This window comes from Ursus arctos, unplaced genomic scaffold (genome assembly GCF_023065955.2).
Source record: "Ursus arctos isolate Adak ecotype North America unplaced genomic scaffold, UrsArc2.0 scaffold_9, whole genome shotgun sequence".
NCBI classification, from domain to species: domain Eukaryota; kingdom Metazoa; phylum Chordata; class Mammalia; order Carnivora; family Ursidae; genus Ursus; species Ursus arctos.
In genome coordinates this window covers 42506163-42650341 of record NW_026623111.1, presented here as the reverse complement: position 1 = coordinate 42650341, position 144179 = coordinate 42506163, and the positions used below count along the sequence as shown (strand labels likewise).

The 144179-nt window shown below is 38.3% G+C and overlaps 1 protein-coding gene across 5 annotated transcripts; it reads right to left on the bottom strand.

The window, feature by feature from the left end:
- Positions 1 to 57160: 57160 nt before the first annotated feature.
- On the bottom strand, positions 57161 to 130078 carry CEP135 (centrosomal protein 135). 5 transcript variants are annotated; one of them, XM_026508935.4, is made up of 26 exons: positions 129829 to 130078; positions 126652 to 126809; positions 124980 to 125170; positions 123872 to 124039; positions 120973 to 121114; positions 119006 to 119090; positions 115350 to 115478; positions 113727 to 113942; positions 110930 to 110995; positions 108463 to 108601; positions 104069 to 104292; positions 99274 to 99426; positions 98218 to 98370; positions 93707 to 93784; positions 86631 to 86782; positions 76161 to 76276; positions 75933 to 76087; positions 75291 to 75346; positions 74393 to 74561; positions 73455 to 73565; positions 72956 to 73141; positions 68588 to 68797; positions 67318 to 67520; positions 66129 to 66233; positions 63465 to 63577; positions 57161 to 58906 (listed from the first exon to the last, which is right to left on the bottom strand). In XM_026508935.4, the coding sequence occupies exons 2-25, from the start codon at positions 126762 to 126764 to the stop codon at positions 63475 to 63477; spliced, it is 3423 nt and encodes a 1140-aa protein (XP_026364720.1). In that variant the 5' UTR covers positions 126765 to 126809; positions 129829 to 130078; the 3' UTR covers positions 57161 to 58906; positions 63465 to 63474. The 5 variants fall into 5 exon arrangements, with proteins under 5 accessions (XP_026364720.1, XP_057165724.1, XP_048067980.1 ...); XM_057309741.1 differs by having other exon boundaries at positions 129833 to 130036; XM_048212023.2 differs by lacking the exon at positions 98218 to 98370 and having other exon boundaries at positions 129829 to 130050.
- Between the last annotated feature and the right edge of the window lie 14101 nt (positions 130079 to 144179).

Genomic DNA, 144179 nt, shown 5'->3' with positions numbered 1-144179 from the left:
TTTTTAAGGGTTACAATAAACAAGTAAAACCAAAGTATAATATTCAACAGAGACAATATGTGGCCTGGGAAGCCTAAAATATTTACTTTCTGGTCCATTAGATTAAAAAGCTGTCAACCCCTGTTACACATGAAGACTCTGGTGCCAGTAACGCAGAGACTTTCTCGAGGGCACACAGCTGATCAGCAGGAGAGCTTATGCAACAATCGTCTCCTTGGCTCTGGGTACAGGGAGCTCTCGCAACCACCACACTTGGTGCTGATGTGACCGTCAGCCAAACACAGACTGGCAGTAATTCCCACTTGAAGGTAAAAAGGGAGTTGTTAGGTTATTCATGAGAGCCACATAAATAAACTTTAAAATAACAATACTATTACTGTTTTTTTAAGAACTCCTGGTTGAGTAATATCAAATGGGAGGGAAATATTTAGTAATGGGCAACACATCTTTCAGACTCTCCCTCTCTACTCTCACCTTTTCTTCTTTTTTAAAAAAAGATTTTATTTATTAGAGAGTGAGAGAGCACAAGCAGAGGGAAGGGCAAAGGCAAAAGGAGAAGCAGACTCCCCACTGAGCAGGGAGCTGGGGATCATGACTTAGAGCTGAAGGAAGATGCTTAACCAACTGAGCCACCCAGGCGCCCCTCATCTTTTCCTCTTAAGGTCCCTTCTAAAATCTATTCTAATCTCTGTCACCTGGGTAGGAGTGTTTGTTGAAAAGATATGTCGGGAAGTATGCCTCGTTCTTGGCGAAGAAAGCACCAGCACTCCACTCTACCCACCATATTCTCGCATAAACCCAAACTGCACAGCTATGTGGCAACCTGCAGGCACTAGCTGCTGTGTTTAAGTGGTAATTCAAGTCAAAATGTCTCTCTTTCACTACATAGGACAGTTGCCTCATGTAATCCATTGCCTAACCTTTCAAGTTGTATGTAATAATCAAAACTCACCTTGAAACTTCCAAGGAAAACTCAAACAGTAACAGTTCCAGCATAAAGCTTTCCACACTAACAAACTAGACTATCGTCTGTTGCAGCTCTCTGTCCTGAATGACCGTTCATACACAACTCCTCTGTGGCAGATACTTAATTTCATTCACGAACAACAGGTAGTGGTAATTTGTCTGCCTTTATAAATCATAACACATCCCCAGTCATCTCATCAGACATTTCTCAGTGCCCATGGCTTCGTTCTGTCCTGAAGCCAGCAGAGCTGACCCTGATGCTAATAGTATTAACATCTTCATAAAATATCCTAAAAGGCAAGAAGCCAGGAAAAGAGGATACATGAAAGTTTCACAGTATTATTTTAGAATTTTAAAATAGATTTTAGAAATCAAGCCCAGTTTTTTTCACAGAAATACTAGGACATATCCATGAATAACAGAGCCATGTGTAATGTTTTAATTAGGTGTCCTCTGCATGTCCTCTTGAGGAAATATAAGAATTTTTTTTTTAAAAGGAGGAAAGAGAGAAAGAAGGAGGGAGAGAGAGGAGGAGGAAAGGGAAGAGATAAAAAGAAAAGTCCTGGGGCACCTGCCTGGCTCAGTCTGTGGACCAGGAGACTGATGATCTTGGGGCTGTAAGTTTGAGATCCACCCAGGGTGTAGAGACTACTTTAAAAAACTAAAGTCTTAAAAAAAAAAAAAAAAAAAAAAAAAGGAAAGAAAGAAAGATCGATCCTCAGCCATACATAGTTCCTGACTTTTCAGCCCAATGTAGTTCCATAGCTTAAACTCTCTCAATTATTTTTATTATTTGTAATAGAGTGTCACTGGACTTTTGAAGGGAAGCGGAGTGGAGGTCCTGCTAATATACTTCCTCTTACAGTACACACAGCATTCTATTTTCTTGGCCTTCTAATAATACACTTATCTAAAATCTTGTTACTCATATCTCCCTGCCGAACAGATTCATTTGTGGGTTCTTGTGGAATTCTAGTAAACACATTTTTAACCAATAACCAATTTTAAAGAAAAGAAACATTGGGTCTAGGATGAATACAGATACTATTTACAATAATCAAAGAAAAATCTCGAAGTGTTTTTCTATTCTAACTGGAGACTATTTATTACATCAAGAAACTTAGGTGGCGTTAGGGTAGGTATGGTATGGTGTAGAATGTATGTAAATATTCACTGTGTATTTGTTTATGTGTTTCCTCTCACAGCTCAGCTTTATCCAATAATTGAAAGTTAATTTGTTACTTTTTCCATTAAGGAGAAAGAACCCCTTTGGGTGTCTCTTTTCTTTACAAAAGTGAATAATTGTGCTTTGCTACTGATACATTTTTCGGATCATTATTCAACATGCCACTAATAACAAATTATAAAAACCATTTTCATCCTGGACATATTTCAGGGTGCAAGATCCTCTCTAAATAGAAAGAAAAAAAAAACAGAATAAAGGCAATTTTTCTACTTTTAAAAAGGTTTTGGTTTCATTTGCTTTTGGCCAGTATCTTGGTATCACTTCATTAGTAAATTACAATAAAGGAAAAATGTTCTGACCTCCTTTCCAACTGTCTTCCGTATCTCTCTTTAGCTCTAAGTGTAGAACACAGGTGAATGCAGAATCTCTGTGGATACTCATGCCCTTTGTGTCTCTAATTCTGAGTGTCTGTCTTGTTTTGTCTGTAATTTTTCTTTCTGTACCTCTCCATCTCCATGTCTTTCTCTGACCTGCTTATTCCTCTCGTTTCTATTCTCCGCTCTTTCTTTATTTCCCCAACCTTCCTGGTCTACTCCTGACAACTCATGATGTAGGGAAAAAACTATACATTTATAGTAGTTTTTAATTTATCAAGGAGAATTGGATGTCCTCTGTTCTTGGAAGCGTTGAGTAAAAACTCTGTTTTTACCCAATCTAAAACACCTACTCCCTAAGCCATGTCCATTGCTACCTTCATAACTGAAATTCCTGGCTCCTTCCCTCTAAATCCAAGCCTTTCTCTAAAGTTCACCATCATTTACCTAGTTGCTTAGCCAGAAACCTAGAAGTCATCCCTGATTTCTATTTCTATTATTGGATTTCAAATCCATGAGCAGGTCCTATAGACTCTATACCAACACACATCCCAAGTTTATCCACTTCAGTGCATCCCCCCACCACCCTCCTCGAAAAGACAGCAAAGTTTCTTGCTTAGACTTCTGCGTCACCCCTCATTAGCATCCCTGCTTCTGCTCTTGCCTTCTTTAAATCCATTCTTTACACAGCATCCAGGATGAAATTTTTAAAAATTAATCAGCTCATGGCCCTCCTTTGTTTAAAGCCCTCCCATGGCTTACCACTGCAATTAGCATTTAATCCAAACTCAACAAAAAAAAAAGTCCTACATGCCCTACATGATCTGGTTCCTACCAACCTTTCTGATCCCACCTTTTTGGCCCTCCAACAGATCAAGCTCCTTCCTGCCGAACGGTCTGGGCACTGGCTGCCCCTCTGCCTGTAATGTCCAGATCACAGGATGCCTGGTTCCTTCTTGTCATTCAGGTCTCAGCTTAAATGTCACCCCATTAAAGCAGCCTACATTGGCCAACAAGCTAAAGTATCCTCTCGAGACACTCTATCATAGCACCCTGTATTAAAGTTCTACATGGCCATTTTCACTTTTTTTAAAAAGATTTTATTTATTTAGAGAGACAAGGAGAGAACGAGCAGGGAGGAGGGGCAGAGGGAGAGAGAGAAGCAGACTCCCTGCTGAGCAGGGAGCCCAATGCGGGGCTTGATCCCAGGACCCTGGGATCATGATCTGAGAAGAAGGCAGATGCTTAACTGACTGAGCTACACAGGTGCCCCTGCAGGGCCATTTTCAGATATTTCTTGTTAAATTTATTTTTTTTTCTGTGTATTTTTCTCCCACCGGAATGTCAACACTTCAAGAACAGAGAACTGCTGATTCCTATCCACTGCTCTAGTCCCAACATATAGAAAGGTTCCAAGAAAGAACTTAGTAAGCTCTCAGTAAACATGTGATGAATGGATGGATGAACAAAAAAATCCCACAGTCCTCCCAAAGCCCTCCCTTATCATCTAGCCAACAACAATATTTTTCCTTTATGACTTCATAGCATTAATTTGACTCTTAATGTCTTGTTAAATCTATTACACTAATGCTTTAAATTAACATATCATTTAACTTTTCATGATGTCATCATTATGCCACAAATACTAACTATGTACCTCCTACAGCTGAAATGAATAAAGGCAGGAAACAAAAAATGCTTTTATCAGAAAACCAATCAGCCCTTTTACATGAGCATTCTCTTTCAGTGAGATCTTTGTATTTCTAGCTTACCCTGAACAGGTACTTTGATCATTAAAAATAAAACTATATGCAATACACTCTTCATAGTTCATCTAAGGTGGGTCTGAGGCAAAGCAGTGCTAAGTACAAAATGTTATTAAAGAATTTGAACAGAAGATATCATGCAGGGGTTTCATTTGATCTAAGGAGATTAGATAATTGGGAAAAGAGAGAAAATGCTGTAAAGATCTAATATAGCTTGAGAAATGATACATTTTAAGATTTTTTTTTTTTTGAGAAAAGGGCATCTCTAAATATATCGTTGTCTTTGTTTAAAAAGGTACGGTGTGCTGGTCATTAAAGGATGGGTGCTTTATTTTTTTTTTTTAGAGAGGAAGGGGGAGCAGACGAAGAGGGAGAGAGAGAACCTTAAGCAGGTTCCACACCCAGTGCAGAGCCTAATGCAGGGCTCGATCTCACAACCTTGAGATTATCACCTGAGCCAAAATCAAGAGTCAGATGCTTTACCAACTGAGCCACCTAGGTGCCCCATGGATGGGTGCTTTTAAAAGTAATAAATGTTGGGGTGCCTGGGTGGCTCAGGTGGTGGGGCATCCGACTGTTGATCTCAATTCAGGTCTTGATCTCAGGGTCGTGAGTTCAAGCCCCGCATTGGGCTCCACTCTGGGCATGGAGCCTACTTAAAAATAAAAAAAGTAATAAATATTTTAAGTCTTAGCACTTTGACTTTGCTACTGAAACTATCTGTTGATGAGAGAGGGCCTGTATTTTATAACTATATCATCTAGAAAACTGACCTTATTAATGAGTTGGCAAACTACCACCATTTACCACAGCATGCACCATACTCAAGTTCAAAGGAGGTTCTATGAAAGTGGAAGCCATGCTTCAGTTTATAATCAGAGAGTATCTGATAAACAAGAATCTTTAATCACCCACGTAGTAACATGTGTGCTATTTTTTAACAGCACTGTAGAAAAATCAAAAAATATGTAGGACTTCTCAGGCATCCAATCTTTGGACTTATGCCATAGCAGGCCCTTAAGACAAGAGAAAATCTGTTGTAATTTAATATGGGATCCAATGTACTTGGTTGCCTACAAATAATGTAAGATGATTTTGAATTTTTAAACCATTTCTGAAAAAAATAGTATTTTATGGGACAGATGAATGATCATATGTCCAGCAAATACTACCATTCTGAGGTAATTCTTTCCTGTTTTTTTACTACCATTTCTTTCAATGTAGTTCTGAAAGGTATTTCAATATATTACTTATCTAATAACACTAATTATAAGTCATTAGAAAACAGTGCTTCAAGGCTGCAACTGTCCTTACCCTGCCTCTCTTGTCTCTACCCATGACATTCTCCTAGCCCTCATGATCCATCATTCAAATTATTAAACTATTCAAGTGGTAAACCTACACTTGCCTTCTGTTGCTGGGAAAAAGAAAATCCTTCTATTGCACAGTTAAAAAGTTGAAGTTTTTACATTTTTAAAAAAGGAAAAGAAGATTAAAAGAAAAAATATTAAAAGGACATTAGACGGGCACCTGGCTGGCTCAGTCCATAGAGCATGTGACTCTTGATCTCAGGGTCATGAGTTCGAGCCCCATGTTGGATGTAGAGCTTACTTTTTAAAAAATGCAAAAAAAGAACAAAAAGACATTAGAAATAAGTTTGGTTTTGATCCAGAGGAAATAAACAATTGTTAGGCAAAAGGGACAGAGAAAAATATCCTCTGAATGGGAAAAAAATGTGATGATTCAAATACAAAGTAATTAAAAATCTTTTTTAAAAATCCTCCTTCTACAGGGCGCCTGGGTGGCTCAGTTGTTAACCGTCTGTCTTCGGCTCAGGGCGTGTTCCCAGAGGCCTGGGATCGGGCCCCACATCAGGCTCCTCCGCTGGGAGCCTGCTTCTTCCTCTCCCACTCCCCCTGCTTGTGTTCCCTCTCTCGCTGGCTGTCTCTCTCTCTCTCTGTCAAATAAATAAATAAAATCTTAAAAAAAAATCCTTCTACAAATAAAATCAGAAAAGAGACATCTTTGGAGATATATATATATATATATATATATCCATATATATATATATATATGGATATATATATATATATATATATATCCATATATATATATATATCCATATATATATATATATATGGATATATATATATATATATATATCCCTTCAAGTCTGTTGTAATCATTCAATAAACTGAAGAGAGGGCTACCCAGCCTCACTCTAAAGTTGCTTTGGGAAAACCTCCAGATCCTAGTGTTAGATCCGGCATGGTGCCTGTAAATGGCTTCCCCTGCCCTGGCAAGACTTGCTAAACTGCACATAAAAGAACCTTCCACCACCAGCCAAGTGTCTGCAGACTTCGTTTCCTGTACAGCCCGACTTCACCTGCTCAGTGTTTCTCACTCCATTCTCTGGACCTGTGGTGCCTCTGAAAGTTCCATCTGTGGATTCCTCTCTTATAACTAAAATTATCTGCTCTCTCCCAGATCCCTGCCAGCCAGACCTTTCTGTCTCACCTTCTAGGTTGAACGCGCTCTACTAATTGCATCCAGGGTAAACTCGCTGTTCAACAAGGTTACAGACCTTTTCCTCGTATACTTCCATAAAGGGTAACCCTGCCCCCCACCCCCACCAGGCCTATCCTGGCCTCCCAGATGAGACCCAGTCAATGGAAACTCAAGGGAAAAGGAAACTTGGGGTCTGTTTATCAAAAAGGGAACCAAATGGTATCCTGTTCTGCACCCTCTTCTAAAAAGCTAATAACAATGTAGTCAATTGGGCATTACTAGTTTTTTTCATACGGATATTAAAAAATAAGTACAAATAACAGCAGTAAGAAATAAACTAATTCACTCTAATATTCTGCTACAACAGTCATAGGCTTCTATTTCATCTTATTTTGTTATAAAAACAATAGAGCAACAACATTAAAGTTCATTCTGAAAAAGAGAGAGAGAAACCTACTCAATTCCACAACCATAAAACACCAACTACTGATTTGGAGATACTCCTTTTCCAACTCTTTCCCATATATATATTCATTTTTAGACCAGATCTTTTCATAGATTCATGTCTTTGCATATTTCTTTCCCTCTTTTCATCTGACAAATTCCTACTCTCCTTTCAAAACCCAGCTCATATATGATGACTTCCCAAAATGCTCTTCCCCAGGAAGAGCAGCTGCCGAGCTCATCAGGCCTCATAGCATTCCGTCCCTATCTCTGCTACAGCACTACCCCACTGAGGTAGATTCCATCTGTTTTCATAACTATCTTCAATAAATTGTATGTTCCATGTGAGTGGAGCCCTTTCCTATTCACCCTCGTATCCCAGGACCTAACAACATCCAAGTCTATGTGAAAAAAAGAAATGAAACAACTAAGATCCAGATGTACATATAATATGAATTCAGCTTTGTTAACTTCGTGTTATACCATAAACAGTGTCAAATACCCATCTCTAGCAACTGCTGGAAGGAGGAAGGAATCACAATCTCTAATAAGAGGTTACTGAAAAACCATAAAAGTACTTCCAGGAGGCTTTCTCTTTGTGGTATAAAACAAGTTCAGGTGTACTTTATACCCATTACATACACACACACACACACGCACGCACACGCACACGCACACACACATACCATACTGTCAGAGTGTGAAAGAGGCCTCTAGCATAGTGCAGAGGGCAGAACCCACCACCATTCTTCTGTATTCAGAGATACAACACACCCATTATGACAAATAATTCAGGTGAATAATTAGAACAGCAGCATGGTATAGTTGAGAAAGAACCGAATTTAGATGCTGAACAAACTAAGTTCAAGTTATTAGCTCTATGATCTGATTCATCAATCAACAAAATATCCTGGCATTCTGCTGGATGCTGGAAATACAGCGATGAAAGACAGAGTTCCCTTCACAGGACCGCCAGTCTGGCAGAGGAAATAAATAATAATAGGCAATCACAGCACAGTATGGTTGGCACCATGGTAGGAAATACTGAGTCGTAAGGACGCATGTTGGAGAGTCAGGGAAAGACTCCTGGAGGAAGCTAGGTCCTGAAAGATTTTAACAGAGAAAAGGGGTAGGTGTAGGGAAGTGTCTTTCTCCACAGAGGGAATGACATGATAAAGGCCCAGAGGTATCTATATTATAGGAATCTTCATACCTAATCACTGTATAGAGCAATTTTGAAGTTCAAATTAGATATTGATATGGAAGGATAAATTCCTTCCATACCTATGAATGGTACTTATTAGTAATATTATAAAACTGAATGGTGAATAAGACAGGCCTCAGCTCACGTGGAGCATACAATTTACTGAAGACTAGTGCCTTCACGTGGTCTCCCTTTTGTCTCTGTTCTCATTTCTTTTTCTAATAAAGACACCAGTTGTATTGAATTAGGAACCCTCCTAAGGACCTCATTTTTGCTTTAATTGTGAGACTCTATCTCACAAATACAGTAATATTCTGAGGTATCAGAGGTTAAGACTTCGACATATGAATTTGAAGAGGAAGCACTCCCCCACCACCCAATAAGCCTTTTTAGACCTTTTCTCCTAATGATCCTTCCCCCATAGAATTTAAATACCTGTTTATATATTGTGGTCCTTTAGAGGGCCATAAACCACTGTTATATCTGATTTTAGTCCCCCCACCCCAAAGAAAAAAATTTTTGTCCCCTTGGAGGCAACATCATCCTTGCTAAGAATGCATGTTTTACTTTTTTGTTAACACCTTCCTGACTTTCATACATTTCTTTAACGATGATTAGGTTATACTCTTTTAATCAGGAAAATAAGCAAACTATTTTTTTAAGATTTTATTTAAACTCAAGTTAGTTAACATATAGTGTATTATTAGTTTCAGGGTTAGAATTTAGGGATTCATCACTGCATATAACAGACAGTGTGCATTACATCAAGCTCCCTCCTTAATGCCCATCACCCAATTACCCCATCCCCCCATCAACCTCCCCGCCAAAAACCCTGTTTGTTTCCTATAGTTAAGAGTCTCTTATGATTTGCCTCCCTTTCTGGTTTTATCTTCTTTTTCCTTCCCATTCCCTATGTTTATCTGTTTTGTTTCTTAAATTCCACATATGAATGAAATCGTATGGGATTTGACTTTCTCTGACTGACTTATTTCACTGAACAAAATATTCTCTAGCTTCATCCACACCCACGCAAATGGCAAGATTTCATTCTTTTTGATGGCTGAGTGGTGGCTTTTTGATGGCTTTTTGGTGGCTTTTGATTCCATTGTATAGATATATATACCACATCTTCTTTATCCATTCATCTGTTGATGGACATCTGGGCTCTTTCCATAGTTCGGCTATGTGGATGTTGCTGCTATAAACATTGAGGTGCAGGTGCCCCTTCAAATCACTATGTTTGTATCCTTTCGATAAATACCTAGTAGTGCAATTGCTGGGTTGTAGGGTAGTCCTTTTTTAACTTTTTGAGGAAACTCCATCCCATTTTTTCTTTATTATCTATTTGTTCTTCCATCTCCCATGGCCAGTGATCTTCTTGAAGATCTTGGTAATCTGATGCTGGCACAATAAATGCTGACAGAATAGAACTAAACTCTAGAAAAATGTTAAAGTATGGAAAACTGCTTAATAGCTGTTCCTAAGGGCTGTACTGAGAGGTCACACTGTGTACTCCCCTGCCCCCATGCTACCCCTCTCAAAAAACCTCATCTCGGTGAAATGAAGATAAATGAACAAGGTCATTCACTGGGAAAGAAGTCACCAAAAGGCAGACCAAGAGAAGTGTGTGGGACTGGAGAAGGGCAGGCAACCCCAATATACTGACTGATTGTATGTATACAAGTCTTAGGGTTTATTTCTTTAAGAGTACTAGATAGTTGGGGCTCCTGGCTGGCTCAGTAGGTAGGCTCTTGATCTCGGGGCTGTGAGTTCAAGTCCCATGTTGAGTGCAGAGATTACTTAAAAATAAAATCTTTAAAAAAAAAGAGAGTACTAGATCATTAAAAACATCACCCCCACTGTCCAGCCACCAGCAGCTGAAGCTCAAAAGTATCTACTATGGCCTAAAGTTTGACTGCTTGCCAAAGAGTTACTTTAACTGCTAAAATCAAAACTGCAAGAGATAGAGTTGGCTCATTTTGTATACATTTTAATTTGGGGTTATAAGTCACATCACAGCCACATAAAGATTCAGAAATTCAGCAAGGTGGGTTGGGGGTGAGAAGGAGAAAAAGAAAAGAAAAGAAGAAAGAAAGAGGAGGGTAGGGAAGAGGGAAGAAAAAGGGAAGAGAAGAAGGAGGGAAAGAAGGAAGAGAGGGAAGTAGAGAGAGGCAGAAGGCAAAGGGAGAGTAGAAGAGAAGGGTGAAAGGAACAACTGCAATGAGTCGTGTCAGCAGCTGATCCAGCCATCCAGTATGAGTATGTATGTACAGAGAGGTCTTGGGAAAGGAGGTGGCAAGCTGCTTTGGGCCCAATTTCTATGTGTACTGAAATTCTAGTGCTTAAAGGTAAGCATTTTCTTTCTTTCTTTTTTTTTTTTTAAGATGTATTTATTTAGTTGAGAGAGAGAGCACAAGTGAGCGGGGGGAGGCGCAAAAAGAGAGGGAGAGAGACACTCTTCAGCAGACTCTGACACAGGGCTCAATCTCCCAACCCTGAGACCATGAGCTGACCTGAAATCAAGAGTCAGAAGCTTAACCGACTGAGCCACACAGACGTCCCTAAAGGTAAGTATTTTTCAAATAGCAGAGCCCTTACATGGAAGCCAATTCCTTCAGCTGGTGCTCAACTAAGGGACAGCTAGGTAAAAAACTGCCTGTTTTGAGCCAATGTAAAATGGTGCTTGATCTGCAATGTTGTGCCTTCCGAAGTATTTGCAAGGGTAATAGCACCTGTGTTTGTGCCTTTCCCACAAACTTAATTACCTAATCCAATAAGAGACAACTCCACTGTATACAATATAAATGCCCCTTTTTGTAACGTGAGTATGAAAAGGAGAAGAGTAAAGCCAAATTAATCAAGACAGGGTGGCACTGGAGTAAGAGTAAACAGAACAATGGAATGAAATTGACAGTCCACGAATAAACCCTCACATTTATGGTCAATTGATTTTCAACCAGGGCGTCAAGACAATCCATTGAGGAAAAGAACAGTCTTTTCAACAAATGGTGCCAGACAACTGCAGATCCACATGCAAAAGAATGAAGTCAAAGCCCTTCCTTATACCACACACAAAAATTAACTAGAGCGGATCGAAGACCTAAATGTAAAAGCCAAAACTATGTAGTTCTTAGAAGAAAACACAGGAACAGATCTTTGTGACCACAATTAGGCAATGCTTTCATAACTATGACACCAAAAGCACACAAAAAAATAAACTGAACTACGTCACAATGTAAAACTTTCGTGCTTCAAAGGACACCAACAGGAAAGTGAGAAGACAACCTACAGCATGGAAGAAAATATTTCCAAATCATCTGTTAAAGGACTTATATGTAGAATAAAGAACTCTTACAAAACAATTTTTGAAAAACCAAACATAAAATTGCTGAAGAATCTCAATACACATATCACTCCAAAGAAGATCTATAAAGGGTCCATAAGCGTATCTAAAGATGCCCAGCATCATCGGCCATCAGGGAAATACAAATGAAAAGCTCACCGAGAAACCACTTCATAGCCACTAAGATGGTCATAATTAAAAAGACCAATACTACTTAGTATTAACAAGGATGTAGAGAAATCGGAACCTTCCTACACCTCTAGGGAGAACATAAAACGGTACAGCCACTGTGGGAAAAAGTCAGGTAGTTCTTCAAAACATTAAACACGGTTGGGGGCGCCTGGGTGGCACAGCGGTTAAGCGTCTGCCTTCAGCTCAGGGCGTGATCCCGGCGTTATGGGATCGAGCCCCACATCAGGCTCCTCTGCTATGAGCCTGCTTCTTCCTCTCCCACTCCCCCTGCTTGTGTTCCCTCTCTCGCTGGCTGTCTCTATCTCTGTCAAAAAAAAAAAGAGACACTTTAAAAAAAAAACAAAACATTAAACACGGTTAATCCTATGGGCCAGGAACTGACTCTCAGGAATATCTCCAAGAGACAGAAAATAGACGCCCATATAAAAACTTGTACATAAATGTTCACTGCACCATTACTGGAAACAAATTGGTGGAAACAACCCAAATACCCATCAAATGGTAAACGGATAAATACAACGTTGTATATCCACATGATGGAACAGTATTCAGCAATAAAACAGAATGGAGCACTGAGCTTTGCTACAATATGGATAAACCTTGAAAATACTATGCTAAGTGAAAGAAACCAGTAGTCACAAAAGACCACATACTGTATGATTCCATTTGTATGATATGCCCAGAATAGGCAACCCATAGAGATAGACAGTAAACTGGTGGTTGCCAGGGGCTGCAGGGACAAAGTAACAAGGAGTGAATGCGAAAGGTTTCTTTTTGGTGATGAAGATATTCTGGAATTAGATAGTGGTAATAGCTGCACGACTCTGCACACACATTGAAAACCACTGAATTGTGCTCTTTAAAAGGGTGAATGTTAGGGGCGTCTGGGTAGCTCAGTCGGCTAAGTGTCTGACTCTTGGTTTTGGCTCAGGTCATGATCTCAGGGTCGTGAAACTGAGCCCCTTGTTGGGCTCCAGGCTGGGCATGGAGCCTGCTTAAGAGTCTCTCTCTCTCTGCCATTCCCCCACCCCCTGCATGTGCGAGAGCACACTCTCTCTCCCACCCCCCTAAAAATAAAAAATAGAAGGGTGTTAAAAAATAAAAAATAGAAGGGTGAATGTTATGGTATGTGAATTAAGTCTTTAGGGGCACCTGGGTGGCTCAGTCGTTAAGCCTCTGACTTCGGCTCAGGGTGTGATCCCAGCGTCTGGGATCGAGCCCCACATCAGGCTCCTCCACTGGGAGCCTGCTTCTTCCTCTCCCACTCCCCCTGCTTGTGTTCCCTCTCTCGCTGCTGTCTCTCTCTCTGTCAAATAAATAAATAAAATCTTAAAAAAAAAGTTTTTAAAAGCTGGGGTTTTTTTTAAAAAAGGGATAAAAATAGAAATCACATGATGGAACATAAGCGAATTTTCTCTTCTGCTCTTGCTTGTTACCAGCCATGAAGCAACACTGACATTAAAGCAAATGAGTCTTCATTTCGATAAACTATCTTTCATTAATGTCAACAACTTCAAATGAATTACCTTCAAGTTACTAACTATGAGGGAATACAACCAAGCTATGCTATCAAATATAATGTACCCACTCATTTACTCAGAGTTTAAATGAACACATTTATGATACCCAAGACAGAAAGACAAATAAAAATAATTTATGAGAGTGAAAGTATAAACAGAAGCATAATTTATGTTTCTTATACTATGTACATTAGTCAGAGTTCACACTTTATCTGGACCCAGATATCCCAATTCTGAAACTTTTGTAATAATTAAAGAAATAAATAAATGCAACCTGCACTAAGAGTAATTATTACAATCACAACATACTAAGGTAGAGGAATACAACTTAGATCATCTATTGACAAGGTAAATACAATTTTAGACAGAGGAGCAAAGGTAAATACAAGATGATTGATCTGTCATTATTGTTACCAAGGAAGCCTTGGTATTCCTGTGCCCGTGAAGCAAGAAGAGTCCATCTGAAAAGACACTGGTTACTGTGGGCACACATCACTGTTACCAGTATCTTCCTGCAAGGAATCAAGTTTTTCTTTTTCTAGGCTACTCTAAGTTTATCCTAGTGCAAAAATTTTAGGAGAATATGAGTCTTATCAAAAGAAGTAACCTATTTGATTCTCAGAAGTTGTCCATTCAAATAGGGCTATTACACTAGCTATTTCAATTCAGATAATATTATGAAAGGATCCAACCTTAAAGACTTACAAGGTCTTTTTACAAGGTAATAATTGATGGCAAAATGTCACAGAGGCCATGCCAGACACACAACTTCTGTTAGCAGGGCTTCTGCAGAACAGCTGCCAAGCAAAAAAAACCACAATTCTCTTCTCCTCAAGAACCCAAAGGTGTACACACACACACACACACACACACACACACACACACACACACATACCGAATAGCCCCTGGGCTGCTTCCCTCAGGATTTACCCAACAAGCTCTGTTCTGCCACACAGGCTGGAGATGTCCGCAGGAGAGGTATGAGGGACTAGAAGCTGGGCAGCACCCAGATAGTGCCCTGGGAATCCTGCTAGAGAATTTCGAAGAGGAAGAAGGTAGGGTGGCAGGGAGGTCAGGATAGAATTCACAGGTGTTGTTAGAGCCGTGAAAATGGGCAAGGAACTGGAGAGGGAGAGAGGAAGTGGAAGGGACTGCAGGCAAAGTGGAAAGGACTGAAGGCATGGAATCAAGAGGGAAGGACATGTGCACGGAGTAGAGGGTGAGGAGAGAGTGGCCGGTGAGGAGTCGGAACAGAAATGGAGTTGGAACCAGAAAGCAGGGGCCTTGGATGCCACGCTAAGGACTCTGTTAATTTCTCCATTCAGTGTAGATTAAGGGAGTCACTGTTGGTTTCTGAACATAAGTCTCAATTTCCCTATCTGCAAAATAAAAGTTTAGGATTAAAAAGTAGATATTAACTAATAATAGTTTCATAAATTGCTTACCCATTATATGTCTGGCTGTATGCTAAGCTCGAACACACATTACCAAATTAATTAAGCCCCTTCTAGTCTCAACCTGCTGTAACTACTTGAAAGAGTCTATCTCTCTAATTGATTCTAACTTGTCCTTTGATCGGGTACATTCTTTTGGAGTAGGAGGCGAGGACCAAAGACACAGCTTCCCTGCTGCCGCCCCAACAGTATTCTGGCAGCTCTCTACTCAAGCTCCCTTTTGAGCAGGATAGAGGGTTCTCCTTCTCCTTTCTTCCTCCCATATAGTCTTCCCTGGTGGAAGATATCTGAGGTTAGTACAGACCAAAAGCTTACCAAGCACCTTAAAAGTAGGAGGTCTCTAATGCAATACATCATTTTCCCCCTTGGTACTCACAGAAAGGGAGAAAGAGTCAGCGCTTCCCCCCAGACTTCTGCCTGAATGACCTCACCATCTAGTCTTCCTAAGTCTTCTTCTCACCTGTCCAACCTCGGAACACAGAAGTGCCCTGGGGCTGTCGTGGGACCTACTCTCTTCTCAAGACACTTTCTCCCTGGGGGGTCTCACATATTCTCATTGCTTTTTTTTTTTTTAAGATTTTATTTTTAAGTAATCTCCACACCCAACATAGGTCTCGAACTCACAACCCTGAGATCAAGAGTCGCATGATCCACCAACTGAGCCAACCAGGCGCCCCTACTCTCACTGCTTTAAACACCAGCTCTAAAGACTAGCAATTTTACATCTCCAGCCCAGCTCTGTTCCCTGAAATTCAAACTCATTTGTCACATCAATATCGCCACATTGATGTCTAACAGGCACCTGTCTTAGTTTCCTAAGGCTGCCATTATTCTCTCACTGTTAGGGAGGTCTGAAGTGTGAAATCAAGACGTCAGCTGCGCCATGCTTCCTCCAAAGGCTCTAGGGGAGGATCCTTCTTGGCGTCATCCAGCTTCTCACCACAGCGTTCCTTGACATGTGAAGGCACAACTCTAACCACTACCTCCATCTTCATATGGCCTTCTCCCTTGTGTCTCTCTGTGTCCTCTCCTCTAAAACATACCCAGAACCTAACACTTCTCCATCGCTATCCCTCCAGTCCAAGCTATGAATAATCTTCTAAATGGATTCCATGAGGACACCCTTACTCCCCTAAAGTTATGTCACTCTGATGCTTAAATTCCCCCAATGTCTTCCTGTCTCATTTGGAGTAAAAGCCAAAGCCCTTCCAGTGGCCCACAAGGCCCCACAGAGTCTGCTTCTACATTCCTTGCACCTTTTCTCCTTCTGCCCACTTCCTTTCCTCAGCTGCAGGGACTCCTCACTGTCCCTCAGACATGGGAGGCAGGCTCTGCCTCAGGCCCATGCCACTTGCTGTTTGCTCTGCTTGAAATTCTTCTCCAGATAAGCACATGGTTTCTAGCTCCCTCACCTCCTTCAAATGTCAACTTCTCAGAGAGACTGTCCTCGACCACCCTATCTAAAATTGCCAACACCACCATCTTCCCACCCTCATATGTCCGGACCATCCCTCTTCCCTGGTTTTTTTCTTCCAAACTTAAACCATGACCTGAAATACTATATATTTCACGTATCCGTTTGTTTGCCTGCCCTCCCCACATACGCACCAGAATATGAGCTCTAGAAGGAGAGGAAGTTTACTCTGTTTTGCTCACAGTGGTTCTTCCAGGATCTAAAAACAATCTCTAGCATGTAACTGTCACTCAATAAGCATTTCTAAATCAATGACAGAATCTAGTACAATCATCTAATCTGAAAAATGAGGTAGAGAGATCTAGCCTTGTCATACAAGGAGCTGTAGAACCAGAACCTGTTTCCGTGTTAAGTTATTTATGCTAATTAAATACATTAATCCATGCTAATAACAGGTTACGTCTCCCAAGCAAAGAACTGCATTTTTAAGAGGAACCCTTTAGGGAAAGGTAACCAAAACCAAATAAGTAAAGCAAATGATGAAAATTTGAGATATTATGAGGCATGTTCTGGGATAGGCCAGATTCTTCAGAAAATCAAGTCACGCCAGTATCTAACTGAAGGCCTAAGCAAGGGCAGGGAATTGGCTCCTCCTCCATGACACTCATCCCCTCTCACCTAATAAATACTCCTCTCCCGCTTCTGGCCTTCCTCTAAAGAAGAAGTATTTATTGGAGTTCCTTTTCTGAATTCCCATTTTCTTTCTTTTTTTTTTTTTTTTTAAAGATTTTATTTATTTATGTGACAGAGAGACAGCCAGCGAGAGAGGGAACACAAGCAGGGGGAGTGGGAGAGGAAGAAGCAGGCTCCCAGCGGAGGAGCCCGATGTGGGACTCGATTCTGGAACGCCGGGATCACGCCCTGAGCCGAAGGCAGACGCTTAACGACTTCGCTACCCAGGCGCCCTGAATTCCCATTTTCTACACCTAATATTCTATAAGAAACAGAGGCTCTTAGATGAAGACTTCCATTCCTTCCTGAAAAGGCAAGGGTCTTATATAATCTTTTATAAAAGAACAGGCAACTCTTATTCTATTGTGTACCATCTGAACCATCCTAATTCTTTTTTTTGTTTGTTTGTTTTAATTTTAGTTAGTTAACATACAGTGCAATATTGGTTTCTGGAGTAGAATTTTGTGGTTCATCACTTACATACAATACCCAGTGTTTATTACAACAAGTGCCCTCTTTAATACTCATCACCCATCTAGCCCATCCCACACCCACCTCCCTCCACCAATCCTCAGTTTGTTCTCTATCATTACGAGTCTCTTATGGCTTGTTTCCCTCTCTCCTTTCCCCCTCCCCCATATGCTCATCTGTTTTCTTTCTTAAATTCTACATATGAGTGAGATCGTATGGTATTGGTCTTTCTCTGACTTATTTCACTTAGCATAATGTACTCTAGATCCACTCAGGTCATTGCGCATGGCAAGATTTCATTCTTTTTGATGGCTGAGTAATATTTCATTGTATATATACACCATGTCTTCTTTATCCATTCATCAGCTGATGGACATTTGGGCTCTCTCATGTTTTGGCTGTTGTTAATGATGCTGCTGTAAACATTGGGGTACATGTACCCCTTCAAATCTGTATTTTTATATCCTTTAGGTAAATACCTAGCAATGGTGCAACTGCTGGGCAATAAGATAGTTCTACTTTTAACTTTTTGAGGAACTTCCAAACTGTTCTCCAGAGTGGCTGTACCAGTTTGCATTCCCACCAACAGGGTAAGAGGGTTCCCCTTTCTCCACATCCTTGCTAACTCCTATTGTTTCCTGAGTTGTCCATTTTAGCCATTCTGACAGGTGTGAGGTGGTATCTCATCATGGTTTTGATTTGTATTCCCTGATGAAGAGTAATGCTGAGCATCTTTTCATGTGTCTATTAGCCAGCTGAATGTCTTCTTTGGAAAAATGTCTATTCATGTCTTCTGCCCATTTCTTAACTGGATTATTTGTCCTTTGGGTGTTGAGTTTAATAAGTTCTTTATGGATTGTGGTAACTAACCCTCTATCAGATATGTTGTTTGCAAATATCTTCTCCCATTCCACAGGCTGCCTTATTAGTTTTATTGGTTGTTTCCTTCACTGTGCAGAAACTTTTTACCTTGATGAGGTCCCAACAATTCATTTTTGCTTTTGTTTCCCTTGCCTCCAGCGATGTGTCTAATAAGAAGTTGCTACAGCCAATACCAAAGAGGTTTCTGCCTGTGTTCTCCTCTAGGATTTTGATGGTTTCCTGTCTCACATTTAAGTCTTTCATCCATTTTGAATTTATTTTTGTGTATGGTGTAAAGAAAGTGGTCCAGTTTCATCCTTCTGCATGTTACTGCCCAGTTTTTCCAATACCATTTGTTGGAGACTGCCTTTTTTTTCCATTGGATATTCTTTCCTGCTTCGTCAAAGATTAGTTGACCATAGTTGTGGGTCTGTTTCTGGGTTCTCTATTCTGTTCCATTGATCTATGTGTGTGTTTTTGTGCCATCTTGACTAATTCTAACTTACTCATTAGATTTCTTTTGAATGTATCTAACTTTTACTCTTTTGTCTTACCATTTACTTCCCTCTATTTTCTCCTATCACCGTCTTCTTTCCTCCTCTATGCTATTTTCCAGTCACCTATAACATCCAGGAACCCTTGCTCCTCATGTGTTCATTTATATTTTCATGCAATAATTCAACAAGCTATTTATTTAGTTTCTTCAGTGCACACAGCACTATAACAGGCCTTCCCTATACTGCGTGTGTGAGAGTGTATGCATTTGTGTGTACATGTGTTTTCCAGATAGACATATAGAGCCAGAGCAAAACAATTCTTTCTACCAAGGAAAGTCACTACCACAGTTCTACACCTGCCTCTTAGCCACATTGTTGGGAATCATGACTGGAATTAAAATTTTAGATACACTACTGATCCCCAAATGAAGTGGAAGATTCCCTCTGCACAACATTGGAGCTTTGACATATTTAACAATGCTCCCAAGAAAACTTAAAGATGGAGGTAATAATACAATTGTCTGATTTTTTATCTCTTGAGAGGGTATTCAAAACTAACTAACTGCCATGGCTGCCTTCTGGTGTTTGAAGAGAACCACAACTCCTGCTCTGCATTGTATGGTATCCTGAAGGCACCTTCAAAACTATGAGCCCAAGTCAACCAAGACAGCACATACTCAGTTTTAAGATGAACCAGCCTGGACTTTATCTCACTAGAAGTTGTAAGTACTACAGAGGAGTTGGGGATCACCTATAGGGACATGAAGAAAAAGCAGAGGTACTTTTGTCAGTGGCCTCATACCACAAATGCATAACTACAAAAGGAAAGTGATGAATCACAGAAAATAATGGGTCCCTGTCACCTGTGTGAACATAAAGGCTCACATCAAGAGGTTCCAGGGGCACTTCATCATCTTCCTCAAGGACTGACAGCTCTGAATATCCTACTTTTGGCTTGTCTCCTTAACCCACTGCCCAACAACCACAGTTGGTGGTTCTGAGCCACATTGGCAACTCTCAGATGACTTCAGTTGTCCTGAAGGGTGAAGAATCACTTCAGTCATCTATGACCAAACTGTGTCCCATATAGACTGCAGAAAGGTCACTTCATTTTTTTGAAATTTTTGATGAATCCTTGAAAAGTAGTTTCAATTGAAGATGAGGATAGGAAGCCAGAATGCATAACATGAGGAATTAGTAGAAATGTTAAGAGTTAAGGTAAACACTTGAGGCTCTACTTGTGAAAAACCTGTGAGTGAGTGAGTGAGTGAGTGGGCAAGAGAGTGGGAGAAAAAGATTGAATGCCATCTCCAAGTAAGCCCTGGTGTTGTTTTGTTTTTTTTTTAAGATCGATTGATTGATTTGAGAGAGAGAGCATGTGCACACGCACAAGCAGGGAGAGGGGCAAAGAGAGAGGGTGAGAAAGAATCCCAAGCAGACCTCCCTCTGAGTGGGGAATCCAATACAGGGCTTGATCCCACAACCCTGACATCATGACCTGAGCCAAAACCAGGAGTCTGTTGTTCAACCGACTGAGCCACTCAGGCGCTCCCTCCCTTTATTTTTTAAAGATTTATTTATTTATTTATTTATTTGAGAAAGAGAGAGAGAAAGGGAGGGCACATGAGCAGAGGGAGAGGGAGAGGGAGTTGTTTTTTAATAATAGGCCAGGCCTATGGATATTTATATGAAGAAGGGAAAGAACAAGTGCGAAAGGGAGATAATCTCAGACCAAAGTTTCTGAAGAGATGGAAGGTAATGAAGATTAAAAAAATAAGTAGAAAGTTCAGCTTTGCAGAAGGAAAGTTTTTCATCTGAAACACGAAAGAAAAGGAGCTTGGATAATGGTTAGGTGAGCTAACATATATGCAAGTACCTTGTAAAGTGTACTGATCCACACTGATGCAAGTTATTACTATGCAGCACCTACCAAATGTCAACACAGCAGACACTCAAAAAAGTGTCTGTCAGTGGGGTGCCTGGGTGGCTTGGTCATTAGGCGTCTGCCTTTGGCTCAGGGCGTGATCCCAGAGTCCTGGGATCAAGCCCCACATTGGGCTCCTCCGCTGGGAAGCCTGCTTCTTCCTCTTCCATTCCCCCTGCTTGTGTTCCCTCTCTCGCTGGCTGTCTCTCTCTCTGCCAAATAAATAAATAAAATCTTTAAACAACAACAACAACAAAAAAGTCTGTCAAAAGAACTGAGATCTTAAGGGAACTGAAATACCTGAGAAAGTGTTGAAAGGCAAGAAGACTATGGTCAGAGAGGGGAGCTCCCGTTTGCAGGATTTAGAGCAAGAAGTCCATAGCATGCTGGTAGGTAGGTAGAGGTGTCCTACGAGTTCACAGCTCAATCCTGAACCCTGATTGCCTAACTATACTGTTTCTACCCTGTAAATAGTGCAGAGATATTTAGAGATGTTCATGAAATAAGATCTGCTAAAGTCAGAGTCTGGAAGTTTCAATCTACTGGGAATGGGAAAGTTCTTATTTATTTCTTCTCTTGTTGCAAGTATGGTGGGTGGTATGGAATTTATATTAAACTATTCTTAGCTCTAAGACAGATGCTAACACATTTGTCGTGGCTGAAGGAAGGAGTCCAAAAAATACTGCAAGACTCAATAACCTGAGGCTAGGTACAGAAATGGCTCATTGTCTTATACTGAAACATTACTCAGTGCAATAAAACTCTGAAATATCCTCTGAAGAAACAGAGGATATTCCTTATTACCTTTTTGAAGATACTGGCTCTCTAACCAATTGAATACAAATGCTAAATTTTGAGAAACTATTTCTAAATAAGATTGTATAAAAACAAAGTCATAGCGGCACCCAGGTGGCTCTATTGGTTAAGCAACCGATTCTTGGTTTCCACTCAGGTTGTGATCTCAGGGTCTTGGGATAGAGCCCCACGTCAGGCTCTGGGCTCAGCGGGTAATCTTCTCTCTCGCTCCCTCTGCCCCTCCCCCTGCTTGTGTCCGCGCGCTCTCTCTCTCTAAAATAAATAAGTAAATCTTGAAGAAAATGTAAAGTCATATGTATACATACACATTTATACATATAAAAATTTGGTAACTATAAAATTATTCCAACAAAGCAGTTTTATGACATTATTATTTTACTCAGTAAAAATGAAGATTTGATTGCATCTGAGAACAATTCTTTTCTCTTATAAAAAGACAAAATTGCAAAAAAAAAAAAATCTACACTTGTTGAATCTATTTTTGCAATACTAGCATCATGAAATTTATCCATTCTTAAGAACTGAGATGGAACCCTGGGAGTGGAAAGAAGATGTGATTAATAGTTCCTGCTTTGATACCAACGTATTTGTCAATGCTAACTCTACAGCAGACCACACTTGGAGCTGATCAGGTGCACAAAAAGTGGGCTCTTATATGCACCCATCTTATCAATCAAAAAAAGAACTACAGAGGTTAGGTTTCCATCTTCCAACTTTGCACCTCTACAGAGAAACGTCAGGAACCACAGCTATTTCTAAACTTCTTAATGACCTTAATGCTCCTTGAGAATTTGTTCTGTTTTGTTTCGGTTTTACTTATGAAAACTAAAAGACGAGGGGATCATGTACTGAAAACTTATGCTACCTCCTCATGCTCTTTCTCCATCTATCACATTGTAAAGACAATTTCCTGAAAATCTGTGCTGGCCATTTTTTGCTTACTTACTCAGTTTCACATAATCACCGCAGTCTTTCCCAGACTCAAAGAACCAGTAAGTGTACATTGGTGTTTTCTTCCCATTATCCTAACTATGGGTTTGGGTAGAGTAGTAATGGCAATTTTCTTTAACAATGAAAACTAGAAGCACACTATTGCAGCTTCAGTTTATAAACAATGACAATTCAGGTCAAAAGGGCAAGCTTCTTGAGAAAGTTGGATACAGCAGTTGCAAAAAGAGGACTAATGAAAAACATCTTGCAGATGGAACTGTAGTGCATAATCCCATCCCCAAAAGAAATAACCAGAGGGAAAGCTTATCTGGCTACTGATCGAACTAGTGGGTAGTTTTTCTCTCTCCAAAATGAGCTATGGGCATACCAGGACAAATGTACAATTAGCAAAAGGTACAATTAACACAGAAGAAGATATAACGGAGTAAAGGGTGAATACCACAGACAAAATATTAGTGCTGAATCCAAGTAGATAGAGATATGGAAGAAAATGAGAAGTATTAGGGTTATCAGCAAAGTTTTGGGAAGCAACATGGAAGAAAAAATACTTGAATTACCTTACTCAACTCCTGTATATGTCAGATGGTTAGACTGTAAGCAGCCCACATTTCTCAGGATTTACTCCTGGCCTTGCTCACCGGCTTCCCAGAAGAAGCACTTGTAAACCTAAGGGAACATGAATCTAGACTGTGACTCAAAGACTTTGGTCATCTTGTCTTCTCCTGGGAGCCTTCATCAAACAGTGGCAATATTACCATCTACTTGCATAGCGAGGTTTGTGCTTGCTGCTTGTTTTTTATATTAATTCCTTTTCACTTGAATGTATAATTGTTAGAGTTAAGAAAACATGTGAACACTATCAAGAAAGTGAAAAGACAACTCACAGAATGACAGAAAACATTTGCAAATCATGGATCTGATATGTGATTAATATCAAGAATATAGAAAGAATTCCTACAACTAAACACCAAAAAAAGCAAACAACCCAATTCAAAATTGGGCAAAGGGGAGAGGATTCTGGTGGGATGGCAGAGAAAGAAGCACCAGGAATCTGTCTCCCCACCTAGAAAACAACTCAACTGGCAGAACCTGTCTGATGCAATTATGTTGCAACTCTGGAGTCTGTTGAAGACTTGCAACTTCCAGGGGTAAATCTGAACTATAAAATATAGTTACTTTTGGTCAGTTTTAGTTCTTAGCACAGTAGCAGCTACTCATCCTCCACCCCCAGCCAGTGAGTGGCAGGCAACTGTGTTTGCATGTGTTCCTAGAACAGCTTGCACAACTGGGAGCTACGGTGGGCAAAAAGGACTTTCCTCCAAGTACTGGGGATCTGTGCTCTGTTTGCTGACTGCTGCTTCTGACCACATAAGTGCAGACAAAGAGGCTGGCAACCGCTTTTGTTGCACCTCCCCCTAGTACTGCAAGCCTCTTCCCTCTGGCTGAAGCGACTTCCAGGAGATTTAAAGGGACAGTGTCTCTACCCCTCCCCCACTCCACTCTTCACTTTTTCCCCCTTCTCAAGGAGCTAGACGTTAAAAACCAAGACATTCAAAAACAACCCTGAGTTACTCCACAAAATCCCAGGGCAGCAGCTCTTTCTGAATACAGGTCGTGCCCCCATGCTTTAATAAAATCACCATTTTGCACCAAAACAAAACAAAAGAACATATACACAGGAAAAATTAGAAAATGATCACACATGCCCAGGGAAAGGCTCAGAAAAGACCTTCAGGCTAATCCTCTGCACAGACATAGCCTACAACAATCAAAAAAACAGAAACAATAACAAAAAAGAGCAAACCCTAGGTAGGGGGGATAATCTGATTTCCAGAATTATCACATTATTAGATTAAAATGTCCAGTGTTCAACCAAACAAACAAACAAAAATCACATGTCACACAAAGGAACAGAAAAGCATGATATGTTCAAAGGAAAAAACAAATCAACAGGAACTGTCCCTGAAAAAGTACCTAATGGCAGATATACTAGACAAAGACGTTAAAGCAAGTGTCTTTTTTTTTTTTTTAATAATGATTTTTTATTATATTATGTTAGTCACCATACAGTACATCCCCGGTTTCCGATGTAAGGCTCGATGATTCATTAGTTGTGTATAACACCCAGTGCACCATGCAATATGTGCCCTCCTTACTACCCATCACTGGCCTATCCCATTCCCCCCCCCCCCCCCCCGCCTCTGAAGTCCTCAGTTTGTTTCTCATAGTCCATAGTCTCTCATGTTTCATTCCCCCTTCTGATTACCCCCCCTTTCTTTATCCCTTTCTTCCCCTACCGATCATCCTAGTTCTTATGTTCCATAGATGAGAGAAATCATATGATAGTTGTCTTTCTCTGCTTGACTTATTTCACTTAGCATAAAGCAAGTGTCTTAAAGATGCTATAAGAACTAAAGGGAGATGTGGAAAGAGTTAAGAAAATGATGTATTAACAAAATGGAAATATTAAAGAGAGAGAAAACCTAAAAAGAAGCAAAACAAATTCTAAGCTGAAAAGTACAATTACAGAAATGAAAACTTCACTGTATTCAAAGGCAGTTGTGAGGAGGCAGAAGAAAGAATCAGTGGACTTGATGATAGGACAATGGAAATTACTGTCGCTGAGAAACAGAAAAAAAGAGCTCAAAGGAAAGCAAACAGAGCTTAAGTGTGCGTGTGTGTAACACCATGGAGCAGACCAACATACGCATCATGGGAACCCCAGAAGGAGACAGAAATGAACAGAAAGAATAGTGGAATAATGGCTGAAACTTTCCAAATTTGATAAGAGACATGAATATAAATACTCAAGAATTTCAATGAACTTCAAGTACTCTGAACACTGAAAGAGACCCACACATTATAATGAAACTTTCAAAAGACAAAGTTAAAGATAGAATCTTGAAAACTGTGAGAGAAGAGAATCACCACATACAAGGGATCCTCAATAAGATAACCAGATATCTCACCAGAAACTTTGGAGGTAAGAAGACAGTGGACTAATATATTCAAAGTGTTAAAAGAAAAAAACTGTCAACTAAGAATCCTATATCTGGCAAATCTGTCCTTCAAAGGTAAGGGAGAAACTAAGACATTTCTGGATTAGAAAAAAGTTGAGGGAATTTGTGACCACTAGACCTGGCCTGCAAGAAATACTCAAGGGAGTCCTACAGGTGAAACTAAAAGACACTACACAGTAACTCAAAGCTGTATGGAAAAATAAAGATCTCAATAAAAATGAATATATGGGCAATTATAAAAGCTAGTATTATTGTAACAATAGTTTGTATCTCTATTGTTTTCCACATGATTTAAGAGACTAATACATTTAAAGAAAAAAGATATTATTAATGTGAGAGCTGCTATTACTGTAACTTTGGTATGCAACTCCCAATCTTGTTTTCTACATAGCTTAGGAGACTAATGCATTTAAAAGGATTATTAGTTTATGATTTGGGGCACACAAATAAAGATGTAATTTTGTGACAACTAAAAGAGTTTGTGGAAACAGACCTATAAAAAAAAGTTTTTGTATGTTATTAAAGTTCTATAAAATCATGTTAGTGTGTTAGAACTTTAGGATGTTAAATGTAATCCTCATAGCAATCACAAAGAAAACAGCTATACAGGAAATGAGAAAAGAATTTAAACATTTTACTACCAAAAAAAATCAACTAAACACAAAAGAAGACAGTAATATAGGAAATGAGGAACAAAAAAGCTATAGGACGTATAGAAAACAAATAGCACAATGACAGAATTAAGTCCCTCCTTATCAGTAATTACTTTAAATATAATTGGATTAAACTCTCCTAATAAAAGACAGAGATTGGCACAGTGGATAAAAACACATGACCCAACTATAAACTATCTACAAGAGAATCACTTGAGATCCAAAGACACAAACAGGTTAAAAGTGAAAGGATGGATGAAATATTTCAGACAAAAATAACCAAAGAGAGCAATGGTGGCTATACTAGTATTAGACAAAACAGAATTTAAATTTAAAAATATTGGGGCACCTGGGTGGCTCAGATGGTTAAGTGTCTGCCTTCAGCTCTGGTCATTATCCCGGGGTCCTGGGATTGAGCCCCATTTCTGGCTCCTTACTTAGCGGGGAGCCTGCTTCCCCCTCTTCCTCTGCCTCTCCCCCTCCTTGTGTTCTCTCTGTCTCTCTCTCTCTCTCAAATGAATAAATAAAAAATATTTAAAGAAAAATAAATAAAAACAAAAATATTACAAAAGACAAAGAAGGATATTAAACATTAATAAAAGGTTCAATAAAGAAAGAAGATGTGACAATTATAAACACACAACTAATGACAGACCATCAAAATATATGAAGCAAAAACTTCACATGGGACATTTTCCAGGATAGACCATATGCTGGGCCACTAATTAAGTCTCAATAGATTAAAAAAGATAGATATCAGGGCATCTGAGTGGCTCAGTCAGTTAAGCATCTGCCTTCGGCTCAGGTCATGATCCCAGGGTCCTGGGATCAAGTCCCACACCAGGCTCCCTGCTCTTCAGGGAGTCTGCTTCTCCCTCTGCACCTCCTCCCACTCATTCTGTCAATCTCTCTCTCTCTCTCTCTCAAATAAATAAATAAATAAAATATTTTTTTAAAAAAAGATGTCATACAAAGTACCTTCTCTGCCCACAATGAGATGAAGTTAGAAATCAATAACAAAAGCAAAACTGGAAAATTCACAAGATTGTGGAAATTAAACACTTCTAAACAACCAATGGACCAAAGAAATCACAATAAAAATTAGAAAATACTTAAGAGATAAATGAAAATAAAACACAAGACACCAAAACTTACAGGGTACAGCAAAAGGTGCTAGAGAAATTAGCTATCAACACTTACATTAAAAAACAAGGAAGAGCTCAAATCGAGAACTTAACTTCACAACTTAAGGGACTAGAAAAAGAACAAACTAAACCTAAAGTTACCAGAAGGTAGAAAATACAAATTAAGCAGAGATAAATGAAACAAAGAACAGAAAATTTGAAAAAAAAAAATCAATGAAACCAAAACTTGGTTCTTTGAAAAGATGAATAAAATTGACAATCTTCTAGCTAAATAAACTAAGAAAAAAAGAAAAGGCTCAAAATTACTAAAATCAGAAATGAAAGTGTGGACATTACTACTGATTCCACAGAAACGAAAAGTATTAAGAGAGTACTAAGAACTGTATGCCAAAAAATTCAATAACCTACATAAAATGGACAAATTCCTTAAAACACAAAACCTACCAAGATTAAATAATGAAGAAAGTGAAAATCTGAAGAGACCTATAATAAGTAAGGAGATAGAATCAGTAATCAAAAATCTCCCAACAAAGGAGAGTCCTGGACCTGAGAGCTTCACTAGTGAATTCTACCAAACATGTAAAGAACTAATACCAATCCTTCTCAAACTTTTCAAAAGAATTGAAGAGGAGGGAATACTTCCTAACTTGTTCTATGAGGCCAGCATAACCCTGATACCAAAGCCAGACAGAGACATTGAAAGAAAACTACAGACTAATATTCCTTAGAATCACTGATGCAAAAATCTTCACCAAAATACTAGCAAACAGAATTCAGCAGCATATTAAAAGGATTATACACCTTGACCAAGTAGGATTTATCCCTGAATTGCAAGGATGGTCCAACATACAAAAATTTATCAATGTAATATGGCCTATCAATAAAATGAAGGAAAAATACCACATGATTATCTCAACTGATACAGAAAACATCTAACAAAACTCAATATCCTTTCATGATAAAAACACTCAACAAACAGAAAGAGAAGGAAACTACCTCAACTTAATAAAAGTCATATATTAAAATCCCACAGCAGAGTTTTTTGTTTCATAGAGACAAAGACCACCAAGAGCACTTGACAACTCCTCAACTGGTTCCCTCCATGAAGGTGAGGGAAAGGAGGGGAGAATTCTTATGTTTTGATTTTAGAATTCCAAATTTAGAGTGATTAGCCTTTACTCAGAAAAATAAAGTGGTGTTTTTATTTCCATAAAAAAAAAAAAAAAAACTCACAGCGAACATCATACTCAATCACGAAAGACTGAAAGCCTTTCCTCTAAAATCAGGAAGAAGGCAAGATGTTTGCTTTCATTATGTCTATCCAACAAAGTACTGGCAATTCTAGCCAGAGCAATTAGGGAAGAAAAAGAAATAAAAAGTAACCAAATTAGAAAGGAAGAAATACAATTATCTCTGTTTGCAGATGATATGATCTTATATGTAGAAAACCCCAAAGACTCCCCCCACCCCCCCACACACACAAAAGGTGTTAGAGTACATGAATTCTGCAAAGTAGCAGGATACAACGTCAACACACAAAAATCAGTTGTATTTCTACACACAATTAACCATGTAAAAAGGGAATTACAAAAACAAATCCATTTACAATCACATGAAAAAGAATAAAATACTTAGGGGGTGCCTGGGCCACTCAGTTGGTTAAGCATCTGCCTTTGGCTCAGGTCATGATCCTAGGACCCTGGGATTGAGCCAGGAATCAAGCTTCCTGCTCAGTGGGGAGTCTGCTTCTCCCTTTCCCCCTGCCCCTGCTTGTGCTCTCTCCCTCAAATTAAAAAAAAAAAAAAAAAAAAAAAAAAAGAATAAAATACTTAGGACTTAACTTAACCAAACAGGGGTGCCTGGCTGGCTCAGTCAGTACAGGATATGACTCTTAATCTCGGGGTCATGAGTTTGAGCCCCACATTGAGCACAGAGATCACTTAAAATAAACAAATAAAAATAAAACTACAAAATATTACTTAAGGAAATTAAAGAAGACATAAGTGGAAACACATCACATCATGGCTTGGAAGACCTGATATTGTTAAAATGTCAATACTACCCAAAGTAACTTACAGATTCAATGCACTCCCCATTAATATCCCAATGGCATTTTTAGGCAGAAATTGAAAAACTCTTCCTAAAATTCAAATGGAATTTCTGGGGGCCAGAATAATCAAAACAATCTTGAAAAAGAAGAACAAAACTGGAGGACCCACACTTCCTAATTTCTAAACTTACTACAAAGCTACAGTAATCAAAACAGTATAGCACTGGCATAAAGACAGACCTAGAAACTGATACAACAGAACAGAAAGCCCAGAAATAAATCCGTACATATGTGGTCAAATGATTTTGGCAAGGATGCTAAGACCATTCAATGGGGGAAAAACAGCCTTTTGCAACAAATGGTACTAGGAAAACTTGATATCCACATGCAAAAGAAAGAAATTGGATCCTTACCTAACACCATATACAAAAATTAACTCAAAATGGATTAAGGACCAAATGTTTTAGGATGTAAGACCCAAGACAATAAAACAATAACACTTTTAAAAGAAAACACAGGACAAAAGCTTCACAACATTGAATTTGGCAACAATTTCAACAACAAAGGCACAGGTAACAAAAGAGAAAATAGACAAATTGGACTTCACACTAATTTTTAAATTTTATACATCAAAAGACAGTATTCATTGAATAAAAAAGCAACCACAGAATGGAAGAAAATATTTGCAAATCATATATTGGATAAGGGATTAATACCTAGAATAAGTAGAAAACTTCTAAAACTCAACAACAAAAAAGCAAACAATCTAAATAAAAAGCAGACAAAGGACTTGAATAGACATTTCTCCAAAGAAGATATAGGAATGGCCCATGAGTACATGAAAAGATGCTCAACATCACTAATCATTAGAGAAATGCAAGTCAAAACCACAATTAGGTATCACCTCACACCTGTCAGGATGTCTATTATCAAAAAAACAAACAAAAAACAAACAACCCCCCCAAAAAAGACAACACGTGTTGGCAAGGATGTGGAGAAACTGGAACCTGTGCACTGTTGGTAGAATGTAAAATGGTATAGCCACTGTAGAAAACAGTATGGTGGTTCCTTGAAAAATTAAGAATGGAATCACCACATGATCCAGCAATTCCACTTCTAGGTCTACACCCAAAAAGGACTGAAAACAGGGTCTTGAAGAGATCTTTGTACACCCATGTACATAGCAGCATTATTTACAATAGCTAAAATCTGGAAGCAACCCAAGTGTTGATTGACAATTGAATGGATAAACAAAATGTGGTGTATATATATATATATATTCAACATAATAGTTACTCCCCTGCTTTTCAAAAGTTTATGATACACCACTTTGCTTCTACAAAAGACTCACATCAATACCTGTTTTCACTAACTGAAAAAAATCTGAAAAGGATTTTGGATTTTACCAAAAAAAGGCAAAAAGTAAAAAAACATTCAGCATTTGTTTTGCAGAGAGCCATTGCAGAGGCAGTGCACATCCTGAGCCGAGAGAGTGGTGCTGCCAAGCTCCTTCCCCAAGCACTACACTCAGCATCTCAGTGTCAGGCCTCCATAGCTTTAAACCATGCCTGTGAGCATCTGCAATTTATCATGATTTATTGTGTACGCCCGTTAGCAAGAGACATTGTAGGTATCAATAAAACCTAAGAGGTTATTTTTGGGGTCTGGGAATGCTCAAAATATTTTCCATGTAAATTAATTGTAATTGCTTCTTCATCTTATGCCATTTCGGCTTACAAAGGGTTTCATAGGAATGCTCTACTTTTGGACAGCAGGAGAAACCCATATTACCTATGATAACAAGTAATAACGAGTGAGGACATGAAGAAATCGGAACCCTTGTGCAACTGCTGGTGGGATTTTAAAATGGTATGGTCATTATGGAAAACAGTATGGAAGGTCCCCAAAAAGTTAAACATAAAATTACCATATGATTCCAGCAATTTTACTCCTAGATATATATTCAAAGCCACAACTCAAAAAGATACATAACACTGTTCATAGCAGTATTATTCATAAGAGCCAAAAGGCAGAAACAACTCAAATGTCCATCAACAGATGAATGAATTTTTTAAGATGTGTTATATACATACAATGTAATTTTATTCAGCCACAAAAAAGAGTAAAGGTCTGATATATGCTACAACATGGATAAATCTTTAAATATTACACTACTTGAAGTAAATCATCCACCAAAGGATAAATACGGTGTGATTCCATTTATATGAAGTACCCAGGATGGGCAAATTCATAGAGACAGAAAGTAGAACAAAAGGTTACCAGGGGATGGGGGGAATGAGGAGTTACTGTTTAACAGGCACAGGGTTTCTGTTTGGGATAATGAAAAAGTTCTGGAAATGAAGAGTGGAGATGGTTGTATGACATTCTAAGTGTACTTAATACCAATGAACTATATACTTAAACTGGTTAAAATGGTGGGGTGCCTGGTGGCTCAGTCGGTTAAGCATCTGACTCGTGATTTCAGCTCAGGTCATGATCTTGGGTTTGTGAGGTTGCCCCCATGTCAGGATCTGCACTGAGCGGGGAGTCTGCTTCTCTCCCTCTGCCTCTGTGCCTCCCCTCGCTCGTACAGTGTGCGTGCTCTTTCTCTTTCTCATTAAAATGAATAAATAAATCTTCTTTAAAAAAGTTAAAAGGTAAATTTTATGTTATATATATCTTGCCATAATAAAAATATTTTTAAACATTTGAGAAAAAACAAAAATTTCAGAAATTCAAATATAATAATCACATACTAACATGACCTTTTAGTACCGTGTCCAAACAGAATTCCCCTTTCTCTCTCCCCTCCTCCCCTTCCTTCCTTCCTTCTTTCCTTTCTTCCTTAGGTCTTTCCTTTCTTCTCAAGCTCTATACCAAACAGCTAAACATTCTGAGAAAGATAGATGCATGAGGGAATTTTAATGAGAATTTAATTTTAAAAAGATAAATCACATTACAACAGGGACTGGCAAAATGAGGTAATCTAGAGCAGGGATTAGAAACAACCAGCAGGCAGAACCAAAGACCCAGAAGGTACTTCTATCTTCAGTAAAAGGGAAAATGAAGAAAGAACGAAAATACATGTGCAAGCCCCAAATTATAAATCATTCAGTTCTATAACAACTGCTTGTAACTATCTTAAAGGATAAGATGAGTTAAATAATTCAGGCAGGGCCAGTTTCACTGGCTGTGAAGTACTGGGCAAGGAAACAAAGCAGCATAGCCTGGGTTCTAGGCCAGCAGAAGTCACATCTTACACCATCTCTAAAAGTACAACCCACCACTCTAGCTTCCCAACACTGCAGACATCATTTGTGGGAAATCGATTTAAAACTCTAACGGTCCTCAATAAATTAAGTCCAGAGTTTCCAACCTAATATCTCATATAAAGAACAAGCCAGTTGTATGCATACTCTTCTGCTGATCACCGCTCAACTATTTCACATCTCCTGGAAAAAGGTTAAGGGCCAAAGAAAAATGTTTGCATTCTTCAGCCTTTCACTTGATTTGACAAGGATCACCTACACGTCAAACTTGGAAGATGTCAGGATAGACCTAACTTATTAACAATTCTTTTTTAAAAAATCGTAATGCCACTGTTATGATTGTAACTGGCAGAAATGGTCTCCTAAGATGCATTCGAGCTCTAATTAAAACAGGGCTGTCCCAGAGCTCCCACTTAATTTTAATTTATATTAAAATAACTCAGAAGAGCTATTCAATATATTGAACAACCACCTCAAATCTAGTTGGTTAAATGTTAACATCTTCCCTTTCCATAAACTGCAAGGTTTGAGAGGGATAATGTGCGGAGGGAGAGAGATGGCGTCCAAATTACCAACATGAGTGGCATTTTTTCACGACACCAAAGAAACTGTTTTCTAAAATGAGATTGTGCTGTACTTAGTTAGGCTACTTAAAGATGGAGCGCTAAGAAGATCCTGCCCATCAATAACCATATTGGTGGAACTAATCGAAACTGTAAGAACAACATCTATCTGGAAACTGATTTTAATCGATGTTGAAGAGGTTGAACTCCCACAGCTTTTCACTTAATTATACCGATGATTTGAAAGCTGGAAGAGATTCCAAATATTCTCACGGCTCTCCCCCTTCAAAGTATTCTGGGTTACTCTATCCAGAAACAGTGCCACATTTCACTCCACTCACTCAGCTTTACTTTGTTTAAAGCACTTAGGACATTATACTATATACTTACATGTTTACTATTTATTGTCCCTCTCCCACCAGAATATCGCCTCCATCGCAAAGGGCCTGTATGTCTGCTCTTGTATCCCAGCACCAACAACGCACTTGGGTAACTGGCATGGACCAAGTCCTTGGTAACTACTATATCTGTTTACTGACTGACTGGATAATTCTTGCCCCATACCCTTTGATTTTATACATGAGATTATCTGAAACTGAGAGAAGTGAAGTGACTTGTGCAAGGTCACTAGGCTAATTAGAGGGAAAGCTGCCCTTAGAACCAGGCCTCTTTAATCCTAGTCATCCTTCCAAAGTCAAGGCAATTATGCCACTCGCTGCTTTGGAAAGCTCTCCATTGCCTAAAAAAACGTCAGCACTCCTCACCTTTTTCAAATCTCTCCGAATTTTGCCTGACCCACTTTTCTAGTCCTGCCTCTGCTACTCCCTTCCACATCAGATGTTCCTGCCACCTCAATATCCCATGGCTTTCATGCTTACCTTTCCACCCCCTCTCCATCTGTCAAAATTCTCCCCATCCTTCAAGACCCAGCTCAAATATCACTTCCTCTGTAAGGAGCTCCTTATATTTCTTTATTTGATCCTTCTTCACCAGAATAATCACTCCTTCTTCTAAGTTCCCATAGCATTTTGATCTATCCTAGCACACTTTACAATCTGCCTTGTGTTTCTTCTTCACTCAACTGTGAGTTCTTCGTTTTTATACTCACTACCAACTCCACACTGCCTGATAGAAGCAGCTGGATCAGGGGGAAAGGGAGGGGATACAGGGAAGGTGTACTCAATATGACTCCCAGTGCAACAACAGCCTCCCAGCCTCCCACCTGGCTGCCCCAATAACAAAGAAAAAAAACTTAGTTACTGTTAAAAAGGAGAGGTGACAGTAAACATGACAGCACATGAAATCTGCTAGTGAAATGTAGAACATAAATCATAATGCATTCGTTCTGCAACAATGTAAAAATGTTACATTCTTAAGTTAGACTCTAAGACAAAGTTATTAGTATTTTTGCATTCAAGTAATTTGCACTCCCCCAGCCTTTGTTCTTCTCATGCTTTACCCATGCTGCCCAGCACATGGTGTGTAGTCAGTACATGTCTGCTGCCATGAGATAAAGTGGGTTTCCGATGACTCAGCCTGGATGGTCTGTGGACGGTCATGGTACTTGTGAAAATTAATAAAAGAATACCTCATTTAGAATGAAGTCTCGACACCAGCAGGGGGAGCTCTCACACCCAGCACCAGCGGGCAATTTCAGACCCAAGGCGAAGAGGCACATTGCAGGTGGACGCTACTTTTACAATCCCAGCAGCCCAGCCAATGAGAGGCATTCACAGTTCAGCCCATGAGAAGCCCTTCCCAACTCCCCCCTTTCCTCTATGAAAGAGCAGTCCTCTCCTTTGTTCTTCAGTCTTGGCTATGGTTCTGCCATAGCTTCCATGTCCCAGATTGCAATTCTCTGCTATTCTCAAATAAGCACATCTTTTGCTGGTAAAATAACCGGCAGTTTTATTTTTAGGGTTGACATACTTTTCATTAAGCTTCATACCACAGGGCACTGTTACTTATTTTGGCCACTCAAAGGTAACCATTCAGAGACTGCTATCTTGTTTTGTTTCTCTGTACCCAGGATCAACCAGGTTTTTGTAACAGACAAAAAGCAGAGAAAAATGGTAATCGGGAAATATTTTTATAAGCCAGTCTTCTGGAAGTAATCACATACCACCTTTCAACCTCCACACTACCCCTTTAAAAAGATAAATTCCTGGGGTTGCCTGGGTGGCTCCGTCGGTTAAGCGTCTGCCTTTCACTCAGGTCATGATCCTGGGGTCCTGGGATGGAGCCCCACGTCAGGCTCCTTGCTCGGTGAGGAGTCTGCTTTTCCCTCTCCCTCTCCCCCCTGTTTGTGCTCTCTCTCTCTAATAAATAAATAAAATCTTAAAAAAAAAAAAGATAAATTCCTGCACATTTCTAGCTAGTATGGATGATGAGATTAATTGAAGTGTCAGAGGCTGCCTGACGAAGTCATTGGTTACTAGTTGTCATTAGGTCACTGATAACAAACTGACAGTGTCTTAGAACTGTGTAGACCAAAAAGAAAAACTAGATCTGAAGATGCATAAAGTGAACATCTTTAAGATGTTAATTTGAGCTGCCTGTGCTGACTGAGAAAGCAAAAATCTCCACAAGAAATAATAAAGACAACAAATTTGGTCCTAAGGTTTTCTCCCTTTATATTGGTGCCAATTAAAGACCATAATGTTCACAGAACTGACAGAAAACCCACATTCTGGGGCCATGGCTTTGTACCAGCCAACTCTGGCGAGTTCTTCCTCAGCTGGCGCGGCAGGAGCATTCATGGCTAAGAGAATAAAAGCTCGTCGCTCTTTCTTCAGAACACAGGCTGAGTAAGCAATGTCTCTTCACTTTAGCTCTTTTCCTTCCAAAAGGGATACAGCCTGAAAATCTTGCTGCTTTGTCCATCAAGGTTCATTTAAAACTATCTGAAAATTTTGTAGTAAGAAATATATATTAAAGTAGCTCTTTAATGAGCATGATCTTATTTATCCAAGATACAGCTGTTAATGTCTAATACCTAATGTGTTTTTCTCAGAAGTAAATAAAGCTGTAAGACCTCTGACCTACATAGGAAGCTAAACCTGAGTCTAAACATCAACATTACAAATTCTCCGTCTTATATATGCGTGCACACACACACACGCACACACACAAATTGGCCTAACACCTAATACACAGTGACTCAAGCACAGATCTTGCAACTTAATGATAATTGCCATGAACTAAATGGTCCCCTAATAGTTCAAAGAGTTCCATCTTCCAGAGCACCTAACCTATTAGCAAGAAGAGATTACAGGCAACGGAAAGAACTCAGCTCAGTTACTTAACCTCTGAACCTTAGCTTTCTTGTCTGTAAAATGAGGGGCTGGTTTAGAACACTGCTGCCCAGGAGAATGCAAGCCACAAATGTGAGCTGTATATGCAGTTTTAAATTTTCTAATAGACACATTCAGAAAAGTAAAAAGAAACAGGTAAAATTAATTTTAATAATGTTTTCTTCAACCTAACATAGCTAAAATATTATTTCAACATAGTCTATTTTGAAATTATTAATAAGGTATTTTTCACACCATATCTCCATTTGGACAAGCCACATTTCAAATACTCAACAGCCACACAGACCGTATGAGACAGCACAAATCTAGATGATTTTTGGTATTTCGCTTGTTACTGGAGGTAATTTCAATAAAGGGAAGAAGAGTACATCATGGGAGACTCAGAAAACCTGTAAGTGACCCCCGCTAGATTCAGTGTAGCTGGATCTGTAAACAACAGAGTAGTGCTTTGATCTAGTACTTGCAGACTTACCCCGTTCCCACTACTATAACCACCATCCTACAAACCTAAAGGGAGATTAAGAACATTCAGATTAAGAACATAATGAATGAGACTTCTAGAAAATCCCAACTAGGAAAAAACAACTGTTAAAATGAGACTTCAACAGAAATGACAAAGAAAAATAATAGACAACGTGTTTTCCTCCACATATTAAGACAATGCTATGAAACACAATTTGCACATGCTTTTGGGATAGTTTCTCTAATTACTCAACATCCACTGTTCTAGAAAGAGTCATGCTGCTTCTCTCACACTGTCTTGTTTATTAGTCCCTTTGTGATCAATGATCTGCCTTCGCCAGATGGCTAGTCTGGGTTAAGAGTACAATATGAGATCAGAGAACAAAGCAAAGCTAACTGGCCTTCCCAAGAATTGAACCTGTGACCCTGACCTCATTAACTCTAGAAAACAGTTAACCCATCACAAACATGCCTGGGCAGCTGCATCATAATAGAGCCAAGAAAGTCCACTGCGTCTGTCACAACAATACTCTGGTAGAGAAAAAGTCACTCTAAATTTACTAAGAACTTTTCAAAATGAAGAAAATCCTGCATGCATCATTTAAAGCAGTCTGGAATTCACCAGCAGTGTCTTACTAGCTCTGCTGGATCAGTCACAAGCTTCCCTAAGAACAGCTGTGGCCCCCATCTAAGATCACAAATAGCTTTGTCAAGGGGGTTCAGTGTACTGATGTTTCTTTTTCCAAAAACAGTGATCATAGGACCATGGCCCTTCCTTTCTATGTCTCCTATGTGAGGAAACCATGGGTTAACAATTATAAACCATGGGTTAACAAGAATTTTCACTGATTATATATGGACTCCAGTTTATCTCAGATTTAAATAATAACCAAAATTCTCTATTGCATCCCCTCCCTGCCTGTTCCCCTTTTTTCCCTCTTTGTGCCAGGCAATCCCTCACCAGGGAGGCCAGTGGACGTCTGGGTGGATTGTTCTTACCCTCCCTGGTAAAAGCCCAACACCTTTTTAGTAAATCCTTTCTTGTTACTGGGAATAATTCCTCTTAGCAGCTGCTACCTCTTTAACATCCTAACAACCTGTCTCTAATGAGCTGAGTACTTACTTCTGATTTAAATATCTCCCAAGGTGTTTCAGGAAATGCAGTTTCTGTATCTTTTCCTCAAACACTTAATATTTACTATAGTACAAGTTTTAGAAGCAAGTTTATTTAAAGTTCCCCTTAAGCCTTAAAATACACTTTTGAAAAATTCTACAAACATCTGAAAGAGCTGGTGAAGATTTTAACATCTGATTGAAAATATTCCTGCTTTTCTTTTTCACATTTCAAATGGAATCACCTTTTCACATGCAAACTTATTACAATATAAAAGCTATTACACATGGTTGGGCTGTTTGGCTTCTTAAATGTTTCTGATAACATGTAACTATAAGACATTCGACATCTTTTAAAGGTTTTTACTCTGTTTTTTTAATTCCACAGAGTTCCTTAAGAATCTTTTTAATTTATGGATGAAGAGTTTATAATCTTGCACTTCTCATATATCTGTGGAAATCACACATATACGTAAATCTAAACTATGCACATGGACCTGCTGCAAGTCACCAGCATAAACATTTAAGTTGATTATGCTCTTATCACTAAGAATTTTCACATTGAGAGTAATAATACGATCACTTGGTTGTACACCTAAAACTAGTAACATTGTATGTCAATTATACTTCAATAAAAAAAATAATAGCACAAAATGTAAGGTAACCAAGTATAGTATCAAATTACAACAACAATTCAATAGCTGGAATGTTTCCTGATGCTCACAGAAACTATACCAATTTAGTAAGGGTGAAGTGTTAGACAAAAGGAGTAAGTTAGTAAATTAAGCATAAGATGTAAGCTTACTAAATTTGTACACATTTCATTAGTGGCAAAACAGCTTTTTGAGGGCTAACCTAAGGATGAAATCTGATATCCAACAATAAATAAAACAATGTATTCACTTCTATCTAATCTTAACAGAAAATGAAGACTGATGAACAGAAACATATGGATTTTCAAACCACATAAATAAACCATGAAACTGATGTTCTTTGTCAAATATATCATCATGATGTACACAGACTCTGATTTTAAAATTATCAAATTTGAAAAGACTCACCTTAATTCAACAAATAAACTGTTTAAACATAGAGTTAAAAGTTTAAAGCTCCACGCACAGAGACACTACAAAGCAAAAGCAGGAGCATATTTATATATCTTTAAGCACCTGGTAATCATCTCATTTTTAAGAGACACTCCTACATGTCAACGGCAATAGGGCAAACCAGACACTATAAGAGTCTGAATCTATAAGATGTAAGTGTGAAAGAAACAGGGAAATCTGCTTTTCTACTGTCATTTAAAATCACCTACTTGTAAATTCTAAGTACTGTTTATAAAATATATTCCCTTAAAACATTCTTTAATTCTGACAACAGTTTTAAAAGAGGAAATACCCAAAAATAAAAAAATTAAAATTGAAATACTGTTAAAAATTAAGCAACACTTGCAAATAACTGAAATTTAAAAAAAATTAATAGGGCAGTTCATTGTGCTTCCTTCGAGTACTTAACAAAATAAATACTTGTACTGCCCGGTGAGTTTGTGACAAATCAATATACCATAAAATACTCCTCGCAGCTCTTAAGTCTTCATTTTGTGCCTTAACAAAAGCTGACATTCATTCCTAATGAAGTCTTTTTATAGTTACACAGCTATTCCATGTCTCTTTTGAAGACGTATTAAACCTTTGGGTGCTCAATAAAACTGACCAATTAATTGACTCTATCGTAAAAACCTGAGAAGCTATTCCAAAATATTTACATCAAAGAACAGCCAAAGTCAAAGTGAATTACTAGTCCACCCAATATGCTTTCTAACTTTACTAAGTTGAAAATTTTCTTCAAATGGTCCTTTCAAAGGAAACTACAAAAGATGTACCACAAGGGGTACATTCTTGAGATTGCCATTCGAATTTACATAAAAAGAATGATAAATCTACAGCAATCACTGTGACAGAACATCAGAACAGAGTGGTGGGGGTGAGACAGCAGAGAATTCTGGGGTCAAACAGAGCTCAGTATGAATTCTTGCTTCATCTCTACTAACTTTATGACCCTGGGCAAGTTAATAAAACCTCTGAGTCGTAATCTCAATTATCAAATGGAAACACAGGGCCAAATTACAGGCTGTTGTGAGCACTAAATTAGATAACATATATAAGTAGACTGCTTTGCACAGGACCTAGATCATGATAAATACTCAATTACTGAATACTGTAATTACTACGAAATATTTAAGAATCTATTTTCAGTGTAATTTAATATTCATTCCAAATGATGTAAATGATTAAAAGGGAAAATACAAAGATTCAATAAAAGATTTTTCTTTCATTTAACCTGATCATCCTTTACATTAGCGCTTTTCAGACATCGGGTCCTACCCATTAATGGCATCTGAAATCATTCGGTGGTTCTTAACCAGCATTTTTAAAATAGATAGAATAAAAATATAAAAATGCATTGCACATAGGAAGTTTAAGCGTTCACTCACGAATTTCTTTTTAACATATTTGTAACATGTCTATATACTGCATGGCAATATAAAATTCACCTCTTACTGTGCAAATGTATATATATATTAAAAGCCACTGCTTTAAGGGTGCCTGGGTGGCTCAGTCAGTTGAGCATCAGACTCTTGGTCTCAGCTGGCTCATGACCTTGGGGTCAGGAGGTCAAGTCCTGCCTTGGGCTCTATGGTTGGCATGGAGTCTGCCTGAGATTCTTGGAGTCTGCTTGAGACTCTTTCCCCCTTCTTCTCCTTCCCCCTCTGCTCCTCCCCCAACCCCTCGTGCTTTCTCCCTCTCTAAATAAAATCTTTTTAAAAATAAATATATAAAAGGCACTGCTTTACATTATAATAAGAAAAATAATTAGTTGACACTGAATGCTTAGTTTGTGCTAAAATATTGTGCTATGTACATCGTATATACATGATTTCATTTGATCCTTTTCCAAACCCTATAAGATAGGTACTATTACCTCCACCATTTTACAGATGAGAAAACTGAGACTTGGAGATATTTAGTCACTTGCCAAAGATGCAGTGCTAGTATTGTTAATCCAGGGTTCAAATTTAGTCACCTTTAACTTGCACATTTGACCACTTCAGTAATTACTAGATTGTAAAATATAAGTTTTCCTTATATAAAAGTTATTTGAAAGTTAGACTTTTTCCATGAATTTTTTTTCCATTTGAGAGTGATTTTCTGGAGTATAGTATATCTTGAAAAAGGCAGTGTGATTCAGAGGTGAAAACACTAGGCATGAGATCCAGCTTCTGCCCCTGGCACTGCTGCTTCAGTGGCAAGGAGCTGGCAAGTCATTTAATCTCGCCATGTCTGGATTTCCTCACCTACAAAACAGGAATGATAGCATCTGGTCTGCCTTCCCATAGGCCATTGTGGGAAAGTATATGTACACACAACAAGTGAAATGCTTTAGCGTGCTATGCGGTTATATGAGATGATCATTAATACCACCCAAAGGGCCCCATTCTTCATAGAAACAGACATCAGACGTGATCAAAAAAGGAAAGTCATCAGGCTTTTATAAACTATATCTGGAAACATTTTACACAATTTTGACACACAGTAGGCCTTCAGTAATTGTTCATTAAACTAATAGAAGAAAATCAATTCAATCTGTATGCATGTTTTATCCATTTGTATTTTATTTTTCATTAATTCATTCTTTCCATAACTATTTATTGAACACCTACTATAAGCCAAGTTAGAAATGTGGACTACAAAAAAAGACTATACACTGTCCCTTGCTTTGGAGAATTTCATACTAATTTCAATTAATATTTTAAAAATACAATTCTTCATCCAGCAATAATAATAGCTTACATTTATTATAGTGCGTTATAGTTTAGAAAAAACTACACGGTAGCTTTTGTTTCCTGAACCAAATGCTTAAGTATGTCAAGTCAGGATTACTATTTTCTTGACTCCAAATTTAGTGCTAAGTACTAAATCTTTAGAGTGAAAGTTTCTCGATGTCAGAGGTGACTGTAAAAATAAGGTTTTGAAGAAAATACATCTTAACACTGGAAAGGGGCCATCTAGTAGCATGATTTTTTTCCCTTCACATTTCTGAGTTGAAGTAATCTATAGTGCAACCATATCACCTACATAAGATGCATTTTTCAAAAGGTTTCTTAAAAAAAGCCCGCCTTTGAAATTTCTTTTCTTACAATTTTCTGTTGAATATATTGAACTAGGATTCAGTTTTCTCATAGAATAAAGGAGGCAGTAGTGAAGGTGTATTTCCTTTGTTGACATTTTAAAATTACTCGAAATTGATTGTTGTATTCAGATTCCTGAGTCACATACAATACCAAATAATTCTTAGCCGTTTTATATATAATTCAACAACTAAGATAGGTGATTTTTACAGGTGAACACCGATTTACTGACAACTTAATGAATTGAAATTTGCTACAAGATATTTACTAAGAACCGTTTACTAAAATTGCCTTATCCTTTGTATTCTAACCACTCCCTCTCCATCACCACCACCCCCAACATTCTCACACTCCCTCACCTACACCAGATCAGTTTCCGGGCCATTATTCCTAAAACCATATTAAAATTTCACAACACATGGTCGTAGTTACTAGGTCCCCCCCCACCCCCCTCCACCTACTGAGTCAATGTCTCTTTATATATACATTCTTTCTTAAAATCCAGAATTCAGAAAATATTACGATGCCTCTTTTCTGAGAACAACAAACATAAAATGTAAACGTCTGCCCTTCTGTTTACTGATAACCATGAATAAAAGCCATACCCCACCTACCGTATCCGTAGGGTTAGGAGGTCCAATCTCACCACTACAGACCTCTGCAAGAAATGACGGTTACAGGACCAGGAAAACCATCGCAAGAATGCCTGGGAGAAGATAAGGAAAACACATTTTACACCACTGGCAGCGTGCAGTCTCCCGGCTCCAGCCCTTAGTAAACAGGGAGAACCTTTGTCTTGCCTCAGCCATCAAACTGGTGGCTCATCAGAATTGGGGCAGCAAGAGTTTGTGCGAAATGGCTTGTCAGAGGTTAAACAAAGCAATGCAGCTCCGGCGTGGGGAGAGGGCTGAGCGCGGGCAGCGTCTGAGATCCCAGACGGCGAGGACTCGCTCTGCCCCCGCCGCAGCAGGGACCCGACCCCGGGACCCCGGGACAGGATGCTGCTGCGCGGGAAGGAGAACGGGAATTAGAAGGTCCCACGCTCTCAGCAAGTTCCCGAGGCGCAGCCCGCCCGCAGGTTCCCTCGCGTGAGATCCAAAGCGGCGCACACCCAGCGGCGGTTCCTCGGGGAAGGTCCGCACCGTACACGCAGGGACACCGCCCCTAAGTCCACGGGCCGGCCACGCGGAGCCCACGCCCCCCGGGCAAGGGCAGGATCGGGAATCCCGGGGCGTCGAGGGGGCACAGCCCTAGGGAGGGGGGTCGCGTGTGCAGGGGAGAAGCCCGCCCGCTGCCCCCATTGTCTGGCTCCGGCCGCTGGCCGACAGGGCGCTCACCTGAGTCTGGGCCCGGCGCCGTGGCTGGCGGAGCGACTGGACGGCGACCGGAGGTCCCGCGCGGGTGGCGGACGCGAGCAAGCCGGCAGCCGCCCCGCAGCACCGGCAACCTCCGCAGCAGTACTAGCAGCGCACCCGCCCCTCAGGCGGCCGCGGCCTCCATTGCTCTCCCCGCCGCCGCCACCGCGCGGCACTGCGCGCCCGGCCCCGCGCGGCGTGGTCACGTGTTCCACCGGCGCCTCGGGCGCTCGGACCCGCGCCGCCGCCCCGCCCGGCTTTGCCCGGGACCGCCGGCCGCCGCCGGGCACCGGGCGCCCGAAGTCTCGCGCCCGCCGGGAAGGGTGCGCAACGGACAGTTCCCCTGCCTGGAGGTGCACAGGCAAAGCGAGCCGGCCACGCGAAAGGCGATTGATGAAATTCTTCCCGGCCCTGCAGAGGATGGCTCGGGGACCACCCAACGCCTGGGGTCTAAGGTTGCTGGGGTGGGCTCGCAGAGAGGCTCGCGTGGGGTCAGAACCCAGGACCATCAGCCATCACCCCGCGCACGCAAAGCCTGTCCCTGGTACCTGGGCGGGCTAGAGACTAATGGGAGCCACCTGGACTCCAGAGGGAGCCCCCCGCAGCGCCCCAACCCTGCGAGAGAGCCCTGGGACTCCTGGAAGTCAAACAAGTTGAAAGATGCCACACAGAAATAGAAAGGCTCAAAATTGCTTCGCTGAGCCTCTGTACATCAGAACAGAGTGACATTGACATTGGGCGTTATTGTCCCCAGCCATAATGAAATTAAATATTGAGTTTGATATTTTAAGGGAAATATGTTAACTTTTCATTTTGTGGCCTAACTGGAAACACTGAGACTTTTTCTCCATACTTTTTGCTTTGACTGTTTCAGTGGAACTCGGAAATTAGTTTCTAGTGATCTTTTCCTTCACCATGCATGCAAAGATGCTAAAAATAATTCAGTATCATTATTAATCAGGAAATTGGAAACAAAGTAAAACAAAAATCCTCCTTGACAAAAGATGACAGATCGAGCTCCCTGCTCACCGGGGAATCTGCTTCTCCCTCACTCTCTGCCCCTCCCCCAGCTAGGTGCGCGCCTGTGAGCCCGAGCTCTCTAATAAATACATAAAATCTTTAAAAAAGATGAAGGTAACCCTAAGAGGTACTCAATATTGGGCCAGATACCCCAATGCCAAAAACAACTAATAATTGTGATGTAAATGCATGACTTCGAAGAATAAGCTTTGATACTGGGAGAACCTAGTGCACGTTGCTTTATCCAGCTGGGTTTTTCTAAATAAATATTTTAATTACCAGCATAAAATATGGTTGTGTATTTTTGTGACTATAGGTAAAACTCAGTTGTTCGGTTCTTGCATATTCCAACTAATGTCTGCTTTATTTCAAATAAGCATAATGAAGAATTTTACAAGGGGCTGAGCAACTTCCTTCTGATTTGGCAATCATTATATGGTACACCTGAAACTAATTTAACACAGTATGTTAACTATACTGGAATTAAAAAAAAAAAAAATCTTTCTGATTTGATCCAGTAGCATGAGGAGCTCTCAGAGCCAAAAATTAAATCTGTGTAGGACATATAACTGAGATCTTTTTCTTGACATATTTAGTCTTGCCAACTACATGAGAAAGTATACTCTATAAAAATTCAAATTTACATTAATCAAGTGTAGATCTACTATCTTTTAAATTTGCAGGGCAAGGTACCCAAATTAGCCTTCAAATACTGAAAGAGTTCTAGAGAATTTAATGCTCAAAATAGAGCTTTCTAGTTGGACTTTATGTCTCATGGGCCTCAGAAATCAGAAGCTATCAGACACCAGTTTTGACAGGTGCTGTTTTTCCCTCACTTTTCAAACACATTGGTTCATACTTACTACATATGGGGCTGTAATAACAGTGCACAGCAAACCAGGTATCAGCCCATTATTCCACTTTTGAAATAGCTACCTTTCAGTGACGACATAGATTTTCAGAGACCATAATATAATACAAAAGATGCAGAACATAAGGAATTTTTAAAAAATTTAACCACTTAACTGCTGTATCAGGGGGTACAGAAAGGATGTGAGAGATTATATGGTTAAATCAGTAGTTCTCAACTGTGGGCAATTTTCCCTTCTCGGAGACAGTTGGCAGTGTCTGGAGACATCTTTGGTAGCCACAACTGATTAGCAGGTGCCACTACTGGCATCTAGTGGGTAGAGGTCAGAGATGCTGCTAACATCTTGCAACGCACAGGACAGCCCCACAACCAAGAATTATCTAGTTCAAAATGTCAATAGTGCCAAGGTTAAGAAAACCCTCAGTGAGACCATGGACTTTCAAAGCCTCTTGATTCTGTACTCCAGCATGTCTGCTTCTCAATCCTTTCCCTATATATGAACATCGAATTTTCTTAGTGCTCAGTAAAGGAATACAATAACAAAATCTTTCACTGGGTGGAGACACTAATGAACTGAGTGGGACAAAAAATAATTGTGCAAACAAAAGTCATATGGAAAATAAATAAAAACAAAAGATAGGAAAAAGCTAAGGTAGTAGAAATATTGGGAGGCAGGAGAATCTTACTTGTCCCTTGCAACTTTTTCGGAGCCCTCTTGTGTCTGCCCAACAGCCTTGATCTCCAAAGTGAGAAAATTGAAGTGTATCATCGTTTTGTAAGTTTCCCTTAATCAGGCATAAGGTTACTAATTACCTCCTGACAACTCCAGGGGATGAGCTCTTGCGAATATTCAGAATTTATTGTGAGTGAGGTGGGCTTATTTAAATGGCTCAGAGGGTAGGCAATAGCTCCTGGGATGGGGTGAGAAATCAGAACGCTTATCCTATCCATTGTACTGACTTTCTGTCTCTGCATGGGTCTGTCATTCTACTTCAGACACTTCATCAAACCTGTAAAATGGGGATAACTGCTGTATCTCATGTATTTAACATCCAAATTACAAAGTTATGATGGTATCTAAAAATAAAGTAATAGAAGGGTATACTAGGCAAATACTTATTTTAAAAAACCATATGGGACATCTGGATATCCAGATGCAAAAGAACGAAGCTGGACAACTATCTCACACCATTTACAAAAATTAATTCAAAATGGATCATAGACCTAAAGGTAAGAGCTAAATCTATATAACTCTTCGGAGAAAACATAAGAGTAAATCTTTACATCCCGGAGTCAAAAAATGGTTTCTTAGATGACACCCAAAAGTACAAGCAAGAAAAGAAAAAATAAATAAAATTAAACTACATCAAAATCAAAAACTTTTGTGCTACAAATGATACCATCAAGAGAGTAAAAATAGGACCCACAGAATGGGAAAATATATTTGAAAACCGTATGTCTGATAAAGGAGCTTGTATACAGAACATAAAAAGAACTTGTACAACTCAATAATTAAAAAGGCAAACATCCTAATTTTATAACGAGCAAAGGATCCAAATAGATATTTCTCCAGTGAAGATACACAAATAGCCAATAAGAAAATGAAAAGGTGCTCAACACCGTTAACTATCAGGCATATGCAAATCAAAAATCACAATGGAATACCTATTAGGATAGCTATAATAAAAAATATAATTACATCTGTTGGTAAGAATGTAGAAAAATTGGAACCTTCATACATTGTTGGTGATGTCGTAAAGTGGTGCAGCCGCTTTAGGAAACGATTGGCAATTCCTGAGAATATTAAATACGGAGTTACCATGTGACCCAGAAATTCCACTCCAAAGTATATACTCAGGAGAAATGAAAACATATCCATCCAAAACAGGTACATGAATATTTATGGCCAAAAAGTAGAAACTATCCAAATGCCCACAAACTGATGAATGGATCAAACAAATGTGCTATTAGCCACACAATGGAATATGATTTGACCATTAAAAGAAATGAAATACTGATACATGATACAGCATGGATGAACCTTGGAAACCTTATGCTAAGTAAAAGAAGCCAGACATAAAGGACCACATATCGTATGATTGCATTTATACCAAATTAACCTGTGTACAGGTTAATCTATAGAGACGGTAATAGATTCATGATTGCAGGGGAAAGTTGGCAGGAAATGGAGAGTAACTCTTGGTATGCAGTTTCTTTGGGGGTTGATGAAAATGTTCTAAAAGTGATTGTGGTAATGGTTGGACAGCGCTGTGAATATAATAAAAATCATTAAATCATACAGTTTGGGTGGCTCATTCAGTTAGGCGTCTGCTTTTGGCTCAGGTCATGACCCTGGGACGGAGCTCCACACTCGAGCTCCCTGCTCAGCGGGGAGCCTGCTTCTCCCTCTGCCTCTGCTGCTCCCCCTGCTTGTGCTCTCTCTCTCTCTGTCAACTAAATAAAATCTTTTTAAAGAAACTGTACAATTTAAATGGATGAATTGTATGGATTATATAAATTGTATTTCAATAAAGTTGTAGCAATATTAATACCTGATAAAAGAAATGTCAAAATAAAAAGTATCAGGGGCGCCTGGGTGGCTCAGTTGTTGGGCGTCTGCATTCAGCTCTGGGCGTGATCCCAGGGTCCTGGGATGGAGCCCCACATGGTGCTCCATGCTCTGCTGGGAGCCTGCTTCTTCCTCTCCCACTCCCCCTGCTTGTGTTCCCTCTCTCTCTGGCTGTCTCTCTGTCAAATAAATAAATAAAATCTTTTTAAAAAGTAAAATAAATAAATAAATAAATAAAAGGTATCAAATCCTGAAAGGTACAAGTCAACAAAAAAATACAACGGTCCTGAAACTTTACATATCAAACAGAGCTTTTTAATTTTTTTAGCCAAAAACTGAAATAAAAGGAAAAGTTAAAAATTTGTTCTCAGAGTGGGAGACTTTCTTAGAAATTGACAAATCACACAAAGAATTAACAAATTTGATCTAAAAGATATCAAGAGATGTATACCCAACAAGCAGAAAATACTCATTCTGTACAAAACTATTGGGAACCGTCACAAAAACTAACCAAGTTTTTGGCCAAAAAAACCCCAAACCTCAATAAATTTCGAAAAACAAGATCCATGCAGACCACATTCATTGATCAAAATTCTATTGAATTTAAAATTTGTAACTACTATGTGAAAAATTTAAAACTTCCTTTTTAATAACTCATGTTAAAAATAGGGTGACCATAGGGGGCGCCTGGGTGGTGCAGTTGGTCAAGCATCCCACTCTTGGTTTCGGCTCAGGTCATGGTCTCAGGGTTAGAGATCAAGCCCCCGGTTGGGCTCCGCACTCAGCGTGGAGTCTGAGATTCTCTTCCCCTTTCCTCTGCCCCTCCTGCTCATGCTGTCTCTCTCTCTCTCTCTCAAATAAATAAATCTTTTTAAAAAATAGGGTGAAAAAAAATAGAGTGACCATATTTCCCAGTTCACTCAGAACAGTCCTGACTTTTACCTATTGTCCTGACATAATATCTATATTTTATTGGCAAAGGGTCCCAATTTGTATGATAAACTGTGTAGTGACCCCAGTTAAGAAGTAATTCAGAACTGAAATTGGAATCTATTTAGAAAGCAATGACAAATAACGACTAAAAACCCTGTGGGGCTGCAGTCTGAAGTTCTCTCTGCAGACTTTAATGAATATATTAGAAAATAAGAAAGATTAAAAATGAGCTAAGTATATAACTCAAGAACGAGAACAAAAACAAAAAAAAAGCAGAAAGAAGGAAGGAATGAAAAGAGAAGTCAGTGAAACAGAAAACAAATCAAGCAGTAGATTTGACCAATAAAATAAAAAGTTGATTCTTAGGGAAGAAATTGGCCAATCTCTCTGGTCAATCAGTGAAGACACACACACACACACACACACACACACACACACACACACACTTCACAAGAAAAGAGCTACTAAGGTATGGATTTTTAAAATGTAGATGACACAGATTTTCCAGAAAAACTGAATCACCAAAACTGACTTAAGAAGGGGGGGGGACATTTGAATAGATCAATATTTGTTGAAGAAACTGAAAAGGTAGTCATACATTTTCCTCAAAAAAAGATGTCTACATGGTGATTTCATGAGTCAGCTCTATCGAACTTTCAAGGAGCCAATAATTCCCATGTAATGCAAAGGATTCCAGAGCATGGGAAAAGAGACATTTCATAACTCATTCTAGGAAGTTAACATAACTATCACATCAAAGCTAGACAATGCTGCTTTCACACAAAAGATGACTATGGGTCAGTCCTTATTACAAGCACAGATTTTTAAAAATCTGAATAAATACTAGAAAATCAAAAGTGCATTAACCACAGTTCATATTGTACACTTAAAATTGTTATTATGGTAAATGTTATGTATATTTTACCACAATAAAAGAAGTTAACATTACAGGTGTTGGGAGGTAATTGTCCATGGAGATCTCATTCTGCCTCTGCCTCAGAGGCCCTGACAGATTTTGCTCCGTTCTTTCAGGGATGTTTGTTTAGCTTTGGAAGATAGAGACACTGTCACTCCAGACCAGGGGGGCAGATTTGTTTGCTGCCCAATTTAAAAAAGATAATGTCTCCCCCCCAGGGCAATGGTTGGGCAGGTTTGCTTGAAGCCTTATATAGAAGGTGGAAGTTTCCTAGATTCTCGTTCCTCAGCTCTGATATAAACCCCCTCTATGTGTGGCGTCCATCTAGGTCTACCTGTGTGGTCCTGCTGGGATCTGGGGACAGGAGGAATTGGTGTGTGCAGTAATAAAGAGCTTTGTCTCTGACCCAGAAGTCTCGTGTCTTCTGCTACCACTCACGAACCTGTGACGGGCTAACCTGCCAGGTGGCGCATAGGACAAGAATCTCAGACCACTCACAGTTCTTCACAGTTTGGGCAACAAGGATAGGCCGCTGACAGATGGGGCTATCTGACAGGGAAAGGATGAGGTAAGGGGATATGAGGAGATTACATAGAAACCGGTAGTGAATATTCTCACCCAACAGTCCACAACAGTCCTACAGTATTTTATTCAGTCCTGTTCATGGATATTTAGAGTCCGAGCAATGAGAGGTGGTGTCTGAAAGGTGTTCTCATCCTCAGGTGGGAGAAAGATGTCATCATGACCCTGGAGCAGCAAGCCCTGGGGCCCCAGTTAAAAGGCAAATTGACTTTGGCTTCTAGGTCAAGAGAGCCCCAAAGCTGAGATAAATGATGTCAGCAGGAAGGATCCAGAATTTTGGTTTTGTTTGATTGAACCTGAAAGTAAAAATCAACACAAGCCTTTGCCTCATGAAGAGAGCTGTTCTCTGTGCCCTCTGATCTCTCCCTCCTCTGTCCTGATCTCAGGAAAGTCCTGCTACCTTAAGGAATCAAATGATTGGGTCAAGGTCTCCCTGTTCCCATGGAAAACTGAAGGCCATACACACTCTGTACAAATATACTGAGAAACTTCAGGGAAGGGAGGGACTGAAATTTCTATAGCTCCCTTAGATATAGGCATCCAAGTCACCGTCCTACCTGGTCCAAAGAATTTAGATTTAACTGATGGGATTTGGACAGGGTTCTGAATGGGGAAGAGAAGCTAATACAATCTTATTGGTGGGACTTTTTGGAGTTATTCAATGTACTGTTGTTGCTTGTACATCTGAATGAAGAGTAGAAATTGAGGTGTTATATGCTTATATTCCCATCCCATAAGTGTCAGAGAGGATTATCTCAATCAGGGAAGAGCAGAAAGTAGAGGCATGCTTGTGGGACAAACTTCCTGCCATTTATCATTAGCAGGCTAGCCTGGACTTAGCATGGGAGCCTCTACCCTCTGATTTCAGAGTTTTCACCCTGAAGGTGATCTCCTGTTGGTTGGCAAGTCAGAAGCCTCGGTTTCAAGGCCTCTGACTCTCACACCTACACCAGCAGGGGTGGCTAATAACCCCCTACAAAATTCAGAGGTCTACTTGCCAAGTGAAATTTCTGGGGACCGTATGGGCAGATTCACAATGCCCAATTTCTCTGGCCCCGCAGGAGAAAGTGCTGCATCTCCAGCCATGCCCCAACCAAAAAGGAGGCTGAGCATCTTGTGGGACTTTTTGGGAACAGGAGACAGTATGTGCCTCTATTGGGCATTCTATTTGGTCCTTTATATCTGCTAATCCACAAATCAGCATTCTGTGAGTGAGGCCCAAACCAATAGCAATGAATGCTCTCTTTGTCCCCTACAAAGAGCCTACATTGCAGCCTGGCAAAAAATCATATGGTCTGCCTGAATCAAGAACTGCAGTGGCTGGCAATCTAACCTGCTTCTGTGTCTGTCATCCCTGTCCACGTGCTACAGGAACAGAAAAATTCACGTGGGTATGGCTGCTCTTCAACCATCTTGTTATGACTATCGCCAAACACGGACTCTGCCTTGTCTATGTACAAACACACAGACCAGCACGATCTTTTTTTTTTTTTTAGTACAATCTTTTAAAAATCTGATTGATGCAAATGCATACACTTCTCCCGGTTGCTGAGCAGACTTGGTTTATGCCATGCGTGCCTATCAAGGCTCCAACTACTCGGTGACGTGGCCCATGTTTCTTAACCAGACCAATGTAACGATGATCCAAATCAAGTTTCAAAATAAACCCCAAACTAGAGAGACTTGTGACTCTTTGGGCTATCTGTAAGTGCGGGAAAGATGGCCACAGCCTCTCTCTCCATTGTAGATGAAGTTCATCTATTGCCTCATGACAACGATACCAGAGATTAGCAGATCAGTCTACATTGCAAGAGTCCTAATGATTAACAGATTGACCTTAGACTACATCCTGAATGTCTAAAATAATACCCACTGCTCCCCATATTTATTCACAGCTGGCTGTGTCTGGGATCCTGGGAAGCATGATTGAGGTCAGTACCACTGGTTAGGCTCTTCCTGCTGCTTAGAATCTTACTAATACTGGCCTTAACTAATACTACATGAGACAAATTGAATAGGTTTGGTCCCCGCCTCTGTTGATCAGATTAAGCAGCGTGGCCAATGGAGTGGCATACTTACATAAAAACTTACGTTTGGCCAAGAACATTTACGGTCAAGGTGTGGATTATCCTTGGGAGAGACTGCCATGGACTCGGAACACCCCTGTATATTCTTGCTGTGGGCATGCCAACAATGCAAGGCCCTAACCCATCTTCACCCACACCATTTTTCAGCATTGTGTTTGCTGTGAGCAACATGGAGGGATGTGGCAATGTCTCCTTTTTGGACAAAGAGCAGGCTTACTTATTGCTCGTTATAAAAGAAACAGATTCCCTAAACTTAGTGTTCCTAGGCTGTGACAGGAACCTTTGCATGTTGGTATTCACCTGGGCCCCTCCACACTCCCTCCCCCCAGGTGGTGTTTGGGGGGTTAAGGAGAACCAGTACAGACATGACGCTTATGCTGCTTGCTGTGCCATGAGTAATAAAGGCCTTTGTCTCTGACCCAGGAGTCTCCTATTTTCTACCAGCATCTAGTAAACAGGGATATGTTAATTTATTAGCTTAAAACTGAGAAAAATACAACCCCACACATTTATATTTAACTGTCTCTCAATTTCTTTATCACATATTGTTCTCGAGTTCTATATTATTTCTTGTACCAAATTTCAGCATTTTTCATTTTCACAGATTTTGCGTATTTCATATATTAGCATGTAACTATTCTTTATACTTTGATTTTCTTGATACCTGACATATTTTTAATTATTTTCCCCTTTTTGTTTTGAATTTTGCATATTTTTCTTGATAAATCTTATTTCAAATAAAGTTTATCAATCAGTCCTTTTATTGATCCAACTCTTGGTTTGCTCATCTCAATTTTTGTGGTTGATGTTACTGTTCTCTAACATTGTTTTCTGTTCTTCATTATTTATCTATTATTTTGAGGAGGGGGAAAGAGCAAGGGTTGCTGTTACCTTTTCCCAATCTCTTGAATTAAATCCTTGCTCATTTGTTAACAGGTTTTTATTTCCTGATCAACATATTTAGGTTAGATTTTCCCTCTACTCCTACTTTAGCTGTGTCCCACAATGTTGATTCCAGTGGTTTTGTTATCATTTACTTATCAGTCTAAATTATTTCATTTTATGATTTTCATCTATATCAGAGGATAATTTAGAAAGACATATTTTAGTTTCCAAATGCAATGATTTTCTAATTTTATGCAATATGGTCAAAGAAATGATTTATATGATCTAATCCTTTTGAATTTGAAGCCTTCCTTTAAAGGCTAATATATGGTCTATTTTTAAATTTAAGAGATGTACTTGAAGAAAATGTGTATTCTGTTTGTTGGGTGTGAAGTTTTCTATATGTACATATACACATACAGTTCTATGTTTGTAATGCCTGTATCTTCATGTTCTATTACTGTTCTTGTTCACCAGCATGTAACACCTTGGTTTTTTTTTTTCTTTTCCCTAAAATTCTATCTAGTCAGATAAGATTAGTACTCTATTTTTCTCTTGGTTCCTATGTGCCTTGTGAATCTTTTCCTTTTATTTTCAAATTTTCAATGGCTTTTTATTTTAAACATATCTCTCTTGTAGCTGACATATTGTTTTTTAAATCCAAACTGACTCTGCCATCTAATTGAAGAAATTTATCCACTTTCATTTACTGTGGTTACTCTTATATACTTACTTCTGTCATCTTGTTTCACATTTTCTAATATACTTTCTTTTTTTGTTTTCTTGCTTTTCACTGCAGGGATCATGTTTTCTTGTGCTGGTTTAAATGTTAAGTCACTCAACAAATTGTCTAAAAGTGAATTCACCATTACTAGTTATATGTCCAGAGGCAATTCTTGCCTATGCTCTCATCTATAAAATGAGAATAAAGAATATGATTGTTGTGGGAATTAAATGAGTTAACATATGTAAAATTCTCAGAATAGCACCTGGGAAGAATAAAGTTCTAGGTAAGTGTTTACTGTTATATCATTATGATAGTTGCTTTTAAGACTCTTAGCTGTGTTATTTCACCTTGTTGATTTCTGAAACGTTAGTATTTGTATCTTCTCCCGATAACACAAATATTCGACTTCTCATGTTTTTCCATCTAGCATGTTGTCATTATTCAGTTTTGGTCTGAATTGTTATGGATCTTCCTTCTCCCCTCCCCTCCTCCCTCCCTTTCTGCTTTCCTTCCCCCCTCCCTTCCTTTTCACTGTTTTATCCTTCCCTCCTTTTTTATTAGTACAATAGACCTCACCAACAATCCTTGCTCCTTTTCACGTGAACTGTTCTCTCTGGGGCTTTTAAAATTTCTTTCCTCGTCTTTAATACTATATCTAAATGTGGGTTTTCCCCTTCTCTCCTACTTGGCTTTTTCTGAGCCCTTTTAATAAAGACCTTAGACTGTATCCTTTGATTTAGTGACATTTCCATTATTTCTTAAAATAGTTCTTGCATTCTAATATTTCTAAGGCTCATTATTACCTAGATGTTGGCCCTCCAACACGCATCCTCCAAAATGCTTTTCTTTTACATTTGCAATCTCTTTTTCTGATGCCTTCTGGAAGAAGTCCTTAATCATATCTTCATATGCATTTATTTATTTTAAAGCTCTATCTATCCCCAATCCTTCCTCAAAAGAGGACAGAAGCAGTATCATATAAGAACAAAATATAACAAAAAGCACTAACTGGAAACATGTGTGAAAAATGTAATAAAGAACACATGGGTGTTCTTGGTACCGTGACAAAAATGGTTTGGAGTAATGGGAATAAAGCATGATTGGATAGTTCAAGAAGAAAAGGTGGGTATAAAGGGGGGGGGGGGATGGCGTGAGTGTAGATAACACCTTTTAAAGATTTTTTTTTTTTTCTCTAAAGGGTGCAAAAATTGGAATGGTTGGGTCTGGGAGGGTTTTAAAATGGGAGATTAAAAATGGGAGGTATGCACGCAAGTGCGAACAAGCCAATAGAGCAAAAATGACTTAGGAATGTGGGGTCAAATGCAGCAGTCTTTTGAGTAGTAGGAGGAATGAATACTGATCACAACTATATAAAACAGCTAGAGGCAGAGATCACTCATGTTAGAATAGAAAGTCATAAAGATACGGATATCTCCAAATATATTGTTAATAGATTTGGGAGGGTGAGGAAGTTTCCTTAGTTTCCATTTTCTCAGTGAAAAAGAAACAACCTGAGAGCAAGAAAGAGGGAGGACTGAAGGTCTGAGTAAAGAGAAGGTGTGAAATGCTTGTTGAGGAGAGATTAAGTGTGAGTTGACCAGGAAAATGTGAACAGATCCTCACACAGTGCCTTGATTTTCAGGGCCGTAAGTTTCAAGTGAAAAAGAGTCAGCACGGTTGGTTTTTCCTCTAGTCTCGTTCAGCTGCTGAGGTACAGACGCAGTGTAGCTGGAGCGGTTGGATACAAACAAAATTTGAGTTTTCAGTTTAGAGGTATAAGAGAATTTAGGGTATATGCAAAGAAAATGATGCCGATGCTAGATAAAACAGAAAGCCAGGGACTTTTAGACAAGGGATAGGTGAGAGAATCAATTGTCTGGAGATCCTGGTAGAGTCAAAGAATTGTTAGGCAGGCACGACAGATGACCCAGAAAGTGGGGTGAACAGCATGCCAGAAGTTGAGATTTTTGGAGATAATGGTAAGATCTAGAGCAGTGTTTTCAAACTACAGGTTGAGTCCCATTAGTATGTCATGAAATCAGTTTGGTGGATCAGTTTCTAAATTAGCATTTTAAATCTGGCGACACATTAGAATCACCTAGAGAACCTAAAATTAAAAAAACAAAAACAAATACAAAAAACAAACAACAAACCCCAAATGCTCACACCTAACTCCCAGAGATTCTTATCTGGACTAGTGTAGGGCTCAGAAATCAGTTTTTCATTAAAATTGTCCAGGTAACTCTAATGTGCAGGCCTGGTCAATAACCACTGTTCTAAGAAGATAGTGACTGATGATAGAACTACTGGTAGAAAGACAGTAAGTCAGGTGCTAAAATCGTCTAAGAACTGGGGAGAGCCTGTTTAATCATTTCGTAGATGGATTTCAAACAGAAATTTTGACTTCATTTCTTTTTTTTTTTTTTTTTTTAAAGATTTTATTTATTTGACAGAGACAGCCAGCGAGAGATGGAACACAAGCAGGGGGAGTGGGAGAGGAAGAAGCAGGCTCTTAGCAGAGGAGCCTGATGTGGGGCTCATCCCAGAACGCTGGGATCACGCCCTGAGCCGAAGGCAGACGCTTAACGGCTGCGCCACCCAGGCGCCCCTGACTTCATTTCTTATATTTGAAATATCTAGAAATAAATCAAAGTCAGTGAAAAAAAAGAAAGAAAACAAAATACCTGGCACATAAACACAGCGATTTCCCCATATCCTATCATGATAAAGTTTGATTTGAATTAATTGTACTTAATTTTAGAATTAAGAATATTGCTAAAACTTAAGAAAAAACTATTTGTAAGAAAGAGAAAATAAATTGGAAAGTTTATTGGGAAAATCTATATCAAGCATAATTTAAAATTACTTAAAACAAAAACATCTATAAAATGTCAACATTCAGTATTTTAGAATAAAACTAATTTAGAAAAATTGTAATAACATGGTTAAGAAAATAACAATTAAAGCTATACATTTTTAATTATAGAAAACATTAAAAATAAAATAACACAATGTCTTGCTGTTGCTTGGGGGAAAAGGTGGGGACAGATTTTTTAATTTTATTTACATATATTTATTAAAAGATTTTCCATATGACATTGCAAATAGTCCCATTTCTCTTGTATTTTGCTATATAACACATGAATTCACACGAAGGAGGTGGAATTCATAAAATTACAAAGGTGGTAGAAAAGTAAGCCACGTCACACCCAAATACACAGCGAATTGTTGCAAAGGGCATAACCCGAACATATAAGGCATATGAGTTTTGGAAAAACAACAGTGCCCACCCCCAGGTACACACACACACACACACACACACACACTCCACTGTAGTAAACAGCAAGAGGAAACAAAACGTATCATAAATAACTGCTCTTCAACTTTCCTATGGTAGTCCTTAAGTTCTTCTTTTTCAATCATAATGAAATCTGCAGAGAACAGAATTTTCTTCAAATGTGTATGGTTCAAACACGATTAGTTTTTGTACCTGACATTCTATTCTGTACTTCTGTTCTTCTATTGATGTATGTATATATCTAAATTCCTTAAAATTACAACTTTGAAAATTAATTGTAAAAAGTTGTTTTCTATTTAACATGCTACAATTCAGTGTTTACTACTATTCTCAAGACTCATAAACTACAACACACAGGTTTAGAAGCAAAAAACTGCTATTTTTGAATGCAGATTGGCATTTTAACAAAATACTATATTTACTCCACATACTTTTATACTCTGAGATTTTCAATTAATACAGGGAGGAATTTTATTTACTGAAAGAGTGTCTCAAATTTCTGTTCTATTGTCTTACAAAATTCTAAATACAGATTTAATTTGACTTTGATACAATTTGCATTAAATGAAAGTCCATGTGATAACCAAAATAATAATACTATTTATAATATATGAATGTGTCTTTTCCATCACAGTTCTTCGAGTTAGCAATAACAAATTATATATGGTAATCATTATTTTATCAAGACCTCTGCTATTGTTAAAAATAGACCTGAATATATTACCAGAAAACAAACTGGTGAATAATTAATTTTACATTTAGAAGAAAAAAGTTAACTAAGAGAGCATAGCATCAAAGTTGATAATCCTATTTGAATGCATTAAAGATATGGGTTATAAACACAGGCATGAAAACTAAAAACACTTTGAAAACAAGTACTGTAAGAATATTTATATACACATATCATGGCTCTTTATGAAAAAGATGATTAAAGCATAATGTGAACAATACATTATATTAATTCACAGTATGAACACACACTTTGAGGAGTAATATAAGTCAGAAATAGTATAAATACAGACAGAACATTAGTTAGCACTATTAATACATATTTTGTTCTGTCATACATATAAAAATATACACATAGATATGGCTCTTTTAAACCAAATTTTTTACATAAATATTCACTGATTTAAATAAAAGTTGACAGAGGTAGAATTTGTGTCAATGTTCATGATTTTCAGGAACAAGTACTCCAAATATTTCATTACTGCTCTATCCTTTAAAAAATCCATACAGGTAACTCATTGATAGCCACCATTCTGAAAAAGAGGGGACAGGAAAGGTGAGTTAAGAGAAAAATGACAAACAAAATTACTTAGAACATTCACAAAAACTGAGATTGTTTTCAGCTTTAACTGAAATTGTAGTCTCCAATAAAGCCTTTGCCCATAATGAAGTTGTAATTAATAGCTCAGAAGTACTGTTTGTTCTTTTAAGATTTTATTTATTTATCTGAAAGAGAGAGAGACATCGAGAAAGGGAACACAAGCAGGGGGAGTGGGGGAGGGAGAAGCAGACGTCCCGCTGAGCAGGGAGCCCGGTGCAGGGGTCATCCCAGGAACCCAGGATCACGACCTGAACCAGGGATCACGACCTGAGCCGAAGGCAGACGCTTAAACGACTGAGCCACTCAGGCGCCCCCAGAAGTACTGTTCTATACTTCAAGAAGATATTCTCCTCAAACCACCAAAGTACATCAAAGTATATGAGGACTAAATGAATAATACAGAGTGAAAAGAAAGGGATAACACAGCATGTTAACTGAGAAAAATCACTCAAAATGAGGAACAATAGGACCTTTAGGTTAATATACAAGTACTGTAAATTGTGTTGTCTGCGTCTTAAAACAGCACATTATGGATAGTCAAATATTTTTCCAAATATTTTAACCTTATGTGTTATCCAATCACCCTCCCAATTAAAATACACACACACACACACACACACACACACACAAATATGAAAAATTCCACAATGGAAACACTGAGAAAGTAATCTAAGTAAATCATGGAACATCCATGTCATGAACTGTTAGATAATGATTTTAAAATGGCATTTTAAAAATACTTCTAATGATAAGAATAGATACTCTCAACAATTTATTAAGGGGAAAAACCCCAAAGAACAAAACAAAACAAAAAATAGGATAACTATTTTGAGTATGATCTCTATTAGAAGTATATATGTCTATGAATGTGTGTGTATATTTATTACACATCAAACACAAGAAGGAAGTATATACCAAAATGCTAATTGTTACATTCTCTGGGTTGTAGGATTAAAAGTGATTTTGATTTGCACATCCATTTTCAGAACCGCCAAAAGACAGAAGCAACTCAAGTATCCATCAACTCATGAATGGATAAACAAAACATGGTGCATTCATACAACAGAATATTGTCCAGCCTCAAAAAAGAAGGAAATTCTGACACATGTTTTAACTTGGATGAACCCTGAAAACATTGTAAGTCACAAAAAGGACAAGTACTGTAGGATTCCAATTATATGAGGTAAACAGAGTAGTCAAATTCATAGAGACAGAAATTTGTAATGGTGGTTGCCAGGAGCTGGGAGGAGCGGAGGATGGGCAGTTAGTGTTTAATGGGTAAAGAGGTTTCAGTTGAAGAAGATAAAAAAGTTCTGGAGATGGACAGTGGACATTACCTTTGCACAAAAATGTGAATGTACTAATTGCCAGAGAAATGCACACTTAAGTTAGAATGATACATGTGATGTTATGTATATTTTATCACAACAAAAAAATGTTAAAAAAAGTGGTTTTGATTTCCTTCTTTATGTTTTTGTATTTTATGTTTTCTCAGTGAGGATATATTATTTAAACACGGAATTACCATATGACCCAGAAACTCTATTCTTAGGTACTCCCAAAGGACTTGAAAACAGGGATTTTAATACTATACTATACACCAATGTTCATAGCAGCATTATTCACAATAGCTAGGAAGTGAAAACAACTCAGGGGTCCATCAACTGATGAGTGGATGAACAAAATGTGGCACACCCACACAAAGGAATATTCTTCAACCATAAAAAAGAGTCAAGTTCTGACACATGCTACAACATAGATGAACCTTGAAAACATGATCCTAAGTGAAATAAGTCCAACACGAAAAGACAAAGTATGATCTCAGTTACATGAAAATCCGTAGGCAAATTCACGAAGACTTAAAAGTAGATTAGGGATTTCCAGAGCCTAGGGAGGTAAAGTCAGGGGACTAGAGAGTTACTGCCTAATGGATACAGAGTTTCTGTTTGGGATGATGAAACAGTTTTGGAGATAGTGGTTTTGGCAGTACAACACGTGAATTTAATGCCACTGAGTTGTACACTTTCAAAATAGTTAAGAGAGCAAAGTCCATGATATATATTTTTTATCGCAACTAGGGACACCTGGCAGGTTCAGTTGGTGGAACAGGTGACTCTTGATCTCGGGGTTGTGAATCTGAGACTCATGTTGGGTGTAGACCCTCCCTTTTTGGGGGGTCTATAAGGTAAAGCCTATTTTCATAAAACTAAAGAATTGTTTTTTCACTCTACTATCTCACGGGTGTACAGTGGAGTTTTCCAGAGGCCACAGGATGTGAAAGGCCGGGTAATAAATATTTTAGATTTGTGGGCCACAGGGTCTCCATCACAACTACTCAATCAGCGACTTAGAAAAGCAGTCTTAACACAATATGTAAACAGGTGTGGCTATGCTCCAAAAAAGCTAAATTTACAAAAATAGGCAGTGGAGTACATTTGGCTCATGGACCTTAACTTACCAAGCCCTGATCTAAAATGCAGCTGTGAATCTGGTATGAGAAAATGTACGTGTCACAACTGTTACAAGCCCTTATAAGGAGAAGCTGCACGTCCATCTAATCACAGTCAAATTAATACGGCTTTGAAGTTGTGAGGACACAGCGATCGCAGCCAGCACTGAGAAGTGGTCTCAAAGTGAAAGAGGGAAATACACGGTCTAATCAAACACACACACACACAAAAGCAAAAGCACAGCGATCAGACATCATTTAAACCCGGGTCCTACAAATACCAATAAACCCTGGGGGCATCAGTAGGTTAAAGCAGAGTATATAATTAATGTTCATAATGAGGACTCCGAGTCATCGAGGAAATGCTCAATTATCTTCTATATACTTCTATTTAAAAAGGCAAAGAAATGCGTATTTTTTAAAAAGACTGACTTCACTATTTCAGTCAGGGAGCTTGCATTTTTCACAGTCACCTACCTTTCAAGCCCTGGGTCTGACATACTTCTTTCCCATTCATTCCCTTTTCCAGGGAACCAGCACATCCCTTTGGCCCTTCCTCTGCCAAATGTATCCTAGCTCTTCACAACCACCTTGCTATAGCTACTTAAGTCTGAACATCTGCATGTCCAGTGACCCAACAACCTCAGTCCTGAGTATATACCCAAAGGAAACGCATAGGTCTGTTCACCTACAGGTACTAGAATGTTCATCATAACTCCGTAAGAGCCCAAACTGGAAATTACCAAAAGCCATTCCATCAACAATGGAATGAGTACCCACAACGCAGCAACAAGACTGAACAGCCTACAAGTACACACAACAGTACAAATGAATCTCACAGATACACGGTGGAAGAAAAGAAGCCAGAAATGTAGGATTTCATTTAAAAAATGTCCCAAAACAGGCAAAAGAAATCTATGTTTTTAATAGACAGGACAGTTATTTCTGGAGCAGGGCTTATGACCAGGGGAGAGCCCGAGAGAGAGAGGTTTTGTTTCTTGATCTGGGTGTAGATGATACATCAGTGTGTTCTATTTGTGAGAACTCACTGAGTGGTATACTAGGATATGGCACTTTTCTGTATATATATCATAATTTGTTTTTTAAAATCTGTCCTAGCTTTCAATTATTATTATTTTTTAAAGATTTTATTTATTTATTTGACAGAGACAGCCAGCGAGAGAAGGAACACAAGCAGGGGAGTGGGAGAGGAAGAAGCAGGCTCCCAGCGGAGGAGCCCGATATGGGACTCGATCCCGGAACGCCGGGATCACGCCCTGAGCCAAAGGCAGACGCTTAACGACTGCCCTACCCAGGCGCCCCCCCTAGCTTTCAATTATTATACAGATACTGAACTGCATATACTGTTCATTTCATACCTCTTTCTGGTCTCCCTGCCTCTGATTTCCACCCTCCCCAATATGGCCCAAATACAGTTACAACCTTGATCCACCAGGAACAGTTCTTTCATCTTAATCCCTCCCTCATATTCATCTTATACTCAGAAGGACCTTCGACGGCTCCCCTTGACTCCTAGAATCAAGACTACATACAATCTCTAATTTCGCCTCACATTCAATATAACCTGTATGTCCCATTCTACCTTCCATGCCTTCTTCCCTCATCATCTCTCAACCACCTGCCGATCTTGTCGGATTGAGTCTACTGTGCCATGTACACTCCTATTTGTACATCTGTGTCTACTTTTGCCACCTATTATTTGTACCTTGAATTTGGCACTTCATCACATATTACCATGTGATATCTCATACTGTCATTTAGTGTTTTGTTGTGGATGTCTTCTCTTTTTTAAAATGAGGTATAATCTACATACAATAAAAGGTATGAACTGTTAATGTTCAGGTCACTGAGTTTTTAACAATCCATGTAACCATCACCAAAATACAGAACATTCCATTATTTCACAAAGTTCCCCTGACCACCTCTGTAAGCAATCTCCCCTCCCCCCACACTGAAAACTACTTTCTGAATTTTTATAACTACAGATTAGTTTTGCCTGTCCTTGGTGTTACATACATACCTTCTGATAATTAACAGTTTATATGTTCAGGAGAATGTACAGGAGACCTCAGAGTAGAACAAAGGGGTGGTGTGGGAAGACCATGGCGACGCATCTCTTGGATTGCTCGTTCTCTGTTGGTAAAGATCAAATAAGAGATTATACCAAAAAGTGGAATACAAATACAAGGCGCTACATTGTTACTGGGTGATAACTAACTTCTCAATTAATTAATGAGTATTTCTACTAAATTTAAATCCTACGTCCTTATATAATTTTTAAGTAGTGAATAAAAGATTTCAATTAAAGGAATATGTACCATAAGAGATTGTTCAAAGCCTCCCTGAATAGAGATTTTCAAAGTTGGGTGGTTCCCTCCTCTGCCCCCCTCTTCCTTTCCCACCTCCTCGTGCACATAAATCCAGCCTCTTCCTTAATAACAACTCCCAAATGTCAGAAGTGAAATCACTATTTCTGTTATGCTCTCCTTCCCTGTGTCTGAGTCAGCCCCACAAAGCATGGTGACTGTGTTGCTACCTCTTTTGTGGGCTATTCAGAGTCTCTGGCCTAGACTTTCTGCCTTATGTTCTTCAGTATCCAGGATTTCTACCTAGCTGGGTGTTTCACAAACTTTCTTTCATTATTATCTCCCTAAAGAAACTTTTTAAGATATTCCCTCCCCCTAAATTATCTATCTCTCCCCATGAAATTTTAATACCTAGATACGCTATTTATGTACTGAGATCCTTTAGAGGGCTATAAATCATTGTAATACCTAAAGTTTTTCTTTCCCCACTCTCTCTTCCCCCAGGAACCAACACTGTTCCCTGGGATGGTGTATGAATGTATAATCTAGTTGGATGGTAAGGAAAAGGAGTCATGGTCATGCCAGCCAAGGTTTCTTTGGGGTGACCAGGGGCAATGGAAAAAGCAGAATTAACAGGGCCTTATAACTCTAGGCAAAAGAGGGCTTGATTTAGGGCCCTTGGATTTAAGAGAATTTAAATCATCATTAGGGAATGGAAATCATCATGTATGTAGTTTAGAACATTGAGAAACTAAATCTTTCCAATTACAAGAAATTAGTAACACTGCTTTTATGTCACTGATGCTTTTATAACACTTCATTTCTCAGGCTTCATTTCTCTTTGAAATCATAAATATTGATTTCCCAGCAGATTTTGTCTATACTCCAAATAGTTCTGATGCCAAAGGATAATAAGAGAACTCAAAAAATTGACCTAATCAATTTAACGAACTATTTGAGAATGAAATCTCAGGAATGTTTATGTCTATGGTATTAACATAGCAAGAAAGAGTAATGGAAGAAAAGTAACTTGACAAGTGATTTGCAAATTAGATTTTCATTTTAGTTGTGAAAGCAGGTCTCATTTTCCTTTGTAACATTTGGGGATTCAGTTTTCAATATAACAAAGCAAATGAACTGAAATATAAGTGAGTATGAAAATTACTAAGCCATAGGGAATATATTGTATATAAGAGCATGGGATATAAAATTAGATCTGCCTTTCCTTCATTTTAATTAATTATTGTAATTAGTTAACTAATTAATTTTTAAGTAGGCTCCATGCCCAGCATGGAGCCCAATGCAGGGCTTGAACTCATAACACTGAGATCAAAATCTGAGCTGAGATCAAGAGTCAGATGCTTAACTGACTGAGCCATCCAGGCGCCCCATTAAATTTGTATTTATTTTTTTAATTCAAGTATAATTAACATACATATGTTAGTTTCAGGTGTATAAGATCTACCTTGATTTTAGTTTTGACTCTACCATTTACTATTTGTGTGGCTTTGGTTTTCTCTAATATAAGCATAATAGATTATTGGTATACCATATCTGACACATATTTATCAATTTTTAAAAAAGATTTTTTAAATTATTTATTTATTTGACAGAGAAAGAGAGACAGCCAGCGAGAGAGGGAACACAGGCAGGGGGAGTGGGAGAGGAAGAAGCAGGCTCCCAGCAGAGAAGCCTGATGTGGGGCTTGATCCCAGAACTCTGGGATCACGCCCTGAGCTGAAGGCAGACGCTTAATGACTGAGCCACCCAGGCGCCCCAGTGAGCCACCCAGGCACCCCTCAATTTTTTTTTTTTTTAAGATTTTATTTACTTATTTGTCAGAGAGAGAGAGAAAGCACAAGCAGGGGGAGTGGCAGGCAGAGGGAGAAGCAGGCTCCCCACTGAGCGTGGAGCCCAATATGGGACTCAATCCCAGGATCCTGAGATCATGACCTGAGCCGAAGGCAGACCCTTAACCGACGGAACCACCCAGGTGTCCCTTATCAATTGTTCTTACGATCATCATCGCTTTTGTGATGATCTATATTTAGAGTTTCCTACTGGACCAAACTGTTTTGGGTTCTTGTAGAATCCTTACTAGCTTGCTGATTCCCTATCTATACTCTTTCAAATAATGCCCGAATTTTGCCCTGAGAAAAGCTATAGAAAACACTGAGACAATACTTGCTACTTTATTTACTGTAAGGATATTATCTTCCACAACACCTGTTGCCTTTTTAAGAAGAAATATCAGAAGAAATTTATTTTTGTATGAATGCTAAAAGGAAGTTGTCTATTTTTAAGCCATATTAAATCCTTTTTGAAATAGTATAGGGGATAAATAAAAACACCGTCCAGTGCTAAGAATTTTTTCTTACCGTTCATATCTTTCAGCTGAAATCTGCCTTTTCAGAGCATCGTGATCGGTTTGTAATTGTGTCACTTTAGCCCGAAGCATGGTATTTTCCCGGCCTTGACTAGTTCTTAAAAAAAATTTAAAAAATCAAAGAAATAAATAACAAATGCACTGTTTTCTGGTCAAGTACTACGGATCTTTGTTTTTGTTATTAATAAATACAAATGGAGGTGTTCCTTAAGGACAAAAAAAGAAAACAAGACTTTTTAACACAAATTTTCTCAACTTCAGGAGCTTTTTTTTTTTCTTTTCAGAAGCTTCTATCACTAAGTTTTCCCATTCATTCATTCATTCATTCATTCATTCATTCATCTTATTTATTTAACAAATACTTAAACTGAGCTTCCATTATGTGCTGGGCACTGCAGCAATGGTGGAAATACAAATCTGAACAAGATATGAATTATAACTTCAAGATGTAAAGTATCTTCATTGGCTCTTGACTCCTGCCTCAGAAAGAGAAATATTTTTTTTCTTTTCTTTTTTCAATTTTATTTATTTGACAGAGAGAGAGAGCACAAGCAGGCAGAGCAGCAGGCAAAGGGAGAAGCAGGCTTCCCACTGAACAGAAAGCCTGACATGGGACTCGATCCAGGACCCTGGGATCATGATCTGAGCCACGCTTAACCGACTGAGCCACCCAAGCGCCCTGAAAGAGAAATATTTCTAACTTCTGTTAAAACTGTTCCACTCATACTATCCACTCTGGACTTCTTCCCCTCTTCCATCAAGTATGTCCAAACCTGTCCATTTAAAAGACACTATCATCAATCTCCTAAAAGGTAATATCACACAGCCTTTTTGAGGTCTTTTTCCTAGTCCACAGCAAGAGACACAGATGGCTCTCCCCATCCTGAAATGCTCTCTCCTTTGCTGACTCCTCTTTGTTCCTCAAACTTAGACATTTTTCTAAAGTTCATTCATTCACTTCCATGGGTACCATCTCTGTGGTGAAGATATACAAATCTACATTTCCAAACACGATGTCTCTCCTGAACTAAACCCCTGAGTTCCCAAAAGCAGCCACCACCTAAGTAAGATATTTTGGTTTTGTACCACCTTACACGCTTCCATCCCCCTCTCCCACCAAAAACTGAAAAATTATTTTTGACAAGCTGTTTTCTTTACATAGGTTGATTTATGCCACTTACAATTTGCTTTCTGAAAGGGTTAACTTCTCCTTAAGTAGCTGAATTTCTGTATCCTTCTCGTGGGATGTTAAATGAGAATGAAATTCCTTATCTCTATTTGTAGCCAACAACGATTCAAGGTTTTTAATTGTATGTCTCTCACTTGACAGTTGTTTTTTTAACAGTTCTGCTTCTGATTTTACATTTTCTAATTCTGCCACAACCTACAGGGAAAACAAAGGAAGATTACCTCAGTACAATTTTAGACTTGTTTGAAAAATTATTTGCAGAGCTATACACCCATCAGTTATTTATTTTGGGTACCAGTTAAAGATTTTGAACCATTTTTTTAAGTGTAAGAAAATCATCTTATTTTCAAAATAATTTTTGCTATTTTCAGTAAGGGCTTATTTGCTACAAGACCTACTCCAGCCCTCGAATACTTTTCACTCACACTACCTTGTCAAGAGAGGGTCATTAAACATAAAATCCTAAAATGTGGCCAATCTTATTAGCAAGAAGGCCCCTCTTGGCTATTATGTGTCCTCTGATTACACAGTCAAGCCAGCACTGGAGCTTCTCAGTACCCAAAAATAAAGATACTACTAAATGAATGAAAATTGAAAACACCTATGTTTGAAAATACACACTGGGCTGTTTAAAGTTCCAAGTTTGAGAATTGGAACTTCCAGCTAACTAAAGTTTAAAAATTAAGTAAGATTTAAATGCCTTGGGATTTTTTTTTTTAATTTTATTTATTTATTTGAGAGACAGAGAGAGAGTGCGCTTGAGAGGAGTTGGGGGCAGAGGGAGAGGGAGAAGCAGACTCCCCGCTGAGCAGGAAGCCAACTCGGGGCTCAATCCCAGGATCTGGAGATCATGATCTGAGCCGAAGGCAGTCACTTAACCTACTGAGCCACCAAGCACCCCTAAATATCTTGGGATTTTATCAGAAAAACTATTCCGTTTAGGAAGCAATGAACTGCTCAATCCTTCATTTAAATGTTACCTTCAAACAGAGAAAAGAAATCTACTGGGATATGCTCCTATTCTATAAAAAGAAGACTCCTATTTTCCTAAACAGCAAACTAATCCAAAATGGAGAGCACCGGATTTCATCACCATGTTTGCCAGGAAAATACTGGCAAAGAATCTAGTTGTCAAAATCCTGTAGTCAAAGTAACTCCTTAGAGGGGAACAAATATATTGGGCAGTGCATGAATAAGTAAAACAATGAGGGTAGGGCTCGATAAAACAATGTGCTACAAACCAAACTCTTTTAAGTTCTTACCCTCTCCAACTCCAGGTTTTTGGAATTCAGTTGTTGGGTCATAATATCTTTGCCTGAATCAAGCTTAATGCAAAGCTCTCGAAGAGACGACAGATCGTTCAACACTGCCGCTTTTGCGTCTTCTTGATGTCTCAGCTCTTCTTCCAGTCTAGACATGGCTTTTGCCATGGATGAGATCTGAGATTCATAAGCGTGATGTGCATTTATGTGCTGAAAGTAGAAAAAGAAACCAGTAAAAAGTTGAAATAACTCAATAATTTTAAAGGCTTGAGTCTGTGCAGCCATGACCTCACTTTATGAAAATATGAGAGCCAATTTTTACATATTTTAAGATATTCTCAGGAAGCTGCCTGCTATTTAAAGATGGCCTATTTAATGCTTAACCAAATAAATTGTATATAATTATTCATCATAGTACCTAAGTACCTCATGTATATATTTGGAAGATGCAAAGATGAGAATTATTGTTTTAGGGTGAACAAGAGGGATCTCTGAAGTTAGGTTAAATTTTATCTTTATAAATTGTTATAATACCCTTTCAAGAAAATGTAACATATATACTTCTCACTCCTCAGCTGTCTTTAAATTTTAAATTTCAAAATGGAGTTTGCTTTAAAACAAAATACCTGAAGTTGTATTTAAATTTAATGTAACCTAATAGTAATACACAACTTTATAAGATTTTAATAACTGAAATAATAAAGTTTGAAATACTGATACAGTTCTTTTCCTAGAATAGTACACATTTTAACTTTCTCAATTTAAATTAAGTGATAAATACAAACTGATATAAACTCTAGAGTTTAATAAGAATTCCATACTTGAAAAATAAAATTATTTTAATAGGTATTAATGAAATAAACTGACATTAAAAATCTAACTGTGCTGTGAAGATTTAATAAATTTCAATAGTTCCAGAAAAGTAAATATTTTGATTTTCCAAGTTAATGAATTTAAAATCAAAGTTCCCCAAAACTAAATATAAATTTGTAAAAGTCAATTTTATATATCACATAAAAACATGAACAATGACAAAGAACAGAAAAATTAAAGAACAGTTTCTTCTGAGAATTTTCCTGAAGGTTGTAAAGCATTCCTTCAGTTATTATACTCTTAATAGGAAAGCTCAGAGAGAGAGGGTAGTTCCTCGCACTGCTGTGACCAAGCCCTGCAAACTACTGGGTGGTTTAAAACAACGGAAATTTATTTTATTTTATTTATTTATTTTTTTACAGAGATAGAGACAGCCCACGAGAGAGGGAACACAAGCAGGGGGAGTGGGAGAGGAAGAAGCAGGCTCTTAGCGGAGAAGCCCGATGTGGGACTGGATCCTGGAATGCCGGGATCACGCCCTGAGCCGAAGGCAGACGCTTAACCGACTGCGCTACCCAGGCGCCCCAACAACGGAAATTTCTTGTCACAATTCAGGAGGTTACAAGTCTGAAATTTAGATGTTAGCAGAGTTGACTTCTTCTGGAGGTTCTAAGAGAGAATCTATTCCACGCCCCTCCCCAACTTCTGGTAGCTACCAGCAATCCTTAGTGTTCCTTGCCTTGTAAATACTTCACTCCAGTCTCTGCCTCTGCCTTCATCTGGTGTTCTCCCTTGTATCTTCTGTTCCAGATTTCTCTTACAAAGGACACCAATCATTGGATTATGGCCTGCCCTAGTCCAGTATGACTTGATTATACTTGCAAAAACCCTATGTCCAGATAAGGCCACATTCACAGGTGCTGGGGGTTAGGATTTCAACACAACTTAAGGCCCATAATTCTATCCACCCTTTAGCTCCCCCAAAATTCATGTCCTTCCTTTGTGCAAAATACATTCACTCCATTCCAACATTCTAGCATCAATTCTAAGTCCAAAATATCATATAAGCATCATCTAAATTAGATATGGGTAAGACTCTGGGTATGGTCCATCCAGGGGCAAAACTATGCTCCCTCTTGAGATCTGTGACACTAATAAACAAGTTATTTGCTTCCAAAAACAACAGCGAAACAAGCATAGAATAGACATGCCCACTATGAAAGGGAGAAAACAGAAGGAATGAAAGGGTTACTAGTCCAAAGTAAGTTTACAACCAAGCAAGGCAAATTCCATTCGGTTTTAAGGCCTAAGAATAATTATCTGTGCCCTGATGGTCTGTCGTCTTCTGGGCCTGCTAGGGTGGCCCCACCTTCTCAACCCTCAGTGGCAGTGGCCCTGCACTCTGGAACCAAGGAGGCAATATCCCCTGGGCCTGTGCCCTCGGGACCTGTGGTGGCAATAGCAGCCCCGTCAGCCTTTGAGCTGCTCTTGGCAGCCGTGCTGGTCTCTGAGCTACCTACAGAGCCATTCTTCCTTTTTCTCTAAGGAGAACACACATTTGTAGCCAGGTAACTCTACTAGCCTGTTTTCTGCTGGTAGGATCCCAGATGTTCTACAGCCTTCCTTCCATCTCACTTTGTTTCTGTCCCTGTCAGTACAAGCTGGCAGTACTTCTACTGAGATGACTGACTGGCTACGTGAGTCACATACCTAATCTGTTCACAAAGAGGCTGTGGAGCCACACACTTGGCCCTGTCTCCAGAGCACACTGTCCGGATAGGCTAAGAATGTTCCAAATCATCAACACCTGGTTGCTTTTTCCCCCCTGAATTTTATGTCTAGTAGACTTAACATAGTGTTATACTAGTTTCAGATGTAAAATATAGTGACTCAACAATTGTATATATTACTCAGTGCTCATCATGGTAAGTGTCCTCTAAATCCCCTTCACCTATTTCACCCCTCCCCCACCCACCTCCCCTCTGGTAACCATCATTTTGTTCTCTAGAGTTAAGAGTGTTTCTTGGTTTGTCTCTTTCTTCTTTGTTCATTTGTTTTATTTCTTAAATCCCATCTTTGAGTGAAATCATATGGTATTTGTCTTTCTCATTTTGCTTAGCATTATACCCTCTAGATCCATCCATGTTGTTGCAAATGCAAGAATTAGAAAATTCATTCTTTTTTACGGCTGAGTAATATTTCATTGTGTGTGCGTGCGTGTATGTATATATATATGTATATATATATATACATACACGCACGCACACACAGTATATATACGTATATACATAGACCAGATCTGCTCCTCCCCTGCTCATGCTTGGTCGCTCTCTCAAATTAAAAAAAAAAAAAAATCTAAAAAAAAAAAAAAAAAGTTCTACTTTCCTTCCAAGAGTAGACCATAATTAATTCAGCCAAGTTCTCTGCCATTTTATAACAAGGATCAACTTTCTTTCAGTGTCCAATAACATGTTCCTCAATTGTATCTGAGACCTTACTAGAAGAAACATTAAAATTTCTGGAAAAATTCTGTTCTTGACAATTTATGTATTTTGTAAATGACAGAAGTTTTGTCAATAGCTCTTCTTTCTTTTTTCTGAGCCCATTCTAGAATCCCCTCTACTATGCATCTTTCTACCAACAAGTTTTTCAAAGCAGTCTAGGCTTTTTCGATCAAGCACCTCAAAATCCTTTCGGCCTCTATCCATTACCAAATTCTAAAGCCACTTTCATATTTTTATGTTTGTTATAGTTTTCCTTAAGGAAAAAAGCATGGCAATTCCTGAAAAAAAGAAAATCAAACATAAAAATTACCATGATTCAGCACTGCACTTCCAGGTATATCATAAAGAACTGAAAGCAAGGACCTGAGTAGATATTATACATTCATGCTCATAGCAGCATTATTCCTCATAGTCACAGATGAAAACAAATGCAATGTCCATTGGCCGATGAATGGATAAAGAAAATGTGAGGTATGTACACAATGGAATATTATTCAGCCTTAAAAAGAAATGAAATTTGGACACATGCTACAACACACATGAACCTTGAGGTTAACTGAACCTTAAACCTAAGTGAAATAAGCCAGTCATAAAATGACAAATATTTTATGATCCCACTTACATGAGGTACAAAGAGTAGTCAGATTCACAGAGAAAGAAAGTAGGATGGGGTTGCCAGGTGCTGGGATGGTGAGGGAGGGTGGGAGTGGGGAGTGAGGAACGGGGAATTAGTGTTTAATGGGTACAGAGTTTCTGTCAGGGAAGATGAAAAAGTTCTGGAGATGGTGTGACAGTTGCATAACAATGTGAATGTACTAACTGCCAAAGAACTGTACTCTTTAAAACGGTTAAAATGGTATATTTGATGTTATGCATATTTTACTACAATTTAAAAAAAAGTAACGGGGCTCCTAAGCAAATTATTAGAATTCATGATAAAAGATTATATTGAACTTGACTTTATCAGTGCTTAAACCTCACTTCATTAAAGTACCTTTGAATGTTATTGTTTTACTAAATAATGTCATCACAAGATAAATGTATATATTACCTCCTGAATTTCTTTTTCTAATAGCTCCACCCTTTCTCGGAGGTGTCTCCTCTCTGTGTCAATAGAAAGAAGTTCCAGTCGAACTGAGCTGCTTTCTCCCTCGGCTTGATGGGCTTTGACCTCCCAGTCTTCAGCACGGTTATGAAGCATCTGAAATCTATCTAACAAATCTTGATTCTCTTTTTCCTGGTTTTAAGCACAATTAAATTGTTTCAAAATTAATAATTGTCACCACTGGAATACTCCTATCATAAACATATACAGACAATGGGATTTTTGTTTTAATTAGGAAGCGTACACTATCTGTGCAGACAGCATACTAAGTAAGATCTGTGGGGAAACATAAAAATACAGTAGGCAAGATCTCTACTCTCGTATCTTAGTATCTAAGAGAGGGGACAGAAAAAATAAATATATAAATGAGGAGACAGAATAACTACTCATGAAAATATTTTTAGATATCAGTCTTAAATCCAACTTAAATAATGTTTTTTTTCACCTTCGCAGCCATTAAGCTCTCCCATCGTGACACCTCAGTTATGTAATTATGAACTCTACTCTTCATTTCTTCTTTTTCTTGCACGGCTGCTTCCAATTCCAGTGAGATTTCCTATAAATCAGAAAATTGAAGACAGATAAATCTACAATGAATGTGGCACCTAATGAGTTCTATTTATATTCAAAGAGCTCCTTTTGAATTGGGGGAATAAGAGTAGGAAAAAGGAAAACTGTTCCCAAGAGTTATTTTCACATGTTTTTCCTGACCTCGACTTTTTAACCAAATATTACCACCCATCTCCCACAATAGTCTTGACCATGTATCTGGCATTTATATTATTGGGTTAGCTATGCTCCTAGGGTGACATTTTTTAAAATTCATTTATTGGCAATATGCTGTACACTGAACACTAAAAGTAATTAAAAAAAATTTTCAGTATTTAAAACAGGAAAATCATTCATCTTCTTGGTATAATCCTTTAACAAACCAGCACAAACAAACCCAATACTTTTCAGCATCTGCCATTCTAAAATATTCACTAATTTACTTATAGGTGTATTTCTAAGCTGCTGGTAGGAAGTATGAAAAATTAAAATCTATCCTGGGTCTTTAAAACACAGCACTTTGCCCTGGGAGTGATGCTGAGAGTGACATGGTATCTGCCACAGAGAATCACCATGTTCTCAGCTTTAGGATTCCCCGTAACAAAGACCAAAATGGTAAGGAGACCACAGTTGCATCAATTAAACACCCAGTGATATACAGTAGCATTCTAAACCACATTTTTAATATTCTTATAAATTCCATTCTCCTCAAAGAATTATTTATGTTGTTGATATTTCTATCATTCAATTTTAAAAAACATATTTAGAGCTTTAAAATTTAGCAAAGAACGAATATGCCATAAAACAATCAAAGTTTATGCATTGTGCTCATACCTGGTTTTCTCTCGCCATTGTAGCCAGATCATCTTGTAATCTTCTGTTTTCCTTAAAAGACACTTCTTTAGATTTTCCTACCTCATCAAGTTCTTTGTGAGCTGCATCAAGCTGGCGCCGGAGGCTGCTTATTTCTCGGTCCCGATTAGTCAACGTTTCCTTTAGCTGGCTGTTAACACAAGGGATGTGGAAATAATAAAGAAAGCTTTTTGAAAAACTGTAAATCATTTAAAAGAAAACTGTTGTACTCTACATTAAGTATACTAAGAATACAAGAAACTACATTGCATTAAGACACTGATAAATTAGGTAAAGCAGATATTTTAGATCTCTTCCAATCATTACTTAGAAATAGTCATAAAATAAATTCATAATTCCAAAAGTCAAGTAAAAATAGAGGACTTTTGTTTTTTTCTTTTTAAATAGAGGGCTTTCAAATATTAGGAGCAAAACATAATAGATTCAATTGGCAAATATTATTTAATGTTTAAGTTCCCACTACTATGTAATGTGTAAAGGTATACAAAATAATAATTAGTGACTTTTGTCTTAAGTAGAGATGAGACATAAGATGTAAAATTTTGTAACTGTTCAAGACAGATTTTGATGTAGAACAAATTCCAGACTTAGGGTCTGAACAATTATAGTAGAAATAAAGAGCAATAGGTTTGTAAAAGAATAATGAATCAGACATAACTGTTGAGATGTTGATGATGGAGGAGGGGAGAAAGTTCAAGAGGATGGCATGTTCATGTAGTAGACTCAGATGCTGTCAGCGGCAAAAACGGGAAAACTGAACAAGGAAATTTTCCTATTGTCAAATTGCTACTTAAAGACCTAAGATGCACTTACTGAAAATTTCTTAAAAAAGCTGGATGCCATTTCATTGATTACTTACTTCATAGACGATTCATACTCTGAGATGGTCTTCTTCATCTGAGCAATAGCTTTTTCCTACAAAAATTATGAAAATATAGTATTCTAAAACATTCATATAAAAATGTCTTTACTTGAATTTATATAATTTATCAAATTTATATAAATTACAATATAAAAGAGAGCTTCAAAGTACACATTTCTATGTCCCAACTGTACTTCACATATTGGCATGTTTCCACCCACTCTAAGAACCTGAATTGTTTGAGTTTGCTATAATCACATCCGGTAAAATCACAGTTTATTTTGAAAGAGAAAGTGCATGCACCTGCGAGAGCTGGAGCGGCAGGGGCAGAGGGAGAAAGAGAATCTCAAGCAGGCTCCACACCCAGTGCAGAGCCCAACACAGGGCTCCATCTCACAACCCTAAGATCATGACCTGAGCCGAAATCAAGAGTCTGATGCTTAACTGACTGAGCCACCCAGGTGCCCCATAAGTAGAATTTTTGCAGATCTGAATTATTGGCATGAAATGAAATGTAAGCATATTAGAAGGTGACTCTGGGTCTTAGGAACTTGCTATGGGAGGTATGAACAGCTATTTGAGAGAGAGAATGAAATTGTTTGTTGAGATGCCAGATAAAGGTATTTAACAGTCACATACTTTATTAACCAGGTTTTCTTGCAGGTTTGCAATCTTTTCTGTCTTCTCATCTACAGTCTCCTGAAGAAAATCTTTTTCTTTGTCAATAACACCAATGGTCTTTTTCATTACATGAGCCTCTTCATTCTGCGAAGTCATCTGAAGGTGTAGTTTACCTATGAAAAAAGAGAAATGCTTGTTAGACAAAGTAAATTCAATTTAGCAAAAGCAAAATTTAAAAACACTTACCTATTTTTTCCTCCAGTATGTTAATTTGTGCTTGGGCTGATTCGAGTTCACCTCTTTTCAGGGAGAGCCGGTGCTGACAATCATCAAGTGACCTCTGTAGCTGCTCATTTACTACCCTAAAGAACCAGTGGACAAAAAGAAACGGCATTCCTTATCTCTGGTAGAAATAAGTTCTTAAAAACGAGAGATCTTAAAAAAGTAGTTTCTTATTTTTAAAGTTTCTTTTATTTCTTATTTTAAAGCTCTTCCAGTATAATCAATGGTATTATATTATATATTATTTCTTGCTGTCCACCATTCTTCTCCAAAATGGTTCCATCTTCCTAAAAATAATATAGTATAAAAATCAAATTAATTGTATACTCTTTTCTAGAGGTTTCTTGGTAGTTTTAAAGCCCTCCTCAGTTTCCTAATACCAACACTTTCCCTTATAAAATCTATTTTCAATAGTGGAGGCAAAGGCATAGTTGTTTTTTACAGTATTGCCTGACATTTCCAAGGATTATCCATAAATCCTGACTAGTGAGCTTTTAATTTTGTTTTCTATTTTGACTTTTTTGGTGGGTAGTCAACTGGAGGTCATAGTAAACGGGGAAAGTGGACATTTATTGTAGTGCAATGAATATTTAAGAGTAAAGACTGGCTTCAGGGAACAAAAGAAAGAACATTACAGAAGAAATAAAGACAATTTCAGAGGAATAACTCACTCATCAGTGAGATTATTTTTCAGAAGTAACAAGAGTATGCTCTCCTGTCATCTAGTTCCGGGATGCTTTCAGCCCTGACCTAGAGTTCTCAACCCTGCCCAGCTGGAAAGAAGTGTTTCTCACCTCAGGCTATTTCTTGGGACCTCGCACATGATCCTTTTTAGAGTTCGTTTGAGGATAAGACCGGGAAGTAACTACCACGGGTGGCTCAGTTTACAACTGCTTAAAGGGGAGGAGTTTTCAATTTCCAAACCCACAAGTAAGACGCGACAGCTGTATAGAAATGAGGAAGTTTTACTGGCAATACCAAGGTATTCTGAAAGACAAAAGACATGACCCAGACTGCTCCAAAGCAAGTGAATAACGGCCCAGAGGTAGGGAGGAAAGTTGAACTGAGACTGGCTTCTTCAGGGTTACACAATCAAACAGAACCAAGTCAGAAGGACTCCAGGCTCAAGCAATTTTACTTCAAAAAATTATCTCTGAGGTCCAGGTGACTGCATTGTATGTAACTTGTTCCTGAAAGCTACAGCTATTACACTAAGGGATATAACAACAGGGAGCAGAGAAAGAAGAAGGCGAATATTCATTGTACTGATACTTTATACACATTAGTTCTTTCATTCCTAGAACAATTCCATACTTAGAAATATCATCTGAATTCTATAGAAACAAAAAACTAATAACTTGTTCAAGTTGACAAAGCTATTTAAAGCAAAGATGTAAATCCAGGTAGGCTAACCTGATATCAATGTTATTTTACTACATGACATTGCCTTCTATGAAGAATTCAGGGAGACCAATATCCTCTATCTGGAAGGGAAAATGTCTGTTCAAAAATGGAATGGCCCACAGAGTCCCTATGAAGGACACCAAGTGGTTGGCAGTGTTTGAAGTCCTAAGTAGAAATGTAAAGATGTCTTCACATTTAAGGTTCAGAAGGAAGGTTAATTCCTAATAAGGAAGGCAGGATAACATCTTGACTGTACACATAAAATAGGCCCTTGGTGAGTCCTAAAAATAGCTTTACCTTTTCATACTCTAGTGTAGACAGGAAAGGGACAATAGAGATTCTATTATAACTGACCCTGGATGTAACTTTTCTGACAGAAATACTGCTGCTAAGAAAAAGGTCTGCTTAATGAAAGAACTGAGGTATAAAGTTCATAAGGACAAATAGTTGAGTGACTATCATATTATTTGTTCCTCATGGTATCTGGAAAAGAAAATTTGAGAACTATATTGTTAGGAGAAATGAACCAATTTCTTAGCTTTAAAAGTGTCGTGAACATAGCAAAGGGAGTGATGACTTACCACAAGACAGTGAAGCAGTAAAACTTAAAATCAAAGTTCTAGCTTTCTACTTACCAGCCATGTGGCTGGACAGGACCATCCCTTTGAGCCTCGAAGTCTTTAGTTATACTACATTACGAAGATGTATACATGATTTCATTTTAGGGGGCAAAGTAATTACTGCCCTTCATGATGAAATATATTTTAAAGACAGCATCTTAAAGAGTCCTATTCATAAGAAGTGTTCAAGTTCTAAAATGGAGCTGAAGCTCCATCCAACAGAGGTAGGTTTGGAATTTTAATGGCGTATTAGAGGAAAGAGAAACAATAATGCTATCCCTGGTTTGCTTTTTCTTTTGAATTTGTGTAATAGTTACCAATTTAACCATCTGTAAATGTAAATCAGTGGCATTAAATACATTCACAATCCTGTATACTCATCACCCCTGTTTCCCAAAACTTTTTCATTATCACCAATACAAACTCTGTACCCATTTAACAATAACTCCTCCTCCTTCTCTCTTCCCATTCCCTGGTAACCTCTAATCTATTTCCTGTCTCTATGAATTTGACTACACTAGGCACCTCACTCACATAAGTAAAATCATAAAATATATATTCTTTTGTATTTGGCTTATTGCACTTAGTACAGTGTGTTCAAGGTTAATCTATGTTGCAGCAAGTGTCAGAATATCCTTTCTCTTTATGGTCGATCCAGTGTATGTATATACCACAATTTGTCTATCTATCTGTTGAGGACATTTGGGCTGTTTCTTTCTTTTGGCTATTGTGAATAGTGTTGCTATGAACATGTGTGTACATATACTGGTCTGTTTTTAATTCTTTTAGGTATATACCTAACATTGCTGGGTCATATGGTAATTCTGTGCTTAGCTTTTTGAAGACCTGATAAATTGTTTTCCACAGTGGCTGAACCATTTTACATTCCCACCAGCAATACGAGAGTTCTACTTTCTCTACATTCTTGCCAACACTTGTATTTTCTATCTTTCTCATTTATAGCCATGCTAGGGGATGTGAAGTAGTATCTCATTGTGGTTTTGATTTGCATTTTCCTAATGAGCATCTTTTCATATGCTTGCTGGTCATTTATATATCTTCTTTGGAGAAGTGCCTGTTTGAGTCCTTTGCCCATTTATTTCTACTTTTTTAAAAGATTATTTATTTATTTATTTGACAGAGAGAGCAAGCGAGCACAAGTAGGGGGGGGCAGCAGGCAGGGGAAGAGGGAGAAGCGGGCTCCCCCCGCCAAGAGGAGAGCCAGATGCAGGGCTCCATCCCAGGACCCTGGGATCCTGACCTGAGCCAAAGGCAGACACTTAACAACTAAGCTACCCAGGTGCCCCAAGTCCTTTGCCCATTTAAAAAAGACTGGTTGCGTCTTTTTGTTGTTCAAAGAGTTCTTTATACATTCTTGACACTAGACCCTTATCAGAGATATGATTTGAAAATATTTTCTCCCATTCTGCAAGTTGTCACTTTCTTGATAAGGTCCTTGGATACACAAAGTTTTTTATTTTGTTGGAAGTCTAATTTACCTTTTTCTTTTGTTGCTCATTCTTTTGGTGTCCCATCTAAGAATCCATTGCCAAACCCAAAGTCATAAAGATTTACTCCTATGCTTTCTTCTAAGAGTTTTATTTATTTATTTATTTATTTATTTATTTAATTTATTTATTTTAAGATTTTATTTATTCGACAGAGATAGAAACAGCCAGCGAGAGAGGGAACACAAGCAGGGGGAATGGGAGAGGAAGAAGCAGGCTCATAGCAGAAGAGCCTGATGTGGGGCTCGATCCCATAACGCCGGGATCACGCCCTGAGCCGAAGGCAGATGCTTAACCGCTGTGCCACCCAGGCGCCCCTAAGAGTTTTATGTTTTTAGCTCTTCTATTTAGGTCATTGATCCATTTTGAGTTAATTTTTTATATTTAGTGTGAGGTAGGGGTCCAGTTTCATTCTTTTTCATGTGGCTATCCAGCTATTCTAGCACCATTTATTGATGAGGCTATTCTTTCTCTATTGAATGCTCTTGGCACCCTTGTTGAAATCAATTGGCCATAGATACATGGGTTTATTTCTGGACTTTCAGTTCTATTCATTTGGGCCATTTTTATGTCTATCTTTATGCCAGTTACCACTGGTTTATGCCAGTTACTGTTTTGAATACTGTACCATTTTTTTAAAAAAGATTTTATTTATTTGACAGAGAGAGAGAGCAAGCACACAGCAGAGGGAGAATCAGGCAGAGGGAGAGGGAGAAGCAGACCTCCTGCTGAGCAAGGAGCCCAACATAGGGCTTGATCCCAGGACCCGAGAATCATGACCTGAGCCAAAGGCAGACGCTTAACCAACTGAACCACCCAGGTACCCCACTTTTCTTCTTTTTGATATACAATATTATATTAGCTTCAAGTATACACCATAGTGATTTGACATTTTATACATTACAAAAAGACCACCACAATAGGTCTAGTTACCACCTGTCACCAAAGTTATTACAATATTACTGATTATATCCTCTCCTTTGTACTTTACATTCCCTGTGACTTATTTCTCTTTCTCTGTCTGCCTTTTGTAACTTAGTGTAATAGCCTCTAGGTCCATCCATGTTGTCACGAAATGACAAAATCTCATTATTTTTTATGGTAATATTCCATTGTATATGTATATACCATATCTTTTTTTTAAACCATATTTTCTTTATCCACTTATCTATCAATGGACACCTGGGTTGCTTCCCTATCTTGGCTATTGTAAATAATGCTGCAATAAACATAAGAATGCATATATCTTTTTGAATTAGTGCTTTAGTTTTCTTTAGGAATCACTGGATCATATGGTATTTCGTTTTTAATTTTTTGAGGACCCACCATACTGTTTTCCACAGTGACTGCACCAATTTATAAATCCACCAACAGTGCATGAGAATTCTTCTTTCTCTACATCCTCACTACCACTTGTTATTTCTTGTCTTTTTGATTCTAGCCATATTGACTAGCCTGAGGTGATATCTCACTGTGGTTTTTTGATTTGCATTTCCCTGATTATTAGTGACATTGAGCATCTTTTCATGTGTTTCTTGGCCATCTGCATAACTTCTTTGGAAAAATGTCTACTCATGTCCTTTGCCCATTTTTTAATCGATTGTTTTTTTGGTGTTCAGTTGTATGAGTTCTTAATATAGTTTGGATATTAACCCTTTATGAGATATATGATTTGCAAATGTTTTTCCCATTCAGTAGGCCGCCTTTTCAATTTGTTGTTGGTTTCCTTTACTGTGCAAAAGCTTCCGTCTGATATAGTTCCAATTGTTTATTTTTGCTTTTATTGTCCTTGTCTCAGACAGATTAAAAAAAAATACTGCTAACACTAATATCCAAGAGTTTCCTGCCTGTTTTCTTTTAAGAGTTTAATGGTTTCAGGTCTTACATTAAGGGCTTCAATCCGTTTTGAGTTTATTTTTTGTATATGGTATAGGAAAGTGGTTCAGTTTCCCCAACACCATTTATTGAAGAGACTGTCTTTTCTCCATTGTATACTCTGGTCTCCTTTGCCATAGATTAATGGACCATAGAAGTGTGGATTTATTTCTAGGCTTCTTATTCTGTTTCATTGGTCTATGTGTTTTTGTGCCAGTACCTTACTGTTTTGATTATTATAGCTTTGTAGTATAGTTTGAAATCTGGGAGCATGATACCATCAGCTTTGTTCTTTCTCAAAATTGCTTTGACTACTTGGGGGCTTTGCAGTTCTGTATAAATTTTAAGATTATTCACTCTAGTTCTGTAAAAAAAAATGCCTGCGGTATTTTGATTAGGATGCACTGAATCTGTATATTGATTTGGGTAGTATGAACATTTTAACAATGTTCTTCAAATCCATGAACACAGTGTATCTTTCCTTTTATTCTGTCATCTTCAGTTTCCTTCATCAAAGTCTTATAATTTTCAGAGTATAGGTCTCTTATCTCCTTGGTTAAATTTATTCCTAGGTATTTTATTCTTTTTGATGCAACTATACAAGGAATTGTTTTCTTAATATCACCTTCTGCTTTTTGGTATTAGTGTACAGTAACCCAACAGATTTCTATATATTAATTTTGTATCCTGCAACATTACTGAATTCAAATGCTAGTTTTAACAGTTTTTTGGTTTCTTTAGGGTTGTCTATGTATAGCATTATTTCATCTGCAAATAGTATTTCTTTCCTACCAATCTGGATGCCTTTTATTAATCTTTTTCTTGTCTGGTGTGTCTGTATGAGGAAGTGAGCTCAAGATCCTGCTACTCTGCGGGAGGGGGGGAATCCTCCTACTCTGCCACACTGATTGGGGTCTCCCCTTTGTTTTATTTCAGATGTCTTCCAAGAGTCTATGTTTATGGCCCACCATTAATTGAGACAGGCTGGCTACTATTAAGTGTCACCTCTTGGTGAGCCAGAGAGGGGAAAAGGGATCAGTACTGACTTTTCTTTGCCTTTGTACAAAGGGATGATGATTTGAATCTGGTGACCCTAATTTCCCTTGGCCCTTCCAAGTCCATGTCTATGAGCTCATTGCCCTCACTTGGGGCTCTGGCTCCTCTTCCTGTCTTTGTAGAAAACATGTTAGCATGTCCAGAAGACACTTCTTAGGCATTCAAAGGAGTCTGTGAACCTTCTTTCCCATATCTAAAATGGTTCTCAGTTCCTTTAACAAACAAAAACTTCTCAAGGGAGACCAGTTATATTTGGTTGTCTGAATATAACTAAATCCTACTATAACAACTGATACCCATTGCCATAGTATTAACTTCAACTAGAGTTTTCTGGGCCTTTTCTGGGAAAATCTGCTAATGCATTTATTTGATCCTGGATAAGTATACAACCTTCTAGTTTTGAAAAAGGTCCAAAGATAACTAAAGACTAAGGTAAACTGAAAACAGTCTGAGGGTATTTTCAGCTGTAAGAATCTAAACGTTTAGAGCCTCACTGCTAGCAGTTGTAAGGATTAAGGCTATTTACTATGGGGGTGATTGAGAAAAGTCAGTTGTCTAACTGGGCTGGAAATTATCCTCAAGCAGGGGTTGGCAAAACTACAGCCTGCTACATGTTTCTGTAAGGCCCAAGAGGTAAGAATGATTTTTACATGTTTACATGACTGAAAACAATTTCAACAGAAGACTGATATTTTGTGACATATGAAAATTATATGCAGTTCAAATTCCAGCATCCATAAAGTTGCACTGGACCACAGCCACACTCCTCCATTTATATAGTGTCTATGGCTGCTTCTGTGCTACAAAGGCAGGACTGAGTAGATGAGGCAGGGACTGGGTGGTGCGTATAATTTGAAACATTGACGCTCTGTTCCTTTACAGAAAAAGTTTACTGATGCTAGCTCCAGTATGGCTAACATGCTCTGAGGGCTAAGACCATCTTCCCTGGGTAAAGTTGCTTTATAGCACTATGGAGTTTTGAATTGGGGCATTAAATGCCAGGTCTCATTAAATGCTAAAATTCAAAGACGACAAGAGTCATTTGTTTAACATTAACGGGGGTCTTAAGGTGGGATTTTGTATTACACCCTCAGATGCTGTATTTGAACAATGAGAGACTGTGCTTGATATAGAAAAGACTGTTTGGTGGCACTGAAATTTGCTTAAAAATGCCTGACTCAGGATGGGAAAGAGGAAATGGGTCACCAGGTGGATAAAAAGGAACATATGCTTCATCTATCTGAGTATCAGCTTCTTTTTTTTTTTTTAAGATTTTATTTATTTATTTGACAGAGAGAGAGAAAGCACACAAGCAGGGGGAGAGGCAGAGGGAGAAGGAGAAGCAGGCTCCCCCGGAGCAGGGAGCCCCATGTGGGGCTCGATCCCAGGACGCAAAGATTATGACCTGAGCCGAAGGCAGATGCTTAACTGACTGAGTCACCCAAGCGTCCCTGAGTATCAGCTTCTTAAATGTCTCCATGTCAAGGGTAAGATAACTTTATATGATTAAAAGGGCAGCAAGATCTCCACTAACGACATCGAAAGTGGCATGAGGTTTGGGTAATGTGGCTTTGCTTCCACGGAGTGCTTGGCATCATGGTTTGTATTGGGTTCAGCTTTGGATTGGACCTGAAGGCTAGAGCTCATGGTTCTAATAGGAGAATGATATGGAGAATGTGACTGACAAACTTTCCTCAGAGATAAGTCAGTTTTTTTCTGTCAGAGCAAAATACAGTTATGGAACCATGCGATTTCCCCAGGTTGTACAAGGTAGACAGTAAAGTCTTCACAATCCCTTCCTTTAACACAGTGTCTGTGAGGGAAGTAGCACATTGAGCTAACAAGAGAAAAGGACATCACTGTAAAAAAAAAAAAATGAGAAAGGAGCTGTAGGCTAGGGGATCCAAGAAAGGGCACTGAAAGCTCTGCCTTATAAGACTGAGAAGGGCCTCCTGTGAGGAAAAGATAGGAGAGTTGTGGCTACAGTCTGAAGGAAAAAGCAAAATGGATTAAATGCAGATCCAGTCAGCTCAACACAACAGGGAAATAGGTAGACTAACTAATAATTCTGGGTGAAGAAATACGCCATAGTATCTGTACTTTGGAGCTGAATATAGACATGAACCAGAAGTGAGGCTGGTCTATTCAGCTAGCTTTCCAGAGGATGTATGTAGCACTCATAAAAAAAAAGTAAAAAAGCAGCTTTCACCTTAGCTTTTCCTGAAGTCTAACTTATCAAGACTTTAGTCAGAGCAGCAAAAAGGCAAAAATTAGAGATACTGTGTATGAGTCCCTAAAATAGTATTCCTTACCTTAATTAATCAGACACAACAAGCTCTTGATCTTATATCATTAAATTTGTTGGATAATCACAGAACCCTTATGAACAAACTCAGGCCTTTCTTTTCCTAATTATTCCTTGGATTTTCAATCCTACTGTTTATTTTACTATATATTTTGCAATTCTCAGTGTTTGTAGATTAGGTCTGTGTCTTGTATCTCATCATTTCTTTTTATTCTTCTGGGTTCTGAATTCTAGATGAATTTCTTGAGTTTGTTTTCTATTTCACTAACTCAGTTTTCAGAAATATCCATTCTACTGTTCACTAACACTTTCAGTTCTAATTTATCAATCTTTTTTTTTTTTTTTTTAAGATTCTATCTATTTGAGAGAGAGAGAGAAAGATAGCATGTGCGTGCACACAAGCAAGAGAGGGCACAAACAAGGGGGAGGGGAGAAACGGGCTCCCTGCTCAATAGGGAGCCCACGCAGGGCTCAAACGTGGGAGCCTCGGATCATGACATGAGCTGAAGGCAGATGCTTAGCTGACTGAGCCACCAAGGTGCCCCTATCAATCTTTCTATTCTTTCCCCCCCAATCTTCTTCCTAATCATCATTACTACAATCCTTTCTGATCTCAAGTTATTATTTCATGACTGATTTAGTTGCACAAATGTATGTCATGTTGGCATCTGAAAATCTTTTCCTGATCCTTACTGCAAATATAATTTAGAGAGGAATAGCTCTTCTGATTCTTCAGTGATCTCCTTCTTCTGATCATGTCTTTTTACTTATTGCAGCTACCTAGTCCAAAAAAAACCTGTTGACTTTGTTTCCTTCAATGTTCTGTATTTTAAATTTACTAATGGCTAACCAACAACCCAGTCTCCTAAGGCAAACACATTCTGCATTACTGAATCTTTCTTTCATTCTCACACAGATCATCCAATCCTTTTGATTTTATGAAGAAATGTTTTCTAAATCTAGCCTCTGTTCAAGTTCATTGTCACTGTTTCTAGTCCAGACACATGGTCTCCATCATTTGCAATCAGTCTCTTAAGATTCCAAATCCATCTTCCCAATTTCTGCCAGAGTTCACTTCCTAGAAGGTATGCTAATAATATCAGCTCTTTGGTTAAAAACTTGTTTGTTCTCCACATTTATAAGGTAAAATCCAGACACTCTTGGTTATCATACCATGTTCTTCATACCCTGACTCTAACCTATAGATACACCCTATTTTTCCATACTGACCTTCTTACCTTTGAGACACATCACCTTTTTAGACTCTGTATATGCATATTCTGATCTTACGTTTTTTGAAAGAGGAAAGGAAAATGACAAAGAATTTTATAATTTTCAGCAATCCTACAGTACGGAATACAAATAATCCGAAGTAGCTAAGGGGAATTTTTGAAGGAAGTAGGTATAAAAACTTGCCTGCAATCATATCAGTCTGAGAGTCTTTAAAAATAGAGATACTCAACATCTACCCAGGTTTGCTCAGTGAATAAGTACCTCCAGAGATCTGCCCTTAAATTCATACTTTTCAAAACTGCTACAGGTGATTCTACTGCAGGGCCAACTTTCACTGCTTAAAGGCCCAGTTCAAAACACCACCACTAAGAACCTCACATAGCCACTAATTTGTTCCCAGAAGTGAAATAAACAAAACTTTCAATAAACTTACCTAAGTGAGTTCATCTCTGTCTTTCTATGAGATGAGTCACCAGCCACATGGTTAAGTTTTTGAGCTTGGAGTTTTGCTTTGTTCTCTAATGACTCTACTGTTTCTTTCATTATTAACACTTTAGACTTCAAATCACATTTTTCATCTTCAAGCTATAATTTAAATTAAAAAAATTAATAGATGTCTCAGTTTTGTCTTCTTTAAGCACTCTTTAGTAATATTTCTAGAGAAAAACTAAGGAAATAAATTATATTTATTTAACCATACTTGAAAAGTCATTTGTATACTTTAGGTTCTAGATGCCAGAACGGGCATACACATTTATCTCTCCTTATCAATATCAGTAAAATGAAAAAAAAAGATACAAAATTTTTAAAAAAGCAAGAGAGGAAGAAAAGAATATATCCATAAGAGCAATGAAAAAAGGAAAGGAAACCATTAGCAAACACGGCAAACATTTTGAGGAATTTCTAAAAAACAATAAGTACATAGGACTAAACTGAAGAAAAATCAGAGCAGAAAATACTGTAACCCAAACAAAAAATGGGCAAGATTTAGATGAAGAAACTAAAATTTTCCTGAAAGACATAAAACACAACCTGATTTAATGTAAAAGACACAACATGTTTCTGAATGGAAACACAATATTGGAAATGTATTAAAAGTTCCTGAAATAACCGTAAATTCAATGAAATTTCAGTAAGAATCCTAACAGAACCTTTTATAAATAAGGAAGGTGGCTTAGATTTCATTCTGAAGTTCATTTAGGAAAAAAAGTTAAGAAAACAGGAAAAATTGTGGGGGATTTGAGATATCAGAATAAATTACAAGCTACAGTGTGGATTTCACACGAATGAGTCAATACAAGTACACAGATGTAAATTTAGAAAAGGCAGTATGTTAAGGGAAGTAGGAAAAGAAAAAACTTTTTTTTTTTTAAACGTACAGGGATTTATTTATTTATTTATTTATTTATTTATTTATTTATTAAGATTTTATTTATTTATTTGACAGAGACAGCCAGCGAGAGAGGGAACACAAGCAGGGGGAGTGGGAGAGGAAGAAGCAGGCTCCTAGCAGAGGAGCCTGATGTGGGGCTCGATCCCAGAATGCTGGGATCACGCCCTGAGCCGAAGGCAGACGCTTAACGACTGCGCCACCCAGGCGCCCCCAAAAGAAAAAACTCTTTACAAACAGAGTTGGGACAGCCACTCACTGAAGAAAAAATCAGTTAGATTTCTATTTTACATACAAAAATAAATTCTAAATAGAATAATGATCTATATGTAAAACTCAAAACCAAGAAATATTTGTGTTAAACAGAAGTCTTCCATTTAAAACTGTACACTGACTATACACATTTAATCTCCCCTCCCTCTTGAAACGACAGTAAAGGAATAGAAAGTAACACACTCATAAGGACATAGAGAACAAGAAAGAAAACAACAATAGATAAGTGATGTCAGTAACTTATGGAAGACAGAGAATAGACAGAAGAGCGACTCAGAGTGGAAGGATACAATCCGAAGCAAAGCTTCTGAACCTCGGAACTACAGATATTTGGGGCCAGATATTCCTTTGCTGGGGGGGCTGACCTGTGCATTGTGCACCGTAGGACCTTTAGCAGCATCCCAGTCTCCTGAGTAGGCAAGGCCCTTAGTAGTATTTCTAGGTATGAAAAGCACCTTTTCCCCTAGTGTGTCAACCACAAATTCTCCAGGTATTGCCAAACATCTCCTAGGAGGCAGAACTGACCTCAGTTGAGGAACACTAATCTAAAATCACCACAGTTAGCAACTAGCTGATGTGCCCTGAAGAAACTCAACACACAAAGGCACCAAGTGGTGCGCTGGGGCTCAGGAACAGAACAAGGAAGACTGGCTGAAAATCTATACTGGGCACATCACACCCGAGAGAGCTCCTACCTCTTTCTAGAAAGTTCTCTTGGAAACCAGAAATATAACTAAATTTTAAAATAAATCAATAGAAGAGTTAGAAGATAAAGCTGAGGAAATCTCCCAGAAAGAACAAAAAGTCAAAGAGAAAATAAGGGAGATAGGATAAGAACCTCAGATCTCTTTAGGAGGTCCAAAACCAGCTAATAAAAGTTCCAGAGGGGCGTCTGGCTGGCTCAATAGGTAGTGTGTGACTCTTGATCTTGGGGTCATGAATTCAGGCCCCATGCTGAGTGTAGAGCTTACTTAAAAAACAACAACAACAACAACAAAAAAAACAGTTCCAGAGAGAGAAAATATAATAGTACAGTAAATTACCCAAGAAATTGAAAACAAGGAGGAAATTCTTAAAGTTTTCAGAAATAAAAACATGTACAAGGGACTAGGATATAGAATAGCATCAGACATCTCAAAGAAAGTTGAGACACAATGGAAGACAGTATTCAAAATTTTTAGTGGAAATAATTTTCTAATCTAGATTTCCATATACCAAGCCAAATCATAAATCAATTATGAAATCTGAATAAAGACATTTTCAGACAAGTAGTATACCCAGAAACTCTCCTCCCATGTCCTCTTTTCCAGGAAACCGCTAGAGAAGGTGCTATACCAGAATGAAGGAAAGAAAACACGAGGCTGAATACAGGAGAGGGGAACAGAGAAATTCATAAGAGGACATAGTCCGCAACTGAGCAAGATGATGGAAAGCTCAAGACGGAAGTCTTCAGTGGGAAACAACAGAACTGACAGGTTTGAGCATGTGGTAGAGATGCTGCAGTTCTTGACAAAAATTGGCAAAGGGTTTAATGAAAACAGAAAAGAAACAAAAAATAAAATGAAACAAAACAAAAGCAATGATTAATTCCAGGAAAAAGATCTGTAAGAGAAAAGGCAAGAGTAGTACTATCCCATTTGGCTGACCCATGGGCCACTAGAAGTCATAATAATATAAAGTTACTACTAAAGTAAGTGTAATATGTAGTAAATACGAAGTAATGGGGGAAGCAAAAGGGAAGAGTGCTAAGTCATCATCTAACATCATGGATATTCATTAAATAATCTTGAATCAATAAAGTAAGACAAGACTAAGCAGTTATAAGCACATTATTTAGAAACAGGGAGGTAAACACCAGGAGGAATTAGAATTGTGGGTAGTAGTTTTGGGTATAGAGAGGTGGGAAATGAAACTGGGTTTGTTTGTTTGTTTTTTCCATTAAAAACCTTTCAAAATTCCTTGGGTATATCTTGTACAAACAAGATTACATGTATAGTATAAAGAATAACAACAACAAAAGAACATTTATGTATCTATTACCTGGCTTAAAAATATTACCCGAACCTTGAAACTGCTTGTGAGCAGTCTCCAATCACCAATCACATCCCCCAAATCTTGCCACAGTAACCACTTATCATGAGTCTCGTGTTTCTCATTTCTTATTTTTTTTGTATACCATTATCCGTATGAATCCCTAAATAATATATAGTTTAGGTCTGTATACTTTTGAACTCTACACAAGTAGAATCATGCTGCATGTTCTCTGACTCTGTATTTGTAAGATTCATGCACACTGATGTTTGCAGCTACTGTTCACTCGTTTTCACTGCTCTGTAATACTTCACTGTATGAATTATTACCACTATTTCTCTATTTTCCCCATAACTGACATCAAGATTGTTTCTTGTTTTCTACCAGGGAGTTAAGGCTTTGTGAGGCTTTGGTCTGCTGCCACGGGCTATGTGTAACAAATGAACATGGCTGTTTTCCAATAAAAACTTTATGACAAAGACAAACTAGAGGTCAGATTTGGTCTGGGCGCCACAGTTCACTGACCTCCAACCAGGGTTCTTATCTAGAAATGGATTTGCTAGCTCATAGAATATGCCTTTGCTAGGCAATGCCAAATTATCCTCCAAAGAGGTACCAGTTTGCACTCCCTGACCCTACATGTATTTGCTAAATTATGTGTGTTATAACTTGTTAATTTTTTTATTTTTTAAAAAGTAATCTCTACACCCAACAAAGGGCTTGAACCTACAGCTCTGAGATCAAGAGTTGCATGCTCTACTGACTGAGCCAGCCAGGTGCCCTGAACTTTTTAATTTCTGATGCCCTGATGGATGTGAAATGTTTTTACTATGGTTTTATAATTTGTATTTCCTCTATTACTGATGTAGAACACCTTTTTATGTTTATTAGCCACTTGTAATTTCTTCTGCCATGAAGTGTCAATTCATATCTTCTGTTGAGTTCTTTTAGGTTAAATGTATAGCAAATCCTCTCAGTTAGTGGCCTGTTTTTTCAACTTATGGCTATTTGATGAACAAAGAAGTTCTTGTCAATGTAGTCCTATTTATCTGTTTCCTTTCATTTGTGTTTAGGAGCTTACATTCTGGCAGCAGACACTTGCTAGCTGCGTGATATTAGGCAAATTCCACCCCCCCACCTCAGTTTCCTTATGTATGATATAAGGATAATATTAACATTTACTTCATACGATTGTTATCAGAATTAAAATTATATAAAATGTTGAGAAAGCACCTGACACAAAGTAAATGCTATATAAATTGCTATAATTATTATTTCCCCAAGGTCAAAAAGATGTTCTCCTGCTGGGCATGGAGCCCGATACAGGGTGTGAACACATGACCTGAGATTAAGACCTGAGCTGGGATCAAGAGTCAGACCTTTAACCACTGAGCCACCTAGGTGCTCCATCTCTTGTATTTTCTTTCAAAAATTGTAGCTATTTCTTGAACATTCAAGGTTGCAACTGATTTTTGGGTATGGCATATTTGAAGTAGCATGCAATTCCTTCTTAATATACATAGATGTATACATATATATGTGTGTGTTGTGTGTATACACACACACATAAATAGCCAATTGTCCCAGAAATAATTACTGAATAATCCTTTCTTTTCCCATTGACCTGAGTCCTTAATAGATCAAGTTTCCATATCTTTGTGGTTTTGTGGGTTTGCTCTCTACTGGATTTTATAATTTTCCTTTAATCCTTGTGAACTACCACTTTATATTAATTCCTAACTCTAAAGCTTTCATATTTGGTAGGCTAAGTTCCACACCATGCTCTTCTTTAAAATTTCTTTGCAATTCTTAGCTCTGTTTCCATGTAAAATTTAAAATCCATTGTCAATTGATACACACACACATACCATCTTGGAATTTCAGCTGGAACTACATCAACTCTATAGATCAATTTGGGGAGAATTACACTCTTTTTTATAAACATAATGTTTGTCACCTTTTTTATAAACCTGATATATCTCTTCACTTTTTTAGGTCTTCTTTAATGTCTTTCAATAAGGTTGTATTATATTTTCTACAGAGATCCAGCAAATTCGTACATAAGTATCTTACATTGCTTATCTCTATTCAAATGGTTTGGATTTTTCTTTTTCTCTTCTTTGGGATCTGTTATACTTTCAGCACTCACTGTGCATTTTGAATCAGAATTCCTGTGTTTTTATTAGATCTAGAAAGTTATCAGTCATTATCTTTTCAAATACTGCCTCTGTCACACCTTCTAGTACATTCTCCTAGAATTTTGACTAAATATATTGTAGACTTTCTCACTTTATTCTCTAAGGCTTTACCTTATTTTACATTTTCTAAATCCTAGTCTCTTTCCAATGACTTCTAGTACTTTAGATATATTTTTTATACTTTTCTGTTCATTAATTCTCACTTTCAGCTTCTGGGCAAGCTGGACCCTTCTACCTGAAATAATTAAAAATTGGACAAGATACATGAAACAATGGTTTCCAAGACACTGAGCATCAGGCCGTGATGGACAGTAACCCCTGAGGGACAAGAAACAAATGAGATGAGCCCTACCATTGCTCCAGCTTACTGCCTTAAGAATTTCTAGGCTGTGTCACAGGGAAAGGAACTCAGGTGAAGCCTGGTGGTTCCCCTAAGTTCAGAAGACATGACTGAGAGTCAGGGGAGGCCAAGGCAGTTAGGGTTTGCAGAGCAGATACTGGAGGAGAGCTACACAGACAGAGCTCCAGAGATCTATAAAAGGTGCTCCTTGAGTGTTCAGCTGAGCAGAGCTCAGCACAGAGGAAATTACCCAAGGCCAGAGAAAGAACCATCAAAAAGTTAAAGGGAATAATACTCAGGGCTCATGTAGACCAGGAGTAATTCCTGTTGCCATCAGTCAATTGAAAACCTCATAATTGGTGACTAACATAATATAATAAAAAATTATTATATATAAAAAAGAAAACCTCATAATTCATGGGGCAATAGATAGCGTACTCAAAATAGTTCTGTCTCAGCAATGAAACAAAATTAGTCCAGGACTAAATGCTACTCTGGTCCCACCTAATGAACCTTAAAAACAAAACTGAAAGGGCTCAACCTACTTCCATTCTGACTTAACTGTATCCCAGAACAAACCTCAAAAGTACTTATAGGGATACAATCCATCCAGCAACCAAGAAGGTAAAATTCACAATGTCTGACATCTAAAATTACGAGGCATGCAAAGAATCAGGAAAATATAACCCATGATGAGGAGGAAAAAAAAAATCAACTGATAGAAACAGATGATAATATTTATAGACGTGGTAAATAAAAACAGTGAGGACATTGTAAAGGAAACTAGCCAAAATGAAACACCAAGAAAAAAAAAAAGGATTCAGAACACATAACAATTATTTAAAAATTCTACCTCTAGAGAGAGCAATAAGGAATGAAAATGAATTTCATTTTTTCCTCTATGTCTGCATTACCATACAATAATCATAACTAACACCTAGTGAGTGCCTACAACATGCCAGTGACTCTTCTAAGTTCTCGACATGTATTAACTTGTTTAATCTTCACAAAAACTTAGGAAGTACTACCACCATTCTATTTTACAAATAAAGAAACTGAGAGATGGGAAGTTTGAGTAGCTTGTCTACAGGTAATAGGTGACAGAGAAGGACATAAACCCAAGTAGTTGGCCTTCCGAGTATATACTCCTAAACACTGTTACACAGCATCTCTAGCTTACTGTTTTGCAATTTTAAAAACATAGAGCACATTGAAACTATAATTGAAATAGTTATTCATACAACACAATTTACCCCAACTCCAGTTTGATAACTTACCTGATGGTTAATACATGTCAAATGTTCAATAGTTTTCTCTAATTTTGATTTTTCAAAAATACTCACTTCCTGGAGATTCTGAAAAAGAATTTTATGGAAAATGTTTATTCACAGCAGATAAAAAAACAAAATTAGCAAAGTAAGCAACACAGGTCTACAGTACTATTCTATTTGTCTTTTTAATAACATGGAAATCCTTTAGAAAGAAATCCTTTAGACATTTTATAATTTTATAATAATGATGCTTTTGGTTGAAAAAAAAAAAGGACAAGACTTTCTTATCCTTTATATACTACTTCCACGTGTGATTGTAATAGAAGACACAGAATGGCATGGATTTGTTTTTAAAGATTTATACAGATCAATCCATTAGTACAACTACAAAAGGAAAAAACTAGCAGGTTAAGTGTGATCAGGAGTATGCCCTCATGAGAGATGTCAGAGGAACAGAAAGCAAAGAAGAAATGACGAGATCATAGAGACAGGAAAGAATACTACAGGGCCAAGCAAGAGATCAGAATTTCAAGAACAGGCTGGTCAACAGTGTAATCACAAGTACTATTTCTTTGGTTAGGCTATCTTTTTTTTTTTTTTTAAGATTTTATTTATTCATTTGACAGAGAGAGAGACAGCCAGTGAGAGAGGGAACACAAGCAGGGGGAGTGGGAGAGAAAGAAGCAGGCTCCCAGCGGAGGAGCCTGATGTGGGGCTCGATCCCAGAACGCCGGGATCACGCCCTGAGCCAAAGGCAGACGCTTAATGACTGAGCCACACAGGCGCCCGTGGTTAGGCTATCTTATCCAACTCTTGCTGATGCTAAGTGTAGGACAAATGATATACACTGGTATTCCCTGAGAATTTTTCTAATGCAGATTCATACTTCTATCCATGTTATTCATTAAAAAATCAATTAAGACACCTGGACACTTGAATTATATATCTGGTTGGAAGCGTCACTGTGCTGTATGCATTTTTTATTAAATCATTCAACCAGTATTGAGTACAGACTACATACCAAGCACCCAGCAAGGTGTTAGGAATACATGGTGAGAAAAATGGATAAAGCCTCTGACATCACAGTTACTAAAGCCTAGTAGAAAAGACAAACTTAAACAAGATACTATAATAAAACCATGAATATTCTGTTAAGAAAATGAACTTTATGGCAACATATTGAAAGGGAATCTAGAGTCTTGGGTTCATTTCCTGTGTGAGGAAATGATGTTTAACCTGACTCTAAAGTTGGAATAGGAACTAGCCAGGTGAAAGTACTGTAAGTGGGGGGAAGATTTTTCAATAGCCTATGCAGAAAACTGGGGCCAAGAAAAAGTCCATTAAGCTTGGAGTTGAGAAAATGAGATGTGGGAAATGGGGGAGATGAGTTTGGGGGAAAGAAGCTTGAGTTTGGGGAAAAGAAGCTAGACCTTGAAGTAGGCAAACGCCAATCACTGAAGTCTTTGAAAACAGTTCATAGGTTTTACTTCATTTTTTTTTTTTTAATTTATTTATTTGTCAGAGAGAGAGAGAGAGGGAGAGCTCACACACAAGCAGGGGAAGCGGCAGGCAGAAGGAGAAGCAGACTCCCCGCTGAGCAGGCAGCCCGATGCAGGACTCGATCCCAGGACTCTGGGATCACAACCTGCACCAAAGGCAGATGCTTAACTGACTGAGCCACCCAGCGTCCCCAGTTCATGGATTTTAAATCTGATCAGATTTGTATCTCTGAAAGATGACTCTGCCTTCTTTGTAAAATACAGATCTGAGAGCCTGTTGATCCACTAACGCAGTTGGGACAATAATGGCCAGAATGGGATGGGAGCAGGGGAACAGAAAGAAGTACACAGATTCGAGAGAAACTACCGTGAGCTCAGGAGCCAGACTCCATCTGACTTCACAGTTAGGTGATCTTGGGCAGATTATTAAAACTCTGTAACTCAGAGACCACATCTGTAAGCATTAGTTATTTGAAAAGGCTATTGTGAAGATTTACTGAGACAGCCATGTAAAAAGCACTTAACAGAGCCTCCCACATGAAAAGAGCTTAATAAGTGTTGAATATTATTTTAAGAGGTAGCACACATAGGACTTGGTGATTAGTTGAGAGAAAAGAACTTTACAGGAGAGAGGAGTCACTGATGATGCCTGGTGTGACAACTGGGTAGATAGCTGAATAAGAGGAAATTACTAGAGGAGGCTTAAGGATTGAGATGATTAGTTTTTAAGTAAAAGACCACCTATAAACTCATAAATCTTGACTTCTACAATCTAGAAAGATTCTGGTAATATGAATATCACTTTTTCTGAGCTTTCAGTACTACTGCATTTTAAAATCCTGTTTCTACATTCCTTGGTCCTTTCAACAAGTACGGAAAAGAATAAATCAGTAGCTTGTGCTAAAAGCTGCCATATTGCACAGAAACTTTCCATTTGGTAGTTTTAACACTTATTTTTCTAAGAAAGCACATTCTGGAGGGCAGTATTCCAAAAGATCCCAATTAAAAATATTCCGTTGGGGTAAAATTTTAACTGAAAATGTATGACATAAAGACTACCCTTATAATGCTTAAATGTTCTTATTCCTAACTTGAGCTGCTAATTTCTAAGCATTAACTCAATAATACTTATTGGAAGTAAACTACAGAATCCGTAATAGTAACAATAATAACTAATGTTGAGTTCTTATAATGTTCCAAGCACTATTAAGTGCTTTATGTACATTCACACATTTTTTGGGAGATTATAAAAGAAAATATAAGATACTGCTCCTAAATAGGTCACCAAAAGCACAGGCAACAAAAGAATAAAAATACATAAACTGGACTTTATCAAAATTAAAACTCTCATGTTTTAAAGGACACCATTAAGAAAATGAAAAGGCAACCCATAGAATGGGGGAAAGTATCTGTAAATCATGTATCTGATAAGGAGCTTGTACCAAGAATATATAAAATACTCTTACAGTTCAGTAACAGTGAGGCAATGTAAACATGGGCAAAGGATCTGAATAGACATTTCTCCAAAGAAGATAAACAAATGGCCAAATAAGCACATGAAAAGATGCCCGATGTCATTAGCCACTGAGGAAATGTAAATCAAGACCACAGTGGATACTACTGCATACCCACCAACATGAAGAAAATAAAGAAGACAGATAATAACAGGTGTTGGTGGGGATGTGGAGAAATTAGAACTCTTACACACTGCTGGTGAGAATATAAATGGTACAGCTGATTTGGGAAACAGCCTGACAGTTGATCAAATGGTTATGGTTATCCAATGAACCTAGGTATATACCCAAGATAAATGAAAACCTACATCAATAAAAAGTTGTACATGAATGTTCACAGCACCATTTTTCATAATAGTCAAAAAGTTTAAACCACATAAATGGAAATTAAAATGTTTTCTGTCTTTCCACAGAATGGAATATTATTCTACAATAAAAAGGAACATTTTATATATTGATACATACTACATGGATGAACTTGAAAACATTATGCCAAGTGAGAGAAGCCAGAGATAAAAAGATACATACTAAGTGATTCAATTATATGAAATGTTCAGAGTAGGCAAATCTGTAGAGAGAGAAAGTAGCTTCATGGTTGCCTAGGCCTGGGGAGGCCAGGGTGAAATGGAGAACCTCTGCTAATGGGTTTCGGGGGTTTTCTTTCGAGGTAATGAAAATGCTCTTAAATTGATTGTGGTGATAGGCTGAACAAGTCTGTGAATATATATACATATATATATATACATATAAAGATTTTATTTATTTATTTGACAGAGAGAGAGATAGCCAGCGAGGGAGGGAACACAAGCAGGGGGAGTGGGAGAGGAAGAAGCAGGCTCCCAGCAGAGCAGGAAGCCCGACGCGGGGCTCGATCCCAGGACCCCACAATCACTCCCTGAGCCGAAGGCAGACACTTAACGACTGAGCAACCCAGGAGCCCCAAGTCTGTGAATATATTAAAAACCACTGAATTGTACACTTTAAATGGCTGAATTGAATGGTATGTGAATAACTCAGTCACGTTGTTTTACATTAAAAAAAAAAAAGATAATGTCCCTCCACAGGAGGAAGGAACTTCCTATTGAGATCACAGGTCAGTAACTTTCTCTAAAGAACCAAATAAGTATTTTAGGCTTTGTGGGCCAGTTTCTGCTGCAAATGCTCAATTCTGCCCCTGCAGCACGACAGAAGCTACACAGAATACTACGGTCCACAAACCAGCATGGTATTCCAATAACACTGACCAACGATGTAATTTGGATTTCATAGTTTTCATGTGTCATGAAATATTCTTCTATATTTCTTCAATGACCTAAATATGTAAAAACCATTTTTAGCACATGGCCATACAAAAACACAGTGGTCTGGATTTGGTTCATGTGTCATTGTCCGCCAACCCCTTGATCTAGCTGTACATTCTACATAGTCACTTCACAGTAAAACGTGAAGACCTCCCTTTTCCCTATAAATTACCTTTCAAAAATAAGTCGATCTTATTACTTACTTTTAACTTTTCCTTTAAAGCTTCTTTTTCTGACATAATCCTTCTTAAGTCAGATAATGCAAGTTCTTTTTCTTTTTCCATAAGACTAACGATATTATGGGAGACTGCGTTTTGGGTGGACTCCTTTCTTAGTGCGCATAACTGTTCCTGAGCCTTAAAGAATTAAAAGATATAAATAAAACACACTTTGGATGTGCTCCAAAGTGAAAAAAAGGCTAACTAAACACATGCTACCTTTGCTCTCTTTCCAAATCCCAATAAAATGAGTAAAAGGATTAAAATAACAACAACAACAAAATCCCAAGACAAGGAGATTGAAAGGAAATGCCAGCTACAAAAGTTTGGAAACCAGACAGCAGATAGACAATTAGTAGTTAACTAAGCAGACCCAAGAAAGCTAAAATCCAAGCCAATAGTGGGGAAAGCCCAGAAATGAATCAATCTGCAAATCTGGAGATTCCAAAAAAATCTCCAAAAGTAAAAAACACCTTTTTCAACTTGACCTTTTAACTTACATGTCCTTCTCCCTCTCTAAAGTAGCATTAGAACTTCACGGGAAATTGGTATGGAACAAATTTAGACACTTTGCTCTGCTCGTATTCACCTGCTCTCTGACAACTGAGGCTTTATAACTGGGCCAAGCTGTACCAACTCTCTCTTCCCTAGAGTTTTTTTAAACTACAGGCTAAGTCCTTAATATCCAATATATCCAAATTGTGGGTGCTACCCACTGTCTGATAGACTCCTAACATGTCTCAATCCCAAGGATAAACTTGGCTCAGAGTCAGGCTAAGACCTGTGCCACGTAGCTTTAGAAGTAGGAAATTATCTCTAACAGACTTAACACACAGATAGACTAGAAGAGAATAAATATGGAAAAAATAATAGAGATCTCTGCTTTGGGAACAGGACAACAAAAGAAACTACTACCATACTTAGATAATTCTAATTATGAAGGAATATAACAAGGTCCATATAATACAGTAATTTAAAAGATTTATACTGGTTCCCTTGTAATTTGTTCTAAATAATCTGTTGGCTTAATCAGTTTCTTACTTCATTATATAAGACACTTAGTTTATCTCTTTCTGCTGTCAATAATTTAACATTGGACTGTATATCCTCCATATGTTTTTCAAATCTTTCCAGCATACGCTGAAGTTCATCTCTTTCTCTTGTGATCAGATGAATTTCTGAGTTGTAATCACCCTGAAACATAATTTAAAAACAAGTTATCATTTGTTATAATTATCACCATATGGTTGTCACAGGATGTTGGTAATGACAGTGACTGAATAATGTTAACAGACAAAAAGAACGCAAATTTTTTATCCATAATGAGGGCAGCAGATGAAAGTGTAGGCAGTACTGGGGTAAATTTCCTGGACTTCAAATGCCCAAGAAGGGACCCCCCTGCTGCCAATGATACCACTTGATCAGATCCTGTCAGACGCCTCAACTGTCATTCTCCTGGAGTTGTTTATAATGGTCATAACTGAAGTGTAATCCCCAGAGCAGAAGCATCAGCAGCAAGTAGGAACTTGTTACACACGTAAGTTGGTGAGCCCATCCCAGACATACTAAATTGGAAACTGTGGGCATAGGGCCCGTAACTACAGTTTATCAAGCCCTCCAGGCGATTCTCATGCAGGCTAATTGCTGGGAACCACTAGTTGACAACCGTCTCCAGGGAAGGGACTAGGAGGGTATGTGTGTGCCTGCTCACCCAGTGCAAGTAACTATTACAGCCTAGCACATTCTTCAGTGTTTTCTGACTGAATCTGAGATCAATTTCCCAGCCGCACCAACCTCCACAACCATCCCAGTCCCAACCTATGTGAAATCTATTTTTGCAATGAGATAAATATAAATATTTCTACCAGGCAGTATACATTAAGGATGTTCACCAAATAAGCAAATACTTCCAACATTTCTAAAACAGAATGATGCCTATTATTTTAGTCCAATTCAAAAGATCCACTATCTTCAAAACGATGTGGAAAATAAAGGTGATAAATGTAGACTTGGGATACAACGTATCTTTCTTTTTTAGAGGGCAAGCGAGCGAGCAAGCAGGGTACTGGGAGAATCTTAGGCCCGTGTCACACCCGGTGGACCAGGCGAGCTTGATGCAGGGCTTGATCTCACAACCCTGAGGGAATGTAAGGTATCTTAACATTAAAGTTCTAAATGCAAAAGCCCCAGGAGGAGATAATCTGATCATCTGGTACATTGGAAAGCATCCTGATATATGTTATTCACTATCTACTGTACACATAACCATGACTAATGTAGACTTGGTATCTGTGAGGTACCTCTAACCTGCCACTTGGAAGTAAGTTATCCTCTTGGTTAAACAAGCAAAATCAAAGCATAATGGATGAGATTAGTTATCTGGACACCTTAAAGGATAAGATATTTTACAGGACAAAAGCACATTAGGGTTTGAGGACTTAATTAAGGCTTAGATAACTATAAAAGAAAATCTGCAACCTAACTATATCTACATAAAAATATCTTACAAAAAGGAGGTGGTTTGCATAGATTTTAGAAAAGGAGAAGTCAGTGAAAAAAGATTTGACAATCCTGCAGATGTGGTCACTGAGCACTGGAACCAAGCAGAGCTGAGCCTCGTACTATTCCACTGCACTGGAGTCACAGATGGGACACGGCTGACAAAATTCAGCAGGCTAGGGCAAAAGCCCAGAAGTAGTGAGGGGCTCCTGAGCTCTAGGCTTGGCAGAAGAGTCACACTGTTCATCCAGCTTCTCTCCCAGAGCTAAGCTGAGGACCTGCGGTGGGGTGAGAGTTGGCCGTCTGGTTATAAATAAAGTTGGGACATAAAAAAAAAAAAGATTTGATAGTTTATTATCATTACTGTCTAGGTCTCAGCTTAAATCTCACTTTCTCTAAGGAATCTTCTGACTCTTCAATCTAATTTAGATCTCCCTCTTTGTTTTCTTAGAGCATTCTGAAACCTTCTATCCTTTTTTTTACTAACACTATAGATGAGCTTATAAAGTTATTAACATGATTAGGTGTTTAATATACGTCTTTTCCACTAAAATGTGAGCTCAATGAGAGACACAGTAGGTATTTGGTCTGACCACACCTTCAGTGCCTAGCATGGTACCTAAAATGAATGAATTCTCCAACATTACTGACTGGCCTTCTCAAGCAAGGACTCTAGCTCTTTTCTAAATATACCTTGTATAGACATAAGTATGCAGATATTTATATTTGTGTTCATATGTAATTGTTAATAATTCTTTTACCATTCCATTGTTCCTGACACACACACACACACACACGCACATGCTCATGACATACAGACACAGTACTAAACACTACAAGCACAGAAGCTAAGTCTTCTTTATCTCACATCCAGTGCCTCATTCAGAGCAGGCACTCAATATGTACCTGTTGAACTGAATGTAACTTTGTATCTAGACCTGATGTGCTTTGAACCAGCAAATAATAAGGGAATGAAATATTTACTAGGAACTAGGTGTACTGCTAGGCCCTTATTATCTCATGTAACCTTTGGAAACAGGGGTTTCATGAAGTGAGGTAAATTGTCCAAGGTCATAACGGCAGTTTGCGTCTCCAACTCTAAAGCCCTTTCTACTCCACTATACTTGAAACTCACAATTGGAACCATAGTGAGTACAAGCACAAGGAGAAAGGAGGCGGTGCTCACCCTACACAGACAGTAGAGAATCAATGGGTGTATTTTTGACAAAGATCATTGATATTAAAAGTATCAATATTTTTTCTGAGTTACTGCAATCCTAAGAAACTGTGCCTCAGTTTGTCATAGGGCAAGATTTGAAAACTCAAAACTGTGTACCAAATCCAGCTTTAGAGAACTTTGTTGTTTGCTATATAGTTTCTAAACATGTTTAAAATACCCAAGTTTAGGTGCAGATGCACTCTCTAGTGCCCAGAACTCTCAACTGTTTTACACTTCAACCATTTCACTCATGTACACACCTACTATTCCCTGCCATTCCTGCAACTTATTATGGGAACTCTAAAATGCTCTGAACACCCTACCTTTCTAAACTTTAGAAAAGGAATTCTTTATCTGTGTTAGGATAAATAAATAAATAAAACATTAGAAAATTTTAAGAAAATACGTAAGTTGAAAGGGGATAAAAGTCTCTTCTGATTTTATCAGTACCTCAACAATATCTCTTGTTTGTTCTTCAACTGTAAATTTATATGGAGGAGTTAAATCAAATATGTAGGTTAAAAACTCTGAGATATTTGTCTACTCAGTTTTATTTAATAAATATATGATTACACTAATCAACCATTTTATGGAAGATTCTCCTATGCAATGAAGATGATCAATTCAGTGATTCATTTTTTTCTGAGTCCTAAGTATATATGGGGCTTAAAAAACAACTCAGTAACACATACATTAACTTCTACAGCATTTTCTCACCAATTCATTCTGCTTATAACAGATAACACAATGTAGTGTTTTTACTAACACCTATAAATCAAATTCAGCCATTAGCCAATGAAGTTAAAAAACCCAACCATTTGATAACGGACACAGGATCTTCAGGAAAAAGATGATGAAACTAGTAAACTCAGCCAAGTCTGAAATTTTTTTAACCTATTATCTTCATGTATATGTCACAGTGACTTCATATTTTTAAACATTTGAAATTAAATGTTTTGAGTTTTAATTTTACTCCCAACTTCCCCTAATTTTATCTAGTTCGTAGATAATGTTAGTCATAAGCCTCCAGAACTCCTATAGCTCTGAAGCTTAAAAAGAAAAAGAAAAACGTGAATGAAGAATTCAAATGCTACTCATAAAACATTGAAAATAACTATGACCTAAAATAGAGATACATGAATTTAATCTCTCATGACACACGGCTAACTTTACCTAATACACATCTTTAGACTACTAACTTATAGATGTGGCTGTAGCAGACAAATGGGAAGACCTGCCCTGCACTCACTTCCACACTCTACCTGCTCCTGTTGCGTGGTTAACATGAAAGATGTCTGGTGTGCGCAACGTGCCCCGCCTTTCTGACTGGTCCAAGGCTGGGAATAGCAAGTAGCCATGTTGTCTGCCATGTGGATGAAGCCACTCTGCTTTGAGAGAGAAAATGCAGCTGATACCAAGAGTAAAGGACAGAAAGGAAACGTCCAGTAGCATGAATTACTAGTTCCAGTTTCTGGAAGCCCAGATGTCCCTGTACTTACCCTATACATGTAATGAGCTATTCATCTTTCCTTAATTTCCAAAAATCAGTATGTTATGCTTTGTTCTTAAGTAGTTTTCCTAATAAATGGAATGTTTCTACAGTATAGGTCATGTAAAAAAAACCCAAAAATCAAAATTAAGAAAAATCTCTTCTTTTTTTTTGAGAGAGAGAGAATGTACACGCGCCTGCATATGTGAGCAAGGGGAAGGGGCAGGGGGAGAGAGAGGAAGAGTCTTGAGCAGGCACCATGCCCAGAGAAGAGCCCAACTCCGGGTTCAACCTCACGACCCTGTGATCATGACGTGAGCCTTTCGAAATCAAGAGTCTGACGCCGCTTAACCGACAGAGCTACCCAGGTGCACCACCCCCTGCTTTTAAGTAGGCTCTACATCCAGCACAGAGGCCAACGCAGGGCTTGAACTCATGACTCTGAGATCAAGACCTGAGCTGAGATCAAAAGTCAGATGTTTAACTGAATGAGCCACCCAGGCGCCCCAAGAAAAACTTTTAAAAAACAAATATGAATAAAGTTATATTTAATACAATAATCACACCAGAAAAGTTTGTTCATAAAGATACACTCCTGATTATCAATCAACCTTAAAAAGAGATATTACCTTTTCTAGTGTTTTAAATATTGGGATTTTTTCACGTGTAGAATAATTTGTAGAGCAAGATCTTCGCTGTATTATATGTTGGAGTCTTTCTAGCTCTTTCTTATAAAAATCTCGTTCTTCTTCTATACCTTTGAGAAATGTATCTAAACGAGAGGGTGACTTGTCTCGACGTTTTATTCCATGTTCTAGCCTCATCCTTTCAACTTCCAGAGTAAGTTCTCTTTCTGTAAATTAAATATTAAAAGTGTTGCATGTAAATTACACAACTAGCCAAATATATTCTATCAATTAGTTTTAGAATACAAGCTACTAAAAATCATTAACTTTTGTATATCACCTACCACTGGCTGATATCAAAGAAAAGAAGTAAACATTGAGAAAAATGAGGAAAAAGAGCACAATTTACATTAAAAGTTTAAATAAAATCTAATAAGTCAAAGTCCTCCTACTTTTGTCTTATCACAAGGATGGTAACATTTAGTACTATAGAATGAATAAACTACCACATGGTACTTTCTGGGGATCTGAAAATGCATTAAAAGAAAATCTGCCTATAAGCAATTAATCTTAATATGCATGATTTTTAACATTAAGCTTGAATTTACTACAGTATTATACAAAGAGATCAAAGCAACTCATCTCTCTCCAAATAAGCACAACTATTAACTTTTACCACAAGTTACCTTTTCATGAGTCCCAAGTAGCCTAATACTGGTAATTTCACATTGTTCAATCTAATTTAACTCTGAGGCATGAAATGATTTTCAAGACAAACTCTGATTCACTCTCATCTCTTCTTTCATTCATTTGACAGGTATTTATTGAGCATTTACTCTATGCCCAGCACTAGCTAAGAATACAACTATGAAAAATACAGCTAAGGTCAAACAATTATTCTGTGTAGTAGGATAAAATCTACAAAAGAACAGCATGCAATGCAATCTGGAGGACGAATTGGTAAATTCATCCCAGGGAGTGACCAGAGAGGTAAGAAAATAGGAGGGTGGGAAGGAATGGGCTATTGGGTTAAATGCTAAGAAGTCAAATAAGTTAATGAATGAAAAATGACCACTACATTTAGCATAATGGGGATGAGGGAAGCGCTTCCAAGAGCAGCTCAGGTGGGGATGGAGGCCAACTGGAGTGGACTGAGGAGCTAACGGGTAGTAGTGATCAAGCAGAAACAGCAAGGGTGGATGACCTTTCAAGATGTTAAAACTGAAAAAGAGAAAAGGGTGGCTGGAGGGGAATGGGTCAAAGTTTTTGTCATAGAATGGGAAAAGGGTAAGCAAGGTTTATTGTTGCTGTTTAAATTTCAGTTAGTTAGCATACAGTGTAATATTAGTTTCAGGTATACAATATAGTGATTCAACACTTCCACACATTACCCAGGGTGCATTAAGACAAGAGCACTCCTCAATCCCCATCATGTATTTCACCTATCCCCCCACCTACCTCCCCTCTGGTAACCATCAGTTTACTCTCTAGCATTAAGAGTCTGTTTCTTTTTTTTCTTTTCTTTCTTTCTTTTTTTTAAGATTTTATTTTTAAGTAATCTCTACACCCAACGCGGGGTTCAAACTCACAACTCTGGATCAAGAGTCGCATGCTCTTCTGACTGAGCCGGCCAAGTGCCCCAAGAGTCTGTTTCTTTGTTTGCCTCTCTTTTTCCCTTTGCTCATTTGTTTTCTTAAATTCCACATATGAGTGGGGTGCCTGGGTGGCTCAGTCGGTTGGGTGTCTGCCTCTGGCTCAGGTCATGATCCCAATGTCCTGGGAATGGGTCCTGCATTGGTCTCCCTGCTCAGCAGGGCATCTGCTTCTCCCTCTTCCTTCTACCCCTCCCTCCTGCTCGTGCTCTGTTTCTCTCAAATAAATAAAACCTTTAAAAAAAAAATTCCACATATGAGTGAAATTATATGGTATTTATCTTTCTCTGACTTATTTCACTTAGCATAATACTCTCTAGCTCCATGCATGTTGTCGCAAATGGCAAGATTTCATTCTTTTTTATGGCTAATATTTCATTGTATACATATACACCACATCTTCCTTATCCACTCTTCAGTCGATGGACACTTGGGCTGTTTCCATAATTTGGCTACTGTACATAATGCTGCTATAAACATCAGGGTACATGTATCCCTTTGATTTAGTATTTTTGTGTTCTCCGGGTAAATACCCAGTAGTATGATTGCTGTATTATAGGGTAGTTCTATTTTTAACTTTTTGAGGAAGCTCCATACTGTTTTCCACAGTGGCTGCACCAGTTTGCATTCCCATCAACCGTACAAGACAGTTCTCCTTTCTCTGCATCCTCGCTAACACCTTTTGTTTCTTGTGTTGTTTTTAGCCATTCTGACAGGTATGAGGTGATATCTCACCGTAACTTTCATTTGTATTTTCCTGATGGTAAGTGACGATGAGCAGCTTTTCATGCGTCTATTGGCCATCTGTATGTCTTCTTTGGAAAGATGTCTATTCATGTCTTCTACCGAATTAACTGGATTATTTGATTTTCAGGTGTTGAGTTCTGTAAGTTCTTTATATATTTTGGATACTAATCCTTTATCAGATATGTCATTTGCAAACATCTTCTCCCATTCTGTAGGCGGCCTTTTAGTTTTGTTGATTGTTTTCTTTGCTGTGCAGAAGCTTTTTATTTTGATGTAGTCCTAATAGTTTATTTTTGCTTTTGTTTCCCTTGCCTCAGGAGACATATCAGGGTAAGTATGTTTAAATGCCAATGGACAAAAACAGTACAGACTTAAGTTAGGGAAAAGAGATAATTAATATGCGAGGTTTTAAAATTAGAGAGGACAGGATCCAGAGAACAGATGGAGGCAGTGGCCTTTCCTAAGAGGGACACACTTCTATAGTAACAGGAGGGAAGATAAAAATGGACAGTTTAAGATCTTGAGACACGAAACTGACAGAAGGCCTCCCTGATGGCTTCCATTCTCTTAGGGAACCTGAAGATCGCCCACTCAGAATGGGAGGTGGAATGAGCGTCATAGGCTTATTAAGAATGGAAAACATTTGAAATGTTCCCTGCAAAGAGTAGGAGAGCAAGTGGTAAGAAATACAGAGTAAGACTTCTATACATCATGGAGAGTGCTGCTGAAGTTCAGGACCATCTAATTTACAGGGCTACTGATGTGTCTGGTGCACACGCAAGCAGTACCTAGTTGCTCATGTGCAAATGTATAGAAGGTAAATATTCTGGTTGACCTGTGGTTGGATTTTTGGCAGGCTAGTGCATTTGCACCACAGAGAAACAGGGAGTTTCAGATACGAAAGATCACATTGAAATGAGAGGTCACAGCTAGGTATGAAAGGAAGTAAACTGCAAACTTTTATACATAGGTCTAAGCACTTTCATTTATTCACCCATTTAATCCTCAGAATAATCTTTTGGGTAGGTGCCATCATTAACCCCATAGCTAGGGAAACTAAAGCATAGAGAGGTTAAGTAATGTGCTCAAGTCATGAAGGCAGTAAGTGCAGAAGGGGTCAAACATATTATCTACATGAATGCTGAAGAGCCTAGGATATAGTTTCTTTTTAACATAGCACACTGGCTTTCTTTTACTTCTGAAGACACATGGGAATTTGGCAGCACCAGGCTTCTGCTCTTGCCATTTCCTTTGCTTGGAAAAAATGGCCCCAAATCTTCATTTGGTTGGTGTCTTATCTCTGAGACCTTGGGTCAATCTCTAGCACATCTCCCCCTATTTTAATACCTCTTATCATCTAAATTTGGGCTTTTTCATTTATGTGTTACTAGTTTGTCTAACCAGAACAAAGGCTCCCTAAGAGCAGGGACCTTGTGTATTTTGTTTACCATGATAAACCCCAGTACGCAAAACAGAGCCTGGCGCACAACAGGCTCATAGACATTTGTCGAATGAATGGATCAGTGGATGAATTCTTACATGTCTCTTAAGCTAACTCATTTAGGGCTGGTACCTGGCAGAAAGTTGCCCTACTGGGAGAAAGAGAGAGAGAGAGAGAGAGAAAGAGAGAATGAGAATGTGTTCTTTTGGGTGATACAAATGCACCTCCTTATAAAGATTCTGCACTTCAATTTTTCACTATTTCAGAAGTTTTCCTCTTAGTCTTAATTCTATTATCTGCCTCAAAAAAGGATATACTTCTATTGGAGAATATTCAAGCATTTCCTGTATCAACTAGTCAAAATATAAAAGAATCCTGTAAGGTCACTGAAGGAGATTTTCTACTCTATCAACAGCATCCAGTCTGGTTTCTGGTATATAATAAGCACTCTACAAATATTTATTGAATGAACAAATGAATGAAAGATAATCTAAGAAAAATAATATGTCACGAGGAATAACAATCACTTTTTAAGTTATGAACATTTTATATTTTACCTGTAACTGCAAAGCTTTCCATTTTTTTGTTAAGTCTTTGCTTTTCTTGTTCAAGCTGATGAACAACAGTTTCCAGGTCTGATTTTATAAGTAGTTCATCACTCAGTCTCTCCTTTTCTTTATGACATAAATTTAATTCCTGCAAATTATAACACTATAGTTAAGATTTCTAACAACTTGATAAAATATTATAGAACTTAAAATAGATATTTTGGTAAGTACATTTAATTAAGAGTAAGTCATATACACACAGACACACACTTTAAGTTAGTCAAATATATGGGCTCGACTAAAGTTAATTATCGACTGTGGCTAAAAGGACCATAAAACCCAAATATCAATAGGGCTCCTTTCTGAGTAGTAGAATTATTAGATTTTATTTTCTCTTAATTTGTTTAGCATATTGTCTACTTTTTAAAATGAATATATACTTGTGCAATAAAAAGTTTTAAAGACTTTTTATTTTTAAAAGAAGGCAGAAGGAAGACAGTACTCTAAGACTATCATAGTCTTATCATAGTAACTAGGCTGGTTATTGTCTCAGGCTCATCTGCACAATGGGGATAAAAGCAGCATCTGGACACCGAGGATTCACTGGTGAGGATGAAACTAAGGACGTGAAGCACTCTGCATGGTGTCTAGAATATGCAAGTGCTTAGTAAATGTTAGCTATTACTATCATTAGTATTTATCTTAAAAATACATAATATAGTACAAATGGAAAAAATAAGAAAGGTCAGAAGGTAACTATAACACCTTACTGTCAGCCAATACTACTGAGACTTGGTCAGAGTCCGAGACAAGCATTACGAATCACACTCAACTGTTCATGGTGTACATACAATGGCAGCAAACAAAAATCCAGGCCCTCGCAGAGTTTACACGGTTAGTAAAAACATCATCAAAACATCTACTTTCTGTTTACTGACCTCATGGAAGAATTTCACAATATCTATGAGACTCAAGAGTAGATAACATAAAAAAAAAAAAAAAGAGTGGACAACATTTAGCAGGTTTAGTTAATCCAGTTATTCAATATTGAGTTGAGTAGCTGCAAGCGAAGAACAAGGCAGCCACTGCGATTCACAGTGAGCATATCAAAGTCAGCAAGTGTTCAAGCTCCTATGGTGTGGCAGCTTATCGCAATGGCTTCATTTTTTAATCTGCCTTATGCCACCAGAACATTGCTGCTACGCTGTTTAAGACTATTTAATGAGAAAACTTGAAAATTAGTATTAGTCTTAGTTTCTAATCTTAAAAGAAACTCATCCAACTTAACAAGCTATTAAAAAAATCCCCAATCATCTTTTAGGTGACCACCCAGGAGTTTCTAACTGGAAGCAAGACATGTTGTCAGTTCTAGACTATAGAACTATATGCTACATCTAGGCTTATGCTGGGATGATTACTGTTTTCCTTATCTGAAGACTACCAGAACAAATATTATCTAGAAAAATGGTTTACACTACCAAACAAAGCTATTAAAAGAGGACTGTTTTATGTTTTTTAAGATTTTATTTTGAAGTAATCTCCGTGGGGCTCAAGCTCAGAACCCTGAGATCAACAGTCCCGTGCTCCAGGGGCGCCAGGGTGGCTCAGTCAGTTAAGGATCCAACTCTTGATTTTGGCTTAGGTCATGATCTCAGGTTCGTGAGACTGAGGCCTGCAATGGGCTCCCATGCTCAGTGGAGAGTCTGCTTGTTATCCTCTCCCTCTACCCCTCCCCCCACTCACATATACACGTGCTCTTTCTCTAAAGTAAATAAATAAAAATCTTAAAAAAAAAATGAGTTGCATGCTTCGACTGAGCCAGCCAGGTGCCCCAGACTGAGTGCTTTTAATAAAAGTCAACAACTTTAACAAGTAATTATCAATTTCTAGTTTTAATATTAGTAAACTGATAAATCATGAAGTAGTTAAAAGAATATAAAATTCCTAACAGGTTTTCCAAATTCAAATTTAACTTGCTATCTCTGTATATGAAATTAAAGAATTATAAGAATAGAAATAAAATTAAATACATCCATACAGTGGAACATTACCCAGCCATAAAAAGGAAGTACTTGGATACATGCTACAACAAGCATGAGACTAGGAAACACTGGGCTAAATCAAAGCAGCCAGACACAAAAGGCCACATATTGTATGATTCCACTGGTATAAACTGTCTAGAATATGCAAGTCTACAGAAATAGAAAGATTAGTAGTTGTCAGAGGCTGAGTAGAGGAAAATGGGGAGGGACTGCTAAAGGGTATGACGTTTCTTTTTGGAGTGATGAAAATGTTCTGTTACTTGATGGTCAGAATGGCTGCAGCACTTCATGACTATACCAATACCAATGAATTAAATGCTTAAGAGTGAATATTATAATGTGTAAATTATTTCTCAATTAAAAAATATATGTAAAATACAGCATGCAAATTTTCTTACCAAAAGTTCTGGCAATTCAACATGACATCTACTTACCAGCTGAAGTTTTGCCATTGTTTCTTCAAGATCCCGCATTTCAGAAAGCTTTCTTTTAATCTCTTTCTAGGAATAAAAAACTTATTAGGTACAGACCTAAAGGTCAAGAATATTTATCACTAAGTCACACTGCAAATAAGACCAAGTCATTTTTCTGAGTAGTCTTCCTTCTCACCAGTGAGATGGGAGGCTTTAGCTGTTTTAAAGCTCAATTTCAGGAAAGAGGAAAAGTCCAGGTTTCTCTTTAATTTCTTGGTATCCTGAATGCTTATAGGGAGCTATTTGTAACATCTGAAACAAGAGGGCCCACTTAAAAACCTGTTTTGCCTATATACTTACAGGACCTTCCTTGAACCTTGATTTTTAGGTTCTTCTTATGGCACTGTCATTTCCTAATTTTCCTATCTTATTTGACTTCCCTCCACCTGCTACTACCAATGTGGAACCTCTATATAGTAAATGAGAGCACTGAATGTCAATATTAAAATATTTTGACCCATAGGAATCTTTTGTGAACCAAACTGTCATTCTTGAGCACTGCCAATGGGACCTGAGAAGCTATGCTCAGTATGTTGTGCATATGAGCAGAGAAGATGCAAAAGGAAGTGTAAAAAGAGAGGAATGAGATACAGGAATATTGCAATGAAACTAGAGCCACAAAAAATTAAAACTGCATTAATTATGTTCTTCATTTTTTTTAAGTTTATTTTTTTTAGTAGTCTCTACACTCAACGTGGGGCTCAAACTCATGACCCTGAGATCAAGAGTCACATGCACTTCCTACTGAGCTAGGCAGGCACCCCGATATTCCTTATTTTCAAGACTCTTTTGGCTATCCTGGGCCCTTTGAGATTTTATAATTTTTTTCCATTTCTATAAAAAATGCCATTGGGATTTGGATAGGTACTGTACTGAATCTGTAAATTGCTTTGGGTACCATGGACATTTGAACAATATTAAGTCTCCAATCCATGAACTTAGGATGTCTTTCCATTTATTTCTTCTTCAATTTTTTTCAACAATGTTTTATAGTTTTTCAGCGTATGGTCTTTTACTTCCTTGGATAAGTTTATTCATAAGTATTTTATTCTTTTTGATACTACTGCAAATGGGATTATTTTCTTAATTTCCTTTTGGATTTAATTATTTGCATATTGAAACACACCTGATTTTTGTGCATTGATTTTGTATCCTGCAATCTGCTGAATTTATTAGTTCTGCTTTTTTTGGTGAAATCTTTAGGGTCTTCTACATATAAGATCATGTCATCTGGAAACATAAGTTTACTTCTTTCTTTCCAATTTGGATGGCTTTTAATTCTTTTTCTTGCCTAACTGCTTTGGCTAGGACTTCCAGGACTACACTGAACAGAATTGGTAAGAATGGGCATGTTTGCATTGCTGCTGATCCTAGAGGAAAAGCTTTAATCTTTCACCACTGGGTATGATATACTGTGGGCTTTTCATATATGGCCTTTATTATGTTAAGGTATGTTACTATTATTCCACTAATTAGTGGAAATGACATTGTACGAAACTGATTCAATGATGTAGAGTACTGATCCTTAGACTAGGTTATACCCATTCCTGGGATAACATAAATACTTCCCAAGTATTATGTAAACCTACTGTATACATGTAATTTTAAGGTATCCATATCTGGATTCTTAATTTGCATGTACAGTCCTTTTTAAGAATTATCTAACTGACAGCCTGTGTGTGGTCTAAGTATCTCATGATCTTTCCTTTCTCACCTCCCCTCTCACAACTGTTTTCCTCCCACTTTCTAAAGCAAAGTCATGCATCTGTCACTTAAAATTCAAAAAAATTTGAAGCACCAAACAAAAAGATAATCGACGTTTATGAATGATATGTATTAAGGTATGTATTAATAAGATATGTACCTTATTAAGAGATGTATTTCCAATAAAATTTTACTTTTTAATTCAGTAAGTATCAACATTTGTGCTGTATTTGTCACTTTGATCCACCAATTACTAATAATTATAATGATAACACTATTGAGAGGAAAATGTTAACACTTTGAACCTTGTAGTCAAAGGACATTTTTTAAAATAAAAAATCTCTGAATAAATAAATAATTTCAATTCATGTATTTTTTTATTGCAGAGATGTTTGATAGGGTGATCATGAAAAGATATTCAAGTATAAATATATTAAAATAGGATAAAACTCTGGAGATATCAAGAAGAAACGGTCTTTTATCTATATTTAAAAGAACGATGTGACAGTTTTAAGAGATCAATATTTACAATAGACTAGAAATTACATCTTTCATATCTATTTATTTATTCATTATTATTTTTAAAAGATTTTATTTTTAAGTAATCTCTACACCCAACTTGGGGCTCGAACTCATGATCCCGAGATCAAGAGTTGCATGCTCCTCCCACCACACCAGCCAGGTGCCCCCTTTCATATCTATTTAAACTTAAAGATGAAAAATGTTACCTACCAACTTAAAAATGTGTAAGGACATACAATTTTTGGAAAATACTTTTAAAGGGATCATGAGCACAGAATGACACAGAGGACAAACTTCCAAAGCTCACTCACAATGCAGAGATGAAAATCTTGAGGGAAAATAGGACAAAACCTGGAGAGCTATCCAAAGAAAAGGTGTGCTTCAGAAACACACCCAAATTTAGAGAGTATAAACAACACTTCGGAAAAACTTGAATTATGAAACAAACCAAAAGACCAAATCAGATATCAAAGGGGCTTATGCTCACTATGTTCCAGGAGAATTAACAAATGTGCCCACAACCTAGACATACCTTTGCTTCCTCAAGCTCTTTATCAGCAGTCTCAAGCACTTCTTCTTTATGTCTTTCTAACTGCTGTGCTAACTGGTCTATTTCAGTTAATTCTTGGCAGAGTTTTTCATTTTTGTTACTTAAATTAACAACTTCAGTAGTCACTGTTTCCTTGGTTTCCATAAGCTCCTGTATATGCTTCTCCAGGTCTTTATTAGCTCGCTGAAGAAAGTCAACCTAAATTGAATTTGTAATTCACAGGTATATGAATTGGAAAATTATCCTAAATACTGAACTTCCAAAAATAATTCAAAATACTGTATTTTTTAAAATACTGAAAATTTAAACCAGAGGTATCTTACATTTGCAATCTTACACTGCTTTGATTCACAAAACTGACAATGTGGGGTGTAATAAAAATATATAGCCATTGGCTTCCAATTTTTAAACATGGAAGGAAAGGAAAAGTAAAACATTTATGTGAACTTTTTCCCAGCAGAGAGTTCTAAAATTACGACAAGAATATCACTACAATGATAATACTACTCTAGACTGTGCTGTCCAATATAGTAGTCACTAGTATCCACAGATGCATACTGTGGCCTGTCCAAACAGAGATGTCTATAAATATAAAATATACACAAGATTTCAAAGACTTGATGCAAAAAAGAAAGAATGTAAAATATCTCAATATCAATATTTTACAACAGTAGTTACACACTGAAATTATATTTTGGATATACTGAGGTAAATACACTATTAAAATTAATTTCATCTGTTTATACTTTCTTCATATGGTTACTAGAAAATTTCATAGTTCTATGTTTTACATTTAGATCTGAAGTTCATTTTCTTTTCTTTTTTTAAGTGGGCTCCATAGAAGCTTGAACTCATGACCCTGAGATCAAGACCTGAGCCGAGATCAAATGTTGGTCGGACACTTAACCGACTGAGTTGCCCACGTGCCCCTAAAAAATTTTACATTACATATGTGGCTCCTATCATATTTGTATTGGACAGCACTGCTCTAGAGCTACTGCTGATATTCGTAACTTACTCTATTCTGGTTACAGCCCAGGCAGCAATGACACGTCTAAATTTCTAAAGGTAACATAACATGCTTTATATAACTCCCCTGTTCTTTTACTCTTAGGTCAAATGCATGGCGAGGAAATCTATTACATGTTTAGTTTTTATATTTCTTTTTAAAAATCTTTTTTTACATTATAGAACAAACAAAATTTTTGAAAATAAAGAAAATCAAAAAGAATATCTCATCACACAAAGATAAACTGTGAGTATACTTTGGTGTATTCTCTTCCAGTGTTTTCTCTCTCCAAGATCATACGTACATTTTTAGAAAGCAAACTGAACATCACATTGTGTCTACAGTTTATTCTCCTCTTTTAAATATTTAATATTATGGTGTACATATTTTTCTGCCTCATTAAATATTCTTTTTTTCCATTAAATATTCTTTAGAAACATGGTTTTTCAATGGCTACATCCTATTTCTGGATACTTTGGCTCTATCAAATTTTTCTATGGTAAATAATACAGTAGTGAACAACTCTGTCACTTCTACAAATCCATGGACATTTAATGATTTTATATACTCAGTGAAATAATGATAAAAGCCATTACCTGAATATTTAAATGAGCAATGAGCTTTTCATTGGTTTTATTTCTAGTCTCCAGAGAGAGAATATCAGGGGAGCGGCCACTGTCCAATGCAACTGAGAGTCGTTCTATCTCTCGTTCTCTTAGCTCAATCTGAAGACATAAAGTCATGTTATCGCTTAAAAAAATCTGTTTTGAACTGAAATAATTAACATTGTACAAACACTTATTTGGATATGCTTTCATTTTTCTTATGTTTCACAATGTGTACCAGAGACTAACATTCATATATGTACCCACACTTATATGGGATTATGAAATGCATGTACACAAGCAAAAATAAATACAAAAAATTTCAAAATAAGAATGTCAACAAAGCTTTCATATGTATTTGTATTGAACAGATTCTTCCCAGTTAATTTTAATTTTTGTTTCTTTTCGCTCCCTCCTCCAAGATTAGGCAATGTTTATATAAAAAGAAACCACTGGGTACTAGAACTGAGTCTGAGCTACTTCAGTGCCTGGCGGAATAAACATAGAATAAACAAATGGGTGTAGGACACGAAGAATTGCTACTGAAACTCAATACAGAAAAGGACAGGAAGTTGGGGTGAATTTAATTAATTATCTATTATTTAGAAAACAACACACAAAAAATCACAGAGATCACTATCAACCATGAATTCACACTTATTCACATGCATGAATTTGGAAAAACCCAAACACTTTTACAGCTTTGGATTTTGGGGCTTTTGTTTTTCAAAAAAATTGAAAACTGAAACCAAGCATTCAATTCAACAATTATGGAGCACAATTCTTGGTATACGAAGATGAATAAAATACGGTCTCTGACTTTCAGGAACACAGCTTTACAGGGAAAACTAGCAAGTAAACCAATAATTGCTATATAATATGTTGCTCAATGGTAGAATAAAGGAAATAGGTATATGGTACCAAAGCAGTTAAGGGAATAAAATGATTTACTCTCCATGATATATTCATATGCCTATGGAAATTAGTGAAGACTTTATCAAATACATATGCCCAAAAGGTTATAAATGATCTATGAAGAGAAGAAAGGAAGAATGTTCCAGGCAGTGACGCAGAAGTATAAAGCCACATGGTATGACTGAAGGAGCAGAAATGGCTCAGTAAGAATGGATTGTAATATGCAAGGGAACTTATGGTTGGGTCTGAAGAATCAGGCAGGAATTAATTATGATAAGCTCTGAATACTTTGCTAAGGAGAAAGATTGCTCTGGACTAAAAGATGAATAAGAATAAAACCAGAGGAAGGGAGACCTATTGGAGGAATGTCTGAGAGATGAATAAGGCATAAAACAGTGAGATAGGTTAGAGCAGAAAAAGTAAGTTTACAAAGTACTTAGAAGTGACAGAACTTGGTGAGTGGTATCTGAAGGGAAGAGAATGAGATCTAGAAAGACTACAGAATGTTGGCTTGGGCAGATGGTGATGCTACCAACCAAAGTAGAGAATATAGGAGGGAAAATAGACTTGAGGCAGAAGATAACAAGTTCAGTATTAGGCATATGATATGAAGAGCTTTCATCCAAGTGGAAATGCCCAGTATGAAATTGGATATATGGGTCTGGAGCTGTGTAGAGATTTGAGCCAGAAAGACTGAAAAGTCATTAACATACAGGGAATATTTTAAACCAAGAGAGTAAATGAGACCTTCTAAGAAAATATACCAGGAAAGGAGAGGGATCAAAGACAGAGTCCTAAAAAACAGTAATACTTCATGGAACAGGTAGAGGAAAAAAGCAAAGAAGAAATGGTAAGAGATTTTTTAAAAAGTGAAAACTGAAAGAAAATGAAGTCATGAAAGCATTTTAAAGAGAAATTATCAATAATGACAAATACTACAGAGAAGTAAAGAAAATAAAGACTAAAATATCCTTTTGGATCTAGCAATTAATGTCATGGTGTCATTAACTAGACCAATTTATGTAATGGGAGGCAGAAGCCAGAACGCAATAGGACAGCAAGAGGTGAAGAAGTGGAGACAGAAGACCAAGATACTCTTTAGAGAAGTTTGCATGAGGGAGGAGAAGGCACCAGCAAGAGGGAGAGGTAGTTAAAAGAGATCTTTTTAGAGGACGTTAGTAATGACCATAATAGCACCTCTTTCTAGGACAGTTAGGGAGATTAAAAGCATTAGTTGTAAAGTGGCCATTTAAGTGTTTGTTAAAGAAAAAAAGAATATCAATGAAGGCAAAAAAAAAAGAAGAGGGACACCTGGGTGGCTCAGCTGGTTAAGCGTCTGAATTCGGATCAGGTCGTGATCCCAGGGTCCTGCTCAGTAGGGAGCCTGATTCTCCCTCTCCCTCTGCTTGCCACTCCCCCTGCTTGTGCCCTCTCTCTCTCTGTCTCTCTCAAATAAATATACAGAATCCTAAAAAAAAAAAAAAAAAAAAAAAAAGGAGAAGAGAGGAAATAGAGCCAAGAGCCCAGGTACAAAGACTAAGCCTTAAACAGGAAGAACGCCACACTGTGAACATTGCTAATTTTAAATGTAGAAACAAAGTTGAAACAAGGTGGTATCCTGAGGAGAGCATTTATTATAGGCTGGGGAAAGAGCTTGTGGAGAACAGCAACATCTGGAATACAGACCGAGAAAAACAGAACTTAAAACAAAAAGATAGGCAGCAGGGTGGATTCAACTAAAATTGATAACCATAATAAATTGATGGTTTCAGTCAGAATGGTCAGGCTATCTTCTCCAAACACCTCAACTACCTCACAGAGATGGTAAAGACTGGTCAGCTTGTGTTCATAAAGTACTTGGAAAAAATGTGATGAAAGTGTGATTATAAATTGAAAAATATCAACAATTCAACTTGTGCATATTTGATATTTTCAATCTCTCACCATATTGTGAGTTTTTTGGTTGACGCGACCACAATTCCTTTTTACTCCATTTTTATCCAAATATCTTCGAAGTACTTTACAAACTTAACAGTTATACCATAAATTTTATCTATTTTGTATGTGCAGATCACTTCACTCCAAAAAAATGCAGTCATACGCAGAAAATGAAAAAAAGTGTTACCCAATTTAAGCTTCAGTAAGCATATTAAGCAAGCCTGAAATTATACGAATCAGAATTTAGCCAAACACCAACAGAAGGTATGAAAGAACAAGCTTTTTATGATTATGATCTAACCTTCATATATTAATTCCCCTGCTTCTTCAAAAAACTCTTTTACTAGTTGTTGTAGAGAAAGCACACAACAAATATGGTACCACAAAAGAGTAACTATCAAGACTTATGTTCCAAATAAAAAAATCTATAGTAAGAGTAAAAAAAAAAAATTATTTATGATACCACTGTAAAGCATAATACACTTCAGTAAAATACCTGAAGATGGAAACAAGTAATATGGTTACAATGTTTGGGGAGATCGATGATTCACCTAAAGAAACCCCAAAAAACTACTATTTGCCTCAATGCATAATGGACTGGACTGTTTGCTCTAAAGCCAGCTAAGCCACTCCAGCTATTATCTCTATTAACAAATCGGTGGAAAAGATAAAAGCTGTATAAAAATTCAGCATCAGTAATACCAAATATAACCCAACTTTATTTACAATCACAGCATACCCATCTCAACAATGAGACCATGCATCCCTGCTATGGAAGTAAATAAAAATCATACCTGCTCAGTATAATCTCTCAGTCCACTTTCCATCATTGCTAACTTTTCTTTTAACTGGTGGACTTCCAGTTGAAGTTCTTGAATTCTGAAACACATTTATAACTAATGCCAATATACTTTTGTTAAGAAATACAAAAAAAAAGAAAGAAAGAAAGAAAGAAAGAAAGAAAGAAAGAAAGAAAGAAAGAAATGAAACTAGATATGTTCTCCTGTGAATTCTCTATTTTCTATTTCTCAGTAAGGTATGAAGTGCGATGCCAAAGGGTTCCGAACCACAGCACAGAGTACATCATCTTGGAGATTTAATTCTACAAGAACAGATTTCAAAAATTTAGTGGTAAATCATTTGAAAATCAGATACACTAAGCCTACTGTTGCATTTTGATCCTTAAAACTCTTTGAGGTACTGCTGCCAATTCTCAGGTTCAGGAAACTAGAGTTTAGCCCAGAATTAAGGGGCTAACCTATGTTTTCTGACCCTAAATGACCCTGTATTTTCTAATGAATTACCCTGCAATCCTGGAGAGAAGAAAAATATTGAGAAATACTATAATTTACCAAATAACTACAGCAAAAACCTACTCCTTTCTGGAACTTGTTCATTCTAACAAAACTAAGATTTGCCCAAATTACCTCAATTCTACAACTACCCAAATGTATTTGTATTACATCAAACTTTGCCAAAAATTAACATAAATATGACATAACCACTTTCATATTGGAAAAATAAAGCCTGAGGCCAGGTCTGCGTTTAAGAGAGATTTTCTGTGAAGTAGAGTAAGTGAGGCTGGCACACCTTGTCCCTGCTGTTATTGGAACCAGTATTTTCTACTAATCTAGGTTTAGGAGAAAAGTAGGTATGCAACTGCACTCATATGTATGCACACGAATTACTCTGAATACAAACAAAATGTATATGTGCAAAAGAAAACAACCGAGATCATCAACAGACTAATGTCACCTATGATGGTTTGACAGAAAAGAAAGATGTTAAGGAAAAAGATTACAGACAGAAAATGCCATACATACAGACCAAAAACTCCTTAAATATACTAACACACTGCTGAGAAGTCCTAGATTACAACTGTAACAGAAAAAACAACCCCACAAAATATTTCACAACTAAGCTCAGGTAACTGTATAAACACAGTTATGTAACAGTGTGTGGGAATAACTAAGAGATCCTAATCAGTACCTCCACCAGTGTTCCTTTAGATTGTTATGAGGTTAATAAAGTGGAAAAACTCCTCCATATTCTCTGTATAATCTACAAAATAAAAAGTATCCATACTAACGAACCATTTTTACTAATGTAGTACACATTTTAGGATGTTTTTCCCGCTATGACCCCAGAGGCTGTCACAAGTGTTCTCTTGCTCTTTTGAACCTCTTAAAATTTTCTTAATGGTATTCTGTGTATTCCTTGTCTCATCTTAGTATTGGAATGTAACCTTCTGAAGAGCAGAAATACCATCTTACTTATCTTTACATCCCCAGAACACTTACATAATGCTTTTCCCATAGACCTTGATGAAGTTTTATTTAAATAGAATTTATATCTGATTCCAATTTAAGGAAAAACAAGCACACAGAGCTAGAGAATCATGAAGCAAGAATTTCAAAGCCAGCTACAAATCTATTCACGGTCACTGGCATTTGACATATCTGAAGTGAGAGAGTCCTGCAAAAAGACGAACTTTACTAAAATAGCTTCTAGATGGCACTAAATTATTTTAAAGCAAGTATGGACAGAAACATCAGATTTATGATCTATTTGAGATCAAAGTTTTAAAACAAGTAAAAAAAGTCTATATTCAGGGAACATTCAGAAAGTACTTCCTGAGTGCTCATGCAAAATTCTGTGCTAGGCCCTGGAGATACAACAGCAAAGACTGAAGCCCTAGCATCAAGGAACTTACGGTTAATCAAATGATTAATTGAAACCAACAAAAAATTATTTAATGCACCTGTTATCAGCCACCTGCAGGAGGTCTGCAATGTAAGGGTCATCTGGCTGAGGAACCGGATATGAACTGACTTCAGAGGGAGGGACTGGTTCGTCAATCTGCATACGCTGGCGCCTAAAAGCAATACTTCTTTTCTTGCCACCTAAAACACAATTGTGTATTTCAAAAACATTCAAAAGAAACAAAACACTGCCTTAGAATTAAATATTCCCATGAGAGACTAGGGACTCTGGGAAACAAACTGAGGGCTTCAGAGGGGAGGGGGGTGGGGGAATGGGATAGGCTGGTGATGGGTATTAAGGAGGGCACATATTGCATGGTTCACTGGGTGTTATACTCAAGTAATGAATCATGGAAATTTACATCAAAAACTAGGGATGCACTGTATGGTGACTAACATAATAAAAAATTATTATTAAAAAAAAAAGAGAATTAAATATTCCAGAAGGTTAGGCTTTTTGTTACAAAGGATGTCTCTAGCTCGTATTACCTAATGATAAAATATCTCCTCCCTGATGTATATATATACTCACACCCTGATCTTTAACTAAACAATGCATTCCTGAAAACCTCAACAAGACATGGTTATAAAACAAGTTTTATTTTCGGCATGCTTAGTACATATACCCAGATGTAATATATTCCTCCATTAGATGGGAACAAGACTTTGGCAGGATTAAAAGTTGAGCATGCCTTGTGGTATTTGCTCTTATGAACTCAAGAAATCATCACCAGCAGAAAACTATCAAATGAGAAGGTTAAAGCAGTGATAACTAAAATAAACATGCTTATAAGCAATGCCAAAAGAGCAGATAACAGAAACTTTATGTAGCAAAATTAGTATATAATGAATGAATGTCATCTGTTAATATAAAGTGATGCTATAACCTGAATTAGTGGGGAATGTCTACTTAATTATCCTTAAAACCAGCAGGAGTAATTTCTTTTAATGGACAGATACATCCAAATTACATGGATAATTTACCTTCCCCAGCACCTGGCCAAGATTAGACATGCAATGGAAAAATGAATTTATCCGCATGAAGAACAAACATAATCTACAATTGTGTCTTCATTAGGATCCTGACACATTTTGTACACATATCTATTGTTTTGAGGATGAAGAAAGTATTTAAATGATTTGCTTGTAGTTACACACCTAAAAAAGGTAAATCATTTTCTCCTACCCTTACATCTTGGTTTTCCTCCTTGGTTGTTCCTTCTCAGTTTCCTTTAAAGACCCTCTCCTGCCACCAGTCCTTTAACTACCAACCTCCCCTCAGGGTCTGTTCTCTCTTTCCAGTCTACATAATCTCATAGATAATTCCTACTGCATCTATAGCTTCAATTCCCACAATACTCCAATGACTCTCAAATTCGAATTTCCATCTGGGACCACACATCTAAAAATAGATCCACATATCCCACTGCGTACTAGAAATCTCAATGCGGATGTTCCACGGGTAACATACGACACATGCAAAAGCGAACTCCTGCTCTGCTTTCCACCTTCTCTATCTTAAAAACAGTACCATCATCCACCCACTCATTCACTTGAAACAGAAATCTGGGAATTCCTCTACTTCCCAAGTCTTCCACATTCATTCACTGAATTCTACAGACTACACCACGTGAATCTCTCTGGAATCTGCCCCATTCCACCCTCAGGAAACCTGATTATCCTCATTTTTCCCCTTAATCTTCTAGTTACTTCCAAGACCTTCTCCCATGTTTCTTGATCTTTTTTGCCTTTAGTCCACAGCCCTCCCCCCAATCTCATTTCCTGACATGTCAATCCTCTACTGGTTCCAGACGGCTACAGGGACACCGTAAGATGACTGTCACTACTGAGACAGTTCGTCACCACTGAGAACTGTGCCAGCGTCTAGATCTCCAACTCCCTTCTGATCACAGTCTTCATTCTGACCAAATGCCTCCTGGTCCTCACGGTGCTCTTAACTCCTCAGTCGCCGCCTCATCTCATAATCCTATGCCTCACTCACTCCCATCATCTTAATCCCGTGATTCAGACATCTTGACGATCTTGTCACTGGGACTGGTGATTCTTCCAACTTTATGCCTGAACTACCCTCAACTCTGGATACGCCCCCTCATTTCTTTTCTCTTTCTATAGACCTACTGAACATAAAGCTAAAAAAAGTAAAATAAACTAAAAAAAATGCAGAAAACATGTCATTTCCAAATTCTTTGATGAGTATGGATTACCTTTATAACTAAAATAATAATGGTAATATTGAGATGGCATCTCTCAAAAGAGTTCCTTTTTTAGCTTGTGGATCTTCAGATTGATGATTCTGCCATTTTTGTTTCACTTGTTAAACATGTTAAACAACATGCTAAGTGTGAACCGTCAACCCTCACCCTAAACCTTCTCTGTTCAGATCATCACATGAAGACTTCACTGAGTTTTATAGTGGCTTTCTGATGTTAGTAGTCAATTGAAGAACAGAGTTTGAAAGTTGTATACTGCTAATGACTGTCTGCCCATGTCCTCCCTGAAATACCAGGATTGTTTATGACGGGTATTTTTAATAAAACTGAATACAGTTGGACTTGGAAAAAAACCACTAAAATAAAATAATAACAATAATTTTAAAAAGAAGTTAAAGTAACGATTAAGAAAATAAAACACCGGGCACTGAAGTCAGTTAGACTACTTACATCTAAGAACCTACTATTATGTAAGTTTCTAAGCACATGTATAAAATACTACCTAGATCTTAAGAAATAAATTTAAAAGTTTATGTGACAATCCAAAATCATCTTTTCAAATACTAAAGTCTAAGCATGAAAGTCCAAAGTCTCATTTTAGCCAACAGCTTTAACCTCTTTAAAAGATTAGACGTGTACAATTTGTTTTGAGAAGGGGCAGACTCACCTGGAGTTTGTACTACAGCGTGCAAATTCTTTTCTTGAAGTTGTTGAATTCTTTCATTCTTAGCTTTGCTCTCTTTCTCCAAAAGTTTGAGTTTATGAACATATTGGTTATTTAGAAATTTCAGATCAGCTGTTTCACGTGCACACTTCTTCAACGTAGTTTTCAACTCTTAAAATGAAAAAGATTCAAGGACCATTTTACAGATCAGGAAATCTATGAAGTCCTTCCATTTCACAAAATACAAAAGTCACATTAATTTGAAAGGCTCCATCTGATTCTTACCCAAGCCTTTGTCTGAAAGGCTATTACCTCTTCTACCACTATTAACAAAACTACAAATAAGTCACTATACAAAAAAGGGAATTATATTTTTCTTCTGCTATATGGCTTAATATAAATTATGGCATTTGATCCAATCCAGTCAACTAGGTATGTAGCTGAGGGATTATGAATTCATGCCAGGTATCAGACAGGGCTTTCTACTGATATAAGAATTTGTAACAAGAAGATAACCGTACAATTACCCTCTGTCCAGTACCTTTGAAATCATTCTATTCAATCTTCCAGCTCGAAGACAGGGGTATTAAAGAATCAGAATGATACAAGGCTTTCACCTGACTTTAGCCCTCTTACTTTCAGTAAGGGAAAAGTGAAAGTTTTCAAGGACATTTCTTTACTTTAAGCATTTAATATTTCCTAGAGCAATTTTTTTATTAATTAAAAAATTTATTGAGTATAGTTGACACATTACATTGATTTCAGGTGTACAACATAGTGATTCAACTTCTCTGTAAGTTATGCTATGCATACCACAAATGTAGCTATTGTCTGTCAGTATGCAACACTACTGCAATATCACTGACTGTATTACCTATGTTCTGCATCTTTCTACAGCAATTTTAATTCTAAAAACTTAATCGACATATAGTGACGATGATTATAGCTATGAAATGCATATTTATTTTCCTTGTTGGGAACTCTTCAATGCACTCTACATTATTTCAAGCCTGTTAGCAGGAAGACTATCACGATACTACACATAAGCTTTTCCTACAGAAAAAACAAAAAGGGCAAAAAATATGACATTTTAAAAATCACAAAATTTTACCTTTAATGTGTTGGCCTGATTGCTCTCTCAGTTTCATTAATTCCAGGTATAATTCATTATTTTCCTTGATCAACCTTGCATTTTCAAGTTTATAAGGTTCCAAAACAAAATCAAAATTGGCACTTTCTTTTTCAGCTTTCACAGTAGATAATTTTGATTTCCGAAGACTTTCTGTTGTATGAACTAGGTCACTGAAATTAAAGAATAGAAAATGTAAATACAAGGAAACATTCCATTAACTTTTAATAACACAAAATATATTTCAAAAAAGACTTACATGTTAACACTAAGTGAGGTCAAATCTAAAAACAAACAAAAACACTAGGAGCCTTTCAAGGTACCAGGTGCTCAAAAATTTCTCAAGCAAGATTAAAAGTTATGAAATATACACATAGTTGGAATCATCTTTCAATCTCTCCTCTCATTCATCCCCCATGTCCAGTTAGTCACCTGATCCTGTGGAACCTATGAAACTTATCTGTACATTCAGCAAAGATTTATTGAATGCCTGCTATAAGCTAACTGCTAGTATATAAGAATAAGAATTGATTCCTTACCTCTGAGAATATAGACCAGTAGACTATTCATTCCATCAGTATTTACTGAGCAGGGAACACAATATAGAACACACTATCATGGAGCTTATATCCTATTGACAGTTTGTCAAAAGTTATAACACTATGTGATAAACTCAACAACTATGTGTTCAGCCCGTACTAGATATAGCAGAGGTAAAGTCAGTCTCTAGTCTTATGGAGTTTGCATTCTAAAGGAAACACAAAAACAAGTTTCTAACAATGATAAGTACTGAAGGTAACATGTAGCAGATGTGACAATCTTGCAGGCCATAGAGCTAAACAAGCATAGGGCAGAAGGGAGAGGTCCAAGGGATTTCCCAGGCGGACAGAATAGCACATGGAGAGACCAAGGGGAGAGACTGGTGGGGAGTGTATATGTTTAGGGAGCTCCAAAGGTTAAATACATGGGAGATGAAGCTGTCAGTGTATTAGATCACTGTGGAAAAAGTCTGCCAGTTTCTTAGAAAGTTAGACATACTTCACCCATCCTCCAACCTTGAATCGCAGAGCTAGAACTAGATCATGAAGGGTTCTGGAGGGCATAATAAAGAGCACCAAATATCTTTCCTCCATTCTCTCCTTACCATCATCATAGCTTGTAGCCCTGCTGCAAAAGCTTTCTAAGCAATTTCCCTGCTCCAGTCTCAAGGAAAGAACAAAAAATGGAAAAGAACAAAAGGACATAGAATCTTCCAGTTAAAGTAACATGTAATTGCTAAAGTAATGACCAACCACGTATGAAAAAACCTTTATTGAATCACAGTAATTAAAGACTAATGGGCAGACATAGAACACACAACGATATCAGAAAACCACATTAAAAAATTGTAATTCTGTTCAGGGAGAACTCTCAGAAAACCTACTCTCAACAGTAGAGTGTGAAAGGTGACCCCCAGAGTTTTGCAACGTGGACGCCCTGAACTGATGATATGGGAGTAGGATCTAAGAATAAATGAGCTTCAGATGACTGATGGACTTAGAAAAAAAAAAAGAACAACAACTACCTATTTCTTTACTGTAACATGAAGTTTAATAGAAACTAGATAAATGGGATTAAAGATCGCGCAGGTTTAGAACTGTATTTTCATCTTTACCTGAAAAGTTTTTCTACCAACGGTAAACATTCCACTGTCAGAGTCTGGCGGTATCCCAACTGATCCAATCTTTTTCTAATATTAATGTACTTTCTTTCTGCAGCTGTAGTCATCTTGTCTTCCAAAACGAGTTTTATTCACTCCTCAAAATTAAAGTCCTAAAAGAAAAGAGTAAAACATTATTCTGTTATTATGGCTATTATTACTATTTCATGATAAGAAGAAAAGATTCTTTCAATATGAAGCAACTGTTTTTTTTCTTTCTCTTCAGGTAGGCAGCCTTCTGGAATATTTAGACTGACTTAAATGCTCCTTATGATAGTCATGTTTCTGCACTAAAATAAGTATCTCTTAATAAACCTATACATAAAAGTTAAAAAAAATAATGGAGAAAACAAAGAATATTTTCCCAAGCCTGAGGTAGGCAGAGAATCTTTAGAGAAGCCTCTTTTGAAAGCACTAAATACAAAAGAAAAACCTGATAAATTTTTGGACTTCATCAAATTAAAAATGTCGCCCATCAAAATATTCCATTAAGAAAACAAAAAGCGAAAGAGTCGGAGAAAATATTCATAATATCTGACAAAGGATTTGTATATGGAATACATAAAGAACACTTACAGCTCAATCCTACTAATAAAGAAAATCGGGTAAGAAAATGGGCTGAAGACTTTAACAGGCACCTTGCAAAGATAACTGAATAGGAATAATCATATGAAAAGGTGCTCACCACCATTAGTTATATGCAAAATATGAATTAAAACCACAGTGAGGTACAATCTCGCCCATACTAGAATAGCTAAAATTAAAAGCACGGGACCAAATGTTGTCAAGGATTTGGAGTAACTGGAATCTTCACGTTGCTGATGGAAATGTAAAAGCACAGTGGAAAAATTCTGGCAGTTTCTTATAAAGTTAAACTTCTCCCCTAGAACTCTATAATTCTATTGCTAGGTAGTTATTCAAGCAAATGAAAATAAACATCCACAGACTCTACAAGAATATTCATAACAGCTTTATTCATAATAGCCCCAGACTGGAAACAACGTATATATCCATCAACAGCAGAAGGATAAACTATGAGATATTTGTACCATATAACACCACTCAGGATAAAAAAGAAGGAAATACTGATGCATGTCAACCACATGAATTAATTTGGAAAACATTACTTGAGCAACAGAAGCCAGACACATATACTGTATGATTCTATTTACATAAATTCAAGAACAGGCAACATGAAACTATGTAGACAGAAACCAGAACAGCTGTGGGCTGGGTCAACAGGAGTGGGTGGAGACTGGAAGGGTTAAGAGGGAACTTTATGAGGTGATGAAAATATTATGTTAAATATTATGTACACTGGTTACACAAGTGTATTATATTTATCAAAGGTTTTCATATAGTACACTTGAGATCTGTGCATTTCGCCATGTAAATTTTACTTCCATTAAAAAAAAAGACACAAACACATATGAATCTCTACACACATTTTTATCCTTGTCTTTTTCAATATTTATGAATATATTGAATAGATATATCAACGTGCCCTAAAATGGAGTTTTCTAAAGATTGCTTGTGTAGAACCTTTGCTCTTTTCTAACCTTTGCCAGGTAAATATAGTCCTAGTACTCATATATCTAAGCCAAATAAATTGTTTTAACATCTCTATTGTTTTTCACAACTTATAAAACGTGAATGCATGGGAGTACACGCAAAACTGATCCAAACGTGAATGCATGGGAGTACACGCAAAACTGATCCAAACGTGAATGCATGGGAGTACACGCAAAACTGATCCAAACGTGAATGCATGGGAGTACATGCAAAACTGATCCTCACAACTTACCCTGTAAGGGAGACAGGACATACTAGACATTCTTTCTATTCAAAGGCAAGGAAAGGCTGCCTCTAGAGAGCAACTTTCCCAAACCACTGGGCCACAAAGAAGGTGGTCATTCAGGTCTCCTGGGTCCTGCTTTAGCACTCTGGTTTCTGTACCAAGCTGCAATTGCTTCCTGGACTTTTGGATAAGATCAAGTGTAGTATCTATACCAAGCTGCAGCAACTTGCCACATCACTTCTAATCTACTCCTTTCTACAAATCTTTCTTTCTCCACACTCTTGCTAACCTTTTCTTTTAGTGGCATCCCCATGGACTTTCTAGGTTCCTTCCACAAGAGTGACCTGACTGATGCAAGGTGTTTTAGAGAATCTCCTGGAGACATCGTAAATACAGCTGTCAAGAACTAGCAGAGCCTCACCACTCAAACATTCCTCCTCTTTGTCTGGTACCAACTTTGATTACCCAGAAATAATACTTCCTCACATACTGGCTGAGACAGAGAATGAATACGAATCAAAAAAATAAATAAATAATGGAAACACAGGACTGATGGAAAAGATTACAATCTCCCCAAGAAGAACAAAAAACATCCTGACCTATGGGCTGCTGTCTTCCGTCACCTACATCACCCAAACATCGTTGTTATACTTAAAGTTTCTAGCACAACATAAAAACTTAGGTTTGGAGGTCCCCCACGCATACGTGTTTAGAACTACTCACTAGCTTACCTCTGGGGAGGTGGGTGTCTGAAAGCCAGTACATCTTATTTTTAACAAAAGTATTCTGGGTGTTTATATGCACAGAGACTCAAAGCAAACACCAAACTTAGGTTGTCTCGCAGTCCTTCCACGCTAAACTAAAATAATACAGACTGGAAGGTAGAGGGGATGTTTTCGAAGGTGCAGGGCAAAGGTTAACAAATGGCTCCCGTCCTACGCTTCTGGGCACTTTGTTTTTTACAAAGAGCATGTAAGATTCTTACACGAGAGGGCACTTTAACTTTTAAATCAACCCATCGGCCGGCCGTAAGCGGGTGTGCATACCGCACAGACGCCCACGGCGAGCGGCACGGAAGGAAACAGGGACGCTCGAGCTGCCCCGGGTCGACCTCCGGGCCGCAGCTTTTCTGCCGGGTGTAGAAGGGCAGGGGTGTCGTACGTGGATCCGACGGGGCGTCGCCGCGCCGCGCCCGGCCGGGCCCCACTTCCTCCCGCGGCCGCGCGGCATCCCTCCCGGCAACACCCGGGCCCGGCCCGCGGGGACCTCCCAGGAGGCCACGGCGAGAGCGCGGCTGCCGCGCCCGGGCCTCCCGCCCCCGCAGCGGCACTCACCCACCGCTCCTGCCGCCGCTTCCTCCGCCTGCGGCCGCATCGCCCCTCGGGCCTCGCCTCCCTCGCTGACTCCTTCCGCCCCAGACTCTGGCTCCGGCGCTAGGACAGTTTGAAAATGGCGCGGAGAGACGATCCCAGCCGGCGCGGAGTCGGCGCCGCGGTTGCCTCGGTAACGGGAGCGGCGCAGGCGATGCGCGGCGCTCGGCGGGGCCGCGCTCGGCCGCGATGGCGGCGCTGGGCCCAAGTGCCCGGAAGCGCAACGGCTGGACGGCGCGCGGCCACGGCGCCTCCTGGCGGCTGGGAAACCCCGAACTTCAGTGGATGCCGGAAATGATCCTCTCTTTTGCGGGATTCGTTGCCAGCCCTTGGTTCCTGCAGCGGACAAGCCTTCACCCGCCAGGTGAACGCCTGCTGACCACGAAAGTCCAACCTAAAAATCACGGTTCTTGCAACTTTCCCTGACAACCGCACAATAAAATTAACTATTGCTGCCACACCCCTCTCCTTGTAAAGCTGTGTAGACACATTTATTATACTCATCCCATCATGAGTATAATATTAAGTTTTGATTCCATGAGTTATAGCCCATCCCATCAAAACGTAGTTTTATGTCTGTCCCTGCCCCCACAACTGTGACTTTTTTGAGTCAGAGATTATTTTACTCAGCTATGTTTCTCTAGCACCTACCACAATAAACATTTCTGAAGGGAATTAAATTGAAATAAACTGGTTGTAGGGTAGGGAGCTTGCTCACTTAAAGAAACCTTATAGGTCAAATCCTAGAATTCCATGTCTCCTTTGAAGATTTCTGCATAATCAGAGAGGAGCTCAATTCCTTTCTGTTCACTACTTTCCCAAGTAGGCGTTACAGTCAGAAAAGGTACTTAATCCTTATATGTCATGTAACTGCTCTCAATAACTTTGTACCCATTCATATATTGTTAACGTTTCCATTACGTGTACTTTGTTTTCCCACATGTCTTAATGAGTAGTTTTATGGAATTTCTAGGAGACAGTGACTTAGGTACTATAGATGGCTTTCATAGTCTTGATCATATACAATAAACACATTTTTTTCTGAACAACATATCTCTTTTGGAAACAGGGAGGCATAAATAAATTAATAACATAGCAAAATAGCTATGCAACAGCCATCTAGTCCAGATGACTCCTTGGCTTCCTTTGCCCCAAAAACACAGTAGTTAGAAACATAAAAATCAAAATCAAAGAAATTCAAAAGGTGGCTGAAACACTGATGTTATGGGCCTGTTTAGCTCCAAGGGACATGAAAGACCAGAGTCAGGCTCATTGCTGGACTCCAGGGCCTAATGTCAGGGTCCCTGGCATACACATACATATCTCTAGGAGGGCTACCTTTCAACCCACCACATTTAGTCTCGGTAAGGAGGAAAACAAACAAGCATGCCTCTGTAATGGAACCATTATAAAAACCCTAAACAACAGGATCCAGAGAGTTTCCAGGCTGGTGAACATATCAAGGTGCTGGGAGGGTGACATGTCTGGAAGGACCATGGAAGCTCCATGCCCCTTCCCCCTTCCCTTGCCTTGTGCATCTCTTCTATTTGGCTGTTCCTGAGTTACATCCTTTATAAGAAGCTGGTAATAATAAAGTGCCTTTCTGAGTTCTGTGAGCCATTCTAGTAAATTATAGAACCTGAGAGAGGTTATGGGAACCCCAGTTTATAGTTGGTCCATCAGAAGTATGGGAGGCCCAGGACTTGTGTTGGCATCTGAAGTAGGAGCAGTCTTGTAGAGTCTTTTTTTCCTTAAGATTTATTTATTTATTTATTTGAGAGAGAGAGAGAAAGGGAGAGCATGCTCAAGGGTGCATACAGGGGAAGGGGTATAGGGAGAGAATCTTCAAGCTCTTGCCTCCCTCCCCCTGCACCACGGGGCTTGATCCCTTAACTCATGAGATCATGACCTGGGCGGAAACCAAGAGTCAGTCACCCAACCAACTGAGCCACCCAGGCACCCAGTCTTGTAGAGTCTCAACCTGTGGAGTCTGCAGTAACTCTGGGTAGTTAGCCAGAACTTAATTAAAGTCTGGACCACTTGTTAAAGTGGTTTTGGAAAAGACACTGTATTTGGTGTCAAGAGGGGAAAAAAAAGAAAAACCTCTCATCTGGTGTCAAAAGTGTTGTGAATAAAAAATTACTCACCAAGAAACAACTAAGTATGTGCAGATCATGTTTAGGAGATAAACTTAACAGAGATAAGTTGAGATTTCTTTTTCAGGTTTCTTCTCTGTATTTTCAAAACATATTGTGTGTATCTGGATATCATGAACTCTGCTGTAGTCATTGATTATCCCATTTCCCCTGTTAGACTGTGAGTGCCTTATCTACACAGACGACTATTGTGATCTTCTTTGTGCCCATAACCAAGCACCGTGACTGACACTTAATAAAAGATCAGGAAGTGTGAATTGAATTGAACAGAACTGAATGAACCAGATCTTCTGACACTGAGTCCAATACGGCACAGTTGCCTCCCCTCAGTGACTGGCTCAGAGATGGGGCTAAACTGTCCCTGTGACGGCTAGTTAACTCAGGTCCTTTTATTTAAGCAGCAGGGACTCAGTTTCCCTATTACCACAGGTGTGTGGTTTGTCTGGCAATCTGATTTTTACTGGCAGATAAGATCATGGTTACAATAGTTCCCGTCTGTCTGGAGCCTTGCAGTGGAGCCTCGGTAGTGACTTGGCTGCAAAAGACACTCAGGCTGTGTAAGTGATCAGATGTTAGGAGAAGCTGCTCTTTAGCAGCAGAGACACTAGGAAGTTATTTCCAAGAAAGGGTCGCTTTTAAAAGCACAATGCTAAAGCATCTTAATGACACAGCAGTTTCTTTTGTGTGTCCACGAAGACATCATAATGCTAGTGCAAGGGATGACACCTTTTAATCATCATTTGGAGTCAGTAAGAATAGAGATAAGAGTAGGGACTCTGAATTGCTCTATAACTTCTAATAGTTTGGGAGTGGATTCTTTTGGGTTTTCCATATAGAGTATCATGTCATCTGCAAAGAGAGACAGTTTGACTTCTTCTTTGCCGATTTGGATACCTTTTATCCCTTTTTGTTGTCCGATTGCTGTTGCAAGGACTTCTAGTACTATGTTGAATAATAGTGGCGAGAATGCTCAGAAATCAGTTGCATTTCTATACACGAATAATGAGACTGAAGAAAGAGAAATTAGGGAATCCATCCCATTTACAATAGCACCAAAAACCATACGTTACCTTGGAATTAACCAGAGACGTAAAGGATCTATATTCTAGAAACTATAACTCACTCTTAAAAGACATTGAAGAAGACACAAAAAGATGGAAAAATATTCCATGCTCATGGATCGGAAGAATTAACATAGTTAAAATGTCCATGCTGCCCAGAGCAATCTACACTTTCAATGCTATCCCGATCAAAATACAAATGACATTTTTCAAAGAACTGGAACAAATAGTCCTTAAATTTGTGTGGAACCAGAAAAGGCCCCGAATCTCCAAGGAACTGTTGAAAAGGAAAAACAAAGCTGGGGGCATCACAATACCGGATTTCGAGCTGTACTACAAAGCTGTGATCACCAAGACAGCATGGTACTGGCACAAAAACAGACTCATAGACCAGTGGAACAGAATAGAGAACCCAGAAATGGACCCTCGGCTCTTTGGGCAACTAATCTTTGATAAAGCAGGAAAAAACATCCAGTGGAAAAAAGACAGTCTCTTCAATAAATGGTGCTGGGAAAATTGGACAGCTACATGCAAAAGAATGAAACTTGACCACTCTCTCACACCATACACAAAGATAAACTCCAAACGGATGAAAGACCTCGATGTGAGACAGGAATCCGTCAAACTCCTAGAGGAGAACATAGGCAGCAACCTCTACGACATCGGCCAAAGCAACCTTTTTCATGACACATCTCCAAAGGCAAGAGAAACAAAAGATAAAATGAACTTGTGGGACTTCATCAAGATAAAAAGCTTCTGCACAGCCAAGGAAACAGTCAAAAAAACTAAGAGGCAGCCCACGGAATGGGAGAAGATATTTGCAAATGATACTACAGATAAAAGACTGATATCCAAGATCTACAAAGAAATTCTCAAACTCAATACACGAGAAACAAATAAACAAATCATAAAATGGGCAGAAGATATGAACAGACACTTTTCCAATGATGACATAGAAATGGCTAACAGAAACATGAAAAAATGTTCAAAATCATTAGCCATCAGGGAAATTCAAATCAAAACCACACTAAGATACCACCTTACGCCAGTTAGAATGGCAAAAACTGACAAGGCAAGAAACAACAATTGTTGGAGAGGATGTGGAGAAAGGGGATCCCTCCTACATTGTTGGTGGGAATGCAAGTTGGTACAGCCATTCTGGAAAACAGTGTGGAGGTCCCTTAAAAAGTTAAAAATTGAGCTACCCTATGACCCAGCCATTGCACTACTGGGTATTTACCCCAAAGATACAGACGTAGTGAAGAGGAGGGCCATATGCACCCCAATGTTCATAGCAGCATTTCCACAATAGCCAAATTGTGGAAGGAACCGAGATGCCCTTCAACAGATGACTGGATTAAGAAGTTGTGGTCCACTATGGACTATGAGAAACAAACTGAGGACTTCAGAGGGGAGGGGCGTGGGGGAATGGGATAGACCGGTGATGGGTAGTAAGGAGGGCACGTATTGCATGGTGCACTGGGTGTTATACACAACTAATGAATCATCGAGCCTTACATCGGAAACCGGGGATGTACTGTATGGTGACTAACATAATATAATAAAAAATCATTAAAAAAAAAAAGAAGTTGTGGTCCATATATACAATGGAATATTACTCAGCTATCAGAAAGAACGAGTTCTCAACATTTGCTGCAACATGGACAGCACTGGAGGAGATAATGCTAAGTGAAATAAGTCAAGCAGAGAAAGACAATTATCATATGATTTCTCTCATCTATGGAACATAAGAACTAGGAAGATCGGTAGGGGAAGAAAGGGATAAAGAGAGGGGGGGTAATCAGAAGGGGGAATGAAGCATGAGAGACTATGGACTCTGAGAAACAAACTGAGGGCTTCAGAGGGGAGGGGGGTGGGGGAATGGGATAGGCTGGTGATGGGTAGTAAGGAGGACGTATTGCATGGTGCACTGGGTATTATACGCAACTAATGAATCATCGAACTCTACATCAAAAACCAGGGATGTACTGTATGGTGACTAACATAATAATAATAAAAAGCGTAGGGACTCTGCATGAATGAAAAGATAGATAAACACTAATGTATATTTTTTAAAACTTTTTTTCTTGCACATCAAAAGTTCTGTGGTCAAAAGGTTTCACTCATTTATGGAACATAAGAAGTAGGAAGATCGGTAGGAGAAGAAAGGGAAGAAGAAAGGGGGGTAAACAGAAGGGGGAATGAACCATGAGAGACTATGGACTCTGGGAAACAAACTGAGGGCTTCAGAGGGGAGGGGGGTGAGAGAATGGGATAGGCTGGTGATGGGTATTAAGGAGGGCACGTATTGCAGGGTGCACCGGGTGTTATACGCAAGTAATGAATCATGGAACTTTACATCAAAACTAGGGATGTACTGTATGGTGACTAACATAATATAATAAAAAATTATTATTAAAAAAAAGACAAAGGATAGCTGGGAAAAATATTTACAACTATTATCATGAACCTAATACATAAAAAGCTCCTATAACTCGACAGTAAAATGACTAATGAATAATAGACTATAGTAGGACAATAATTTTAAAATGAACAAAGGTATGAACATGTAATGCATCACATGGCTCTTTACCCGTAGGAGCAGGTACTCAAACACACTGAAAATAAGAGGCATGTAAACTGAAAGTAGTGGAGTTATGGATGAGTAGGTAGCCAAGTAAAAGGTAGAAAAAGGCAATAAGCAAATACGTGAATAAACTAATACTAGTTATAATGCATCGAGTGCATATTAGGTTCTGTTCTAAGTGCTTGCATGCTTCACAGGTACTAGTTCATTTAATCAGCATAGTGACCCTATGGAATAGGAGGTATTGGTATCTCTTATACCGACGAGATTAACTTACTGAAGTCACAAAGTAAGTGATACGAGCGTTGGCTTCAAGTCTGCAAGTTAAAACAATTCTGTCAAGGAAAGGAACTCTATAGGACAGCGGTCAAAAAAGAGAGTATTCAGATGATCAATTAAACTTTGTGGAGACATAGAGATGCCAGGGTCCCAAAAGGTTAATTAGACCAGCCTCTCACATAAACAGATTTCTGGGCAACGTCTCTAACAGATGGTCACCCCAGCTACCCTGTAGCTACTTCCAACAACAAGACAACTCACTGCTTTGCAAAGCAGCTCATTGCATCGCTGAAAGCTTTGTTAGAAAAAGTCTTCTTTATATGAAGCTAAAATCTGCTTCTTGAGCGTGAGCAATTTTTTCCAAGCAATCAAAAGAACATGAATCTTCTCCCTCATACTTGTGATAACTCTTCAGAATACTGCAGATTCTTCAACCTTGGCTCACATGACGTGGTCCCCAAGCCTGTAACTTCACTGGCTACTTCGTCTGCAGCAGAAACACTCTAGTTTCTCTGTTTTCTTGGTGAGATTTATACCTAGACATGATTGTATCAGATTAGGACTGAGGACTGGGATATATTTGTTTCTGTTGGTATATCTGGCACAGTGCATTCAGTGTTTAGCAACACAATCTAGTATCACTTTAGCCTTTTTATAACTGAGTCACATATTCACAGGTAAAGAACCATACACAAGCTTCTTTCTATGGCTGATACATTTTTAATACCTATATGATATTATCTTGAAGGCAAATATGAGTTTTTGGAGCAGAGATCAAAGTTATTATTACTCGCATCAATAACTATGTGTTCACTTGCCCCACCCACCATAGTGATAAGATGAAGGCCAGATGTTACCCAATATGTCCTGGGTTCTGTACTGCAGGGGAGTAAGCCCCTTTAATCTGAGAGTTTAAATATGAGAGGGACAGCTGTTACCCTTCCCCTCCTGAGAAAGGGAGAGAAACTTTTGCTACCTATGGTATACTCATTTTCCTCAGAAAGAGAAGGGAAAGGTCTTGGGTTCTGACCTTCTCAAATATAAATATGTTTGACCCTTGAACAGCATGGGGAGTTGGGGTACAAACCCTCTGCACAGTTGAAAATCCACATATAACTTGTGACTTCTTTAATACTTACTAATAGCCTACTGTTGACCAGAAGCCTTACCGATAATATAAACTCGATGAACACATATTTTGCATGTTATATGTATTATATGTTGTATTCTTACAACAAAGTGAGCTAGAGAAAAGATTATTAAGAAAATCATAAAATACATTAACAGTACTGTACTGTATTTATTGACAAAATATCTGCATGTAAGTGGACCTGCACAGTTCAAGCCCATATTGTCCAAGGGTCAGCTGTGAAAGTTTCCAGAGAAGCCTCTCCTGGTCTCTAACCTCCTGTGATGTCGCCCTGGTTTCGGGTTGTGCCCTACTCTGAAAGGTAAATACATACATCCAGGAGGTAAATCTCTCAGTTCTCTCACTATAGTCTGCCATACGCATATTCTAACTTCTATGGCTTGTTCCTGAACCCAGGTTCTGGTGAAACTTGCTCAGAAAGGCCCAACTGTGCAGAAACATGAAAACACTTACTTGCTTACTGGGGCGGGCTTTGCATCTTTTTCCTAGGCCCAGACTGGCTCTCTCATCCTCTCTCAGAACTTATCACAGCGTTCAGAGATTCAGCCTGCGTATCGGTCAACATGTATTTGGCTGCAAGTATCTGAATGTCTGACGAATAACTGATAAAGTAATCAAAGCATTTCGTGGTCTCACTTGACAACATCCCTGAAAGTAGCAGGTCCTAGTTTGGTGCCAGTTCAGCGGTACCATCAAGGACCTGATCACTTCTCATCCATCCACGTTCTCTCTTCTCAGTGGATGGCTTCTTATCCTCAGAACTTTTGTCCCATTATTTCTTGGGATGGCTGTCACAACTCTAAGAATAGGTCTGTGTGCAACAACACCTAATACAAGAAGTGAAGCAGATAGGGACGCCTCAGTCGGTTGGGTGTCTGCCTTTGGCTCAGGTCATGGTCTCAGGGTCCTCAGATCGAGGCCCATGTCCAGCTCTCCGCTCAGCGGGGAGTTTGTTCTCCCTCTCACTCTCCCTCTGTTGCTCTCTCTCTCTCTAATAAATACAAATCTTAAAAAAAAAAAAGTGAGGGCAGAGGACAGGGATTGCATGACAAGAAAAAAGAGGATTTTGCCTCAAAGGCCTCTTTGTCATCAGGGAGAAAAATGTCAGCCAGAACACCCTGGTAGAGTTCCCTTTATTGGCCAGAACTGGGTTCCATGCCCACCCCAAGAGCAGTCCCTGGCAAAGAAGGCCTGAATGAGTTTTGATTCATTCCCAGACCAAATTAGGGTTTTATTAGCAGTGTAACAGAATGTTAAAGTGATCCAGGAATTTTTGGAGAACTTGTCTCTTTATCTCAAATCAAGAGAGATTTCACCCTGCTGGTGAAGGCTTTCCTGACCTCAAGGGAGATGTGATTCTGGCATTGGTAACTGTTTCCAGACGCTTTGCCTAGAGTGTGTTCTTCTAGCCCTTCCAAACAATTTTTGTCAGCCTCCTATAACCTGGTTGTAAGTCTCCTTCTGTTTAAATGACCTAGAGGGATTTTGCGGTCTGAAACTAAACCCTAACAGGAAAGGGTCCTGTCTAGAAAGGTCTACAGGAAGGGAAGCTGGAAATTGTGCCAGTTTCAGGGTAGAGAAGGAGTAAGAGACCTCTGGGAATAGGGATGCCTTGACTTTTGAGCTGCAGGTGAGAGAGCCCTAGAGAAGAAGGGAGGGGGTTTCCAAAGCACTCACAACAACAAAGAAAGAGGCTTAGACATCTGGTAGGGCCAGAGAGCAGACATTGGTTCACAGCAACACTGGTCAAGTAAGAACTTTCCTGTCCCCTCCCCTCCTCTTTCTTTAGCAGCTTGGGTAGAGGAGGAATTGAAATGAGGATGGGAAAGAGGAAAGCAAGCGACCACTTCCCTTTATTTTCTCTCCCTGTAGCAGCCCAAAGCTAGGAAAGGGCGAAAACATTGGCTGTTCAGCCATGCTTAACGTTTTGTTGATGACAGGGAGCTGGATATTTTTGTGACTGACTATGGACTTATTCTACTTCAGAGACACCCAAAAAGTCATGGGTTACACTGGAGTTATTTCTAGGGGCAAAAGGAAGACCTGCATGTGAGGAAATAAAATTCATGTTTTGAGCCATTCTGAGCAAACCGTATGTACTATCTAAACCTCAAACATATACTTTGGTTTCTTTTTATTTTTTTTTCCCTCAGGGTTGGGGAAAACCATCTGAAGAGGAAGATTCTGATACACAGAACTTGCCTCACCTCACTCTTCCTAACTCACCAAAATTGGATGATAACAAACAGAAGTTTCGGGGGTGCCTGGGTGGCTCAGTCGGTTAAGCATCTGACTCTTGGTTTCCGCTCAGGTCATGATCTCCCGGTTGTGGGATCAATCCCCACGTTGGGCTCTGTGCTCAGCGCAGTCTGCTTCAGACTCTCTCTCCCTCTCCTTCTCACCCATGCTTTCTCGCTCTCAAAGTAAATAAATAAATAAATAAATAAATAAGCCTTTAAAAAAACCTGAGAAGTTTCAAAAATATCCTCTACAGAGACTTAAAGCCTCTCAAAGATGGTGCAGATGTATAAATGTGTTTAAGAAGAATTGGAGAAATCAATGGATGCCAAATATGAGGTGAGATATTATGAGAAGCTGGTGATATTTCAAGGAATACCCTCAATTTTCCAGTTGACGAAATGCAAAGTCAAAATCAGCCATGCTCCCTACTCTAGTGCTCAGCATTTGAGGTTTCACTAGAAAGACCAAATCCGGGGCTGGATGGCTATGGGTCTGATCCAATACAGCAATTACTTTTGCTGCTTTGAGCTCCCATAGCACCCTATGCTTCTTTTCATAGCATTTAATATTCTGTATTGTAATTGATTTTTAAATTTATTTAGCAGGATTGTGAATTTAACTCACACCACATCTCTGAAACACAGAGAAGCTGTCCCTTTGTTAACTAATCCAGCCTTCTTCCTCCATCCCCACCTGCTGGTGAGGAGTAAAAACATTGGAACATTTACAGCCTTCCTGGTTTAAATTTAATCTGGTCCAATAATTTAAGCACTCCCTTTGAAATGTGATGTTGGTCTGTCTTGGAAAATAAACGCTTAGTCTGTCAGATTTTTCACCCTTTCAGCTCCAAGACGCTAACTGTGTGGAGGCATGTGGAGAGGTATGGAGTTGCCCGACTTTGTGGCTGAGGGGAAGACTGTGGTCCTTGGGAACCTCTTCTACTCTTGTCCAGTTGGTTGCTCTTGGCATTGCTGGCACTGGGCTGTGGCTGATGTGATGCATGGGTATCTCTCTGCCTGTCTCTGTTGCACTTTCTGGTGGCCCTTTCTGACCCACCCCACCTTCCCTGGCTTCCTCCCACCATTGCATCCTCCTGTGACTGGCTGTGACTTCCATTTTATCCTATCCCATCTTGCAGTCCCTCACCTCCCTCACAGGCACTGTGGATCCCCAGCCAGATTCTCATATATCCTCAGTCACAAGGGCCTCATATGGAAAGTATAGGTGACTCTAAAGTTAAATCTCATGACTTTTCTCTGCCTGGCCATGCTGGCCTACATGGGTTGACATGAGGCAGCCTGCAATGAGGCCTCTTCTCAGAGTCTCAGATGGGGAAGGAGGAAGAAGGACCTCCTCTTGCCCTTGGTGCCTTCCCCAGTCTCATACTACATACTTAGGACAGGTGTCTGCTGCGTTCCTGTCTTGCTCTCTTCGTCCCACAGTTCTGGGGCTGAAGAGGAATGGTTTCCTTCCCACTTCCTTGGTAACACACCCTCCTTCTACCACAGAATAGTTAGAACTCCTCAACTGAGTGTCTTCTTTACTCAAGGAAAGAAATGTCTGAGCCAAGTCACCCAGGCCTCGTTTCTAACGGATGGGGGATGAAGCCTAATAAAAGAATTTAGGAAATCCCCTCCCGATTCAATGACCTATTTTTTGAAGTTATTGTTCAGCTTCACAATCTTATTTGAAAGTCAGAAGCTGAATATTAATTTGATCTTTCTCTCTGCATTACATGTAAATTGTTTCGAACAGTGCCTGGCACCCAGTAAGCAATCAGTGTTCTCATTCTATAACAAATCTCTTAATCTCCTTCTGAGACTGGTTGGTGTCTTGTGTAAACTGGGAAAAATATGTGCTAGGAAAAGCAAAAGAGAAATATCATGCTGATAATTTCTACAATATTAGCCTTATTAACTAACATGTACATTTTACCATGTTCCAAAATTATCAATTAGTATATGCTTGTAGAGGAATTCAAACAATGTGGGAGATTACAAAGTCAAAGTCCCCAAGAAACTTCTAATATTTTCCCTGACCTGACCCCTGTTTTACTCTTTTCCCTAAAGATAATAATGAGTGTAAGGTGTCTGTTTGAATCTTTTTTACTTGTCCATCTCCCCTATCACACTCTGAGCTTTTTGAGCTTGCCTCTGTAGCACCAGAGGTCCCCAAAAGGCTTGATGAATGAATAAATAATTGAATAATGAATTATCAAATAATATAGATTACATAAAATGTCTCTAAGAAAAAATTTACTGTAACATAAATTTGTTAAGATACTTAGTCATTTTTTGAGCTTTCTCGATAGGATTGCATCTGATTAAAATAGAACAGAGATTAAATTATGAGATTAATTTATTTACAGTGTTCTTTTAAATGCTTCCTTCCATGCTTAGAGATCTGATACTGAATAATGAAGATTGGATGATACAGTTTTACTCTGTCTCTCTCTCTGGACATTTTCCCTTGGAACCTAGCGACCGTGATGTGAGGAAATGCAAATGTCTTCACAGAGAGACCACCTGCAGGAGTTCCTGTGGAGAGCTACTGAAGCTCTCGGCCAACAGCCCGCATCAACCACCAGTCAGGTGAGAGGGTGAGTCCTCAAATGATTCCAGCCTCAACCTCTGAGTGCAGCAGCTAAGCTTCCAGACATCATGGAGCTGAGACAAGTCATCTCCGCTGTGTTCTCTCTGAATTCCTGACACACAGAATTCATGAGCATAAAAAATGGTTTTTTTCCCCTCACAACAGTCTGAGGTCATTTGTCACAGAGTTATAGCAACTGGGACAAAAGGTACAACTGAGGAAGTCTGTGTGATTTGTTCATGTTTTAAAGTGTTATTTAGGTTTCTGTGAAGAGAATGAATTATACAGAGTAGAAGCAAGAAGACTTACGAAGACTCCCTAGTGTGTCCCAGCTAGAATCAGTTACTTCACCTCGACCCACTTCTAGCATGTCACCTGTAAATGTATTTTATTCACTGGCCTACATCTCCCTCAAGGAGCTTAGAGTTCAGCAGTTTTTCTCTTTGAAAAGCGGAAGTAATTTTTCTCTGAAAATTCTGAAAGATTTCCTAATGAAAAGAAATATTAAAATAGTTGCCTTCTTAGTCTTATTTGGCCATATATAAAAGGAACATAGGCTTCATGTATTAGGAAAAACATCAAATTAATAAAAATCAATTTCTTAATCTTCTTTTAAAAAGATTTTATTTATTTATTTGAGAGAAAGAGAGAGAGACAGAGCACAAGGGGGGAGGTGGGGGCAGAGGGAAAGGGAGAAGCAGACCTCCTGCTGAGCAGGAAGGCTGACTCAGGGCTCAATCCCAGGACCCTGAGATCATGACCTGAGCCAAAGGCAGATACTTAACCAACTGAGTCACCCAGGCTCCCCTCTTCTGGATTGTTTGAGTGAAGATATTTTACTCATTGTACCTCTCTATGGGTATTAGTGACAATAATACTTATCTTGCGGGTTACTGAGGACTGATAAAACACCACTAGCAAGTTATTAAAGACTTTGAATAGTGGATAATGGCTCCCCAGTCAAAGACCTCGATGAGACTCCTTCTAGCCTGAGAAAATGTGTGTATGTGTGGAGGGAGGTAGGATGGGTGCTGGGAAAAAGAAATGGATCCCTTTTATGTGTTGTCATTTTCTTGGACCAATTACATTGCTCCATTTCATCCATTCACTCCAGAGAGCTGAGTTTGATTTCTCAACCATTGCCAAGAAATACATGATTGATTCATTTCTTTTTAAAATTGAGTGCTTATTAGCATTGTGCTAAACATTTTACAAACGTTATTTGATTTAATCCTTACAATGAACCTATGAGAGGAGTACTAGTATTTCCACTTTACAAATAAAGGATACCGAGGCACAAAGAAGCTAACCTACTTGAACAAGATCATATAGCCAGACAGAGCCAGGACTTGAGCCCCATTCTCTCTGGCTTCAGGGTCTGAGCTCTTAGCTCAACGCTATACTGTCACCGATCTTCATGGATGTTGTCCAGTGGGTAGGTGGCAGTAACTCAATGACACATGTCCCATTTCCTTTACAAAATCTTCCTTGCCTTGACTTTATCAGACCACAGATATAGCTAGCTCCTCTGAATTATTACAACACTTACTGTCTATATCATTCACTTGGCATCTATAATTTATTGCCTTATATCGTGTGTTTGATTTTCTGTATATATGTGTTTTGCCTGCTTCAGTCAGGGATCTTTGACTGCAAGCTACAGAAACTAACTGACGTGCTCCCTATCACTCCCTGCCCTCAATATGGAAAGAATATTGGGTGATTCACAGAATCAGTGGAAAACAGAACCACTGGACCTTGGGAGGAATGGAAACTGGAACAACTCTGGGGATCTTTAGAGAAGATGTTTATGTATGGTCTCTTTGGTATGATCATTGGAATAATTTAACTCCAATGGCCTTCATTCCACTCAAGTGTCACTCTGCCCAAGATTCAGATCCCTGGCAGAGATGGAGAGTCTGATTGGTCCAACTAGTATAGTCATCTGCCTAATCCTTCTAGAGCACAGGCACTGTGATGGATAGTGACCAGGATCCAGAATGATTCTACTGGATACAGAATGGGCAATAGTTGTATTTGTTTCTAGAGTATTTTGATAAATTGTGTACCCCTTGATGAAGAATAATATGATTTTTCAGGCAGAGGGATCCTGAGAATAAGCAGAGAAATCGCCCTTCTTAGGATAATGCCCAAAGGAGAGGCACATTAATTACTACAGGCTTCATCAGTAACCAAGTACTTAGTCTATTATACTCTTATTAACTGTCCCCTCATTTTCTTCTACTTAC

Excerpts from the sequence above, each read along its gene's own strand:
- CEP135 (XM_026508935.4), bottom strand. The coding sequence starts at position 126,764 with ATGACTACAGCTGCAGAAAGAAAGTACATTAATATTAGAAAAAGATTG. Across the intron at positions 113,943-115,349 it reads TTGCTCATTTAAATATTCAG|GTTGACTTTCTTCAGCGAGC; the intron begins GTAATGGCTTTT and ends AATTCAATTTAG. Across the intron at positions 68,798-72,955 it reads TAGAAAAAGAAATTCAGGAG|CACATAAATGCACATCACGC; the intron begins GTAATATATACA and ends TTCTACTTTCAG.